This window comes from Lepidochelys olivacea, assembly GCF_965140295.1.
Source record: "Lepidochelys olivacea isolate rLepOli2 genome assembly, chromosome: 1".
NCBI lineage: Eukaryota > Metazoa > Chordata > Testudines > Cheloniidae > Lepidochelys > Lepidochelys olivacea.
This window is the reverse complement of record NC_140411.1, coordinates 56,123,580-56,267,758: the sequence shown is the minus strand read 5'-3', so window position 1 is coordinate 56,267,758 and position 144,179 is coordinate 56,123,580. Positions and strand designations below refer to the sequence as shown.

The 144,179-nt window shown below is 42.1% G+C and overlaps 1 protein-coding gene across 1 annotated transcript; it reads right to left on the bottom strand.

The window, feature by feature from the left end:
- Positions 1-33,502: 33,502 nt before the first annotated feature.
- Positions 33,503-143,548, bottom strand: COG6 (component of oligomeric golgi complex 6). Its single transcript, XM_084638651.1, has 19 exons — positions 143,219-143,548; positions 141,805-141,948; positions 140,688-140,759; positions 129,253-129,311; positions 104,377-104,488; positions 100,299-100,381; positions 99,994-100,064; positions 97,570-97,663; positions 90,537-90,665; positions 90,357-90,448; positions 80,462-80,526; positions 76,529-76,620; positions 74,591-74,708; positions 54,263-54,394; positions 52,724-52,891; positions 48,068-48,175; positions 47,069-47,122; positions 43,610-43,689; positions 33,503-39,233 (listed from the first exon to the last, which is right to left on the bottom strand). Exons 1-19 carry the CDS (start codon positions 143,369-143,371, stop codon positions 39,086-39,088), a joined length of 1,974 nt encoding a protein of 657 aa, XP_084494777.1. The 5' UTR covers positions 143,372-143,548; the 3' UTR covers positions 33,503-39,085.
- Positions 143,549-144,179: the final 631 nt, after the last annotated feature.

Below are 144,179 nucleotides of genomic sequence, written 5' to 3'. Positions count from 1 at the left end.
TAATCAGAAGACTATGTACAACTACAAATTATTATGCCAAGCAATAATAAAGCACGCAGTAACAAAACACTTTAGCTAAAAGTGCAAAGGTTAGTTGGATAAACCCCCACAACAAATATGTTCAGTAATGGCTTGCTTTACTTTTTTGGTTTAAGTGTAATGAAAAACTTTGGCATGGGTGGTTGTTTCCAAATTAATTGCAGTTTTATTTTAGAAGATTGTACAGCCCAGCATCTGAGAGTGACTTTGTTTGCCAAGGAACACTTTTATCTGAAGGTTCTTCACACGTTTTAGAAAAGCTTGATCTAATGTGACAAATTGCAGCACCTCTGGAGGATTCAGTCACCTGGAAGCACTTTTTTTTTAAAAAAAAATCCTCCTCCATGATATGAAGAGGCAATAAAAGTGGTTCCCCATTATCGAAGTTAACAGCATCCACTTTCCTCAGAGTTGTGTTCTGACAGTTCACAGAGTGAGCAAACATTTCTTATTATGCCTGTATTGTGAATTTAACTGTTTTTAAAAAGAAATGGCCAAATTCCGACTTGATGGAAGTTGATGCAGTTCCATTAGAAAAGTTTGGGACAAATTCTGCTGTGACTTGAAAACCATAGGGTAAGCTGGTCAGAAAACAAGTATAAATGGGAGTAAATGGTAAAGTAGTGTCACTTGCACCAATCTGGCATTCAGTGGACATACAGATAAGCATGTGGGAGCAAAAGACGTTCATGTGGGGGGGGGGGAAGATGCTAATATGAAGCTGTGAAATAATGTACAATTGAGGCTGCCTAATTTGACAGCCTCCTGTTAATTTATTTTTTCGCTTAATCACCTTCTTCTGTCTCCACTCAGTTTGTAAAATACACCAGTTTTGCACACTCCCTGAATGCCAGATCAGTTACACTTTATAAACAACATAAACCTGATTTGTGACCTACAACACCATTTACATCAGCACTGAGTCTGACCCAAAGTTTTAAAATAGAACTGCCATTTCAGAACTCTGTCAGTGTCTCTTTCGTACTAAAATGTAAATCTGAGTAAATAATTAGTAATTAGAGCTGGTAAAAAAACAGTACAAAGATTTTGTGAAATATTTGGAAATTTCAAAGTTGTTTTCATTTGGCATAGTACAAAATGGACCCCTTTCTCATTGTGGATAAAATCGACACAATATTTTTACTGACATTTTAGTTGTTTTAGAAATTATCAATTTTTTGATCACCAAAAGTACATTTTCTTAGCAAAAAACAGGTTTTGAGTGAATAAAAATATGTTGAAAATATTTTTAAAACGATTGATAAAAATACTGGTAAAAGATATTGTGAGAAAATGAAGAAGTGTAGAAAGCTCATTTTTCAACAAAAAAATTATCATGAAAAACAAATTAACTAGCTCTGAGTAATAAAAAGAAACATGGGAATTGCCAGACTGAGTCAGACTCAAGGTCCATATAATCTGGGACCCAGTCTCTGACAGTGGCCAGCATCAGACACTTCAGAAGAAGATATAATAACCCCACAATAGGCAGATGTGGGATGATATGCCTCCCATATAGGTCTCACCCGGATCTCTAGTAGTTAGAGATTGGCTTAAACCCTTAACCATGAGTTCTAATAGCTCTTCCAATTTTTTGTTATTAATAATGCCAACTCTGCATATTTATCATATCCTGTCCCTTTTTGAATCTTGCTAAGTTGTTGGCCTCAACAACTTCCAGTGGCAATGAGTTCCACCATCTAATTACATGGGAGGGGGTGTGTGAAGTAGTATTTCCTTCCTTTTAATTTCTGTGAATTTATTTATTGAATTTCCTCACTCTATGAACAGATCACAAACATTTCCCATTTATTCATTATTTTTGGTAGCATAATTAGTATTATAGTAGTATTTAAGATGCCCCAGCTGAGATCAGGTTCCACATTGTTCTAGATACTGCACAAATACATAGTAAGAGACAGACCCTGGCCCAAAAAGAGTTTACAATCTAAAGAGACAAGACAGAGTGGGAGAAAAGAAGTATTATTCCCATTTCATAGATGGAGAACTGAGGCAAAAAGAGACAGATACCAGTTTGTGTAAACAAAATGCAGCCAAACACACATTATCAAGGAAGTCCCCATATGATACATGATACAGCTTAATGATCCTCAAAGCAGATACCTCAATGACTGGAAAAGCCATCCTGAACCTACCTCTTAATGATAAAGAGAAGCTGACTGAGAATAATAAGGAAGAACTTGAACTAATGACCAGAAGGCTACTTGAATTCAGCGTAGTACAGCATGCAGCAGAACAAAGGTATAAGATTTCAGGAAAGAAAATTTGGGATCGATGAAGAAATCTAGCTAGTAACAATCGTCCAGGAGTAAGAATTAAAATCAGCAAGTGTAGAAGAAGGTTAAAAGATGTGACTGTAAGAACCAAACAATGTGGCATTACAACAAGCGCCACAAAGATCTAAGAGTTAAAGAAAATCTGTATTGGAATTGGAGAATGGGGAGCCAACCCCTCAAGAATAATCTGAGAATCAGATAAATCCAACATGTAAGAGACAAGGGCAGCAAAAAGCTAGCCAAAAGGGAATCAGGGCTTTAAAACATATCAGCTTCCATTTTTAAGCTAAATTCTCCAAATTAGTACACGAAAGCAAAACCTCAAAGTATTTTTTTGTAAAACAGACATACTTGATACTCCTAATTCACCATTGTAACAGTGTCATGTGCCAAGTGGGTCAGCAGAACCTAGCATCACAGAGGGCCAACTCTTGATGTAATTTAAAAAAGATAACTTTTAAAATACAGTAGAATCTCAGAGTTATGAACACCAGAGTTATGAACTGACCTGTTGAACACACACCTCATATGGAACCGGAAGTACACAATAAGGCAGCAGAGACAAAGAAAAAAGGAAATACAGTACAGTACTGTGTTAAATATAAACTACAAAAAAATAAAGGGCAAGTTTAAAAAAAAAAGATTTGACAAGTAAGGAAACTGTTTCTGTGTTTGTTTCATTTAATTCAAGGTGGTTAAAAACAGCATTTTTCTTCTCCATAGTAAAGTTTTAAAGCTGTATTAAGTCAATGTTCAGTTGTAAACTTTTGAAAGAACAACCCTAATGTTTTGTTCAGAGTTACAAACATTTCAAAGTTACAAACAACCTCCATTCCCGAGGTGGGTTTAATTCTGAGGTTCTATTGTATTAGTACAAACTGATTCTTATCCTTATAAATGAGCCACCAGGTTCACCTGCCAAGAAAGAAAACACTAACATTTTTTAATAAACAAAACAAATCCTGAAAAAAAATCAATGCTTAAAACTGGAATAATTTCCCAAGTAGCTTTATGTGGCCATTTTAGATAGTATCAGTAACTATTTCCCTGAGGGCATCTTTCCCATTCTGTTGGATTCATGATCCAAGAAACATGAGTTTTTCATGGAACACTGATGATTCAGGATCGATCTGGCTTCCATTAAAGCAAATGACAAGACTGACAGCCCTGGAGCTGAACTGAATCAAGCCTCCTGAAGATGGGAGTACTGGTAAATACTGGTAAAAGATATTGTGGAAAAATGAAGAAGTGTAGAAAGCTCATTTTTCAACAAAAACATCTCATGAAAAACAAATTGCTTAGTTCTATGAGTAATAAATAGAAACACAGGAATTGCCAGACTGGGTCATATTCAAGATCCATCTAGTCCGGGATCCTGTCTCTGACAGTGGCTAGCACCAGATGCTTCTGAAGAAGGTATAGTAACCCCACAATAGGCAGATGGGAGATCCTCTGCTTCCCACATATGTCTCCTATTCCTATTGACTTGCTGTCTCAGGGCCTTAGTTAAATAGTTTTACAGCTGATGGCAGCAAGCTCATTCAGGCACAGTATCTTCCCGCAGATCTAACATTCATGTAAAAAAAACTGCTGGGAAAGCAGATTATCCGATTTTGTCTTTCTATCTCAGTGGCAGCTAAAGGGTGTGTGATCAGATGTAGGCAGGGGATTTTCCATGCCTTTTCAGGGCATGCTGTGGCCAGATAAGGGCACAAACAGAACAGAAAGATTCACATTAGGGATACATCAAATTATTAGAATACCTGCTTATTCAGTGCTATAATTTGATTAAAACACATAGTGAATGGGGGCTTTTCCTCATAGACATTAACAATTAGCCTCACAACACCCCTGTCGAATGCTACCTATTCTTATCCTTGCTTTATAGACGGGGAACTGAAGCACAGAGATTAAGTGATTTACCCACAGTCTATGGCACGCAGGAAGGAACCCAGATTTCCTGCCTCATAGTCCCGTGCCTTAACCACAAAACTCTCCTACCCTGGGCCTGCAAAACACAGTTTCACCCTCCCTCTGCCAAGAAAATCACTCCATTGTGCTCACATCAGTTTGTGAAGTGACAGCATTTGAAGTTTATAGAAAATGGCTGTGGGAACTTCTCGCCACCACTAGCCTCCTCCTGCAGAGCTGCAGCCCAGGGAACTTTTGCTGAGATCTCTACACAATTACAATATTTAGGCTAGTTTTTCAAAGGATATTTATGCAGATAAGCTTGGAGAAAGGGGTAGGGAACTCTTAGGATGCCAGCAACTGCAGGGTTGTGTGTACAATTAGGTGACTCTCAGTACTTATCTAATAACACTTTATAAAGATTAACCCCCGTGTGGGGTAAGCAGAAGGTAGAATTCTCTCCATGTTTTAGAGCTGAGTACCCTGAGGCTGAGAGGATAAGTTAATTGACTAAACCCACAGAAACTGTTATAGTGGAATTACAACTCAGGAGGTCCCTTGCTCTCAGTACTGTGCTTAGTCAACTCACCCATGTTACCTCCTTTCTCTTCTTGCAATCCCCAGCTTCATTCACTGCACATGTTCTAATTTCTGCAACAAAATGAAACAGGATTCCTCCAGTCAGCAGCCATCTTCACTACGCAATTCTGATTCATCCACAAAGCAGATCCATCCTGCGCGCTGAGCAGGGGTGAAAGTAAAATTGAATTCTTACCAGTACAGGCCTGGCTCTGGCCCCTCTGGAAGGGGCAGGGCCTTGGGTGGAAGGGGCAGGGCTGGGGGTCAGTGTCACCCAGCCAGCCCATCCGTGCCGCCCGGGGCTCCAGCAATGATTTAAAGGGCCTAGGGCTCCGGGTGCTGCTGCTGCAGTGGCAGCAGTGGTGGCCAGAGCCCTGGGCCCTTTTAAATCGCCGACCCCGGGGCAGCTGCTCCTTTTGCCCCCTCCCCATCAGCGGCCCGGGGGAGGGGAGGGCAAAAGGGGCAACGACGTTACAGAGCTGCTGTGGCAGCACTTTAAAGTCAGCTGTCCAAGCCGGTACCAATGGCCACTTTTTACAGGTACGCCATACCGTCCCGTCCCACCTTACTTTCACCCCCGGCGCTGAGCGCGATGGCTCCATATGCCCCCAGCTCCAGAATTCATATAGGTCTGTGCATTGACTGAGGCAGGGGTCCTATGGAAAAAAACCAGTACGTGACCATGTAATTAAAGACCATATCATAATGCATACATACAAGGAGGCTGAATTAAGGTAACAGAGGCTGCATTAACTCTGACATTTTGTAACTTCTGAGTGCTTGAGTTTACAACTTTAATGTTTTTTTAAATATATATATATATTCAGGCTCCTGCAAAACACTGTATTACTATAACCAGCTCTTGAGACAGGCAGGCAGGCCTGTCTGAAATATCTTTAATTGAAACCTGAAAAGCCTTTATTCTCTCAGGTCATGTTTTATTTTTAAAGTGATGTACGATCCCTCTTTCACAGGTGATCACTACATTCTCTCTTATTTATCCTATCTGGTTCATTTCCTAGAACTACATTCTAAACAGACTGATCTTGTCAGCTGGCTGCACAAGCTGTGTGAAGAAACAGCTTTGTGCTATCTCCAGAAACACACACCTTCCCTGGTTCATTCCGTACTAGTCAGTGTCAGGATAATCAAAATCCCCATAGCCAGTGTTCTAACTGCCTCCCTTATCTGCCTTTAACATTCCTTCCTCTGTCCTCTCATCCTGCCATCAATGTCTACAGTTTCCTGTAATATTTTCTGTTCCATTTGTCCCAAACCGCTCTGCTTTTCTAGTAAGCACTTTGCACATCTTTGCTTTCTTCAGACCATACATCTTTCCTTGCTCCCGTTCCTAACACTTCTCCAACCCCATGCATTTCTTCTTTACAGTCTTGTGATTTTGAAACTCCAATCAGTTTCCTGTTTTCAGAAGCCAGGATTTCTTGACTTTACGCTGCTAACGTGTTCACTTTTGACTCATCAGCTGAAGTGTTCTGACCAAATCTTGTATTATATTTGTCTTAAAAGATACATCATATACCTCTCTCTCTTTCTTTTGCTCTTTGAGTATGAATAGAAGGAAATAGCAATGTTCCTCTGTGTATTTAAATATTTTCCCAAGCTGTTGGCACCTGAAACAGTTTTGTACCAACTCAGCAAATAAGATGACCATGAGGAAACAATTCCATGTAACAAATATAACCAACTGAAAGATTAAACAAAAATATTAGTATTTCAATATGAAATACATTGTACACAAATTATTATACATGATAAACAGAAAGCATTTGTTATACATAAAATAAAGGTCTGGTGCCACTGAATTCATAGCATCCCAAACAAACATTTTTGGTATAAAAGGGATCATGACATTCAATGACAATTATATGTATATATATGAATTAACTGGAGTATTATGTTTAAATGAGTAAATTTCCAAAGTTTGTGCCAAAATTGTAACTTTTGGGGGTGGGGGGTATATTTAGTGTTTCTATTATTTAGGGATGGACATCACAGGTTAACACAGGTTTTTTATTTTGGAATTTCCCCTTTTGCAATGGGGGTGGGATGCAGAAGAATTCTTAACACAATGAATACACAGATACATTTTAACTGAGGACAATTCTTTTTAAGTAAATCCTGTCAACTGTGAATGTTTAGATTGTTATTAATGAAAGAGATAAAAAACATTTAGATGCCAAATGTATCAATTTCTACCAGCCCTGACTAAGAAAACAATCTGTTCTTGATCTTCTTGAGGGAGAGAACAAAGAAAAGGGATTTCTTGTAAGAGACCTCTTAGGTTTAGTCCACCAGCAGTTTCTATAGAGACAGCATCCTCACAATTATTTTTATTTGCTGCTATAAATAGCTTACACCGTACAGAGCAGCAACAGAATTTAATCATAGCTTGCACCTTCCGTAAAGTGTTAGAACTATTGAAATGCAACGTTATGTGCTCTTGTTAATGTAACTATTGAACTCCATGAGAACACACACACTCAGGGTATGTCTGTCTACACAGCCCTTAAGCAGCTGTGGCTGGCCCATGGTAGCTGACTTGGGTTTGCAGGACTCAGGCTGCAGGGCTGTAAAATTGCAGTGTAGATGTTCAGGCTCGGGCTGGAGCCCAAGCTCTAGGACCCTACAAGGGAGGAAGGTCCCAGAGCCCAGGATTCAGCCTGAGCCTGAACATCTACACTGCAATTTTACAGCCCTACAGTCCAAGCCCCACGAGCCGGAGTCAGCTGACATGGGCCAGCTGTGGATATTTAATTGATGTGTAGACATGCCCTCAGAGACCCCATCCTTCAAAGACACATGCTTAATTCTACATAGGTGAGTTCAATGGGCAACTTATACGTGTAAACTTCAACACATTGTGTAAATCTTTCTTTGCCAAATCAGGGCCTTATTGAAGAAGCTAATTACTGAAAACCCCATCTGCTTATACTAGCCAGATTGTATTTATCTCTGACAGAGCTCTGAGTGATCCATTTCTTATGCCTTGACAACACTTAGGCAGTTTTTCTAACCCTACAAAAGTTGTAGCTATAAACTCTGATAACTTGGGCCAGGGCTAGCTCATTGGGAAGCTGAAAAGAATGTCCACTTCTAGCCCTAGACATGATAACAGACTTTAAAGCCATGACAATTTAATGCATAGAAAAGCTATCACTAGTGCAGAACTGTTCCTCACCTATTCTAAGCCTTAGGAGATGTCCTTTATTTTTGAGGGGGAAATTCAGTATTCGGGGGATGGGGAAGAAGAAAAAAAGAAGTGTTTCCGTTTGATGGTTTATAAAAGTGGGAGGTGTTTGAAGCTGCTGAGAGGCCAGGAGTAAGTCCAGAGGAGATGGATTAGAGGGCACAGGTGTGGTAAGCTGCACAAGGCCACCATCTCTATGATCTATAAGCACAAAGCCTTCCTCCTTAGGGGAAGAAGTTAAACGAGAGCTAACTTGAATTCTATCTTCCGGCCATACAAGAGACTTAAAAAAGGGCATTTCGAGCAAACACCACACAGTGCTGTAGTGTGAGGCATGAGGAAAGGGGGCATGTGGGGTCACGTGTCCCCCCAGATTTGCTGCTTGGCTTGCACTGAGCATGCTCACATGGACAGAGCATGCTCAGTAACCCTGAAGCCCTCACTCTTCTCCCCTCCCCCCACTATTGGCAGGCACGGGTCATCTCTGGCTCTAGTTTCTGCATTGGTCTCTGGGTGCAGTTTATGGTGTCAGTTATGACTTTAAAAGTCCTAAATAGCCCAGGACTGACCTACCTGATGGCTCACCTCTCTCCTTGTGTCATGCTGCCACGGCTACGATCGGCTATAGTACTCAAAGTGGGTCCCCCTCCTTGTACAAAACAAAAAGGGGGGGGGGAGCAGCTGGCAGGGTTCCAAGATTCTGGAATTTATCCCCCTTGGCCCATAATAGCGCACTTTTGGTGATTTTCAGGGCACATTGCAAAAGACACCTCTTTGAGAGGGGTTTGGAGAGAGCTGAGGGAACGCTTCCCACAATGCAGGGGCAGAAAGGCATTTTGTGGTTCCTGCTGGATTATTTTACTGCTGCTGAGATTTGATTATGGTGTTAATGGTACCGTATGGCACCTAGAGCCTTGGATAGGGGTCCTTTCGTTATTTGAATCTAAATAAATAAAATACATAAATAGGGCCACTCTTGGTTCCAGGTGGAACATGGGCCCCGTTATTTGTTCCTCGATCTGGTTTAAAGAGAGTCATGCAGTTGTCCTGTGTATCAGTGCTACCCACTCGCAACTGAAACAGAAGCTGTGGTATAGAATCATAGAATATCAGGGTTGGAAGGGACCCCAGAAGGTCATCTAGTCCAACCCCCTGCTCGAAGCAGGACCAATTCCCAGTTAAATCATCCCAGCCAGGGCTTTGTCAAGCCTGACCTTAAAAACCTCTAAGGAAGGAGATTCTACCACCTCCCTAGGTAACGCATTCCAGTGTTTCACCACCCTCATAGTGAAAAAGTTTTTCCTAATATCCAATCTAAACCTCCCCCACTGCAACTTGAGACCATTACTCCTCGTTCTGTCATCTGCTACCATTGAGAACAGTCTAGAGCCATCCTCTTTGGAACCCCCTTTCAGGTAGTTGAAAGCAGCTATCAAATCCCCCCTCATTCTTCTCTTCTGCAGGCTAAACAATCCCAGCTCCCTCAGCCTCTCCTCATAACTCATGTGTTCCAGTCCCCTAATCATTTTTGTTGCCCTTCGCTGGACTCTCTCCAATTTATCCACATCCTTCTTGAAGTGTGGGGCCCAAAACTGGACACAGTACTCCAGATGAGGCCTCACCAATGTCGAATAGAGGGGAACGATCACGTCCCTCGATCGTAGCCAGTGCTCAGGACGGTTACCCCTGCGCGACTATTCAAAGAAGAAGAAAAATGTGAAATGGCTTGTGCAGCAGCCATTGTGAGCTTTGTTAGAATTATGTGTATTGTTTTGTAGCACTCTTAGAGCACTCTGAGATGCTAGGAGTACACTTGCAAAGTCCTGTTGTTGAAAGAGAGCAAACTCTGTCACTGGGAGAACACTCCCATACTTCGTGCTTGATACTGTACCAGTTAGGGTACGTCTACACTGCAAATAAAGACCCGCAGCAGAGAGTCTCAGAGCCGGGTCAGCTGACTTGGGCTCACAGGGCTTGTGCTGCGGGGCTAAAAATAGCAGTGTAGATGTTGGGGCTGGAGCCCGGGCTTCAAGACCCTCCCCCCTCAATGGGGTTCAGAGTCTGGGCTCCAGCCTGAGGCCCGACATCCGCACTGCTATTTTTAGCCCTGTGAGCTTGAGTCAGTTGACTTGGCCTCTGTGACTCGCTGTCACAGCATTTTATTTGCTGTGTAGACATCCCCTAAGTCACTAAGAGCTATGCCATTGGTTTCAGTAGAATCTGGCTCAGGGTCATAGGCTCTGATTCATGACAGCACTTAAGCACATAGGATTGGAAGTGACCCCCTTGGTCACTGAATCCAGTCCCCGGTTATCACAGGCAATTCCAACGTATAATCCTGCTCATGAATTTTACCAAGCTCCATTTTAAACTAGTTAGGGTGTTTGCCCCCACTACTTCTATTGGGAAGCTGTTCCAGAACCTCGCTCCTCTGGTTGTCAGAAACCTTCTTCTCATTTCTAGCCTAAATTTACTCATGGCCACTTTGTACCCATTTGTTCTTGTGCCAACATTGGCTTTTTGCTTAACTAGATCTTCTCCCACACACCTTAAATGTAAGCACATGCTTAAATCTTAGTAAAGTCAATGGGACTTAAGCACAAGTTTTAGTGCTCTGCTGAATTAGGAAGGTTTGATGAACTGGCCCTGTTGGGCATGTCTACTCTGCAGCTGGGACTCAGTGTCCCAGCCTCAGGAGACAGACTTGTGCTAGCTCGGCTGGAGCCAGAGCACTAAGAATAGCCGTGTGGAGGTTGCAGTTCTTGCAGCGACTTGGGCGAGCCACCCAAGCTCGGAGCCAGGGGATTGGTTAGGATTGAGAACCCATGCTGCCCCTTGAGCCACACGGTTAGTTTTAGTGCGCTAGCTGGAGCTGAGCTAGCGTGAGTCTGTCCGCCTAGGCTGAGAGGCACACTTCCAGCTGCAGTGCAGACATATCCACATAGGCCACATGCCCTGGGGTGGTGAGCTGGAGTGGCAACTATTACAAAGAAGAAAAGGAGGACTTGTGGCACCTTAGAGACTGACCAATTTATTTGAGCATGAGCTTTCGTGAGCTACAGCTCACTTGTTTGGAAGCATTCAGTGGAATTTATTTGAGTGAGCTGTAGCTCACGAAAGCTTATGCTCAAATAAATTGGTTAGTCTCTAAGGTGCCACAAGTACTCCTTTTCTTTTTGCGAATACAGACTAACACGGCTGCTACTCTGAAACCTGTCATATTACAAAGAAGCAATTTGTAGTGGAGAGTCAGAAAGAATCTATTTAAGTAACAGTCTATGCAATTCTACTCCTTTATATTCCATAGTTTCCACCCTTGCTTATAGTTTGAGGCTGTAGGATTTTTTGAAATTTTCACAGCTTTTTATTTGTGATACTCCTGGTGTTTTAACTCTATTGTGAATCAGAGCAAATATTTAATTTTGTTCCCTTACCAAAGCATATATTGTTGTGGAACCTAATGAACCCTTTTACTTCATTAGCATCAGCTTATTCAATGTTCCAGACTAATTGAGTGTGATTTTCCAAGAAGAAAAAGAAGAACATGTTCCACATCACAGAAACCCCACCTGTTTACTTTACTCATGGCATTTCTTGAGTGCACTTACTGGTAGGCAAAATACTGCATCTGACTTCTGCTATTTTGCCAATCCACATTTGTTCCCTTAACTAAGAGCCATGTCATTTGGTGTTTAAATAAAAAATACAAGCAAAACAGCTAATTTTTTCCGTGAATTGTACGAACAAAATTCTGCTCTCCCATTTGCGCTGAAGATTTCATGTCCTAGATTTTGATTTCCTAATAAGGAGGTAGTTACACACACAGGAGCTGAGCTTTTTGCTCTCTGCTTGCGCTGACAGTAAATGCAGACTTACATGACTGGCTAGTCTCTACAGTGGAAGACAGAACCAAGAGAGACGAGCAAAAGGCTGTGGTGATAGTGAGGAGCCTGTCATCCCAATTCCTCATCATGATGGAGACAGCAGGAGAGTGAGTTTGTGTGTGTATGGGGGTGGGGGGGATGTGAGAAAACCTGGATTTGTGCAGGAAATAGCCCAACTTGATTGTCATGCACATTGTGTAAAGAGTTGTCACTTTGGATGGGCTATCACCAGCAGGAGAGTGAATTTGTGTGGGGGGGTGGAGGGTGAGAAAACCTGTATTTGTGCTGGAAATGGCCCACCTGATGATCACTTTAGATAAGCTATTACCAGCAGGACAGTGGGGTGGGAGGAGGTATTGGTTCATATTCTCTGTGTATATATAAAGTCTGCTGCAGTTTCCACGATATGCATCTGATGAAGTGAGCTGTAGCTCACGAAAGCTTATGCTCTAATAAATTGGTTAGTCTCTAAGGTGCCACAAGTACTCCTTTTCTTTTTGCGAATACAGACTAACACGGCTGTTACTCTGAAAACTGCGTAAACTAACGTTCTCCCTCACCAGCTCAGTCTCCACAGGCTTATACAAGCAGCGCTGGTACTTTGTTTGCTGATTGCCCCATTCTCTCTTGCTGTCAACACACAAACCTACTGCCTGCTGCTGCTTACTCTCCTTCTCCAACTTTATTCTTATGTTATTGCCCCAATGCCCTAACTGAGCTCAGAGGCCCATTGTGAGGGGCAGTGTATAAAGAGGCAAAATACACAGCTCCGTCTTCAAAGAGTGAAGAGTCTGAACAAGGACAAAGACATAGCAGATGGGTACAGAACATAAAGAGAGGTTGAGGGTGTGGGACTACCACAGGGGTGATGACAGGAAATGAAGGTTACTCACCTGTACCTGGAGTTCTTTGAGATGGACTCTGCATGTTCACACTCCTGGGATGTACCAGCAGCACAGCTCTGAGGGTGGAACAGTATGTAGCAGAGTTCATTGGAGTGCTCTTGTGTCCCTTCCTCCTACCCCTCTTCTCCCTGTGCCTGCATGTTCTGAGGATGAGGCTATACAGGAAGCGTGGTGCTCAGATTGCCTCCGTTCCAAGATCAGAATTAAGACTCAGAATGAAATGGTGAAAAAAAAATCCTCACAGTTTGCGTTTTACACAAAATCCCCCCCCCCCCCGCCTCCCCTTCAGTGGAGTGACTCTGGACTTCGACGTTGGCAGAACCTTCCATCCACTGGAAAGATTCCTGAACATTCAGTCAGCTGTGCTCAGACTTCAGAAGAACTCCAACCAGACAGTCATGTTCTTCCTCAGACCAATGGGCCTCTTGGCCTCAGCTGCATACGTAAACCCCTATACTTGACTGAGAGTGAGGACTCAGCAACATTGGCTAGCCAAACACTATCAGCCACATTCAGACAGCATGGTCTTGAAAGTGACTCTCCAGAAGAAGTGCTCCTGTCCCTCCATGGTGGATACAGTGTCTAAACATCCTTAAAGAAACAATATTCAACACCCCACAGCTCCATCAGCAACTACCGCCTCTAACACTTCCAACTTGGAACAGGGCCCACTTCAGTGATCTAACAATTCATGGTAACTGGAACCACATGGCAAAGAAGCCACATAAGCAACATAGCAAGCCACTCACTGGGTTCTCAGATCTTTTCTTCCTCACTTGAAAGGCAAGGTACCCTAAGTAGTTATGGACAACACACCACTCTACAACCTGAGAGGGCATCTACTGTCATAACGGAAGCTGGCAGCACCAAGGAACGGGAACTGACATCTGGAACTAGTAGACTTGTTACAGTATGACCTGTGATGTTAAGAACCCCTTGATGCCAACTGGAAAAGGGTTCACTGTTCTGTTGCAGCAACTCCTACCATGCCTGACAAGCTCACCTGTCATAGTATTTGCTGACATAGTATTTAAAGAGTGTTGAGTGAGATGTTAAATGATAGCTAGGGCCATGCTGGTCATTAATACCATTATGAAATGTATGCACTGATTATATTTAAAACATTAGGTCTTTAAACTGAAAATATGTCCTTACAGTTTGTATGGAGGTGTTACTCCCTAGCAGAGGTAAAAAACTGGTATTGCCAGACAGAAGGATGTATTTTCAGATGCCTGCCTAGGTTCATATGTAGATTAAACATTGTAAAGCCAACACAGTGGAAGCCCCATTTATATGTGAAACTCAACAAGAAAAACAGATCGATGGGGGGATTTGAAACAAACAGTATGGGATGACACCTTGGAGCCCAGAAGGGGAATCACGGTGGTCATCCTGTCTTCGGAGGAGAAAACAATTAGTTTTGGGAAATATGAGGAGAATCAAAAAGACATTTTGTCATCCTTCACTGAGAAAGCAAATTTTTTGCATTAATGAAAGTTGGATCCTGGCCTTGTGGGGTACTGATGCTGAGAGGTTGCTTGAGGTGAGAATTTGCTTTAGACCAGGATTTTAGCCTGTTAAGGTTAGACTCTAAGAAGCATTTTATACCTTTTGTTTTACATGTAACCTGTTGGTCTTCTTATCTTTGCGCATTATGAAATGGTTACTTACTGGAATGGTGGTTCTTCAAGATGTGATGCAGACCTGTATTCCACTTTGGCGTGTGTGCACCCAGTGCACTGGAGCTGGAGAATTTTGCCTAACAGTATCCATGAGAACAGTGCTCAGACCTCATGGCCATCGCCCCTCCGCTGGCTATAAGAGGTGGCGTTGTCCCGACGCCCCTCAGTTCTTTTGCACTGAATGTCAAAGAAGACTCCAATGCAGAGGGGACGGAGCGTGGTGGACTACACGTCTGCATCACATCTCAATGTTTACAGTTACAGTAAGTAACTGTTTCTTCTTTGAGTAGATGTAGCCGTGTATTCCACATAGGTGACTCACAAGCAGTACCCACAGGAGGTGGTGGCTGGAGTCTATTTCAACAAGAATTGCAGGACTGATCTACCAAAGTTTGCATCTGCTCTGGATGCCATGGTAATGGCATAAGGGTTGGTAAACGTATGCACAAATGACCAACTGGCGGCCCTGCAAATGTCCAATACTGAAACGTCACTTAAAAACACCATTGACGTAGCCTGCACCCTCACAGAGTGAGCTCGCACCCTTTGAGGGCGCATAGCTTGCACTATTTCATATGCAGTCTTGATGCAGGAAGTTATCCACCTAGAGATAATTTGTGAAGAGACTCCTTGTGCCTTCATCTGGTATGCATATGACACAAACATATAAGGTAAAGAATGAAAGGGTTTAATCCTGTCCAGGTAAAAGGCGAGGCAGCACCTGATGTCCAGCAAATGAAGATGCTGCACCTCCAGGGTTGGAGGCGGTTTAGGACAGAACACAGGTAGATACACTGCATGGTTCAGGTGAAATTGAGACAGCACTTTATATAAAAACTTAGGGTGTGGCCACCAGGTCACTTTGTCTTAAGAGAACTGAGTGTAAGGAGGCTCAGCCATCAAAGCCTGCAAATCACACGCTCTCCTCATGGATGTTATAGCCACTAGAAATACCGTCTTTTGACACAGAAAAGGAGAAGGAGATGACCACCAATGGCTTGAATGGAGGTCCCATCAGAGCCACTAAGCCGTACTGAGGTCCCACAAAGGGACTCTCCCTGGTGGGTGGAGGTGAAGGACTGCTTTCAAGAACATTGCTATCATGGCATTCAAAAATACCAGCTTCTCCTGGATGGGAGGATGAACTGCTGAAACCACAGCCAGGTGGACCTTCAATAAACTGAGTGCAAGACTTGAAGACTGAAAATGCAACAAGTACTTCAAGATGTTCTGAAGCCCAATCAACATCAGTTGAACCCCACAAGCCAATAACCACAGCGAAAAACATTTTCCATTTGGCCAAATAAGCCTGTCTGATGGAGGGTTTCCTACTGTTAAGAAAAAGCTGTCCGACAGCCTCCAAACATTTAACCTTCTCTTCCTCATTTAACCATAGAGCAGCAGACAGTGAAATGCAAACAGCTGAGTGAGGCATTCAAGATCTGATCGTGATGCTGGTTCAGGAGATCAAGATGACAAGGAAGAGATATGGGAGGCTGAATCAATAATGCCCAAGAACCAACATTGCCTCAACCATGCTGGAGCAACAAGGATGACCTTGGCATGGTCCAGCTAGGGTTTAAGGATTACCTGTGGGATGACTGGATTTGGAGGGAAAGCATACAGAAATGCTGTTTTGCAACCCAGGTGAAAGTTGTTTGTCAGGGAGCCTGGACTGAGGCTCTCTCAAGAACAAAACAGACTGCATTTCTTGTTGTCTCTCATAGTGTACAGATTGATCATGGGGATGCCCCAAATTGCAAAGATGGACCACAGAACACTAGGCTTCAGAGACTATTCGTGGCTCAGGGATACATTCCTGCTGAGGTGATCCGTGAGTTGATTCTGGGCTCCAAGTAAGTGATGAGTAATGTTCTTTCCGATGCAAAACCACCAAAACTTGATTGCTTCCCGACAAAGCACTCTCGAGCATGCTCCTCCTTGTCTATTCACATAATACATCACAATGGTATTGTCAGAATGTGAACCACTGAGCCTCCCACCCCGAGGCAATCTTGAAAGGCATGACATGCATTCTAAATAGCCCAAAGTTCCAGAATGTTGATATGAAACATAGCTTCCCGTTCTGAGCACAGACCCTGCGCTCTCAGAGGCCCCAGATGTGTTCCTCAGTGGGGACCAAATAAAGGGACCGCCCTGGAATACATTACCCTGAACTGTCCACCACTGAGAAAAGTCCAGAATGGGCCGAGTAATCCTGCCACTGCCTGGTATGCTGCTGGCATGGAGAAAACTGGTGCCGGCATCAATGTTGTCAGTACCGGATTCAACAGACACCCCAGGGCTGGAACTGCAGTCAACAGTACGGGCTCCTGAATATCTCTACACCATACCAGGGAGTGGTTTGAAGGATCTGCACCATTCCATGTGCCAGCAGTGTGTAGCACTGGTCTGTACTCCTCTTAGACAAAGAAGGGTCTCCAGGAGACCTGTAGCAGTCCTGATCTGTTTTTTGAGACCTTTTCCTTCGTGCACTCGAGGAAGAATGGCTTCTCCATCTCTCAGGAGAGATGCCAGCCCTGGAATGCAGAGCAGTGTCATTCACTGAGCCTGAGGGTGACCACTGATCTGACATGAGCTGCGGTGCTGAAACAGGCCTCATGCCGTACTTGAGGAGGTGCTGCCTCAGGCAAAGGTCTCTAGCCACCTGAGTCGTTTTAGTGAACAATTTACAGATCGAACACCATGCCTTGGCATGACCCTCACTCAAACAGAGCAAACACCTCATAAAAATCACTGATGGGGATTGCCCCCTTCACACAACGGACAGTGTTGGAACCCCGGTGAGGACATCACCTAGGGCAACTAATTATACTAACTCTAACAGTAAACGGGGTATACCACAGTGAAAACGATATACAGAGAAAATGCTCAGTAACTGAGAAGGGATTGTGAGGTGAAAACCACACAGAGCTGCTACTCTAGTCATGGGCAGTGAGAAGGAACTAAGGTGGGTGGGGAGGTGCCACCTGATATAGCCAGGGGAGGGGCTATAGCCATAAGATGGCAAGCACCAACCCCCTATGGATCAAGCTAGACAAAATTTTCTGGCTCTGGTGCACACACACCTAAGTGGAATACATGGCTGCATCTATGCAAAGAAGAACACTTAAATCTTAATCTTTGCAAATAAACTTATATTTGTTTTCTCTATAAGTAGATTCCAGTGCTGTGTTGCTATAAAGAACCTGGTCCTGAGTTGTACCAGTCAAGCTGTGGGTTCACTGTCTCTTTGTCTAATAGCTTACCTGGTAATTACTGATACTACAGGGGGACGCTTCTGAGGAGTTCAGGGCCTGGGGCTCACCAAGCGTTAACCTGAAAGGCAAAGTAGGGACTGGCAGAGCCCTGAGGAGCGTAATTGAGTGGCTGAAGGGGTCTCAGTGTCAGGAAGCTGACTCCCAGCTACCAAAAGCAAGACTCCCTCTCACTGGAGGCAGGAGAGTAACACAGTAACCCACAGTCCTGGACACCCTGAGAGAGCGTCACATAATCCTTCTTTAAGGATTTGTCCTGTGTGGTGTCGTTAACTTTTGGCCTAGGTTCTGAGGACATTTTCAGAACCAACCCTGAAGGATCCAAGAGGGACCCAGAATAGCGATTGGCCCTGCTAACAGAACCTGTAGCTCATGTCATACTCTTATCCAGAGCTGAAGGAATCTGATCCAAAGGGGCACTTTCCATTAGGATTGGTTCTAACCGAGGCAGACACCTGTGTGGTTCCATTGTCTCTGGAACTAGGATCCGATGGCTTAGGATCCCTCATTACCGAAGGTTTTGTTTTCACTCCAGGAGTGGAGGACAGTACCTTCTGCAAACCCACATTTGGCAGCTTCTGGAGTGCCAAACAGAGCCTCTAGGGGTTCCCACCAAGGGACTACATCTATAATTGGTACCAGAGCCCTCTGACACCATTTCCCACTTCTCAGCATGGTTGGAGTCAGAGGTGAGGACAGAACTGACTATTAGAAACTCCTGCTGCGCCCAATAGGGAGGCTTCTACATGGGGTGTTATGGAAAAACAATTTGCTGGGCCAATGATGAGCCAGGGCTGCTCAGCCCCTCAGCGGGAGTGAACAGCCTGACTCAAAGACAGGAGACTGGTTTTAGTCTCAAATTTAATCTTTGAATTTGGAGCTGAGAAAGAAGCAGAACACCTCAGGGAGTCTCTGATTAATTCCCCCTACCTCTCCACAGAGGGCATCTTGGCACTGCTGTGGGATCTAGTGCAGAGGTGGGCAAACTACGGCCCATGGGCCCGTTCTGCCCCCTGAGCTCCTGGCCCGGGAGGCTCGCCCCCTGCCCCGCAGCCTCAGTTTACTGTGCCGCTGGCGCAATGCTGCGGGTGGCGGAGCAGTGAACTCCTGGGGCAGCGCAGCTGCGGAGCCCGGCCTGACCCGGTGCTCTGTGCTGCGCGGTGCGTGGCTGGCTCCAGCCAGACGGTGCGGCTGCCTGTCCTGGTGCAGCCATGCCTCCAGGTAGCATGGTAAGGGGGCAGGGACGGGGGGGTTGGATAGGGGTCTGGGCAGTCAGAGGGCAGGGGTCCCGGGGGCAGTAAGGAAGGAGGGGGGTTGGAGGGGGCCAGGGGCAGGGGTTCTGGAGGCAGTCAAGTAGAAGAGGTGGTTGGATGGGGCAGGGGTCCTCGGGAGGCAGTCAGGAAGGAAAGGGGAGTTGGATGGGGTGGCGAGGGCAGTTAGGGGCAGAGGGTCCGTGGGCGGTCGGGGACGGAGAGCAGGGGTTGGATGGGGCAGAGGTACCCTGGGGGCCATCAGGGAACAGGGGGGGTTGGATGAGGCAGGAGTCCAGGGGTGCTGTCAGGGGGTGAGAAGCAGGGGCGGGGGGTCGGATAGAGGGCAGGGGCCAGGCCATGCCGTGCCTGGCTGTTTCAGGAGGCACAGCCTCTCCTAACTGGCCCTCCATGCAATTTCAGAAACCCAATGCGGCCCTCAGGCCAAAAAGTTTGCCCGCCCCTGATCTAGTGCCTGGGCCAGGTAGTTCCAGCTCTGCAGAGACCAGAGGGGCAGAGATCCAACATGGTGCCAGCAACTGAAAGCCAGCCAAGACCACAGAACTCCAGACCAGGAATCCAGGAGAGGACCCTACCTCACCCCCAGGGCGCAGACATACTCAGGGGACCCTTTTTGTTTAAGCTGGCCAGTGTTCACTGAAGCACTCAACTCAACCTCGGCGTATCATCTACCTGCCTGGGAAGGTGCCATGGAGGGAGCTAGGGATTGCAAAGTGTTGTGAGAGTGTCGGGAGGTAGATAACTGGTAAATTTGTTAATGTTTAGTACTTATTAGTTAACCCTAACCGCTTCCTTCTCCAGGTCCTCCTTTTTATACTGTTGTGTAGGGTGTGGCATTCCTTTGGTGGGTTTGTTTTATGTCCTAATTGTGCCCTCCTTTCCTCCTCTGATCCCAGAAAGTGAGCTCATTTCCTACTTATCCAGCCAGCTGATTGTACCTCTGCAGAGCCAAGGCCCTGTGCAGCTTCAGCAGGAGAGGTTGCTCCACCTCCCATTGTGAGCAGGACCTGCTCCTGTTGAGGGCTGAACCTGCTGGCCGCAAAGGACTGCTGTAGGAAGCACTAGGACTGTGCTGTTATTTCCCTCCTCTTGCCTTCTCCATGACTCCTGGAATTTGTCTGCATGTGGTGGGGGAAAAAATCAAATAGCAGCCAGGTGTGGTTATGGAAGTCACCTTTCTTCTTGCTCCTTGCTTAGAGGCAGGCTCAATCTAGGGAGTTGGTGTGTGTGTGAAATAGAGTGTGTGATGGGTTGGGTCACAGAAACCCCCTTGGGAATGGCCACCTGCTGTGCTGGGATTACCTCTGAGCCCATTTTCCCTGGCAGCTTGGGACTTCAGTACCTTGCCTGGTTGTGCCAGACACGCTAGCCTGCAACAAACACAGACTCAGGTCTGAACCACGCCCCCCAAAAGCTGCAGGCTTAACTGAAACAGCTTAAGCAGTGCTCCTGTCTCCAACACCCAGATACCCAGTTCCCAATGGGATCTAAACCCCAAATAAATCCGTTTTACTCTCTATAAAGCTTATACAGGGTAAACTCATAAATTGTTCGCCCTTTATAACACTGATAGAGAGCTGTTTGCTCCCCCAGGGATTAATTGCTTACTCTGGGTTAATTAAGAAGTAAAAAGTGATTTTATTAAATATAAAAAGTAGGATTAAGTGGTTCCAAGTAATAACAGACAGAACAAATTACCAAGCAAAATAAAACAAAACACACAAGTCTAAGCCTAATACAGTAGGCAACTAAATGCAGGTAAATCTCACCCTCAGAGATGTTCCAATATGCTTCTTTTACAGACGAGACTTCCTCCTAGTCTGGGTTCAGCAATCACTCATACTGTCCTTTGTTCCAGTTTCTTTCAGGCATGTCTTTGGGGTGGAGAGGCTCTCGAGCCAGCTGAAGACAAAATGGAGGGGTTTCCAGGTGCTTATATAGTCTCTCTCGTGGGTGGAAACCCCTCTCTCCCCGTGTAGAATCACAGCTACAAGATGGAGTTTTGGAATCACATGGGCAAGTCACATGTCCATACATGACTCAGTTCTTTACAGGCCAACGCCATTGTCTACATGTTAGTTTGAACATTCCCAGGAAAGCTCAGATGTGGATTGGCCTCTTCCAATGTTCATTGTTAGTTAAGTACTCCCAATTACTTGAATAACCCCTTCACACTATGTTGACCAAATCCATCTTATGTGCTTCCTAGAGCAAACACTTTAAATACAAGCATAGAGCCAACGCTCATAACTTCAGATATAAAAATGATACATGCATATGAATAGGATGAATACATTCAGTAGAACATAACCTTTGCAAAGATATGTTACATGGCATATGTAGCATAAAAATATATTCATTCATAAGCATATTTCTATAAAGCATTATGGGGTGCAATGTCACAGAACATGAAAATCTTATTTAATTGGTTGTCATTCTGCCTTCAGTGCAGCTAGTGAGGAGAAACCAGGGTCCACGTAGTTGCTGATCAAACCAGAGAAAAGGTGCAGTTTTAAAATAGTACAGCGAGGAACTAAGGAAATGAAAATAGATCTGCCTTGTCTGTAGGATCTAAATTGACACAAGGCTGCATTTAAGTGCAGAAAATGTTTGGAGCTGAATATTGATTTGCAAAGCACAGTGAATATCTTTCACAAACTTTAAAACCCCCGCATTTTCCATTCATGAGCACCTTTTATTCTATTCTAAACCCCAGAAACAGGTTAATTGGCTTAACAAGTGCAACAAATGACTTTCTATCCACAAAAAGAATCCTGTGAAATGTACATTACATTCATAAAGGATTAAATTACACTATTTTACTGAAAATGGATAAAGATTACTTTGATAAATCACGACTAATGTTATCTTTGGCAGATTAAGAACTTTGTGCATATCTGTGTGGGTTCTATAAATAGTGTGTTCTGAATGTCTTCTCCCTAAATATAGTCAGTGATCCTGCCTGGCAGGCATTTTCATCTAATTTGACAATACCACATCTGTGATCTAGCTAGCAATGAGAACTTTATTGACTGCACATTAAACACTCAACGGATTAATGGTGTTTTTACTCAACCACTTTACATTAATGACACCCCAAGTCTTCCAACCATATCTGGCTTGATCATTTAAGTTTCCTTTAAAACTTGAACAAAGCAGTCAAAAATAAAATGTATTTGAGTGAGGTTCACCTCTCAAACGCACATCAAATTCCTGTATGGGGTCTGTATCGTTAATGGGTCAGACCCTGAGCTGTGGCCAAGGAAAACGTCCTGCAGCTCAGGGAGTGTGTATGCACGAGCATGTGCAAAGGTGCTCTTTGTGTACCCTACCTACCTTTGGGAGGCTCAGCACCAATGTGGTCCCCTAGTCCTGGAAAACTGCACCACTCTGCTGGCCCCACAGGCGCTGTTCAACTATCTGAGGACCACCAAGGTATAGGGGAGGCCCTGGCCACGCTACCCCAGCCAAACCTCCTGTGTGAGGGGCCACAAAATTGGCTCTAGCTCCCCAGGGATGCAGTGGTAATCTTCAAATAGCTGGATAAACCAACTGAAGGGAAGTTATCTAAGTTATCTCAAGAGTCATGTGGGTTTTGTTCATTAACCTGTAAAAGCAACACTCGAAGAAGTACAGTTATACAATACATCTGGACATCCCTTTATATTAGTGTTTTATAATCTGGGCTCTGAAAATCCTTTTGATTAACTAAACATAATACATCTGTGATGGTATTCGGCCCACTGTCGTCATCTGTTAGAATTGCTGCATTCCTACAAAACAAATGCTTCTTGGGCAGGTCTTTCCCTCATTACAAGTGGGTGACAGTAGCTTTCAAACAGCTATACACCCATGTCTGCCCCATCTTTTAGTCATAAAAGTAAGTCTTACCCCTTCATTTATTCTCAAAATGTTCTACCTTTTTCCTCACGGGACAATGACTCAGCAAGGCAAACAGAGGTTAAAAAAGGCAGTAATTTTTAAACTGGAAAAGACGAGTGGTCCTGAAAGGCTTTAATTTTTTTAAAAATTAAGCTTTTGAAATAACAATTATGCATTCTTTTGAGAGAAAATGCACAGATAGAATCACAAATTGCACAGAAGTCGAGCTGGTCACGAACTTTTTAACCAAAGGCTTTTTCATTGGAAAATGTCAATTTATCAAAACTGAAACTTTTCATGGAAAGTATCAGATTCAACAAAACTATCTTCAGGAAGAAATGGATGGAGTTTCTAGTCAGAAAGCCCCACTCCTCTTACCAGTACCCAACAGTCCACTGGTTAGGTCACACAGCTGTGATACGAGAGAGTCAGGTGTAAGTCCCTGCTCTGCCTGATTCAGACCAGTAACTTGAACCTTTCTCTCTTGCATCCAAGGTGAGTAGTCTAATCACTGGGTTATTAGCTATTCTGGGGTGGGTTTCTCTCTCTCATTTTGAGCCAAAATTCCATCATGGTCCAGTGCTGGGACTTGAACCTGAGTCTCTCACATCCCAGGTGAGCGAATGAGCATGTGTCTCTTCCTTCCTCCACCCCCTGAGAACATCTAAAGCTCCTTGTAGTTCTGGAACTGAAACAAAACATCAAAACCTTGAAATTTTTAATGAAACAAAATTTTTGTTTTCTGAACAGTCCTACACAGAACAGAACATTAAAAAAAAAATTAGATACCGCTTAAAAAGTACAAAAATGAGCACCACAGACAGGGGGAGAAATAGATCTCTTTTAGCTAGTGTTTATAGATAAAAGGAGTGTATTTTACATATTTTTGGCATAATACAAAAAAATCTTAGAAAGATATAGGGAAAAAACCCATCATAAGACATAAAAGATGTCAAAGAATCAAAGGATCAAAGGTACATCAGAAATGTCAACTCCTTGAATGTGAAGAATGGATTCAGAAGTTCTACGGCACGGGACGGCCATAGTGCAACAGGGAAAACAAACCTTTAAAAATTGAGGAGGGACATAAGGGGAGAGGAAACAAATTCTCTTCTGTCCTTTGTGTGTGTGTGTGTGTGTGGGGGGGATAAATAAATAAATAAAAAGAGGTGACAACAGCCAGCCAAAGCAGGACATGATAGAAATTGCCTGAACCTGGTCTCTGAAATAAGCACTGAAAGCATTTCGACTGAGGTGCCATGTTTTTCTCTAGTCTTATCCCTGACTCCGAAGGTGAGGAATGGCAGGCACAGCTGGGAGAAACACTGTGGTGAGGATTCCGGTACGTTAAATTTTTGTTGTTGCTGAAGTACGGTGATGTACTACTAGATCGCATGCCCTGGTTCTCATGGGTGACTTTAATTTTCCTGAGATCTGCTGGGAGAGCAATACAGCGGTGCATAGACAATCCAGGAAGTTTTTGGAAAGCGTAGGGGACAATTTCCTGGTGCAAGTGCTAGAGGAGCCAACTAGGGGGGGAGCTTTTCTTGACCTGCTGCTCACAAACCGGGAAGAATTAGTAGGGGAAGCAAAAGTGGATGGGAATCTGGGAGGCAGTGACCATGAGTTGGTTGAGTTCAGGATCCTGACACAGGGAAGAAAGGTAAGCAGCAGGATACGGACCCTGGACTTCAGGAAAGCAGACTTTGACTCTCTCAGGGAACGGATGGGTAGGATCCCCTGGGGGGCTAACATGAAGGGGAAAGGAGTCCAGGAGAGCTGGCTGTATTTCAAGGAATCCCTGTTGAGGTTACAGGGACAAACCATCCCGATGTGTCGAAAGAATAGTAAATATGGCAGGCGACCAGTTTGGCTTAACGGTGAAATCCTAGCGGATCTTAAACATAATAAAGAAGCTTACAAGAAGTGGAAGGTTGGACATATGACCAGGGAAGAGTATAAAAATATTGCTCGGGCATGTAGGAATGAAATCAGGAGGGCCAAATCGCACCTGGAGCTGCAGCTAGCGAGAGATGTTAAGAGTAACAAGAAAGGTTTCTTCAGGTATGTTGGCAACAAGAAGAAAGCCAAGGAAAGTGTGGGCCCCTTAATGAATGAGGGAGGCAACCTAGTGACAGAGGATGTGGAAAAAGCTAATGTACTCAATGCTTTTTTTGCCTCTGTCTTCACTAACAAGGTCAGCTCCCAGACTGCTGCGCTGGGCATCACAACATGGGGAATAGATGGCGAGCCCTCTGTGGAGAAAGAGGTGGTTAGGGACTATTTAGAAAAGCTGGACGTGCACAAGTCCATGGGGCCGGATGAGTTGCATCTGAGAGTGCTAAAGGAACTGGTGGCTGTGATTGCAGAGCCACTGGCCATTATCTTTGAAAACTTGTGGCGAACGGGGGAAGTCCCGGATGACTGGAAAAAGGCTAATGTAGTGCCAATCTTTAAAAAAGGGAAGAAGGAGGATCCTGGGAACTACAGGCCAGTCAGCCTCACTTCAGTCCCCGGAAAAATCATGGAGCAGGTCCTCAAAGAATCAATCCTGAAGCACTTACATGAGAGGAAAGTGATCAGGAACAGTCAGCATGGATTCACCAAGGGAAGGTCATGCCTGACTAATCTAATTGCCTTTTATGATGAGATTACTGGTTCTGTGGATGAAGGGAAAGCAGTGGATGTATTGTTTCTTGACTTTAGCAAAGCTTTTGACACGGTCTCCCACAGTATTCTTGTCAGCAAGTTAAAGAAGTACGGGCTGGATGAATGCACTATAAGGTGGGTAGAAAGTTGGCTAGATTGTCGGGCTCAACGGATAGTGATCAATGGCTCCATGTCTAGATGGCAGCCGGTGTCAAGTGGAGTGCCCCAGGGGTCGGTCCTGGGGCCGGTTTTGTTCAATATCTTCATAAATGATCTGGAGGATGGTGTGGATTGCACTGTCAGCAAATTTGCGGATGATACTAAACTGGGAGGAGTGGTAGATACTCTGGAGGGCAGGGATAGGATACAGAGGGACCTAGACAAATTGGAGGATTGGGCCAAAAGAAATCTGATGAGGTTCAATAAGGATAAATGCAGAGTCCTGCACTTAGGACGGAAGAACCCAATGCACAGCTATAGACTAGGGACCGAATGGCTAGGCAGCAGTTCTGCAGAAAAGGACCTAGGGGTGACAGTGGACGAGAAGCTGGATATGAGTCAGCAGTGTGCCCTTGTTGCCAAGAAGGCCAATGGCAAGAATGCCAAGATGTATAAGTAGGGGCATAGCGAGCAGATCAAGGGACGTGATTGCCCCCCTCTATTCGACATTGGTGAGGCCTCATCTGGAGTACTGTGTCCAGTTTTGGGCCCCACACTACAAGAAGGATGTGGATAAATTGGAGAGAGTCCAGCGAAAGGCAACAAAAATGATTAGGGGTCTGGAACACATGACTTATGAGGAGAGGCTGAGGGAACTGGGATTGTTTAGTCTGCAGAAGAGAAGAATGAGGGGGAATTTGATAGCTGCTTTCAACTACCTGAGAGGTGGTTCCAGAGAAGATGGTTCTAGACTATTCTCAGTGCTAGAAGAGGACAGGACAAGGGGTAATGGTCTTAAGTTGCAGTGGGGGAGGTTTAGGTTGGATATTAGGAAAAACTTTTTCACTAGGAGGGTGGTGAAACACTGGAATGCATTGCCTAGGGAGGTGGTGGAATCTCCTTCCTTAGAAGTTTTTAAGGTCAGGCTTGACAAAGCCCTGGCTGGGATGATTTAATTGGGGATTGGTGCTGCTTTTGAGCAGGGGGTTGGACTAGATGACCTCCTGAGGTCCCTTCCAACCCTGATATTCTATGATTCTATGTGGGAGTAAACAAAGTGAGTGCTTATTTCTGAGTGTAATTTTAAAGAGATCATCCAGGGCTCCCAGAGTTTGGGATAGTCGCGAGGTTGTGACAGATCATAAAAAACAATCCTGGTGGGAGATCAGAACGTAAAAATCACATTGCTCTTTTGTTTTGTTGTCCTGTCTACATAGCACCATATACAGCACCAATCAACATAGTGTCTGGGCCAATATATAAAGATAAGATCTTAAGACAAGATTTTCAATAAAGGACTCCACTATTTACCACTTAGCGAGGGTACAAGATCACATCATCTTAGACCTTAAAAATCACATCCTGAACATCTTGTTTTCCTTCCCCACGTAAACTGTAACATGATTTTAGCAGCAAATCTCACGGACTGCTAAAATTCAGGATTAATACTTTATAACATTTGAAAGTTGACATTCCAAGCATTCCGAAAGTATACAGCAACTGTTTCTACCACTGTCACTTGGAGAAAACAGCTGCTAAAATCACATTGCAGGTGAAGTGGGGAAAAACTAAGCAAGATGGCAATCCAGATGACATAATTATAAGCTTTTGAAATAACTTGCCAAGACAAATTGAGGTGTCACATCACTAAGCAGCTGGGATTGCCAGCTTTCTAAAAGCATAGAATATTTATTTCCTGTTTAGTTATTTCATGAGATTGCCCTGTAAAACTTTTACTAGTTCCCCAATCTAGTGTTATTTTAGCACTGCCATGAGAGTCAATATGGCATGTCACAGACTTTTCAACCTGTGATTAAGATTAATCTAGAACTAGACAAACAATGATGCATTATTTTAAAGTATGTGGGATAAAGTATCATAGAATCATAGGACTGGAAGGGACTCAAGAGATCATCTAGTCCAGTCCCCTGCACTCATGGCAGGACTAAGTATTATCTAAACCAGAGGTTCTCAAACTGTGGTCCGTTGACCACCAGAGGTCTGCGAGCTCCATTCAGGTGGTCCACTGACAATTCCCACTAAGGTTCGCGCCTGGGCGGTCGCACACAAGAGAATGAAGGGCCACCCAAATAGTTAGTGGAGCTGCACAGGTGTGGCTCCACTCATTAGGTGCATTGACCCTGGAGAAGACGCACATGTAAGGTGAGGTGGTGGCCTTGGGGGGCATAGGGGGTAGGTGGCAGGGGGCAGTGGGGTGAGGAGGTGGGGGGAATTTGGGACATGCAGGGCTGCGGCAGCCAGAGAAAGAGGCGACTTTCCCCAGCACCCGGGTTGTGGCTGCTAGGGAGAGACCCCTCTCCTTCCCAGCCCCAGCTCAGGGGAAGGAGGGCACATCCATTGCATTAGAAAGGTAAGATTACTGATATTAAAATATGAGTTTGTGCTTTTATTTGTAGAACAAAAAATGTTAATTATTATTAAGGGTTTTTTTAATATAGTGTTTTTATCCAAAGCACTTTACAATAATTAGCTAATGGTACAAAAGATCATTAAGTGGTCCGCCAAGACCCTCAGCAATTTTCAAGTGGTCTGCGAAAAAAAAAAGTTTGAGAACCACTGATCTAAACCGTCCCTGACAGGTGTCTGTCTAACCTGTTCTTAAAAATCTCCAATGATGGAGATTCCACAACCTCCCTAGGTAATTTATTCCGGTGCTTAACAACCCTGACAGGAAGTTTTTCCTCATGCTCAGCCTAAACGTATATATCAAGAAAGCTTGAACTGGCCTTATGTCACGTGAGGTAACAGTTGTGCAGTACAGGAGAGCTGGATTCAGAGGCCACTGTGTGTGAACAGATGGGTAGTTTCTACATTTGCACTTTCTGTGGGCTAATTTGCAGAGTGGAATATTTGGTTCAGTTTTAAACATGGTTGTCATAAATATAAAGGGAAGGGTAAACCCCTTTGAAATCCCTCCTGGCCAGGGGAAAGCTCCTCTCACCTGTAAAGGGTTAAGAAGCTAAAGGTAACCTCGCTGGCACCTGACCAAAATGACCAATGAGGAGACAAGATACTTTCAAAAGCTGGGAGGAGGGAGAGAAACAAAGGGTCTGGGTCTGTCTGTAGTCGTCTTGGCCGGGGACAGACCAGGAATGGAGTCTTAGAACTTTTAGTAAGTAATCTAGCTAGGTATGTGTTAGATTATGATTTCTTTAAATGGCTGAGAAAAGAATTGTGCTGAATAGAATAACTATTTCTGTCTGTGTATCTTTTTTGTAACTTAAGGTTTTGCCTAGAGGGGTTCTCTATGTTTTGAATCTAATTACCCTGTAAGATATCTACCATCCTGATTTTACAGGGGGGATTTCTTTATTTCTATTTACTTCTATTTTTTATTAAAAGTCTTCTTGTAAAACACTGAATGCTTTTTCATTGTTCTCAGATCCAAGGGTTTGGGTCTGTGGTCACCTATGCAAATTGGTGAGGCTTTTTATCCAACATTTACCAGGAAAAGGGGGGTGCAAGTGTTGGGAGGATTGTTCAGTGTTCTTAAGATCCAAGGGTCTGGGTCTGTAGTCACGTAGGCAAATTGGTGAGGCTTTTTACCAAACCTTGTCCAGGAAGTGGGGTGCAAGGTTTTGGGAAGTATTTTGGGGGGAAGGACGCGTCCAAACAGCTCTTCCCCAGTAACCAGTATTAGTTTGGTGGTGGTAGCGGCCAGTCCAAGGATAACGGGGGTAATATTTTGTACCTTGGGGAAGTTTTGACCTAAGCTGGTAAAGATAAGCTTAGGAGGTTTTTCATGCAGGTCCCCACATCTGTACCCTAGAGTTCAGAGTGGGGGAGGAACCGTGACATGGTGGCAGCGGTGGGATTCAGGCTCCGGCTGAGCCTCTTGTGTAGGGTTATCGGCTGCTGCCAGTTCAGGTTCGGTGGGGCCCTCTGGTGTTGAGGTTGCAAGTACTGGATTCAGTGCTGGCACGGGGTCTGGTGTTGGTTGTTTGGCTGGTTCCGGTTCTGGGACTGGTTCCGTCTGGGTCTCTGGGACTGGATCCACTACTGCTGTTGCAGACATTGGCCTGGGGTCCGGGTCCATCACCTCTGACCGGGCCCTGATAGAAGTTTCCGGAACAGAGCTAGGCCCCACGGCTTGTTTAGCCTGGCTGCGGGTGACCGTTCCCACCCTCTTGGCCTGCTTCACGTGATTGGCCAAGTCTTCCCCCAACAGCATGGGGATGGGATAATCATCATAGACGGCAAAAGTCCACATTCCTGACCAGCCCTTGTACTGGACAGGCAACTTGGCTGTAGGCAAATTGAAAGAGTTGGACTTGAAGGGTTGAATCGTCACTTGGATCTCTGGGTTGATTAAATTGGGGTCCACTAAGGAAGCATGGATAGCTGACACTTGTGCTCCGGTGTCCCTCCACACGGTGACCTTCTTCCCGCCCACACTCACAGTTTCCCTCCGCTCCAAGGGTATCTGGGAGGTATCTGGGCCTGTGGACCTCTGGTGTGATTCCGGTGCAATGAACTGTAATCTGTTGGGGTTCTTGGGGCAGTTGGCCTTTACATGCCCCAGCTCGTTACATTTAAAACTTCGTCCAGCTGACGGGTCACCGGGGCGAGGTGGGTTGCTGGAGAACGGGGTGGTGGGACGATAAGGGGTCTGGAGGGTTCTTTGGGAGGTAGGTGGGGCTTTGGGCGGCCCCCGGTAATAGGGTGTGGTCTGGGGTGGTCCCTTCTGGTCTCCGCTCCAACTGCGACCAGTTTTCTTCTTCTCTGCCACCTCCACCCATCTGGCTCCAATCTCTCCTGCCTCGATTACAGTTTTGGGTTTCCCATCTAGGATGTATCTTTCTATTTCCTCAGGAACACCCTCTAAGAATTGTTCCATTTGCATTAGGAAGGGCAAATTTACTGGAGATTCAACACTTGCTCCTGATATCCAGGCATCCCAATGTTTCACAATGTGGTAGGCATGTCGGGTAAATGACATGTCTGGTTTCCACCTTAGGGCTCGGAACCTCCGACGAGACTGCTCGGGTGTTATCCCCATTCTGACTCTCGCCTTGGATTTAAACAGTTCATACTTGTTCATATGTTCTTTAGGCATTTCAGCTGCCACCTCAGCTAAGGGTCCACTGAGCTGCGGCCTCAGCTCTACCATGTATTGGTCAGTAGAGATGTTGTACCCAAGGCAGGCCCTTTCGAAGTTTTCTAAGAAGGCCTCAGTATCATCACCTGCCTTGTAGGTGGGGAACTTTCTGGGATGGGAAGTGGTACCTGGAGAAGGATTGCTAGGGTTTGTTGGTATATTCTGCTGGGCCTTTATCCTCTCCATCTCCTCCACATGCTTCCTTGCCTCCATTTCCCTCTTGTGGGCAGCCTCCTGTACCTCCTTCTCCAGCCGCATGAGTTCTATCTGTCTTTCATGTTCCCTTTGTTTTTCCTCAGCCTGAAATTTGGCTAATTCCAGCTGTAGTCGAGCCGAGGATTTGGCCATTCTAACCTCTCTGTTTTTAACTAACTTTACACCCGAGGTTTAGAAATAAACAAACAAAACTTGGCTGTAAAATTTTGCTGTGCTGGAATAGAATACCTATTCTCTGATAGTGATTGTCAGCCTACAGAAAAAGACAATTCCCTTGTCTCTGCTCTGGGCCCAAATTAAAGCAAAAAACCTCCAACTACTTGGAAACCTGCTTACCCAGCCCAAAGAAAAAAAAAATTCCTTTTCAAACCTGTGCTCCTTGTAAAACAAAAAAAAATCAAAATCCTAAAAAAAACCCTGCCACTTTTGTCTCCAGGCAAATGGGTAGAGCACACACCCCCTATTTACTTTTAGGAAGAAAAGAAAAAAAAACCTCTGGGTTGGAAGACTGTGAATTTCCCTGCAGGAGTTAAGTACCCTGCCTCCAGGCAAAGAAAACCTGCAATTCACAAGATAATCCCCTTTTGTCTCTGCTTGGCCACAAAGCAGAGAGAAACCAAGCTGCTTTCAGTTTCAAAGCTGCTTTCTGGACTTCCTAAAAATTCCTTTTTAAAATCTGTATTTCTAGTTCAAAAAATCTCAACTGGATCTCAAAATGATTTCAGGTTAATCCCACCACTGAAGGTGTCACATTACAATAGCAAGATTTATTTTCTTGTTGGCAAACTGGTGGCTCTCCAGATTAAAGAGATGAAGTATCTTAGACCCCCATGTGGAAGAAGAATACACTATTGGAAAAACATCAAGAAAGGTGTAATGTGCCATCATTCACACACGCACACAAAAACACGAGTAAACACTTATTTCCTGCCAACATGCCACCAACCTATCCCTACATGTGCACAATATGGCATTGAAAATACATTTTTTTCTTCTGAATTCAGCTCAGTTGCTGTATTTGCTTTTACTTTGGTTCTATTTTGTCAATTGAATCCTCTTGAAATAATTACTTTTTTAAAAATTCACTGGCTTCCCCAATTTGATTTTGATAGACCATTAATAACAGGAGTGCATCCACACCTGTTCAAATTGAAAGCAGTTGTACAATGGAGCTTTAAAAACAGAAAGTTGTATTTAAAGAACAGATTTCAATATGCAGAGATGCCAAAAGTGTGTTAGTACAACATCGACATTCTGCATCAGGTACAGTATTTGAAACCCAAGGCCTAAAACATAGGCATGCAAATTCTGAAAATCTAGCCTGAAATCTCTATGGCTAAAAGTAAGCTGCTTCTAAAAAAACCCAGCACTTTAACACAGTACACCTCCTGTAGTTTCAGCATAACATGGTGTATGGGAAATGCACCGTTATAGCCTACAAGCAGCAATATGTAAACCTGCTTATTAATAACACCTTTACCATATGTTTAACTCTACAAGGAATATAAATATGGCTCCTGCTACTGTTATGAAAGCAGTTTTTATTTTACTTTTCTCAGTGGTTACATATTATAACTACACACACACACACACACACACACACACACACACACACACAAGAAAGCAAAACCTATGTGAAAGCATCAGGACACCTGAAGAAAACCTCCGTGGAAGCTTAAAAGCTTGTCCCTCACACCAACACAAGTTGATCCGATACAAGATTTTACCTCAGCCACCTTATCTGTCTAATATCATGGGACCAACACGGCTACAACAACACTGCATACAATGATAATAAGTGAAAGTTAGTCCTTTCCCCCACCAGTAATCCCATTTGTTACAATACTTATGGGATTGCTTACAGGTGTAAGTGCTAATGTTGAGTAGCAGGCGTCCGCAGGTTTGGGCCCTCTGCAAGGACAACACTGCTTCCCATTTTCTGATGCATATGTGTTACAGAATCAACACGGGCAGGTTTTTCCTTATTGACTTTTATTTTACAAATCAGAAACTACAAACAAAAAGCTCAAAATCTTTTTTCCTTTCAGAGAATAAGAGGGAAAATCAGGCATCACCACCAAGGAAGACCTAATTAGTTACTCCAGCTTTTATTGACTAATTTTCTCACCTATGATCCTTTGTTGTTCACCTCTATTGATCAAGCCAAAATCTGCAATTGATTTTTTTAAAGTAACAACTTTATGACCTTTACATTACTAACAGGAAAGGATGAAAGGGTTAGTTGAGGCACATCATGGAGAAGTCTCAGCATGGATTCAAGTATAGCAAATAACGTCTCACAAATCCTTTTGCAAGCTGTTGACTGCTTATTGATGTTTGCGGTCAGTTTCTGTGACTGGAGGAAATATTTATTTAGTCTTTCTTAAACTTCAAAGCCAAAAAATTGTTCCGTTTCGTGCATCTATTATCGCAAGCCCATGTTTAATGTCCTCTTGCTACTTGTTATGCAATTCCCATAATTTAACACGTTAATTAAACAATAGTATATACAGCACATTACATAACTTCAACAAAACTGTTTCCATACATATCATGGTAATGTAAAGATCGAACAATTGAAGATATCTCACCTGGTAACAGATGAATGAGAAGTACTGAAGAATTATTTTCCTTGGGAGCTTCTCAATTCAGATGTGTTTTATGAATTGGGGCTGGGTTCTCCATATGAAGCCTTTTCCAGGCTTGATGGATTTCTTGCCTTGCATGATGTTAAGAGTTCAAAATGATACCATATTTTTTACTCTCCCTTTAAATTATTTAAAGATCCAAAATACCCATAACAATCACGTTTATAACAGATCAGAGTCATTTATTCTAAGAGATCTAGGACACTTATATTTTCTAGTTCTTTTATATTATGCCAGTAAAGTATATACAATACACTAGAAAATGAAGAGGATCACTGTCCTGTGACATTACCATTGCAGTTGATTCCTAACAGATAGTTGGATTGGACTATTTTTCTAGGATTAAATTCTGAGTTGCTGTTCTTCTCTGCCACTGATTCTTTTACAGACATACACTGGGCAGTCGATGTGGCAGCTGATTAGCACATAACTGGCATGGAAGTATATTATTTATATAAACCTCTATAGGTGCCTGTCACAGATTCGGTCAGGTGCCACCTGCAGGCCACCTACTGCACTGCTATGAGGGGATGCCAAGCCTCTGGGTGCCTCAATCCTTCCATGGTTTAAGCCTCCCTTGGGTCTCAGCAATTTTGTATCTTGCCCTCCCTTGGCCTCTCTGACACATTTCCTGGGCAATGACTGTCTGCAACCCCTACACAGAATTTCTCAGCCCATGTGTCCTAGGCCCCCAGAACCAGCACTGACCCCCAAGATACTCCAGTTTCTTAAACACACCCTGTCCCAGAGTCTCATGGAAAAATGTGAGCCTTCTGGTTTACAGTTTAATTCTTTCAGGAGGCACATGTAATTGTGAAGCATATAACACAGATGTGTTGCCTAGAGTCTAACAAAATTTCTTGTTCTTAATCATATCAAGCACAAGAGTATGCATCAGTTAGAAAAAAATCCTAGCTGCAATGCCCCTCGCTAGTTCACCTTTCCCTTGGAAGGCCACCTGGGCTCAGGAAGGCAGGCAGGGTTTCCCTGCCTCATGCAGGCTGATACATATTGAGTGGCTTCTCCCTCATGGAGTCTTCCTCCCCAGCTCTCCCTCAGAGTCCCTCAACTGCACCCTCTCTGTTCCTGTGTGTTTCCTCATTTAAATCCCTGCTTTCTTTATTCTGTGTTTGGTAATTTTCCACTGCTCCAAAAACATCCCTCAGAGAAGACTGGTTTTCTTTTAGAATGCAGTCAGCTTTTAACATAACCTTTGTGTGGTCAAAGCACTATCATTAACGTTAAGTATTTCCCACTGTTCTCAGTCTGCAGTGTGCGCTTGCAGTATGCCTGATTAGCAATAGCGGATCCACACACGTATAGGCTTACAGTGACACAGTAATGGTCATGATACATCATATCATCCAGAATTCATAAGCTGTACAGAGTCCCCAACTCGTCACAATGCACATCCCACAAATTTAAAGTACATAATACAAAATTCTATGTGAATGGTAGCTCATCCCATCTAAGTATGCACCAGCTTAAACCGAAGCCCCTGAAACAACCCATTTTCCACCTCCTACAGAAAACTTTGGAGGAAAAGAAAACAAGGAAACAGAGGTCTCCCAAAGGAAGGTTTCCCACCTGTGCCTCCTTCTTCCATAGTATAAAGATCCCTTATTGGTAACCTCTGATTTTCCTGACAGGATTTCTTGAATGAAGCAATTTATAAGAATGTTTTCACTGTCTCTTAACAGGTCAGTTGGAAATCCAGTAAACTTTCTATTAAATATTTTACTCTCCCTCTGGAAGCATAGATCATCTGCACTATAGCTGTCTATATTTATGTAATTAACTGGAACCACAAACATAGAAAGAAAAAAAGAAAAGCTGGTTTCTAGGAAAAGCAGGTTACAGATATAAAGGTTTTAGATGGAAGTGACAAGGCACAAATGCACAGCTTGTGCCTGGCTGTCACACTGGCATACAAAGCGTAAAAGCTGTCATATTGGGTCAGACCATGGTCCATTTTGCCCAATACCTTGTCTCTGACAGTGGCCAGTACCAAAGCTTCTTGGGGAACGTACAGAAAGGGCAGTTAATGGAGTGATATACCTAATTTCCACTCCCAGCTTTTGGCAGTCAGAGTTTTAGGGTTGCCCCAAGTGCGGGATTGAGCCCCCGATAATCTTGGCTAACAGCTATTGCTGGACTTATCCATGAACTTATCCAGTTCTTTTTTGAACCCAGTTATACTTTTGGCCATCACAACGTCTCCTGGCAGTTGCACCTTTTCCAGTTCCACTGTATCCTTTTTGAGATTGGGCAACAAGAACTAGACACAGTACTCAAAATGTGAGGGCACCATGGGCTTATACATGGCAATAAGACATTTTCTATCACTTTCCTAATAGTTTCTAACATCCTGTTAGCCTTTTTGACCGCTGCTGCACATTGAGCGGAAGTTTTCAAAGAACTATCCGCTTTGACTCCAAGGTCTCTTTCTTACGTGGTAACAGCTAAATTTAGAACTCATTATTATATATATATAGTTGGGATGATTTTTTCCATCTTTGCATTTATCAATGTTGAATTTCATCTGCCATTTTGTAGCCCCGTCACCCAGTTTAGTGAGATCCCTTTGTAACTCCACACAGTCTGCTTTGGACTTAACTATCTTGAGTAATTTAATGATGGGATGGAGAGAGGAGCAGGGACTCTCCCTTGCTCACTCCACTCATTGGCCAAGTACCGTTGCAAACCTTGCACCATCTTGCACAAACCCACCCTGAGTTACGTTCTGGAGGAGCAGTTTGAACTGCTGGCGATGCACTATAGTGTACAACTGCCACAACTGATCCCAACTGTATTTTTAAGAGAACCACTGCAGACTTGTTAACCACTAAAATCTCTTGAACATGATTAACTGAACAAATTTGTTACTCCTAGAGCAGGTGGACTTTTTCTACACCATTTAAAAAATGTTTGCAAAGAGGTGATTCACTAATTCCATAAGATTTCTGTGGATCACTCCTAACAGATCTGTGATTTTCAGTTAATATAAAGATGCATATAGAATAAATAATTATTTAAAACAAATTCCCTCTTCAGTAAAGTGGGATTGAGAAAAGAAAAATTATTAAATTCTGGATTACAGAGTAAAAATCCTACACTGGTCACCAGTAACTTATTTACAAAGGCAAGTAGGTCATATCTATTTGTTTTGCAAGTACTCTCTGTGCTAAATAATGCAATACACACAGTGATACCATGGGCTTGCAAAGACAAAATGTAATGTTGACCACCATACAAAACAGTTCTTCATTTTCCAATCGTACCCAAAGCCACTGCTGACACTCTGGCCATAACAGTATAGTTTTCAAGCAAGGATTAAAAATGACTTTTTTGTTTTGTTTTGTTTAATGATTTGTATTATTTAAAGAAAAATCATTTAATCAAACACAAATGGCTCATCACTTTAGCTTCTAGAATAAGAGAAAAATGCACTATGACCAACTAAAAACTACACCCCGAGCAGGTTTTATGGAATCATGCAAGAGTTGTTGGGATATATGCAGGGTTTCTACAGAATTTTACATCCAGCCCACATTGTGAATGACACCACAGACTGCATGAGCGTGCAGACTGTGTGCATCATGTGTGAGTGTACAGGAAAAGTATTGTAATTGAAATACAGCAGATTAAGTTTAATAGCAACCAGGATATTAACAACTTCTGGTTAATAGCAACATTTTGCCAGGAGCCAATCCCATCTTATTGACTTTAACGTTAATGGGATTCAGAGATTGTTAATAAGCAGAGTGCCCTTGCCAATGTTTTTCGGAAGAAAAGCACCACCTGCAAGCAGGTTTGCAAGGCTGCAGCAGAGAAGGAAGTGCTGAACGTTCCTGCCCTGGTTGACGTCCCAGAAACATGCCCGGGGCCATTGATCAGACCATTCCAGCACTTCCTTCAGGGGCTGCAGCCCTGGAAACCTGCCTGTGCACAGGTACTGCACAGGAGGTAAGGGGCTGTGGTCTGGCAGTGGAGGCTGTGAACAGGGCAGTAGCGGAGAAGGGGACTACAGCATGAATGCCGCAGTTGCCTGGTACCTCTCCCTGTGCTGCATCCTGCCGGGAGACTGCATATGGGGAAGGAAGTGCTGGGACGTGCTGATTCCCAATCCCTGGAGAGAGCAGGGAGAGGGATGGTACAGCCCCACAGCGCCATATAGAAAGCCCTGGCATCCAGGCTGCAGCCTTCCTCCCCGCTGCTGCCTTGCTTACAGGCAGGTTTGCAGGGCTGCAGCCGGGAAGACACACCCCAGCACTTCTTATCCTGGCTGTTGCCTAGCAAACCTGCCTTCTGCTTATTAGCAACTGCTAGATAATAGCAACTATTTGCTGGCAACTGAGAGGGTACTAGTAAGCGGAATCTACTGTATTTCCTGTTCTTATTGGAAATATGTTACAAATTTTTAACTGCCTAATGGTCTGAATTATTTTCCCTGTTAACAATAGAATATAATTCACAGTTATGTTACTAACCTTCTAAATTCTCCTTTACATTTGCAAGGCAATGATTTGTTCTCTGAATTTAGATTTTTTTGGTATGGACACCATTGGCATCAAGAAAAACACCAGAACCAATAACAAACAAAACTGATTTTTTTACCTTGTTCCAGAGACTTGAAATCAGTGGGATTTAAAGAATCTTAGTATGCCACAGTGTCAAATATTTTGAAATGACATACAGGATGTAAAGCTGATTTACTTCTAGATATTCAGACGTGTATCAGCTATATCCAAATTATGTATTATTAGTAGGGAAACTCTTTTGTTCTGTGTTTGTACGGCACCTAGCACAATGGGGTCTTGGTCCATGACTACCACTCTTATATGTTATGACAATACAAACAACAACAATATGCTTACTTGCAATAGGCTATTGAATAAAGCACCTAGTAATAGAATGGAAAAAAGCAAGGAGAAACAGCAATTAAGAGAGTATTGGCTAGTTCACTTATGACGTCAGAAGATAGAGTGTTTCAACATCTTATTCAAAGGATTAGGTGTAGTAAGTAGCAGACTATTATTTTTCATTTCTAATCAGAAAAGTTGTCATGGTCCTTCATTTCCTTTCCAAGAATAAATTAAAAATAATTATTAATCTATATTCTATATTCTTGTTCTTGTCTATAGCTAGAACTCAACACAAAGTGTATAGAAATGGCCAGACTTCTGTTAGATATATTAAACAAAACCCCATCACTGCCCTTCAAGGTAACTGCATGGTTATAATCAAAATTCAAAAATATAAAAGCAGACTGAAAATATTCAGGGCTTTAATATTGAGGGAATGTAATGTTAAGTAACATTACAGTAAGTGTTCTGCAACATAATTTGGAAAATAAATTTATGAGAGAAGTGACTGAACTTGATGAGGAGATCTGTGTACTATGGTTTCCGGATCCTTATATTCATTGACTGGATTCATCACGGCTGCATATATATCACTGTAGGCTCTGCAGACCAGTTCTGTGGACTGTTTTATTATCTGCTCTCTAAAAAACAAAAAAGTTATGTGAACAGAGTGTACAGTAAAGTTACGATCAAGATATTAAATCTGTAACAGAATATGTGTGGAAGATTTTCCACTATCCAAGATTTTTGGATGCATCACAAGTCCTTTGTTTCAACAGTGAAAATAATCAGCTTAGAGTTTACAACAAAAACGTTTTTTGCGTCTGTGTACTATATACACGCACACATAAGACCACATATGTGATCTTGATAAGCATGGAATAAGCCTCTTTGTATCTGCGACATGAGAAATTACAAAGAATGGAATAAACTGCATTTAATTTGCATACATGATCTTCTTACCTGCAATTTGCTGGGACTACTAATAGAATGTTAATCCTATCAAGTGGTTTTTCCTCAGCTGCTATTTTTTTAAAATAAAAAAAATTACCACTAAAATGTTTTACTCCCCTTGTGATATCCTCTCTCACAACATGGCTCAAATATGAGCATATCTTGAAAGTTTCCCAGTTCTGTCCAGTGTATTGTTATATTTTACTTTGCACCAAAAACAGTATTAAGATTCTGTTATCTTGTTAATTGTCAGGGCTAGAAATGAATGTTACTGCAAGTAGGAGAGTTTGGAGACTAAAATCATAACATTCTGATTTCCAGAAATATTTTAGCATTTTAAACAATGAATTAGTGTTATATTTTTTCAACCTGTACATTCATTTTGCTTTATTACCATAACTTGTCTATAGTTATGCATATCTCCTGTACATAGCTAGATGTAGATCAACTGTACAGTAATTGTAACTTCTGCTATTTAGGTTCACAAACATTGGGAGTTCTCAATGATATCAGGATGATCATGGGTCATAGTCACATCTGGTGTAAAATGTAGTAACTGCAGAGAAGACAGCAGAGTTACACCTACAAACGCCATGTCTCAATTTAGCACCAGGTCAGCTGGACTAGTGGGATTTGAGAAGTTAATAGAATCTCAAGATGTATGTTTGTAAGTCTCCAACTATTTTTCAGCAGAATTCCCTGCTTTTAAATATTTGAATGCTAAGCAACAGAATTTATAGCAAATAGGATTAGCAGAAATAAATTATTATTAAATTGGAGTTTCTTTTGATACACTGCTAAGAATCAGGCCTTTGGATTTCCTAAATTTCTTGACTATTACAATACATGAAAATGGATCAGACACAATATCAAATCCAGAAGTCCTGCAAGTACACGGAATACATTCACATTTTCTACCAACTCTCTTCTCAGCACAACCTAAAAATGTTAAAACTGCTGAAGTGTGAAAATCTTTAAGCAAATATTTTATGCAGCTACTCGTCTGGAGCTGGCAAACTGAATTACATAAGATAATATTCAGTTAAAATAATTTGATGAAAAACCAGTTTATCAAAAATATTTTTAAGTACTGAACTGTATCAACACCTGAGCCTTTTCAACAACTGGTGTCAGTGGTGTATCTGTCATTAATTATTGCATTTGGATTTCAGATGTCATAACATAATACAATTTTTATCAATACAAACCACTGCATTTTCTAAAAATAGCATCTTATTTCAATTTTCAGTTTCTGTTTTCCTACTCAAACTAAAATGGAGTTATATTATAGCCATAACTAAAATATTTATTCATAGCTTTTAAACAATTAAAGGAATTATCTTAATTTGGAAACAAGCAAAACAGAATACACTATAAAGATTTTTCCTGGTTATAGCGTTTAAACGTTACAAATAGATTATCAGAATGAATCAATAATATGGCTCATCTCTTACTACAAGTACATGGCCTACTTTATAGAGACAAACAATCAGCTCTCAGCTCCCAGTGGGACAGAACAAGTGTTTGGCACGCTGGCGTGGGGCAGATTTATACCCCAGTTTGCTGTCAACTTAGTGTTCACACAGACACATCCGAAGTCTGGTATACTACCCTATAATTTGTTGTATTAATAATACATTTTTAAAAATAGGGGTATTTTGTACCCAGTTTTAACATTAGCTATTCTCTGTACAGTCTTCCTGATGTCCTGACATCATCAGGCCTGTCCAGCTATGCTAGCTGTGCTCCACATTCCTTTCTTTTCTCTGAAGAGTGCCACGTGTACATCTAGTGATGGCTGTTTGGCAGCCTATATGAAATCTACTGGTGCCACATTAACTCTAGTATTAATAGTTCCCACAGCTGCTCATTAATTGCGATCTACTATAGACCCCACAGCTGCTCCAAGCAGCAGGATCCATAAGGCTCCAGATTTCTACTGGGGGAGGTCTTGTTTGTCTCTTTCTGGGGAGGGGGGAGGCTGGTTGCATACTTGTCTGTCTAGCTCCCCATGAACTGAGATCACTGAGGTTGTCTCCTGACCCTGTCTGCTATTGCTGTGGTGCTGTTCCTCTGATTCCTGTCACAGTTCCCATCATGGAATTCCGCTGTTGCACAGAGGGGCTGTAAGGCACTCTACACAATTTTCTCCAGGAACTGAGGGTGACAGCTATGGCAGGAGCAACCTAGCTGAGACTATAGAGACTAGGAACGTCCGTGGATAGAACATCTTGCTGTACTTCCTCTAAGTCTCCTTGTTTCTCCAGGAGATTCCAACTCCCAACTGGGATCCCATGAGAGGGCACCTACATTTTATAAGTCTGCATGACCTCAGCTGGCCTCCTTTTTGGCCCTCTCCAAATGCAGGCCAAGCAGGTGATAAGTAGCAAAAACTGCTGCTGACTGACTAGAAACTGCACCCATAATTCGTCTGTACTAAAACATCCTATTACTTTTGTTACTTAGCTTCTAATAAAAAGGCCATTGAGCTGATAGGCATAGAGACTGAAATACTTTATAGAGGTGGTCACTCTGTAAAACGGAGGCACTTTAGCGTGCAGAAGCTTGCATTGCCACAGCCCAGGTCTCTTAAAAAAACCCAACACATCAGGCAGGCAGAACTCCTGTGATGCCAAACAAGGAAGAACGAGCACTAATCAGCAGGCCTCATCAACATTGCTAGCAGCAAGAAAGCAGGGGAGGGAAATGCTAGTGATTCTTAAACTTTATGGTGGCAAAAATAATTTTTCAGTCATATATACAACCATTTTAGTGACAAGACAGTGTCCTGTGTAATGCATAGATACACATGGACAGTTAATGTTGCTGATACTGCTGACTTCTGTAGTATTAAAACAATAAATTTAATGTCATATTAACAGTTTTTCATATGATACTATATAATCGGTGTATTTTCACAAAGTGCCAAAAATAGTGGCAAGAGACCTTTTGATCACTGTAGCATATCTAATTTTTTGAATGTAAGTGTTATACAATGTCTTCATGAGCTTCACATTTAATTGGAAAGAAATTCTTGGCATATTCTAGCCTTAGGGTTGATTATGCCCATATTTGTCATATTTTAAAATATATTCATGAAAACAAGAGGAGAGATACATAATAAAATCCTCACTTTAATACTTCAAAGTAGAAGTCAAAAAATTCTGCAAAAAATAATTGCAGCACTATATTAAATGAGACAAGAATATCAATATTCTACAATACAGTGCCACAAAGTTGTAGAATTCTGTAAAGTAGATATAGAAATAGGGATAAAAGAAAAACCTTTTATGGAAGGCTTACAAAATAACTAAAAATTTCCAACAGAGACGAAAAACTGATGATGATACAGGGAACATGTTCTAAATAGATTAGTGTGATTCACAGGTTCGCCAAGGCCAGAAGGGATCATTGTGATAATCCAAAAAGAAGAGGAGGACTTGTGGCACCTTAGAGACTAACCAATTTATTTGAACATAAGCTTTCATGAGCTACAGCTCACTTCATAGCTCACAAAAGCTTATGCTCAAATAAATTGGTTAGTCTCTAAGGTGCCACTAGTACTCCTTTTCTTTTTGCGAATACAGACTAACACGGCTGCTACTCTGAAACCTGTGATAATCCAGTCTACCCTCTGGTATAATATAGGCCAGAGAACTTCTTCAAAATAATTCCTAGAGCATATTTTTTAGAAAATCATCCAATTTTGATTTAAAAATTGTCAGTGATGGAGAATCCATCACAACCCTTGGCTGATTGTTCCAATGATTAACTATTCTCACCGTTAAAAAATTTATGCCTTATTTCCAATCTGTATTTGTCATGTCAGTGTGTCCATGGACTCCGGAGTAGCTAGTTTAGAAAGTTATAAAATTACTCCTTATTAATTACTTGCTCAAGAAAGTGTAACCAAAACAAATTAAAGTAGAACCTAAAAGCATATCTGAATAGCATTTACAATAGAATAATTCCACTTCTAACATACTCTGCTATATTCCACTCAAGTCTGTACTTTTGCACATTTAAAAGGTACAGAACATAGAAATTCAGTCAAAACACTTACTTCACAGTAGCACTTAGAAGGAAATTCAGTTGTGGCATTAACAGATTATCAGGAGCAGACAGGTAACGATCAAACTGAACCTAGAAGAAGTAATAAAAAGTAAGAGCTTTGCAACATACACCATACCAAAGCACCAAGAACATGCTACAGACCTCTCCATGCAAATTTCTTCTAAAATACAGTCCCCCTCTGAAAAGTGACTATGTTAAAATGGCACCTTCTTACTCAGCCAATTAGCTCCTATATACACACACACATACTATGTTAGTTGTATTAGCCCTACAGATACAATATAGCTATGAGAGAATGAACTGATTTTTTTCTCATTAATTAACTAACAACATTATTAACTATGGTGCATTTGCAGAAACACTTTTACAATCCCACTGAACACAACTGAGTTGCACTGGTGTTAATTAACAGCAACATTTGAGGAAAAAAGGGTTACACAAACATAACCGAGGGCAGATATCAGTCTGCAGAATCTTTATTAATAGTGACAATGCATGAATCAAAATATACAGCATGACCTACACAACCCAGTTTGAGTTTTTTAAGGCTAGAACTCAGGAAAAAAAATTCTTTTTTCATTTATGAACTCAGCAAGTTTCATATGGAAATCACTGAATCCAAGTAGCTGTGGATAGATAGTCACCTTTTCAGCAAACTGTACTGTAAAGGTTTACTGAGAAGATTGACAGTTCATTTATAGCTAGCTGTTGAAATGTGAGATTGCATCTGTGTCATTTAACTTTTGCATGTTGTTTAAGATGAAAAGCAATAACTGATCAATAACTGTTTTTAAATCTACAGTGTAATGAAACTTAACACCCCAAAAACAAACAAAAAATCAACTGTGACATACGCCCAGTACCTAACTTTTGAGCTTCACTGAACTACTTGCATAAAATGAAAGCTTTACTTTTCCCTATCATTTATAGCTATAATCCCTGTATTTCAAAGCACTCAGGCAAAAGAAATTTCAGGGATTAGAATTCATTAGAATTAATATTTGCTCTAAGCAATTCAAAATGTTTCACAGTGTAACATTATAAGTAAAATTTTGTTTCTCAAGGCTTAGAAACTTGAGTCTTACTACCAGTTCACAAATAATTTTATATTTGTACTACTTCAGAAGATCAAAGGTCCACTAGTAGAAACAACGAAAGTATTCCAAAACACAATTTAATGGATTTTTAAATTTAAATACAAGTGTTTCAGAAGAGTGTGATGGTTTCTATTATGTGAGGCAAGATTAATGTAATTCAACAAGTTATGACTAGGGATGTCAAGCGATTAAAAAAATTAATCGTGATTAATAGCACTGTTATACAATAGAATGCCATTTACATACATATTTTTGGATATTTTCTACATTTTCAAATACACTGATTTCAATTACAACACAGAATATAAAATATACAGCGCTCACTTTATATTATTTTTATTACAAATACTTGCACTGTAAAAAACAAAAGAAACAGTATTTTTCAATTCACCTAAGTACTGTAGTGCATTCTTTATCATGAAAGTTGAACTTAAAAATGTAGAATTACGTACAAAAAAAATAACTGCACTCAAAAATAAAACAATGTAAAACTTCAGAGCCTACGAGTCCACAGTCCTACTTCGTGTTCAGCCAATCGCTCAAACAAGCTTGTTTACATATGCAGGAGATAATGCTGCCTGCTTCTTGTTTACAATGTCACCTGAAAGTAAAAACAGGTGTTCACATGGCACTGTTGTAGCTGGCATCACAAGATGTTTACGTGACAGATACACTAACGATTCATATGTCCCTTCATGCTTCAACCACCCTTCCAGAAGACATGCATCCATGCCGATGACAGGTTCTACTCGATAACGAACCAAAGCGGTATGGACGAATGCACGTTCATTTTCATTATGAGAGTCAGATGCCATCAGCATAAGGTTGATTTTCTTTTTTGGTGGTTGGGTTCTGAAGTTACCGCATCTGACTGTTGCTCTTTTAACTCTTCTGAAAGCATGTTCCACACCTCTTCCCTCTCAGATTTTGGAAGACACTTCAGATTCTTAGATCTTGGGTCGAGTGCTGTGGCCATCTTTAGAAATCTCACATTGGTACCTCCTTTGTGTTTTGTCAGATATGCAGCGAAAGCGTTCTTAAAATGAACAACATGTGCTGGGTTACCATCCGAGACTGCTATAACATGAAATATTATGGCAGAGTGCGGGTGAAACAGAGCAGGAGACATACAATTCTCACCCAAGCAGTTCAGTCACAAATTTAATTTACACTTACTTTTTCTTTTTTTTCATTGAGCACCATCAGCTTGGAAGCATGTCCCCTGGAATGGTGTCCGAAGCATGAAGGGGCATACAAATGTTTAGCATATGTGGCACTAAATACCTTGCAATGCCAGCTACAAACATGCCATGCGAACGCCTGTTCTCGCTTTCTGGTGATATTGTAAATAAGAAGTGGGCAGTATTACCTCCTGTAAATGTAAACAAATTTGTTTTTCTGAGTGATTGGCTGAACAAGAAGCAGGACTGAGTGGACTTGTAGGTTCTAAAGTTTTACATTCTTTTGTTTTTGTGTGCAGTTATGTAACAAAAATAATCTACATTTGTAAGTTGCTCTTTCATGATAAAGAGATTGCACTACAGTACTTGTATGAGGTGAACTGAAAAATACTATATCTTTTGTTTATCATTTTCACATTATATGATTATTTTTATTACAAATATTTGCAAAGTGAATATTGTATACTTTATATTGTGTGTTGTAATTAAACAATTTATTTGAAAATGTAGAAAAACATCCAAAAATATTAAATAAATTTCAATTGGTATTCTATTGTTTAACAGTCCGATTAAAAGTGTGATTAATTGCGATTTTTTTTTAGTTAATTGCATGAGTTAACTGCGATTAATCAACAGCCTTAGTTATGACCCAACACAACATTACAAAATTTCTTTGTGACATGATTGCTATGGGAAACAGTTGAAAAATACTGTCAATTCTTGAAGTCCCTGAATTAGTTTTGTAATAACACACGTTACCATCTGTATCAAAATACCCCCATTTTATTCTTGAATAATTTCTGTATAAGATAAATGTTCATTTTTCTTTTCCAAACAGTATAATTGATTTGTTAAGACCTACAGCTAGATGAAAACATAGTTAAAGGGTCACAGGACGAAAACCAAATGCACAATTTGGCTTAATTCTATTAGAAGTTCCTTCTGTCATCTACAACTTTAATTCAGTACATTATGCATGGTTTTTAGAATGTTTTTTTACCTCAGAGTCTGATGAATGGATTGAAAAATGTTTATAGAAGAAATATAGATATTAAGCTCCAAAGACAAAACACAGACTTTTTGATAAATATTTTTGCTTATAACTTGGACAGTATTCCTTTAAAAGTCATAGCAACAACACAGCTGAACATGAAATTGCAAAAAGCTCACCATTGCAGCTTTCAGTGACACTGAATCCAAGCTAGGCAAGTTTGCCAGGGGCCCCTAAAAATAGGTAATCAAATAAAGCAGCATTTTAAACAAGTAGATAAAATGTGAAAATAATCCTAGATTAAGATTTTATTGTAATCCAAGGCTAGATTGTAAACTCTTTGGGGCAGGGACCATGTCTGACTAACTGTTATGACTGTCAACAACTACACCTGTAGGTACAGGAAAACAGTAAGTAATACATTCACTAAAACAGACTATTTATCATTTCCTATCACTTCTTTAAATTAAAAATAACTAAAACTGAGCTCCTCATCTGTCCTCCCAACCACCTCCTCCTCCCTTTTCATTACCACAGACAATATCATTACAATCTCCACCATTCTGCTGTATTACAAATTGTTTCATGGAATCAATATAATTTAGAACAGAGTTTGAAAATAGGCTTAGAATAGAAATGGGCCTCTGATGACCAAGAAATCAAATTTAGCATCTTAATGGGGATTGCCATGTTTAAAAATGCTTGTTTAACATTATTTCCCCATTATGTTGGGGCATTCACACACACACACACCCCCTCAAAAATCAATCCCTCTACTGGTTTAGGAAACAAGAAACCTATCTCTAGGTATTCTCCTCTATAGAACAATACACTAACTACCCTCTCTTCAAACACATGCTCAATTTATCACTTTTAATCATGCGAAGCTATTCAGAGAATTCTGAGTTCACTGAAATTAAAAGACACAGGATAAAAATCTAGCTGAAGAGAAAAAGGAATTTAATAATACCTGTAGTTAACAAATTAGCTACATAAAAAGATGAGTGAACAGGAGCTAAGATTGCAGGTTCTCAACGGATAGTAAAATCTTATTTGTGTCACGCTAGTTCTGACGGTCTTGAAGTTAGGATAGCCACAGAGAACAGATAGCATCACACTTTCAACAGTTTCAGGCAAAACGAAGTACTCAATTGGCTGCTGAAAAAGTAAATACTTACCTGCTCTGGTTTGTGCTGCTGCACAGATTTGTATATGCAACTTAGACCGGCTCTAGTTAACACACAGGAAGCTTGTTCATTTATTAGCGTATCCAAGTGTGCTTCAATCTGAAATTTGGAGGGGAAGAAATACTTAAAAGAAACATTAAATAAAAGTTGTTCTTAATTACAAAGTGACAGTTTAGTAGTCATCCAGAAAATCAACTCAGAATAAAAGGAGAATGAGCACCTAAGAATTCAAATCACATGCACTACAGAAAACCAAGGTTTAATTTGTAAAGCCAATTTGGATCTTGATTATTTTGCATTACCAGGGAGCTCAGTGAAGCAAGATGTTTTGCCAAAAGCTGAGGTCCCAATCCTGCAGTGAGCTCCACAAAGGAAGAACCTGTGCACAGATGAAACCACATTAACTTCAGCAGGGCTTGACTTGGACACATGGGTCTGCCTACATTGTAATACTGTTGCCTAAATGCTCAAATCTGAAAAATCCATAGCCATAAAAGACAAAAACTAATACTTAAAATTAAAACTTCAAAAAGTTATAGTAAAATATCAAAATTAGAATGTTATAATTCATTGAAACTACATGAAAGAAATCAAATTCTTGCTGAAAATGCTGAAGAGTGCAAGACAAGATCAAACAAAAAATAAAATGAAACCATTAAGATTTCATAAAGAGAATAAAACTGAAACCTAAACCATGTTAGGCAATCAGTATAGGATTCAAAAGGCATAATTTACTTTATTTTAAAGAAAGAGAAAGTTAACTACAAGCACCTATTCAAAAATTAGGCAATGAAGAGCTGTATAACTGTCAGCTGTGCTTTTATCATCTTCAGAAAAAGCTTCCTTATTACTTCTGAGACATCAAAAACGCCATATATTCATAAAATAATTTTACAATTTTTGTACAACTGCAACTTTGCTGGAGATAAAAACAAAGAACCCAAATCCAGTCAATTTAACGCAAAGGAGCAGCAATTTTCTCCTTCAGGTTTGAGTGGCCTTAGACAGAAGTGAAAAAATATACTTTTTTTTTAAAATACATAATCCTCCATTTGCTTTATTTCTCTCCTGGTCTACATAAGAAACAAAAAACTTCTGTTACAGCACAAAGAGTCCAATTTAATTTAATAGATATAGCAGTTACAGAACCTTTATTAGGTATCTTACAAATCTTTGATATCTCCAGAGAAGGATCATCATTTTCTAATGAATTTATGGAAACTAAAATATAATAAAATATATCTTTCCAGCCTGATCTCTAAGGAAAACCTAACATTTGAATATGGTGATTTCAATAATTTTCACAGGTCTCGATTTTCCTATTCAGTAAATTATTTTTGATGAATACCCCCAATAAATGTTTCTGTTCTACACTAGTCTATCTCAAATTCAGTAACCTTCTTTTGCATGACCTCAAGACATCCCTTCCAATTTAGTTTTAACTGTGAAATGTTTACAGAAAGTGAATCCGGGTTAGTAGCAAATGTTTCCCACTTAGTCTCTAGATTTTGAATAGCAGAATAAATGGATTCCAGAAGTATCTTAAAAAACAACAACACACTATTAGTTTGGTTTAGACAATCTGAATTTTTTTTATTAGTTAAATGGCCAGCTTCAAGTGCCACAGTTTCTATTGCTAATGACATAGCGGTGATAATGAAGAGGAGCAAGAGATAACCTCCACAACCCTCTGAAATATTACAGGAGAGTCACTAATTAAAAACTTGTCCAAAGAAACCCCCTGTAATTGTGCTTCCTGTTGGGAAACATTTTAAAGAAGAAAATCAGGACATGGGATGCAGTGCAAAATTGTTGCGGGCATAAGGAATCTATACCAGTGGTTCCCAAACTTGTTCTGCCACTTGTGCAGGGAAAGCCCCTGGCGGGCCGGGCCAGTTTGTTTATCTGCCGCGTCCGCAGGGTCGGCCAATCGTGGCTCCCACTGGCTGCGGTTCGCTGCTCCAGGCCAATGGGAGCTGCTGGAAGCGGCGGCCAGTACGTCCCTCAGCCCGCGCCACTTCCAGCACCTCCCATTGGCCTGGAGCAGCGAACCACAGCCAGTGGGAGCCACGATTGGCCGACCCTGTGGACGCGGCAGGTAAACAAACTGGCCCAGCCCGCCAGGGGCTTTCCCTGCACAAGCGGTGGAACAAATTTGGGAACCACTGATCTATACATCTGAAGATGGATTGTGCCAAATGTGTCCCAAAATTAACAATCCAAAAAGCATATATTTTTAAATGTCTTAGTGAACTGTGGCTAGTGTTAACATTATTTATTACTCCAAAATATTACAATATGTAAAATATTATTTTGGCATGTTAAGTAAAAACAAGCACTAGGGGAAAAAACGTAACATCTAATCCTACCATGGATATAGCCCCATGTTCAGGGAAACAGAATTTGATTACTCATAATCATAGTTTAAGGCCAGAAAGGATCACCAGATTGTCTAGTCTGACCTCCTGAATATCACAGGCCACCAGCACCACCAAGCACCTGCTCAGTAAACTCAAAAATCAAAATTAGACCGAAGTATTACAGCCCACAGAAGACTAAACTATTATATACCACAGACAGAGAATAGGAGGGACTGAGGTGCACCAGTGCCCAATTTCCCCCGCAGGGAAATGATTAAGTGAGATATACCCACATAGTCCTGGCAAATGATCCACATCCATATGCTGCAGAAGAAGATGAAAACCCCTCAAGTCACTGCCAATCTGGCCTGGGGGAAAACTCCTTCCTGTCCATACATATGGCGACCAATTAAATCCTGAGCATGTGAGCAAGAACCAGCCAGCCAAGCACCTGAAAGAGAGAATGCCTGGTGCCAGCTCAGAGCCCTAGCTCTCCCTGTCCAATCTCTAGCCATGGTCATCCCTGACGCTTCAGAGTAAGGAGATTAAAAAAAAACCAAAAACTGACTGATGATCACACTTTGATCATTACTCCTGGGGGAATTCTATGCCAAAAAGCCAAACATTCTGCATCAAAAAATAAAATTCTGTGCACAATATTTTAAAATTCTGCATATTCTATTTGTCAAAATATCACAATATAATCACACAAGTTTCAATTATTTTGGTAATTTATTTCAAAATACCTGTCAGCAAGTATGTCTGTAACAATACAGACAACAAAAAAGATACAGGAATTTTTTTTTGACAAATAGATTCCTTACTAGGCATATTAATATAGAACTCATAGTAATAATTCATTTAAACTACAATACAGAACCATATTACTTGCACCCCTCAGAAGCAGTTGCAAAGGCTTGGGGGTGTCAGGGGTAATGGAGGAACTGAGGGAGAGGGAAGTAATTGCTGGGAAGGAGCCTGGGTGTGAACTTGGGAGGGTTATTGGGTATAGGTGGGAAAAGTAAGGAATGGGTGCTTTTGGGGGGGGCAGGCAGGGATTGTTAGGGTGCTTCCTCCATGCAGACCCTGGCTGATCCCTAGCCTCTCCCATTCAGTCAGCCACATATGTCCCTGTCCCCATGTGTCCCTGCACCACACGTTCTTGCACCCCCTGTCCACGAGTCTCTCCACTCCCACTCAGACACCCCTCCCTCCATCCCCTCCCTGTCCCATGTGTCTTGTGCCCCCACTCAGTCACCTTCCTTCTCCATGCACCCCTTTCCCCTTGTGTTCCTGCACCCCCTCAGCCTGCCTCCTCCACCTGTCCCCATGGGTCTGTGCCCCCACTCAGCAACTCCCTTCTCCCATGTGGTCCTGCACCTCCCCCGCATCCCCATGTGTCCCTGCACCCCCTCAGCCAGCCTCCTCCCCTCAACTCCATGCGACTTTGCAATCCCTGTCCCCATGTGTCCCTGTGCCCCCACTCAGCCACCCCCTTCTCCCCTGTGGCCCTGCACCCCTTCCTCCCCCCTGTGGCCCTGCGCCTCCACTCCCATTCAGCCTCTGCCCCAGTCTGTTCTGCCCCACTAGCCCTTATGAGCCTCTGTCTGTGACCCCCCCACCCCAACATCCCCAAGCTGTCTGTCTCCTCATATCCCCTGTCTCCTGACTTGGTCCGGCAGGTGCTGTGAAGAAGGCACTGCAGGCTCTCTCTCTTCTCTACCGGGCTGGAAGTGGGCAGAAGGCGGAACTGCAGCAACTTTCCAGCAAAACTATTTTCTGCGATAAAATTAAAAATATCCATGGCATATTAATTATGCACGCATGCAATGGCGCAGAATTCCCCCAGGAGTAGATAATTAGGGATATTGCATATTGGTATTTACACTTCCATTTGTTTTAACTATCTCAGATCGTTTGTCTTAAAAATGAGTGACTGGAATAATAAATACTTTCACTTATATTGGTTTACTTTCTGATAAAAACCATAGGTCAAAATTTCAAACCTGGGTGCCTGAAATGTGGCTCCTAAAATCAATATTTAGGTGCCTAAATAAAAGAGATGTAATTTTCCAAGATGCTATGTACTTTCAGCTGTCACTGATCTCAGTGGAAGTGGGGCTGCTCAACACCTATGAAAATAATGCCTCATTTAGGTGCCTACATATGGATTTAGAAGCCTAACTTTAGGCACCCAAGTTTGAAAATGTTGGTTATGTCTGCTATTCACAGCTTACCAGCTACAAAACAATATGTAATTACCTCTGCACTTATTCTTGACACTTACCTGAAATTGTAACATTTCCAGACGTTTGTCAGTGAATTCAAAGAGAGCCAGGGTAGTCTTCATCATATAAAGTGAATTCACCATGAAGGTTGCCATGTCAGCTGTGCCTAAATTACTAGCAGATACTGTACATAGCTGTAATAATGGATCTAGCACACAAGACAGAACCTAAAAGGGCAATATGAACAAGATGTATAAGTAGGGGCATAGCGAGCAGATCGAGAGACGTGATCGTTCCCCTCTATTCGACATTGGTGAGGCCTCATCTGGAGTACTGTGTCCAGTTTTGGGCCCCACACTTCAAGAAGGATGTGGATAAATTGGAGAGAGTCCAGCGAAGGGCAACAAAAATGATTAGGGGACTGGAACACATGAGTTATGAGGAGAGGCTGAGGAAGCTGGGATTGTTTAGCCTGCAGAAGAGAAGAATGAGGGGGGATTTGATAGCTGCTTTCAACTACCTAAAGGGGGTTCCAAAGAGGATGGCTCTAGACTGTTCTCAATGGTAGCAGATGACAGAACGAGGAGTAATGGTCTCAAGTTGCAGTGGGGGAGGTTTAGATTGGATATTAGGAAAAACTTTTTCACTAAGAGGGTGGTGAAACACTGGAATGCGTTACCTAGGGAGGTGGTAGAATCTCCTTCCTTAGAGGTTTTTAAGGTCAGGCTTGACAAAGCCCTGGCTGGGATGATTTAACTGGGAATTGGTCCTGCTTTGAGCAGGGGGTTGGACTAGATGACCTTCTGGGGTCCCTTCCAACCCTGATATTCTATGATTCTATGATTCTAAGAGGGAAAAAAATGTTTCATGAAACTTTAGACTTGCGGGGTAATGACCATTTTGCCTTTATCATCTATTTATTTCCCAAAACAAAATAAAAAGAAATGAGAGGTCCCCTATTGAGATCTAGTGGAAAATAGCTCTTGACCAGCAGGTGATCAGCTACCAGATTAGTGGTGTGATATAAGAACCTGAAAGGAACAGATTTTACCCGCGCAGGACATGGAGCAACTTAGAAGAGAAAATTGGTGGTTCATAGAATCATAAAAATGTACGGGTGGGAGGGGCCTCAAGAGGTCACCTAGTCCATATGCCCACACTGGGGCAGGACCAAACATATGTGCATGGTATATATATGTAATTTAAGAAAAATAACGATCAATAGGATAATAGAATGTGGATATTGTCATAGGACATTCCATGCTGTAATGTAATTATCGATTTTATTAGCCACAGTGTTATCAGTATAAAATCGAGGGTGGGAGGAAGCCTATAAACAACTGCAGACAAAAACCATAAGAATGGCCATACTGGGTCAGACCAAAGGTCCATCTAGCCCGGTATCCTTTCTTCCAACAGTGGCCAATGCCAGGTGCCCCAGAGGGAATGAACGGAACAGGTAATCATCAAGTGATCCATCCCCTGTCACCCATTCCCAACTTCTGGCAAACCAAATTCATGCCTCTTCAGTATTTTTTATATTGAGACCAAATTATGTGCATATTTCTCTGTGTTCAAATGAACTCTACAAACTATACCTGTACAAAGTCAGCTTGACGAGCATCCAATGGCACAACAGATGAGTCATGGGACGCCAGAACCTCACGTAGCAATGCGAGTGTCTGATTCAGTGCAGAGCTTGGGCCAAGATCAGGTGGTGGGAGTTCAACCTAGACAACAGATAGTTTATTCCCTATTTGTGTTATATTCACAGGAAATAATAAGCAGTATGTATCCATGTTAGTAGGTACCAATCAGCTACTGGTAAAGTCACACACAGTCAAGCAGAGATGGAGTTCAACATTTTGACACTGGACAGATCTATAACTAATTCCAAAATATACTTGCCTATGACTTGCAGCGTTACAATATCACTTACTGACAATAAAGAAAACCAACCAACATCTCAGTCCTATCTAGCATTAAATTTAGTATTCAGCAACATGCATCATGGCTGCTTCAGAAACTGGCAAAATTAAAATCTGTAGTGGCTTGTAAAATGTAGAGGAAAATATAAAATTCTTAAGTCATTTTATTAAAGTTTGGAGTGCTGGAAGTGAGTCAATAGCACATCATGCTATTTATACAGCCCTTCATAATGGACAAATAATTTAGACACCTTGCACAGTTTCCAGAAAGAAAAGTAATCAGAGGAACAGATGCTATCAAGTGAACAAAATCCTGCAATGAGTGCGCTACAAATCCCCCACAGAGGCTGGGATAACAGAACTTTCTTGAATAAAATCAGAACCAAAAAGGGGAGTGTTCTGGTTAAGAAAGGACAATTTTCCTCTCCCTTGGATCTTGCGCAGAAGCAGCCTGTGCCTGGTTCTAGTAATCACAACTTTGTTCAGGGCATGTGAAAGTTATTCATATAAAGGTCAGCAAAATATGTTGGGTGTTGCAAGTGTCAACATCCTTGCTAGGAGTGCCTGTATGAACTAGTGCCACAGAATCTTTCCAACACAGTGGGTCAAGGGAACACACACTGGCAGGTGTAGAATTGGGGAGAATGTGTCAAAGTTTATATAGTGCAAAAGCATCACAGTTATAGGACTTCAGGCATTTAACACGTAACAATGAATGTGCAAGGAACACCAGAAACCACACAATATGAGGGCTCAAACTACTAAAGGTGCCCAAACTCTAATGACACCAGTCCAGAAAGCCAATGAGGCAATGATATGCCAATAACTCTGACTAGGGTTCTAAACTGCTCCACCAGCACTGATACACCGAATTCAAGAAGGCATGGAGAAGACAGATGCTGAACTGTTTCTTCAGGATAGGAACCCTGTGGAAGTTCAAGAAAGGTCCCCTGGCAATACATTATTCTGACAGTGCTGATGCACTGAACACAGGAGGCACTGGGAAAGACCTTGTTGCTCAACCAATCTGTTGGCTCTGACATACAAAAGCTGAGGTGGCATGGGAAGGACTCCCTGACACTGAGCTCCTGTATAGGCTCTTGTCCTTAGGAGGCATTGTTTGGTATTGAGTGGGGATGGAAAGATCCACACAACTGATGCACTGTGGAGAAGATCCCTTGCTACCAAACTTTGCCATAGGTGTCAATGCTTCAAGCCTGGTCTGGGGAACCAAGACAACTTCCTAATGCCTATACTCTCCACAGGCCAAGATTTACTTATCCTCAGGCACCAAGCTGAGGATCTACATGTGTTACCGATGCACAATATTACAGCTCCTAAGGAGCCAAATCAGAAGCAGGAAAGAAGCAGAAAAAGGATTCCAGCAAGAACTGAAACTGTGTTGGTTGAATCTGCTGGGAACTTTTATTGGCTGACCATAGAACTGGAGCCTCAGAGACACTGGAAGCATGCTGACTAGTGCAGTGCTCTTAAACAAGCTCACATGTGCCACATAGGGTCAAAAATCTTAAGAGCAAGGGGTTTTCCATCATAACTTATACTGAATGCATGAGGACCAAAGAGCGAGAATCCTGAACTCATGGTATCTTGAGAAAAAACACACTTTGGTAGCTCTATGTACTAATGACACTTTTTACTTACTAATATAATGTGGGGGCACATCAGTACTCAAGATCAAGAATTGCTCAAATGTGATTCTGTTCTCTCCACAGACTACTAGACATAGAACGTAAATCTATCAAAACGGGCAGCACTGCATCCATATTGTGAGACTTGACATTTCAGTTTAATCTAGACAGTCATTCTGCATTATTTCCCTCACTACAGCAAAAGTACATTTCCAATTCAGCATTAGCAAGTGGTATAAAAGAGCCCTAAGTCAAATGTATAGAGCATAGACAGGAATAAATGGTCTAATCATCTGGAATTCAGCATGTGAACAGTAACTAACAAAAACTGAGAGGACCTTTAAAAAGAAAGCAGTTCCAGGAATCTAAGCTGCAATTTATTTAAAATCTCCAGATAAACAGTTTAAGACTTCTGGACTACCCCAAACAAATTAAGTTATCAAGGGAGCATTATAATCAAACTTATATTTTAACCAGATCAGATTCATTTCTAGTTCTCACACAAAAATAGTCTAAATTAAAAAAGGGTTCATTTGGATTACAAAAAAATAAGTTTAGTAATTACTTACTGGTATTCCTAAAAAGTTTTTAAAGTGATTTTTAATTGCTTTATAAATTAATTTTATTTCATTTATATACTTAATGAATATTCAATATCCTCTGAAACAGGCATAAAAATCAAGAGACTTAAGATCTTACAGTAGTTCCTTTAAAATACATAATTCAAGCAATAATGAAGAAATACGGGAAACTGTTAAACAATCTAGAAACAATAAAACAATAAGCACATTTTACTTTTACAAACAAGTATTCTCAAGTGTGCATGCCAGGTGATGTGCACTGAATCCTTAGCAAATGGCATACTGTAAGCTCAACAGACTTTCTAGTGCTATAATCTTCCCTGAAAACCATAACATTTTCAGAAACAGTTTCAGCGTGCTGATACATTCACATAAGCACAATCCAATGAACTGGTAAAAAGGTAGGGATGTGAATAGAATAGAAGCCGCCCTCCCCCTTTTGGTTTTGAAACACAATAATAAAAAACTGGATGATTAAAAACATAACCCTGTAATCCCTCTTAATTAAAAAAAAAAATGACATTCACCACTAACTTAAAATCAACAAAAAGTTCCAGTATAAATGTTTAGCTGATTGTCTGTATTTTTAAACTTTTACAGAGGTAATGAAAATTAGTTACAACTAAATAAAACACTTTATTTTATGGAAATTGTTTTGAGTATATAGTTATGTCATCAATTTTGCAATTTTTAAAAATCAATGTAGAATTGATTTGAATCACAGGAAATGTTACACTGGATCAGACCAGTGGTCCATGTATGAGATGCATGTTGTATTAATTTAAATGGAATATATGGGCCAAAGGTGTTAACATTATCTAGTCACTGTCCAACATTAAACTGTGTTAAACGTGGTCCAGGGTTTGGTATACAGAGACTTCAGATCTCTTAATGCCATGGCAAACACTCCCTTAAAAAAAATTTTAAATTTGTATTTAAAAAAAAGTGGGGGGGGGCGGAAAACCAGTTAAAGCATTTGAAATGTAAAGTATTAGGAAAGGCTTTCATTTAACAACATCCCTTATCCTTTAGCTGGAGTTTTTAGAAAGAAATCCCCCCTCTCTTCCCCTTGTTGACAGTCTCACATGGTAACAAAGATGGTAATATCTGGCCTTCTGGTGAAAAGAGAGGAAGAAGTTAGCTGAGACAGATTGGAGCTGCTGTTGTTGTTAAAGTCTGATCCCATTTCATTCCACATGGTGTTTGGGATTCAGCTGGAGCATAGAAGAGGTAATATCATCTGGGTCCCTCTTTCTGGCCCAGTTTGGTCAGGATATCTCTCAGGATCAGGATGACAAAGGCCCAGGGTCCCAGGAGATGGTGGGGGTGGCAGCCATGATGATGAAGCTCCCTCCAATAGCCAATTTCTCTCCCAAAGACTCTTTCTTTCAGGACCCACAAAGGGAATGGTGAGAAATATAGTCTATCCCCTCATCATTTTGTCCACCAACTAGGCCTAGTTTCTGACACGCCAATTTTGGTTCACTGATTTCTGGTCCACACTTTCCTTGTTTACCAAGTATGGTCTTAACACAGTTCTTGAGTTATATCAGTAGGCCTTTTAGTTTGGACTAATACAGTCTGTCTCCCTTTCTTGTCTTTTCCCATAAATATTTATTAAAGATCATTGTGACATCTTATGAACTTTTACATACAGCTGAGCCCACAATTAGGGTAAATTACTGTGCCCAATTATCACAACAGGAAACAGAACCAGATGCCTCAGAGGAATGTGAAAAACACCCCGTAGGGACAATTATGGAATAACCTGCCAATAAAGTGAGACTTCCTCCTAAGATGAGGCAGTTAGCAGCTGGTTTAATCCCATTAACCATTTTTAACACTTTTAACTCCCTTAACTCTTAAAAATATTTCATTTGCATATATAACCATATGCATATTTTTATCCATTTTTAGATTTAAGTTTATTGATTATCTTATTGTAGTATTATGAGAAAGAGTAGACTTTTTATACTATACTCTCAAGAATAGTAGAGCTTCCTATTCAAAAACCAGTCGGAGAACACCTCAACCTCCCTGGTCACTCAATTACAGACCTAAAAGTCGCAATACTCCAACAAAAAAAATTCAAAAACAGACTCCAATGAGAAACTGCAGAATTGGAATTAATTTGCAAACTGGACACCATTAAATTAGGCTTGAATAAAGACTGGGAGTGGATGGATCATTACACAAAGTAAAAACTATTTCCCCATGCTAATTTTTCCCCTACTGTTACTCACACCTTCTTCTCAACTGTTGGAAATGGGCCATCCTGATTATCACTACAGAAGTTTTTTTTCTCCTGATAATAGCTCATCTTAATTGATTAGTCTTGTTATAGTTGGTATGGCAACACCCATTTTTTCATGTTCTCTGTGTGTGTGTATATATATATCTATCTTCCTACTGTATTTTCCATTGCATTCATCTGATGAAGTGGGTTTTAGCTCACGAAAGCTTATGCCCAAATAAATTTGTTAGTCTCTACGGTGCCACAAGTACTCCTCGTTCTTTTTGCTGATACAGACTAACACGGCTACCACTCTGAAACCATTCATTATTTTGTATACCTCTGTCATAACACCCCTTATTTCCTCTGTAAATAGTCCCAGTCCTCTTGCATTTGAAAGTGTTTCCAGATTCCTTGTCATTCTCTTTGCCTCTCACAATACCCCTCTATTTCTGCTATATCAGTTTTTGAGATGAGATACACAGAATACAGTGTTAAATTTTAGTTAAGGGAACACAAAATGATTTATATATTGGAATTATAATATTTTCTGTATTATTTTCTCTCGCACTGTTTACACATACTAACATTTTGTTTGCTTTTTGGACTACTACCACCACACACTGAGCAGAGATCTTCATTCAGCTGGTCACAATGATGCCCAGGTCTTTAACCTGAGTTTACAGTTATTTTGGAACCCAGTAAGATGTATGAATAGCATAATCTATTCCTTCTAGTGTGCATTATCTTGCACATGTCAATATTGATTTTCAGTAAATATCCTGCTGCCCATTCACCTAGCTTTGTTCTTTTCAAATTCCTGATAACCTTGTCTAGTCTTAACTAACTGAAACAATCTTTTCATCCACAAGTTTTGCCACCTCACTCATTTTCCCATCATTGATAAGTATATTAAATACCACCAATCCTAGAACCTATCTTTGGGATACCCACTCAACATTTTGCCTTGCTGAAAACTGATAGAACATAGGCATAAACTATCTTACTTGATCCTGTGGTAAAACCATTCTGAATTTGTGATAGAAGCACTTTATACCAAGAATTATGACTCCTTTACAGAATCACTCAAAGAGAAGATAAGGGATATGGGGAAGAAAGTACTTATCAAACTACAAATATCATCAGCAAAAGGAAACCAGAAGGATACTAGCCAGTAAGATGGTGGGCAGTTTCATCTGTCAAAGCACAAGGTTGTGTAGAATTTTTATTTTAGAATGAAAATAAAGCCCCAAATATTAGTCCCTTTAAGGCCCCTTTCCATCGGGCTTGCTTGTTATCCACTAAATAAAGGTGAAACCCAAAAGTAAATCAAATGATCTGGAGGATGGTGTGGACTGCACCCTCAGCAAGTTTGCAGATGACACTAAACTGGGAGGAGAGGTAGATATGCTGGAAGGTAGGGATAGGATACAGAGGGACCTAGAGAAATTGGAGGATTGGGCCAAAAGAAATCTGATGAGGTTTAACAAGCACAAGTGCAGAGTCCTGCACTTAGGACGGAAGAATTCAATGCACCGCTACAGACTAGGGACCGAATGGCTCGGCAGCAGTTCTACAGAAAAGGACCTAGGGGTTACAGTGGACGAGAAGCTGGATATGAGTCAACAGTGTGCCCTTTTTGCCAAGAAGGCCAATGGCATTTTGGGATATATAAGTAGGGGCATTGCCAGCAGACAGAGGGAACGTGATCGTTCCCCTCTATTTGACACTGGTGAGGCCTCATCTGGAGTACTGTGTCCAATTTTGGGCCCCACACTATAAGAAGGATGTGGAAAAATTGGAAAGAGTCCAGCGGAGGGCAACAAAAATGTTTAGGGGACTGGAACACATGAGTTATGAGGAGAGGCTGAGGGAACTGGGATTGTTTAGTCTGTGGAAGAGAAGAATGAAGGGGGATTTGATAGCTGCTTTCAACTACCTGAAAGGGGGTTCCAAAGAGGATGGCTCTAGACTGTTCTCAGTGGTAGCAGATGACAGAACAAGGAGTAATGGTCTCAAGTTGCAGTGGGGGAGATTTAGGTTGGATATTAGGAAAAACTTTTTCACTAGGAGGGTGGTGAAACACTGGAATGCGTTACCTAGGGAGGTGGTGGAATCTCCTTCCTTAGAAGTTTTTCAGGTCAGGCTTGACAAAGCCCTGGTGGAGATGATTTAGTTGGGGATCGGTCCTGCTTTGAGCAGGGGGTTCGACTAGGTGACCTCCTGAGGTCCCTTCCAACCCTGATATTCTATGATATAAGGAGGGATGGACCTGCTGCTGCTCCCATTCTTCTCAACCATAGAGTCTAAAAAGACAAGGACTCTGTAGCAGAGGGGAAAGGAGGAGATAATGGAGCAAAATATCTTGAACACCAGAAGCGCAGCAAGATTTTAAAAGGTTTTGTAAAAGAGGACTGCAGCTATAAATTCTATGTCTCTGCCTGGGGGGACGGAGCAGCAGGCATAACAAAGGGATTTTTCTTTTTTGAGCTGGAGTTTTCTCTACCTAAAGGCAGGGTAGTTAACCTTCTGCAGGGAAATTCACAGACGTGAAGAGGTTGGGTTTTGTTTTTTTTAGCTAAGAGCAGCTAGAGGGGTTTTTTGTCTATTTGCCTGGAGACAAAGGTGTTAGTCTTTTTTTTTTTTTAAAGGATTTTTCTGTAGGCTGAGAATAGCTATCAGAGAACATAGGTATCAGGTTAAAGCACAGCAAAATTTTACAAGCCAGGGTTTGTTTTTTGTGGTTTTCTTTCTAACTCTTGGGTGTATAGTTAAAAACAGAGAGGCTAAGATGACAGAAACCAAGGCAAAACACAAATTGGAGTTAACCAGACTGGAGGTAGCGAAAGAGGCAGAAAAAGCCCTAGAGGCTGCCCACAAGAGAGCCATGGAGGCAAGGGAAAAAGAAATGGAGGCAAGGGACAAAGAACCGGAGGAGAAGGAAAAAGAGAGGAAGCATGCACTGGAGATGGAGAAGGTAAAGGCTCAGCAGAATATACCAACAAACCCTAGCAATCCTTCTCCAGGTACCATTTCCCATCCCAGAAAGTTCCCCACCTACAAGGCAGGCAATGATACCGAGGTCTTCTCAGAAAACTTCAAAAGGGCCTGCCTTGGGTACAGCATTTCTACAGACCAATACATGGTAGAGCTGAGGCTGCAGCTCAGTCGACCCTTAGCTGAGGTGGTGGCTGAAATGCCTAAGGAACACATGAACAATTATGAACTGTTTAAAACCCAGGCGAGAGTCAAAATGGGGCTAACACCCGAGCATTCCCATCGGTGGTTCAGAGCCCGAAGGTGGAAACCAGACGTGTCATTTACCCGACATGCCTACCACATTATGAAACATTGGGATGCCTGGATATCAGAAGCAAGTGTTAAATCTCCAGAAGATTTGCCCTTCCTAATGCAAATGGAGCAGTTCTTAGAGGGTGTTCCTGAGGAAATAGAAAGATACATCCTAGATGGGAAGCCCAAAACTGTAATCGAGGTGGGAGAGATTGGAGCCAAATGGGTGGAAGTGGCAGAAAAGAAAAAAACTGGTTGCAGTTGGAGCGGATACCAGAAGGGACAACCTCAGACCACACCCAACTACCCGGGGCAGCCCAAGGCCTCACCTACCCCCCAAGGAACCCTCCAGACACCTTATCGTCCCGCCACCCCGTTCTCCAGCAACCCACCTTGCCCCAGTGACCCGTCAGCTGGCCGATGTTTTAAATGTAACGAGCTGGGGCATGTAAAGGCCAACTGCCCCAAGAACCCCAACAGATTACAGTTCATTGCACTGGAATCACACCAGAGGTCCTCAGGCCCAGATACCTCCCAGATACCCTCAGAGCGGAGGGAAACTGTGAGTGAGGGTGGGAAGAAGGATACCACGTGGAGGGACATCAGAGCACAAGTGTCAGCTATCCATGCTTCCATGCTTCCTTAGTGGACTCCAATTTAATTGACCCAGAGGTCCAAGTGACGATTCAACCCTTCAAGTCAACTCTTTTGACTTGCCTACAGCCTAGCTGCCGGTCCAGTACTAGGGCTGGTCAGGAACATGGACTTTTGCAGTCTATGATGATTATCCCATCCCCATGCTGTTGGGGGAAGACTTGGCCAATCATGTGAAGCTAGCCAAGAGGGTGGGAATGGTCACCCGCAGCCAGGCTAAGCAAGCTGTCACACCTAGCTCTGTTCCGGAAACTTCTACCAGGAACCGGTCAGAGGTGATGGAACTGGACCCCATGTCAACATCTGCAACAGCAGCAGTGGACCCAGTCACAGAGACCCAGAACCGGAACCAGCCAGTTCCAGAACCGGAACCAGCGGAACAACCAACACCAGAACCATTGCCAGCACTGAATCCAGTACTTGCAACCCCAAAACCAGAGGGCCCCACCGAACCTGCACTGGCAGCAGCAGATAACCCTACACAAGAGGCTCAGCCGGAGCCTGAACCCCAACATAGTGCACCAGCAGAGAACAGTTCACAGTCAATGGAAACAGCCCCGTCATCTTCATCGCTTCCAAAGGGACCAAGCCCAGGTCCACAATCCAATGAGGAACTGATGTCTCTAGCATCAAGGGAACAGTTCCAGACCGAACAGGAAGCAGATGAAAGCCTCCAGAGAGCTTGGACGGTGGCACGGAGCAACCCACCACCTCTCAGCTCTTCTAATCAATCCAGGTTTGTTGTAGAAAGAGGAATTTTATACAAGGAAACTCTTTCTGGTGGACACCAGGAAGACTGGCATCCTCACAGACAGTTGGTAGATCCAACTAAACACCGGGTAAAGCTATTAAGCTTAGCCCACGATCATCCTAGTGGCCATGCTGGGGTGAACAGAACCAAAGACCATTTGGGAAAGTTGTTCCACTGGGAGGGATGTTTCTACTTATGTCCGGTCTTGTGATGTGTGCCAAAGAGTGGGAAAACCCCAAGACCAGGTCAAAGCCCCTCTCCAGCCACTCCCCAGCATTGAGGTTCCATTTCAGCGAGTGGCTGTGGATATTCTGGGTCCTTTTCCAAAAAAAAACACCCAGAGGAAAGCAGTACATACTGACTTGCATGAATTTTGCCACCCGATGGCCAGAAGCAGTAGCTCTAAGCAACACCAGGGCTAAAAGTGTGTGCCAGGCACTAACAGACATTTTTGCCAGGGTAGGTTGGCCCTCCGACATCCTCACAGATGCAGGAACTATGGAAAGCCTTTGGGAAGCTCATGGGGTGAATCACTTGGTTGCCACCCCCTTACCATCATCAAACAAATGGCCTGGTGGAGAAGTTTAATGGAACTTTGGGGGCCATGATATGTAAATTTGTAAATGAGCACTCCAATGATTGGGACCTAGTGTTGCAGCAGTTGCTCTTTGCCTACAGAGCTGTACCACATCCCAGATTAGGGTTTTCACCATTTGAACTTGTATATGGCTGCGAGGTTAAGGGGCCATTACAGTTGGTGAAGCAGCAATGGGAGGGGTTTATACTTTCTCCAGGAACTAACATTCTGGATTTTGTAACCAACCTACAAAACACCCTCCGAATCTCTTTAGCCCTTGCTAAAGAAAACCTACAGGATGCTCAAAAAGAGCAAAAAGCCTGGTATGATAAACATGCCAGAGAGCGTTCCTTCAAATTCGGGGACCAGGTCATGGTCTTAAAGGCGCTCCAGGCCCATAAAATGGAAGCGTCGTGGGAAGGGCCATTCACGGACCAAGAACGCCTGGGAGCTGTTAATTACCTCATAGCATTCCCCACCTCCAACCGACAGCCTAAGGTGTACCATATTAATTCTCTAAAGCCCTTTTATTCCAGAGAATTAAAGGTTTGTCAGTTTACAGCCCAGGGAGGTGACGACGCTGAGTGGCCTGAAGGTGTCCACTACGAAAGGAAAAGTGATGGTAGCGTGGAAGAGGCAAACCTCTCCATGACCCTTGGGCGTATGCAGTGACAGCAGATCAAGGAGCTGTGCACTAGCTAAACGCCGACGTTCTCAGCCACCCCAGGACTGACTGAACAGGCATACCACTCCATTGACACAGGTAATGCTCACCCAATTAAAGCCCAACCTTATCGGGTGTCTCCTCAAGCTAAAACTGCTATAGAACGGGAGATCCATGGTATGCTACACATGGGTGTAATCCGCCCCTCTGGCAGTGCATGGCCATCTCCAGTGGTTCTAGTTCCCAAACCAGATGGGGAGATACGTTTTTGCGTGGACTACCGTAAGCTAAATGCTGTAACTCACCCAGACAACTATCTAATGCTACGCACAGATGAACTACTGGAGAAACTGGGACGAGCCCAGGTCATCTCTACCTTGGACTTAACCAAGGGGTACTGGCAGGTACTGCTAGATAAATCCGCCAAGGAAAGGTCAGCCTTTACCACATATGTCGGGCTGTATGAATTTAATGTGCTCCCTTTCAGTCTGCGGAATGCACCTGCCACCTTCCAAAGACTTGTAGATGGTCTCCTAGCGGGATTGGGAGAATGTGCAGTCACTTACCTTGACGATGCGGCCATATTTTTTTATTTCTGGACAGACCACCTGGAACATCTACAAAAAGTCTTTGAGTGCATAAGGGAGGCAGGACTAACTGTTAAGGATAAGAAGTGTCAAATAGGCCTAAACAGAGTGACTTACCTTGGAAACCAGGTGGGTCAAGGAACTATCAACCCCCTACAGGCCAAAGTGGATGCTATCCAAAAGTGGCCTGTCCCAAAGTCAAAGAAACAGGTCCAATCCTTCTTAGGCTTGGCTGGATATTACAGGCGATTTGTATCACAATACAGCCAAATCGCACCCCACTGACAGACCTAACCAAAAAGAAACAGCCAAATGCAGTTCAGTGGACTGTAGAGAGTCAGAAGGCCTTTAACCAGGTTAAAGCAACACTCATGTCTGACCCTGTGCTAAGTGCCCCAGACTTTGACAAACCATTCCTAGTAACCACAGATGCGTCCAAGTGTGGTGTGGGAGCAATCTTAATGCAGGAAGGATCGAAACAAGAGTTCCATCCTGTCGTGTTTCTCAGCAAGAAGCTGTCCGAGAGGGAAAGCCACTGGTCAATCAGTGAAAAGGAATGTTACGCCATTGTCTACGCTCTGGAAAAGCTACGCCCATACGTTTAGGGACGCCGTTTCCACCTGCAGACCGACCATGCTGCGCTACAGTGGCTTCATACCGCCATGGGAAATAACAAAAAGCTTATTCGGTGGAGTTTAGCTCTCCAAAATTTTGATTTTGACATACAACACATCTCAGGAGCTTCTAACAAAGTGGCTGATGCACTCTCCCGTGAAAGTTTCCCAGAATCAACAGGTTAAAATCGTCCTTGAGATGTGGAAAATATTGTTAGTCTTTGTACACTTGGTAGTATATTTAGAGGTGCATGTGTCTTATTAACTCTGTTTTCTCCTAGCGCTCCAGGAAGAAATCACAGCCAGTGTTTCACCCTATCTGTGATTTGGGGAGCATGTCATAAATATAAAGGAAAGGGTAACCACCTTTCAGTCCACAGTGCTATAAAATCCCTCCTGGCCAGAGGAAAAACCGTTTCACCTGTAAAGGGTTAAGAAGCTAAGATAACCTCGCTGGCACCTGACCAAAATGACCAATGAGGAGACAAGATACTTTCAAAGCTGGAGGGGGTGGGGGGGAACAAAGGGTCTGGCTGTCTGTGTGATGCTTTTGCCGGGAACAGATCAGGAATGCAGCTCAGAACTCCTGTAAAAGTAAGTAAGTAACCTAGCTAGAAATGCGTTTGATTTCGTTTTTTAATGTCTGGTAAAATAGCTGTGTTGAATGGAACGTATATTCCTGTTTTTGTGTCTTTTTGTAACTTAAGGTTTTGCCTAGAGGGATTCTCTATGTTTTGAATCGGATTACCCTGTAAGGTATTTATCATCCTGATTTTTACAGAGGTGATTCTTTAACTTTTTCTTTAATTAAAATTCTTTTTTTAAGAATCTGATTGATATTTCATTGTTCTTAAGATCCAAGGGTTTGGGTCTGTGTTCACCTGTACAAATTGGTGAGGATTTTTATCAAGCCTTCCCCAGGAAAGGGGGTGTAGGGCTTGGGGGGATATTTTGCGGGGGGCGGGAGACATCTCCATGTGGGCTCTTTCCCTGTTTTTTGTTTAACATGCTTGGTGATGGCAGCATAGGGTTCAAGGACAAGGCAAAGTTTGTACCTTGAGGAAGTTTTTAACTTAAGATGGTAAGAATAAGCTTAGGGGGTCTTTCATGCAGGTCCCCACATCTGTACCCTAGAGTTCAGAGTGGGGAAGGAACCTTGACAAGGTCTGTCAACCTGGGAAGGTGGAGACGTGACTTCACGGATAGGCAAATCAGATTGGGGAATCATACCTGCCTCAGACATGATAGAGCTCTGAGAATAAGTTAATGCTCTTTCCTGTTTCAGGACCCCAAGGAGCAGCGGTGTTGCATGACAGACATGTAGCAGCGTTTGAGGCAAAGGAGTGAGAAAGGCAATTTCCAGAGAGTTACAACCAAAAACTCCCCTTGAGTAGAAAAGTTTGCATTTCATGTTGGACACTGTTGCAAAGAGATCTCTCTGAGATGGTGTAGAAGATAAAGAAGTTCCAAAAGACAGAATCACTTAGTTCCCATTCATGATCTTGACAGAAAAGTCTTCTCAAGGTGTCTGCTATAGTGTTCTCCAGACCTGCAAAGTGGACTGCTGAGAGGTCTATTCGGTGCAGTATGCACCAATTCCAAAGTTGTATTGATTCTGCACATAATGGCTTTGATTTTACTCCTCCCTGGTGGTTTATATAGTACATTGTTGCCCTGCTGTCCATCATAACTTTTATTATATAACCCCTGTTCCTGGGTAGGAAATGAAGGTATATCCAACCGTCTGAGTTCTAATAGGTTGAATGAAGGGATGACTTCTGTGGAGTCCATTTGCCTTGTGCCATGAAGTCTCCGAGGTGAGTTTCCCAACCTAACAGTGAGGTTTCTGTGGTGATGACTTTTGTAGGGGAAAAGAATGGGTCTCCCACACAAACTGAGGAATCCCTCAGGTGGTGGAAGGACCTGCGGACTCTCTGATGAACCAACATTCACACAGACAGGTAGTGCTTGTTGGGAGTATAATGGCTTTGAACAGCTTTGTAGGCATCAAGAATAGAGTCTGGCATGGGGTATTATAAATGTGCAGGTGGCCACATAGCCTGGAAGTTGAAGGCAAGACCTTGCTATGGTCTAAGGACTCTGCTGCACAGAGGAAATGAGGTTGCACAACATGACAAACCTGGTATGTCACTGTGACAGGGTAACCCGAGCCAGCCCTCTGTCACACCAGCTCCAATCAGGAAAGGGGAACTGGAGCTGGCTGAGTAAGCCCAGGCCTAAATGGCAAATAGGGGACAGCTGCCAGCCTCGTTAGCAAGGGGCTACATAAAGGCTGGCAGGAAGGACGCCAGGGGAGAGGAAAGGGAGGAGCTAGAGGCCCCCTCCCCTGTTGGCTGCAAAAGCTAGCAGTCCCTGAGGCTGTGAGCCTGACGCTGTCTGTATCTACAAGGTGGTGGGAACTTGTACTGTAAATAAAGAGCACGGATGATTGCACCAAAGCAGAGATCTCTTGCTGGTTTGTTGGTGCAGAAGAGGCAGAAGATAGAGGGGCCTGCCTGCACCCTATTACAGCCATGCTGGTCATCTAGTCCAGGATGGTTCCGATCAAGTTGATACGTTAGACAAGTGTTGCTGTCGATTTTTCTGCATTGACACAAAGACCCAGTGACTGGAAGAGGGCTAGGGGCCTTGTTGATTGCTGACTGAACCTCTGGAAGGAACAAACTTTGAGGAGTCAATTCTCCAGGTAGGGGAGTATGACTATTCCCAGTTGTCAAAGATGGGCTGCAACTACTGAGAAGACCTTTGTAAAGACCCTTGGAGTGGTCAAAAGGCTGAAAGGAAGAACTCTGCACTCATAGTGCCCACAATGCACTGCACTCCTTGCCCACAATGAACTGTCGGAAGTATCTGTGGCACAGAGGCACAGCAACGTGGAAGTAATGTAGTCCATAGAGCTAGCTTGCCTTTATTATATTCTCTGTCTTGCTTTCATTATATTCTGTCTTTTATTATAGTCAGCAGTAATGCAAGGAACTTACAGGCCTGTACCCTGTAAGACACTGGCTTCAGCAGTTAGCCTAAGGCTTGAGGTCTATGAACTCTGGCACAGACAAATGACCTAATGGTTACCCCTAAGTTTTGAGGAACTGGAAACAGAATGCGTGACGCCAACAAACCAGCTCAGGTTAAAATTAACAGGCCAGTTTACTTGTGTGTAACCTTTAAAGGCATGTCAAGGGGCAGTGCAATGCTGTCAGGCTAATTCAATTGTGTGTTTGTATCAAACGGATGTTAAATGGGCTAGCAGACACCAGCCCATTCACTTGTGTTGATAAGAGATCAAGGAAAATGTGGATGGTATTGTTTTCATCTGTCTGTATCCTGTACTCAATCAACCTTCAGATCAAAGATGTGTATATACTGCATGAAACTAATGATATTACCTGTATTGTCTTCAATTATCCAGCCCTGTTATAATGAATGGCCAGCAATTACCTTACCTAAATCAATATACATTGTGGATTATGTGTGTATACATGGGAAGTAGAAGGTTAACTTCAAAGCGGGTGTGGTTGGTTTAACAATAGAGATTCAGACTGTTTGAATTACCTATTCTTCATCAAAGGAAATTCCCACATGGTAATAACGATGGTCAGCTTGCTAGCCTGTTTTAACTATAAAAAGAGAAGCCTTGGGCATGATCCTGCCATCTCTAATCTGCTGAATTCTAAACAGGGGGAGTTTTGAGCCACTGGACTGAAATCCCCAAAAAGCTAGTTTTGGGAAAGCCCTGAAAGACTAATGGAGAATTAGCAGACACGGTATCTCTGCAATCAAGTGGACTCATATATTCTGATTTAACTGTAATGTATTTTATCTGCTTTTAACCTTTCTAATAACTCATTTCTTTTTCTTAATATATATTTAGTTAGTTTACTAAGGATTAGCTAACGGCGCTGTTTTTGATGAGATCCTGAAGTATCCAGGGAACTTGGGTGAGTGACCAACGCTTTGGGGCTGGAAAAACCTAATGTGTGGCCGCTTTGGTTTTAATAATCTAACATCATAAGACCCAGTTTGCCTGGCTGTCTGTACTCTGTGGTAAACTAGTACAATAATCCACGAGTACCCTTTTATTACTGGCGTGGTGAAATCTAATGATGGAATATACCACCGGTTTGAGGTGTCTGCCCTATTTTCTGGCAGTCTGTCCTGAGTCTGGGCATTCTCATCTGTGGCCCACTCTAGGCATGGCGACACAGGGGGGGCAGGAATGGGGGCGGGATTTTGTCCATAATGACATCAGCTAGCCACAGGAACATGAGCTAACACCAGTTTTTGGATAGAACATCCATAAATGTCTGACCACAAGAGTGCCGTGGCAATGAGCTGACATACATGATAATAAGTTGAGATCATTAATATGCTAACCTACAAGAGAATGACACCCCAACATTAGTAGGGTGAGGAAATACAAATAAGAGAGGAGAAACCCCTCCTGAATATGCATTAGACATAGTGGTGTCAGTGTAACATAAAAGCTGTATCCCAGCCTGTGCTCAGGAGGGGGCGGGGAGAGAGAAATGTACTCCTTGGGAGGAAAGTGATGGTGATGAGGAAGATAATGGCCAACATCACAAGTTGTTCTGAAGGGATGTTGTGAGTATATGGATGTTCAGATGTACATTTTGTATTATCTCTGTCTGCCTTACTGGTTTGTGATTTTGCTAAACGTATTAATAAACTACTGTAAATATAGAAGGGTTCCTATACAGTCAGAGTGTTGCAACTGTGCTTACAGGGGGTCCCAACTACACAGTAATTTTAATAATACTGAGCCTGATCTTGGGACAAGAATCTGTAAAACCTCGAAGTGATAACGGGGAATTCTTAAGTACAGTAGAACCTCAAAGATATGAACACCAGAGTTACAGACTGACCGGTCAACCAGACACCATCAGGCAGCAGCAGAGACAAAAACAAAAAACCAGCAAATACTGTACCTGTATTGCACCTTAGAGGTAGGCACATCTGGGCTGCCCGTCTCCTCCCCCACCACATGGGGGGCAGGCACTTACAGGTAGGAGGTGAAGATGGTGGGTTTCACAGGCATAGTTGTGAGAACCAGAGCAGGAGCAGTGCTGGGGTCTGTGGCTTTCCTGTAAATCAGAGACACAAGTTCCCTCCTCCCCTTTCCCAAGCTCCTGCTGGAACCTGGCCTGGAATGTTTGCTGCTGGAACCCAAGCTCCTGCCTATATGCTGCGCTCTGGAGGAGCTGCTCAGTTTTAAAGGGTACCATGTGCCCACTGACACTGCGGTGCCCCAGGGTGCCTCACTCAGCACTCTTGCAGCCAAGCGGCTAGAACCAGCCACCTACGCACACATTCACCCACTGGGCAGCCACTTACAGGTAGGAGGTGAAGATGCTGAAGTTTGCAGGCACAACTGTGAGCCCCTGCTCTGAGCAGTCCGCCCTGAGGAGCATCCCATAATGGTTTGTTCTGAGTTACGAACAACCTCCATTCCCAAGGTGTCCGTAATTCTGAGGTTCTACTGTAATCAATATAACACAACCTATAAATCAAGCTACAGTATGAATCCTAGAGGTTCAGGGCAATGAATCAGTCTCCCAAACCTAAAGTTGAAATTATTGCTGCAGGGCTTACCATCCTGTGCATGGATAAAATGTATTCTAAGTCCTGAGATCCAAGATCTGTCTCCATTCTCCTTTTTTCTTGGGGCCTAAGTAGTAATAGGAATAGAAACATTTTCTGCTGAAGTTGGGAGGAACTTGTGGGATTGTACCCTCCTGTCTTTAGAGACTCTTGAGAGAGGAGTGCCTGAAATGGGACTGGGAGTGGAGAAGGAGGGTGGAACTGAATTAGGTAGAATAGCCCGTGGAAACTACTGTGATACTTGTCCAAAGTAATGATGTCCCAGAACAGTAGGAAAACAGTCCCCATAGGGTAGATGGAAGGTAGGGCAATGGAGTGATTCATGAATATCTTCCAGTGGGTCAAACTGGTCACTTGGGAGGCAACAGAGAAAGATGGCCCCTGCTTGTGGACCCTGGGCCTCTTTTGGGGAGGTTTGGTCCATCTCTGGGAGGTGAAATACTGTACTGGGAGAGATCACTGGGTTGTCTGTGATCTACATTTTCTTTTTGTTGTAGTAGCGTAGATGCCTAGGGATCGCAATGTTGCCCTAGAGTCCTTGAGAGAGTGGAGAGACCTGTCCATGCTGCCACTAAAGAGTATGGCTCCTTCGAAGAAAAAATTCTCCACTATGTGCTGTACTTCCCTGGGGAGACCAGAGGACTGCAGCCTTGGAGTCTGATGCATAATTATGCCTACTGCCATAGAGCGAGATGCGGTATCATGTGTGTCAAGAGAGGCCTACAGAGAAGCCTTGGCAGTCATCTGGCTCTTGGAGATTAGGGCTTGTGGTAGATGGTTCTGTGGTAGATGGTCAATAAAATGAAAAAATTTTACTATATTTCATGTAGTCACATTTTGCCAACAAGGCATGGTGGAACTGCAGAGAAGCCAGAGATCGATTTATGGCCAAAGAGGTCCAGGCATTTGAGCCCCTTATCATGAAAAGCTGATCTGGATCAGCACCATCTTTTTCTTTTGTTAACCACGTTGACCACCAGAGAGTTTGGGCTAGGGTGAGAAAAAAGGTACTCCGAGCCCTTGGCTACCACACATTACTGCTTGTCAGCCTTCTTGTATGTAGGTAGGAGGGTAGTTGGTGTTTGCAAAATGGGATGGGCCAGTAACAAGAGGGCATCAGTAGCAGAAGGGCTTGCCTTGAAAAGAGGTATGCAAGCTATCTACCAACAATTGTTGAGATTCCTGTATCTTCTCTAGAGCGATCTGCAAAGTCTCATCCAGTCTCTTGATCAGTTTCCGAAAGATGTTGAAATCATTAACATAGGATGTAGGAGGAGGCATAACAACTTCATCTGGGGAGGAAGAGGATTTGTTTGAAGGGTGTGTCCCCTCCTCTGCCCCTAGTTCCTGTTCTTCCAAAGGGTCTCCCTATGGAAGAGAGTCCCATCTACTGGTGCCTACTCATTTTGATGGTTCTTCTTATGTGGGGACATCCTATAGAACTGGTCACTGTAGGGAGCCCCAGGTTCCAAAAAACACACTGTGGAGGAGCATAAGCAAAGGGGAAGGAATCCCACAGGTGTTCCTGCCAGGGAGGATGGGATGGACAATGACTAGCCCTTAGAGTCTCATCAACTGGGTATGCCACCAAAGGAGGCTGGAATGGGAAGGATTCCACCACCTGGAGAGAAATTTCCAAGTCAGAGGAAGTGTCATCCCCTGCATCCAAGAGCTAGGGGCGTTGGTCCTGGTGGCCATGTTGGTATTGGAGGCCAAGAGAGTACTATCATTCACATCAGTACCGGTGGCTGATTTCATGTGTGAAGGTGCGGAGGTACTGGAGGACATGTCAGGGCATGCATATATGTTGGTACTGGCAGGAAATGCCTCTCTGGTACTTGTAGTAGAGGGATTCAGTCCTTCCAACAGCTGGAGAACCTCCTGGAAGAGAAACATGGTCAGTACTGGTGATCCTGGGCACTACTCCTCAGGATGGGATGTGTCGAGCAGTACCAGAGACGATACAGATGGGCGGTCTGTATATTCATCAGATCTCAAGGAGCAATTCATAAGGAGTAGTTTCAATCTGTCCTCCCTCATCTTTCTGGATCTATGCTTGAAGCCGGAGCAGACCTTACATTCAATGGGATGTGGGACTCTCTGAGGCAGCTGGAATGACCCTTGCTGAGGGGAAAGGACCAGGGACAGATCTGGCATGGTTTGAAGCCTATAGTTTTGGGCATAACCCATGTAAGACAGGCCGCAAACAAAAGAGAGGCTGTGGGGGTGAAGGCCATGACTACGAATGGGGTGGAAACCCTCATGGAAGTACAAACCAATGCTATAAAACAGAGAAGAAAACTACAAACTAAATAAAAAAGGACAAAATACTAAAAAAGTGAAGAAGAAAATAGGCAAGCTAAGGAGCTAGCTAGTGGACACCGCAACACTCTGGCTCGAGCTACACAGGCGGCTGAGAAGGAACTGGAGTGGTGGTGCCTCTGTCCCTACCTATATACCCAAGGTCTGGAGCACAAGGCGCAGACCTGCAGACGCCGCTAACGAAAAGTCTTTGATCAGAAATGCGCACACATATATAGTTGGACAACTGGCAGGGACAATAACGTGAATAATAATTAATTCATCCCACCCTCATTTACTGTATGTGTTACAGAGCACATAGCAACATGAAATGTCAATTTTAAGATAATGAATCAAACTGTAAACAACAATTTTTACTCCATCAGTCTCCTTACATTAAGGAAAAACTGGATAATGTGTTTTAAAATATGAAAAGCTTATATTTCTGAAACAAACCTTTTCCATTAGCTTACTTGCATGTAGGCTCAGACTATTGAAGAATATCTTTTTGCTTAACAAATGCATTTCTTCAATTGTGGTTAACAACATGGCTGCGCTGTTTCCCAAAATACCACTGAAACCAAAAAGAAAATACTTTGTTAAATCCAAGAAAGAAATATAAAACAGATCCAGATATTTTAATCAATGTTCAAGAATATGACACCAAGTCTAAAAGTTGGAAATGCACAGTGAACTGTCATAGGAAACAGCTTCCCCTATTAACTAATGCTAATAATAATTTGTAAGATAGGATGATTAGTGAGAACAAGCGCCACCAGCCAAGATAATAAACAATCTCTGCTATAACATATGCAGAACTTAAATTAAGTCATATATTCAATTAAAAAAAAATACTGGAATTACAGCTTTGTTAAAAAGAAAATTACCTGAGCATCCAATTCAGGTTTTGCCTTGGTGGATTTTTGTTTGTTTGAATGTTTAAAGCCAACAAGGAAGAGAAAATACTAAATTTTCAGTTTTACAGCAAAAAAAAACGTAGTCCATAACGAAACTAACATTTTATTTTTTCAAGATGGGCTAGGGATTTACCTATCCAATATGCTACTGTCTTTTTAAATAAGTGGGAAAAAATACTCAACTTTGTTTCTGCTACAGAGAACAAAATCCAAATGAGAAAGATGTGTTGATAACATCATTCCACCTCCCCTACTTTCCAGGTAAATGTGTCTCTTCACATATAAAACTGTACATTTTTAAAGTGTTGAAGAGTACGTGCTTGGCTACTGGAAGTGTAAAATTAGTTTATTAGTTTTACTACAACTGTTTTATACCCATTATGCCATGACACTTTTCTACACACTTCTTGCATATGAGTTTGTCGTCTAAACTAAAAGTAATTCTAAGTTACAGACTGTCTTGGGTAAAAACTATCATATCTGAGTGGGATTAATGTGACATCCTTAAAAAAAAATAGCAGCTTGGTTTTCAGACAACCATCAGCCCCAGTAAAGTCACCATCTCTCAAATTAGACCTTGTTATAGTAATTAGATCTGTTTTCCTCTATTTCTGAAAAAAACATTTGACTAGTAGGATCAGTACTATAATCTCTGATCTTTAAACAATACAGTATAGGCAGCAATGCCTATAGTTAAGGCTGCAAAACACTCCCCATTATAAGATTGTTTTCAGTTGCTTGTAACTGCTAAACTTTGGGCTTAAAAAAAATAAGTACTCTGGTTGTCTTCCTCACCTACTTTTGGAAAGTTTTAGCAAAAATGGTTCTGCCATTTTGAGAACAAGATAAGGAGAAAATATGCTGTTTAACTTATGTTAAAAAAAAAAATCTTACAACTTTTTTATTGAGAAACTGTACTGCCTCATTCTTTAGAGTAGGGAATTAAAACTTGGCAGGCAGGTTGACTTTATGTCAGAGATGTGGCTTTTACTGTTCCCATGAAAAACTGCCAAGATATAAACTTCTGAAAAAAAAAAAATCTCACAGTGTACCTATTCAGAGACGTGTAAAGCGTTGAAACTGAAGCTAAGGTTTGCACAGGTAACTTTAATTCTGGCATTTCCTAACTTTTGAGTTTTTTTAATTTTGCAACCTTAATGTTCTTTTAATGTAGTTTTTTGTGTGAACTTTATCTACAATGCTACAGAGTGATAAAGTATGTCTATATGTTGAATTTTTTTTTCCATTTACAGACAGATTTCTATTAAAATAATTGATTACTACTTCAAGTCAGGGCTGTGTCTTCCTCTTTGTTCTGTAAATGGCTGAGCACAGTCAGAACTCAAACAAACCAACAACCCCCCCCCAAAAAAAACAAACAAAACAAAATAAAACAGAGCGAGTGTTTTTTACTGTACGAGAATTGATGCATGTTCAAACAGGAGAGTTACTTAACATGTTTTGTAATTTTGTATACCTGATTGTATGGTGATAGAACTTGAGAAGATTAGATATTTTGTATAATAAAACTGCTCCCGGTTCAGCAACGATCACCTGCTCAATTCTGACCTGTGAAACAAAAAATAATCATTTTTATTTATAGGCATATTCTGAAAAACAGCCTCGATGCTTTTACGTGCATGAGGGATATTCATGGACAAATAAACTTTGCAAGAAGCATAAGAACATTACATCGTCCACTTATATTGCAGAATTCCTCTTGAATAGGGCATTTCTTTGCAGCAAGTTGAAGGGCAGAAAACAAGCAGGTGTATGCCACTCCTTAAGAACGGCCCTGTTTCCTATAGTTTTGTATGTAACTTGTTGCTGGAAATTTCTATATAATGAGATCATTTTGTGGATTAGCACCAGTACATACTGGAATTCCACCCAGCCCCGAATAGCAAGAACAGCTGCAAAATCCCTAAATTACAATAGATCATCAATGGCAGCACTCAGCAGAGATGCAGAATAATCAGAACTGATCTATCAAGAGGTTTATTTAGTTTATTTTATCTGATTTAATCTCACCTCCTAGTCATGACCTCTAGCCAGTACTTTATCTTGAAAAGAGATGCTAATAGTAGGTAAGCAGATATATTTGAAGCTATTACAAAACATGTACTGACATGCTGACTGGGCCAAGAGATGCTGGATTACAGAGCAAAACAGGCCTCACTTTTTTTTTGTCTCCATGGCACATGCAGCCTCAACACGATCATAAGGGGGCTGCTCCACAATCAGTTTTTAGGCATTTAGGAAGCAATCATGGTCAGTGACTATTATAGCACTATTCCCCAAGTGCTTATATGTGACAAGTCCATCTACATATTGCTAACCATTCATCATCCTTCCAAATTATTTGTCTGCTGCTCAGTGTAGCATCCCAGGGTCAGATTCACAAAGAATATTAGGCGTGGTGACACTGACATTGCCATGCCTAAATTTTAGGCACCTAGAAGGTCACTGAGATTCACAAAGCCTGAGTTTGGCACATAGGCTCCCTATTAAATGAATGGGGAAAGACAGGTGCATCAGAATGGGATATACAAAAGCCACCACCCTAGGCAGCTCCTAGCCTAAGCTAGTCAATGGGAAGTGCCAAGCGAAGGGCATATATTAAACTTCACCCCTCTTGGGGATAGGTGCCTCTGTTTGGGCTGCAAGGAGGCATTTCCCTCTGCTTGGGATTCTCAGCTGCAAAACCTCACTTGGCATTAGGTAGCTATGCATTTTAGCAAGAAGCCAAGGGGAGGCCATGTAACTTAATGTCCAGTGGTCAGGGCACTCACCAAGGATGTTGAGTCCCCAGTTCAAATCACTGGACGGGGGGATTGGCTTCTGGGTCTCCCACATCCCAGGTGATACCCTAACAACTGTGCTAAAAGTTATAAGGGAGCTCCTCCACCCCCTACAGACAAGTTTGCCAGGCTGACATCTACCACCATCACACTTTTTGATATTTTTTTTTTTGGTTGTGTGTTTTGGGAGGACAGATATAGAATTCTTAGCATCCTATTTAATTGGCTTTAGTCGAATATCAAAACCTTTTAAATCAGAAGGAAAATAATATTTTGTGATTTTTAACCACAGTCTCCTCTATGATGAAATGGGAGAGTTAGTCACTAACTCAGATCAAATTTTTCGACTTTAATTTATATCCAGGTGCCTAAATAAAAGTGGCCGTATTTTTCCAATCCCACAGAAGCAAAAGAGAGTTGCAGATTTTCAGCCACTGAAAATTAGGCTGCTTTTTATTAGGGCTGTCAAACAATTTAAAAAATGATCCATCGCAATTGATCCTGAGATTAAACAAAATAATCACGATTAATCACTGTTTTAATTGTACTGTTAAACAATAACAGAATACCAATTTAAATGTATCAAATATTTTTTGATGTTTTTCTACATTTTCAAATATATTGATTTCAATTGCAACACAGAATACAAAGTGTACAATGCTCACTTTATATATTACAAATATTTGCACAATAAAAAGATAAACAAAAGATAACATTTTTCAGTTCACCTCATACAAGTACTGTAGTGCAATCTCTTTATCGTGAAATCCCAATTTATAAATGTAGAATTTTTTTTAAAAAGTCTGCACTCAAAAACAAAACAATGTAAAACTTTAGAACCTACAAGTCCATTCAGTCCTACTTTAGAACCTACAAGTCCATTCTTGTTCAGCCAATTGCTAAGAGACTGCACTAGAGATTGCTAAAGAGATTGCACTACTGTATTTGTATGAGGTGAATTGACAAATACTGTCTTTTGTTTATCTTTTTTACAGTGCAAATATTTGTAATAAAACATAATATAAAGTGAGCACTGTACACTTTGTGTGTTGTAATTGAAATCAATATATTTAAAACTGTAGAAAACATCCAAAAATATCTGTAATAAATTTAAATTGGTATTCTATTATTGTTTAACAGTGCAATTAAATCTGTGATTAATTGCAACTTTTAAAAAATCTAGTTAATTTGTTTTGCATTAATCACTTGAGTTAACTGCGATTAATTGACAGCCCTACTTTTTATTTTAACTCATTTATTTTAGGCATCCAAGCTTGAAAATGGCGAACTTTAAGATCTACAAGCACAAGTAAAATATCATTAAGAAATGGGGACAATTTCTATTCCATATAACCAAACTATTTCTTCAATTGTTAGGAAATTACAAGGAAAGAGACATCTTTATAAATAAAGCCTAACCCATCAAAAAAAGTCATATACAATCTGGTATATATTCAGATGTAATCAGAGAAGAAAAGTAAGTCCATCTTAAAATAAGTGTTACACTAACATTTAACATTCAAATGCTTAGGGAAAAAGAGGGTGCTGTGGTATATCGTAAGAAGTAAGTTTTGAAGTTGTGAAATGTTATGGCGGTTACATGATTAATGGTGCTTTCTCCTTTGTCTTTTCTTTCACAAACACACCCCCTTTCTGATCCTTCTTTCAATTTTTCACCTCTCCAGTCAAGGACATGGGGATATTTCAGCCACAGCCTGCTTTTTAGTATTTAGATTACCAGACATTTTACAGTATTAGTCAACTAGTCAGACAGAATAAAATTCCTTAAAATATCATAATTTTTCTACTTTAAAAAACAACTGATTTATAGCTTATATGGAATTTTGGTCAATTTCACAGTCATAGGATTTTTAAAATCCTAAATTTAATGATTTCAGATATTGCCATCTGAAATTTCATGGTGTTGTAATTGTAGGGGTCCTGACACAAAAAGGAGTTGTAGGGGGCTGACAAGGTTATTATAGGGGAGGTTGTGGTATTGCTACCCTTACTTCTGTGCTGCTGCTGGCAACAGTAAAGCCATCAGAGTTGGATAGTCAGAGAGCAGCAGATGCTGGCCGCGAGCTCAGTTCTGAAGGCAGAGCCACCGCCAGCAGCAGCGCAGAAGTAAAGATGGCATGGGATGGTATTGCCACCCTTACTTTTGCACTGCTGCTGGCGGGGCGCTGAACTTCAGAGCTGAGTGCCCAGCCAGCAGCCACTGCAGTCTGGCTGCCCAGCTCTGAAAACCGCGCAGAAGTAAGGGTGGCAATACCACACACCGTCTAAAATAACCTTGTGACCCCACCCTGTAACTCCCTTTTAGGTCAGGATCACCAATTAAGAAATGCTGGTCTCCCCTGTGAAATTTGTATAGTATAGGGTAAAAATACACAAAAGGCCAGATTTCATGATCCATGATGTGTTTTTCATGGCCGTGAATTTGTTAGGGCCCTAATAAAATCCCTCAATATTCAAGTTATGTATCTACCACTTGTGGTAATACACTGTTATTGTGTTCAGTTGATATCTATGACAAAATGCATTTTGCAATAAAAACACAATACAGCTTTAATGAGCAGCAGGCACACACAAACAAAATATTCCACCTTCAGAGGTCTGCAGACACCTTCTGTGATGTGCCCAACTACTTCTTGTACATTTTCTTCCACACCTACAGTTAAAAGAAAACATACAGTGAGCCTTATACAAATTTACTTTAGTTTCTTTTCTTCCACACATTTGCTAATTTTGTTTCATCTTAGGTCATACCTCTCTACTAAAAGCAATTTATGTGCACCCTGGAAAAACTAGTACATAAGATACATATGCACTATGTACCACCATATGTTCCCTGCCATAGCATACCATAACACATACACCTCTAACCTGATATAAAGCGACCCGATAGAACGCGGGTTCACATACAACGCGGTAAAGCTCCAACATGCTGCTCTGAGCAGCGTGTTAAGGGTGCCGGGCCTGGGCTGAGGGGTTGGATAAGGGGCAGAGGGTCTCAGGGGCGGTCAGGGGCTCCCTGGGAGGCAGGAGCTGTGGGGGGGCACTTTTGGGGGCCCCGCAGTCCCAGAGTGGCCTGTGGGATCAGCGGGGGGCTGGGAGCAGCAGCCCGCTTCGCTTCCCTTGCCCCAGCCCCGTCGCTCAGGGGAGGGGTTTGGGGAAAGGGATCCTCCCCGCACTCACCGGCAGCAGTGGAAGTGGAGCAGCCTGGCCCCAGCCCGCTCCACTCAGCCTGCTCCCAGCCATGGTGCTCCGCTTCCAGCCGCAGGTGAGTGTGGGACCTTTCCCCAACACCCCCCCGCCCCTCGAGCAACATTGCTGGAGCCAGGGCTAGGAAAGCAGAGTGGACTGGGGCTGCGTCGCACTGCTTCCCGCTGCCGGCGAGTACGGAGGGCGTCCTTTCCCTAACCTCCACGCACTCATCGGCCGCGGGAAGCAGAGCAGCCTGGCCCCAGCCCGCTCCCAGACATGGTGCTCTGCTTCCCGCCGGAGGTGAGTATGTGGGGCGTTCTTTCCCCAACCTCCCCGCACCCACCAGCAGCGGGAAGTGAAGTGCCGCGGCTGGGAGGTGGTGGAGTGGAGCGGGCTGGGGCCAGGCTGCTCCGCTTCCTGTCGCTGCTGGTGAGTGCCTGTCAGGGGCCAGTCAGGGAACAAGGAACGGGGAGAGGGGACAAAGCAAGTTCGATGTAACGCGGTCTCACCTATAACGCAGTGAGATTTTTTGTCTCCTGAGGACTGCATTATATCAGGGTAGAGGTGTACTTGTTCACTGGGACCTTCACTAGTTCAAGTGAATAGTGCAAACACAACCTTCCTCACAAAATAAACCAACAAAAAACAAACTTATTGTCCTATCTTCTTGTCATGAAACAGAAAAGCAGTACTGTCAAATTTATTCATCCAGAAATACCTGCTCTATAGGTCTCAATATAATACTGTCTAAAAATAATTGTAATTTAAAACCTATCAACATGAGATCAACCTCAGAGATAAACTGCAACTAAGTGTGGTTAAGCCACGTGATAAAATCAGGTGACACTAGGCCATGTTACTTCCCTATTTCACACCAAAACAGATTATCTTTCAGCCACAAAACGAAGACACGAATTGTGAACACTAATCCTTGGGAAGCAAGATCAGAGACAAGCCACATCATTTTGTATTAACGTGAGAGAGGTTGCTTATGGAGAAGCAACTAAAACAAGGCAACTTTTGCGAATGGGACCGCTAACAGGGAGTTTCAAGAGGGAGTTCTCCAGGTGAAGGAGGAGCAAATATGGGACCCTTGGGGTAAGCGGCTGTCTGTAGTGTGTGTTTGTATTTGGGGGTTACTTGGTGTGTGCTGAGCTTGTGTTTGTTTGAAGGACTACGTGCTGTGGCCAGCAGTTGGAAGCTGTGAGCTTCTAAACAAGGTTTGAAATCTAGAAGCCTCTGTTCACTGGCTGAGCCTTAGTCAGGGGGTGGGGCTAACAAGAAGGCCAGGGCTTTCTAAAGCAGTGAGCAAGTGACCAGGGAGCTTTGCAACCCGGGAATGCTAACAGGGAGCTTTGAGAGGGAGTTGGGAAGGGGGCAAGGTACACTTGCCATTCTTTAAAACCTTTAAACTAAACTTTAATCAAAACTTCTTGATTTAAACAAAAACCCTATCATTAACCTAGGCAGCTGTAGGAGAGAATGCAGTCAGAAGCCCAGCAGCAGAGTGGGGGCTATCCTGTTTATTGTGCTCAGTGCAGCATGTATGGTTACCTGCCCTGTGGGCGGGTGGCATGTGTGTGCATTTGGTGCAAGGAGCTCCTGGCCCTCAGAGAGCACGTATGGGCTCTGGAGGCCAGGGTGGTGGAACTGGAGGAGCTAAAGAAGGCAGAGAGGTATATTGAAAAGGCTTTCCGGGACTCTGTAGATTTGTCCCACCTCTAGTCAGACAGCCCCTGCACTGTTAAGGAGGATGAAAGACCCAGGGAAGGAGAGCAGTCAACAGGAGCAGAGGGAAACCACTCTGAAACTTCCCATAGTTGGGACCTTCCTTCCAGATGATGATGGGGTATCCTCTCGCACTGAGGTTACCTCTCCGGGGGAGGGAACTCTGGTCATTAGGAAAAGGCAGGTGTTAGTAATGGGAGATTCGATCATTAGAAACATAGATAGCTGGGTTTGTGATGACCGGGAGAACCATATGGTGACTTGCTTGCCTGGTGCAAAGGTTGCAGATCTCTCGAGGTATCTAGATAGACTTATGTGTAGTGCTGGGGAGGAGCCGGTGGTCGTGGTACATGTAGGTACCAATGACATAGGGAAGGGAAGGAGAGACATCCTGGAGGCCAAATTTAGGCTGCTAGGAAAGAGACTGAAATCCAGGACCTCTATGGTAGCCTTCTCAGAAATGCTTCCAGTTCCACACGCAGGGCCAGGTAGGCAGGCAGAGCTTCAGAGTCTCACTGCGTGGATAAGACGATGGGGTAGAGAGGAGGGGTTTAGATTTATTAGGAACTGGGGAAACTTTTGGGATAGGGGGAACCTATACAGGAAGGATGGGCTCCACCTAAACCAAAGTAGATTCAGACTGCTGGCACTTAACATTAAAAAGGTTGCAGAGCAGTTTTTAAACTAGGAGATGGGGAAAGCCGATTGCTGCAGAGGCGCATGTGGATCGGACAGAGACTTCTCTTAGAGGAGAGTCTATTGATAGAGAGTCTCTAGGTTTTAGTCAGAAGGAGAGGATGGAAAAGGATAAAGTATGGGCCAGTTCAGATTAGAAACATGCACATAAAAAAGAATCTGACACATCAGAAAAGGGCAGACAAATAAACAGTGACAAGTTTTTAAAGTGCTTGTACACAAATGCTAGAAGTCTAAATAATAAGATGGGTGAATTAGAGTGCCTCGTGTTAAAGGGGGATATTGATATAATAGGCATCACAGAAACCTGGTGCAGTGAGGACAATCAATGGGACACAATCATTCCGGGGTACAAAATATATCGGAAGGACAGAACAGGTCATGCCTTGGGCGGGGAGGGGGGGGGGGAGTGGCACTCTATGTGAAAGAAAATGTAGAATCAAATGAAATAAAAATCTTAAATGAATCCACATGTTCCATAGAATCTCTATGGATAGTAATTCCATGCTCTAACAGTAGGGATCTATTATCGACCACCTGACCAGGACAGTGATAGTGACAATGAAATGCTGACAGAGATTAGAGAGGCTATCAAAATAAAGAACTCAATAATAGTGGGGGATTTCAATTATCCGCATATTAACTGGGTACATGTCACCTCAGGACAAAATGCAGAGACAAAATTTCTCGATACTTAAATGACTGCTTCTTGGAGCAGCTGGTACAGGAACCCACAAGGGGAGAGGCAACTCTCGATCTAGATCTGAGTGGAGCGCAGGATCTGGTCCAAGAAGTAACTATAACAGGACGGCTTGGAAATAGTGAGCATAATATAACAACATTTCTGTGGTGGGAAGAACACCTCAACAGTCCAACACTGGGGTATTTAATTTCAGAAAGGGGAACTATGTAAAAATGAGGAGGTTAGTTAAACAGAAATTAAAAGGTACAGTGACTAGAGTGAAATCCCTGCAAGCTGCATGGACACTTTTCAAAGACACCATAATAGAGGCTCAACTTAAATGTATACCCCAAATTAAAAAACACAGTAAAAGAACTAAAAAAGAGCCACCCTGGCTTAACAACCATGTAAAAGAAGCAGTAAGAGATAAAAAGGTATCTTTTAAAAAGTAGAAGTCAAATCCTAGTGAGGTAAATAGAAAGGAGTATAAACGCTGCCAAATTAAGCGTAAAAATGTAGTAAGAAAAGCCAAAAAGGAGTTTGAAGAACAGCTAGCCAAAAACTCAAAAGGTAACAACAAAATGTTTTTAAGTACATCAGAAGCAGGAAGCCTGCTAGACAACCAGTGGGGTCCCTGCATAATCGAGATACAAAAGGAGCACTTAAAGATGATAAAGTCATTGCGGAGAAACTAAATTAATTCTTTGCTTCAGTCTTCACGGCTGAGGATGTTAGGGAGATTCCCAGAACTGAGCAGCCTTTTGTAGGTGACAAATCTGAGGAATTATAACAGATTAAAGTGTCATTAGAGGAGGTTTTGGAAGTACCTGAGAAACTTATCAGTAACAAAAAGAAAAGGAGTACTTGTGGCACCTTAGAGACTAACCAATTTATTTGAGCATGAGCTTTCGTGAGCTACAGCTCACTTCATCGGATGCATACCGTGGAAACTGTATGCATCCGATGAAGTGAGCTGTAGCTCACGAAAGCTCATGCTCAAATAAATTGGTTAGTCTCTAAGGTGCCACAAGTACTCCTTTTCTTTTTGCGAATACAGACTAACACGGCTGTTACTCTGAAACTTATCAGTAACAAGTCACCGGAACTAGATGGCATTCACCCAAGAGTTCTGAAAGAACTCAAATGTGAAATTGCAGAACTATTAACTATGGTTTGTAACCTGTCCTTTAAATCAGCTTCGTATCCAATGACTGGAAGATAGCCAACGTAACGCCAATATTTAAAAAGCGCTCTAGAGGTGATCCCGGCAATTTCAGACCAGTAAGTCTAATGTCCATACCGGGCAAATTAGTTGAAACAATAGTAAAGAATAAAATTGTCAGACACATAGAAGAACATAAATAGTTGGGCAAAAATCAACATGGTTTCTGTAAAGGGAAATCATGTCTTACCAATCTATTAGAGTTCTTTGAAGGGGTCAACAAACTTGGACAAGGGGGATCCAGTGGACATAGTGTACTTAGATTTCCAGAAAACCTTCGACAAGGTCCCTCACCAAAGGCTCTTATGTAAGTTAAGTTGTCATGGGATAAGAGGGAAGATCCTTTCATGGATTGAGAACTGCTTACAAGAGAGGGAACAAAGCGTAGGAATAAATGGTAAATTTTCAGAATGGAGAGGGGTAACTAGTAGTTTTCCCCAAGGGTCAGTCCTAGGATCAATCCTATTCAACTTATTCATAAATGATCTGGAGAAAGGGGTAAACAGTGAGGTGGCAAAGTTTGCAGATGATACTAAACTGCTCAAGACAGTGAAGACCAAAGCAGACTGTGAAGAATTTCAAAGAGATTTCACAAAATTAAGTGACTGGGCAACAAAATGGCAAATGAAATTTAATGTGGATAAATGTAAGGTAATGCACATTGGAAAAAATACCCCCAACTACACATACAATATGATAGGGGCTAATTTAGCTACAACAAATCAGGAGAAAGATCTTGGAGTCACTGTGGATAGTTCTCTGAAGACGTCTACGTAGTGTGCAGCGGCAGTCAAAAAAGCAAACAGAATGTTAAGAATCATTGAAAAAGGGATAGAGAATAAGACGGAGAATATCTTATTGCCCTTATACAAATCCATGGTATGCCCAAACCTTGAACACTGCGTACAGATGTGGTCCCCTCATCTCAAAAAAGATATACTGGCATTAGAAAAGGTTCACAAAAGGGCAATTAAAATGATTAGGGCTTTAGAACGGGTCCCATATGAGACGAGATTAAAGAGGCTAGGACTTTTCAGCTTGGAAAAGAGGAGACTAAGGGGGGGGAATATGATAGAGGTATATAAAATCATGAGTGGTGTGGAGAAAGTAAATAAGAAAAAAATATTTACTTATTCCCATAATATAAGAACTAGGGGCCACAAATGAAAGCAATGGGTAGCAGGTTTAAAACAAATAAAAGGAAGTTCTTCACACAGTGCACAGTCAACTTGTGGAACTCCTTGCCTGAGGAGGTTGTGAAGGCTAGGACTATAACAGGGTTTAAAAGAGAACTGGATAAATTCATGGAGGCTAAGTCCATTAATGGCTATTAGCTATTATGGGTAAGGAATGGTGTCCCTAGCAGCTGTTTGTCAGAGGGCGGAGACGGATGGCAGGAGAGAGATCACTGATCGTTACCAGTTAGGTACACTACCGACAGTGGCCAATGCCAGGTGCCCCAGAGGGAGACAGGATACTGGGCTGGATGGACCTTTGGTCTGACCCAGTATGGCCATTCTTATGTTCTTAATTACACTGAATTAAGAGTTTTAATGCCATAAATTGGTAAATCAATAGTCACTCAGAAATTTAACATGTATAAACATTGACAATAAGGAAAATCAGCTAACACACGCATGATACACCTATTTTGTAACTACTACTATCTAAAAGAAACATTCCTGATTTTGCATTATCCCTTTTAATACTTTACCTGTAAGGCTATCTGGAGCCCTCACATTTTAGTGCTCATCAGAACAACAATAAATCCTTGCCCACATACACAAGAGACGATTAAAAATAGATTAAAAATTTAAAAAAAAAATCTAAATCTTAATACATATGGGCTAAATTTTAAGTTGCAGAAAAGTAAAAATTCAGGTAGTAATACTTTACACACAGCAACAATGATTTGTTCATATTGCATACACATACGTACATTAATGTAGATTGTTTTTGCATTTAATTTGGTAATTTTCATTTAATAAAAATAAACCTGTCAGCTCTGTTAATTGCACAATAGTTTGCCACGCTGACCCAAAAGATTACAGGACACTTTTTTTCCCCAAAGTCACAGAGTTTCAGAAGGCACGTGCACAGTGGCAGAAAGCAGATGTGAGTAACTGGCAGGGACAAATCTAGTATCTTTCTCCCACTCAGTTTTGGATGCTTCTTTACAGTGAAGTCCCTTTAACTTCACAGGATGGGGAGTCTCTGTTGCTTCCCTTTAGCAGAATTCTTGAGATTTCTCCCTTCCTGTGGAGCTCAGGAACTCTGTAAGAGAGGAAAGTCTTTGCTATTTCTTTCTGCTGGAGCAACTAAGCTCCACAGAAGGAGAGAAAATCTCTCTTTTCTGGCTCTACAAAGTGGGGAGTTAAATTTCTTTGCACTTGCTATTAGCCCTTTCAAATTTAAAACAGCACAGTTGTTGGACTAAATTAAAAGTTAGAATTTGAAATGCAAAGCTTTTAAATAGTTTAAAACTATTTTCAACCATGTGATTATGTGCTATTTGACTATTTTTATTAAAAAACAAAGGGCAGTTTTCTTAAAATGTGAGCTTGGACTTTTCACATTTTTCTTCAAATGTGTCACTTGAGCCTTGAACAGTTTTTCCTCCATCAACACCAAACCTCCATCCTCCTCACTCTCCCCGAGCCCAACACCCTCCATTCTGTAGGGAGGGATGGACCTATGGCCTTGTGTTTGCAGACTAAAGGAAGTTTTCAGATTCATACATTTTTCTTTTCTTCATTGCTGATGGATTCATAGACTCTACAGGGGGCTTCCTAAGAACTGTGAATTTTGGGAGGCAGATCATTGAAGTTAATAACTATTTAACTACAAAAATGATTTATGATAGAATTAAGTTGTGGCATCTTACTGAGCTACCTCACTGTGCAACACCAGTCATCTGAAGGCTACATCAGTTGAGGATTACACAATGATCTTTTATTACCTTAGCTGACATACTCAATAATGACCAAGTAGCAGCTTTCCATATTTATTTGTACGAGGCATATAATCTCTTAGCTCAGGATGTAGCTACTGCTCATGGCTTGATCCAGTTCCCACCTAAGCCTTCCATTTGATTTCAATAGGAGTTGGAATAGGCCCTTAGTGAGTAGTCTCACCTAGCAGGCTCATAGATGATTTGGAGTCCTTTCCTCACAAACTGCGGCACAATTTTCAAGCAGGATATCAGTCTTTAACATCTCTGTGCACCATGTTCTCTCCAGAATGCTTGGAATTTGGAGAGAATGACAAGTGACCTATTTTTGTGGGAAATGAAATTTTACTTTAAGCTTAAATGCTGGGTTTACCTTAAGACTACATTGTTGGAGTGCAGCTTTCCCCAGGAGACTCCCAGTTTTGCATAGCCTGTCGTGGGTTCTCAATTAGGTGCCAGATTCTCCCAGAAAACTAAACAGGGAATTGTGGTCAGACACTCTTCCCATGCACACTCATAGTTTTCATATCCTCAGATATGTTGGTCCAATCTATGGCTAAGGGTGGTTATGGCTACAGACACTACGAGTGTGTGTGGTAGAGCATCTAGCCCCCAATTCCTATTATTTGACCTCAGAAGGGAGCATTTAAGTAGAGAGCCTTACACTCCCAGTATATAGTGATTTCAGAGTAGGAGGTGAGGGTGTGGGGAGAGGAGTGGCTGTAAAGCACACAGCAAAAGCAGAGCATGGAGATGGACTCTGTGATTCCAGCTTTCAGAGAGCTCTTCCTAAGAGAGTGTCTCCTCCTAAAAGAAGTGGAAGCATAGGGCTCCTGTGGCACATGTAAAATTAATGGAATTGACATGTCTTTTCCTCTTCCACACCCCACAGCAGTGTCTGGGCTTCTTGCTTCTTAAATGTATTAAACACGGTACAAAAAAGTATTCAACTTTTATAGCCTATAACTGGAGCAGAACTGATAATGTGGTGAGAGTTGGGGATAGGAGTAGAAAATGTTTAAACATTTTCAAAGGACAAAATATACATAACCACAAAATAGACAAAATTTCCACACTTCTCAATCTTTAGCCTTATTGTGGTTTGACTGAAACTGGAAGCTCTTCCAACACCCTTCTTGCTGATGTGACATCTATTAGGAATGCCACTTTCTATTTCCAAAAGTACAAGAAAATAAGTGTGTGTTAAACAAGTCAGATTAAATTTAAATCCCAGGGCAGGGCCTTGTGAACCAGTTAAGGTTCAAGTAGCTGTTTGTATCTCAGTATGACAAAAACTTGGCTTTCACTGGTTATAGGTGAGGCAAGTATGCTCAGCTGTAACAAGCCCCTGGTTGTAGCTACAGAGATAGATCACACTGGCATCTTCTACAGGGATTACCACTGCACTACTGAGAACAAGTCCAAATCTGCCTCAAAAACTGCAGGCAGGCTGAAGAGTCAATGCAGGCTCTGTGGACTAGCTAATGTAGAAGAATTTGAAGATTATGGAGTTGCAGGGGCCCTATTTGGCATTTGGACCATTTTAATGGTGATATGGTACAAGATGGAAGGAAGCCAGACTTGATCCATAGGCTGAGCAGGAGCATGCAAGATAGGCCGTTAGAAAAATATTTGTTTTCTAGAAAAAGTAAATCTGATACCAAAATCCCCAAGATACAAGCAGGGTACCCTACAATGGCATTTTTACGAAGTTCCTTTTCAGAAATTCACTTGAGTTCTGAAGTCCAGCATGAAAAGTTCCCTTCTAAATCTAAATATATTGAGAGGGCAGGAAAATGCACACATCAGTGAACTTTGAAATATTCTCTTTGATTAAAGGTTTTCTTCCTAGCAAACTGAACTATTACATTTTCTGAAGTCATTTAGAATATCATTTACCCTCAGTGGAGCAACTGAAGTCCACTCTAGGAGTTTTGTTTTAGTTTTCTGGCATATTGCTCACCACTAACTTCAGTTTCTACAATTTGCAAAATACGCATTAAAATCTAATAATACCTTGAGTAGTTACAAACTTTAACATAGCTTCCAGATGTTCTTTTTCAGAAGCAGTAGCTTGATGCAGCCATGCCAACATGTCTCCTACATATCTAAATAAAAACAAGAATTGCCACGTAAAGGATTTATTGTATGAATGACAAAAAGATTATGTAATGAACAGTTTCACTACTATCCTACCTCAAAGGATCATGGGAGTGCATTTCTATAGGTCGAGGAGTACCACCTGGACCTCCTCTGGTAAGAGCATCTATAAAGCCACGGACTACTGCACTTCTTCTAGCTGTTCCAAACTCATCCAGGGTGTACCTACAATTGAAACATGAAGATATTCAGAAAAAACATTTTATCCCTCACAATATACATCAGCTTAATTTAAGAGCATTGTACTAGTGCCCATTCATTTGGCTATGTGTATATATATATATGGTTGTGTCAATGTTTCCAAGATACAAAGTACAAATGTTGAGGTTTGTGATTTAGCTGTAAAAATCTGATTCACAATGACCCTCTCTGCATTTTTTCTTTTTAAAAAAAACTAAAACCCTCTTCAAGGCTTGGACTTCTGGCCTGATCACAATAAGGTATCAAAGTCTCACAGGACTGGCTGATGGTATCGTTCCCAGCAATCTTCCAACTCACTTTCCCAGTAGCTAATAACAGAACCCAGGCCTGCCCAATACTTTGGGTTCCAGCCCAGGGACCCTTGAACCAGCAGCCATGGTCTGCACCATTCAAAACCTTACTGCCCTTTTCCTGAGCCTTTCCCTTTTCCACCCCTATCAGGCTTCCTTGTCCACCCTCCTCTGTGTAAACCTTTCCCGCAGGGCCAGGGTCCCAGGGCTTCTACTCTCCCCATGTTTCCTCCTTTCCCTCTCTAAACCCAGAGAGTTATTGAGACCCTCATGCTGCAGCTCTCTTTCTGCTGCATATTTCCTGGCTTTATACTAGCCCTGCCTGCTCAGGTGGGCTTCATTCTCAATCAGTGGTTGCTTATCAAGCCTGACTCTTCCTCAGGTGTGGCCTATCAGGGCCACATTAACTCTTTCCAGGCTAGTGTGAGGGAACACCCCATTACATACCCTCCTTTAAATTCTTTACTAATAGAGTCCTGTATGAATCATTACATTATTTTGCCCAGGATCAATGTCAGGCTGACTGGAGTATAATTACCAATATCATCCCATTTAAACTTTTTAAATATTGGCACAAATATTTTTCTTCAAGTCTTCGGGAACTTCCCCAGTGTTCCAATACTTATTGAAAACCAACATTCATGGTCCAGTTTTCAGAGTAACAGCTGTGTTAGTCTGTATTCGCAAAAAGAAAAGGAGTACTTGTGGCACCTTAGAGACTAACCAATTTATTTGAGCATAAGCTTTCGTGAGCTACAGCTCACTTCATCAGATGTATACTGTGGAAAGTGTAGAAGATCTTTTTATATACACACAAAGCATGAAAAAAATACCTCCTCCCACCCCACTCTCCTGCTGGTCCAGAGGGCTACTTGACCAGCTCTTTTAAAATTTGTGGATGCTAACTATCCAGCCCCGATGATTTTAAAATGTTTAGTTTGGTAGCTGCTCTTTAACATCCTCCGGAGTTACTAATGGAAAGTGTAGTATTATCATAATATGGTATGACTATATTATTTAACTTTTTCCCAAATACTTAATACTTCTGCCTTTGCTGCATTATTACTGACAATTTTACCATTTCCAACTAGTAACAGACGGAATCACTGTTATAATTATTTTTGTATACATAAATTCCTCCTTATGGGTCCTTATCTCTGCTGGATATAGATTTTTTCCTTGTTTTCTTTTGCTTCTCGTATCAATTTTCTATAATTCCTAGCTTCTGGTTTATATTAATTACTACAGTATATATTTCCTCTTTATTCTTTTTTATTTTATTTTATTTGGTATATCTACTTTTACTTCCCCTCTAAGCCTGTGAACACAAAGCAAATGCATCTTGAAACTTTATACAAATTCTGGCAATCTTGTCTCTCTGCAAAAGAGGAAAAAGTAATCATACACTATCAGAATGTTCTAAATAGGGGTGTTACTGCCCCCTGCTTCCAAAGGCTGAGGAAAGCTCTACAGCATTTTCAAGAAATTTTGTGGGGACAGAATCCCATTCTGTATGTCATAAGGTAAAGAAGGATTTGTGAGAGTCATGTACCAATAAGTACTTTTTTTTAAAATATACACTGAGATTGCAAGGGTTTTTGCTTTTTAAAGCATATGTGATATATGCCATCATGTGCCAGCAATGCCCCTCTGACATGTACATTGGCCAAACCACACAGTCTCTACGTAAAAGAATAAATGGACACCAATCAGACGTCAAGAATTATAACATTCAAAAAACCAGTCGGAGAACACTTCAATCTCTCTTGTCACTCGATTACAGATTACTAAAAGTCGCAATTCTTCAACAAAAAAACTTCAGAAACAGACTCCAACGAGAGACTGCTGATTTGGAATTAATTTGCAAACTGAACACCATTACATTAGGCTTGAATAAAGACTGGGAGTGGATGGGTCATTACACAAAGTAAAACTATTTCCCCATGTTTATTACCCCCCCACACCCATTCCTCACACTTTCTTGTCAACTGCTGGAAATGGCCCACCTTGATTATCACTACAAAAGGTTTTTTGTTTTGTTTTTTCCTCTCTCCCCCCTGCTGGTAATAGCTCACCTTACCTGATCACTCTCGTTACAGTGTGTATAGTAACACCCACTGTTTCATGTTCTCTGTGTATATAAAATCACCCCATTGTATGTTCCACTGCATGCATCCGATGAAGTGAGCTGTAGCTCACGAAAGCTTATGCTCAAATAAATTTATTTATTTATCTTGACTATAAATTGCTAGTTATTTTTTTGCAAACAATAAGCACATTGATAGGTACTTAAATTTCTGCATAAACCATTATATTTTTACCCCCAAATTAAGTCTGCTTGCCACCCATTGGTAAAAAAATGTAAACAAAAAAATGCTACTGCTAGGTAAATCAAGTGAAAGATTTATTTTTAAATGAATTTTAGTATTTAGGAAGAGTATCTGATTAAAGCACTAAATCGCTTATGTCAACTCATTATCTACAGCATAGGGACAGCAGTCATGTTTCTCCCCCCCGAAAAAAATAGCACAAGACCATAGGTGTTTTGCACAAACCAAATTGATTCTTTCTTCCAAACAAGCAATGATATTACGGAGTATCAGATTTGGCAAATGACTAGATCTTGTAATTTTGTCCCCCTCGGTTTTGAGAACTGTAACATAATACTGACAATTATGTTTGCAAGAGGAAATAGAAAATTATATTTTTCTTTTTACCCTCAATAGAATACAATATAATTATGACATAATTCTATTGCATTGTATAAAAATTCAGCAATAACGAATTATTATCTGCACTTGAAATGGTACATTTACTACAGCTTTATTATAAGTATTCATTATGGAGAAGGAAAATAGTATTTGGATTCCTTTAGCTTCTCTTCCAACAATAGGCCATATTCCCAGTGGAGCTATAATTGGAGATTGGGGAGGGAAGAGGGTGGAGAAAACCTTGAGAAATCAGCAGGGAAATGTCCTTTCTTGCTGTGGCTGCTCATGCGTCATCTACAAAACCCACAGTTTTCAAATTTGTCTTTATTCTAGCTGGGAAGAGGAAGTGAAGACCCAGATGATGCATTTATTTCAGTTGCTCTGGACTGACTGCAGTTCCAGGAAGTATGTCAGTATTGCTAATAAGTTTTGTTAACTAAGTTTTAACAAGACAAAACCCAACATATTAAAAGAAAAATTGCAGATTTTTCTACTGTTGCCTGTTCCCTATTTTCCGAACTTTTGCTTGTCTTAGGAAGACTCTGTATTAAATGTAAGCACAATTTTTTTGGGAAGACAGCTGGCTTTCAGTTAGCACAACAGCACTGTTGAAATCTCTGAAAATCTCATCAAGGAGGACAATACCAGGTTTGAACACTTTTGAAGTGTTTGTTCCACTACTGGATTGTGTGCAAGAATAGCTGTGGTTTTTTGGTTTTGTTTTTAAATGGAAAAAAGAGTAAAAAAATAGAATCTTCAAGTCAAATCACCATAACATAGTATCACTTTATGTACATTTCTTCCTTTTTTGGCATCACCCTGGACTCACAATTAATCTAAAATGTTCAAGTATCTCTCAAATTTAAAAATTATACGAACACTAATGAGAAATTAAGTTTCTAAAATACTGAGAATGTTTCCAAAATACATTGATTTTACAAACTAATTTGAACACATTTTTTCATTGCAACCTTTGTGTCATAAAATATTACGATTATGACAAACATTATTGCAATTCTTGAAACACTTAAATAAAAACGATGATCATTTCCTAACCAAAGCACAGTTAGCTCAAATTAGCACACACGAGGTAACTGCACTTGAGCTAGCCTAGCTCCAGTGACCATACTTCAAAACCACACTCTAGTTACAGAGTGATTTGATTAGCAGCACAAATGATTAGCTTCAGAGGAGATGTGGTATCTGAAGCTGTTGCATCTCCACTGCATTGCCAGCTTAAGTTTCAACCCCCTTCCCGAACTAGTTAGCTCAAGCTTAATGCACCACGTAATTCGTGGGAAAACTTCAGTTATAACTCAACCTGACTTTGTTGTGAAGATTCGCTCTCACTCAAAAAAAACTGAACATACTTTAAATGTTATTCCTAATTAGGTAGAAACTTTATGACCGGTAAATTATATCACAAACTACCACCTCTGTTCTTTTTGTGAAAGCCTACTATTGGCTCTAGTAAAGATTTAGGGCATGTGTTCACTGGCAACGCTAAAGCGCTGCTGTGGCTCTCCCAGCGCTATAAAAAATCCACCTCCACAAGGGGAGTAGCTCCCTGCACTGGTGCACTGTCTTTACAGCGTTCGAACTTGCAGGGCTCAGGGGGGTGTTTTTTCACCACCGAGCAAGAAAGTTGCAGCACTGTAAAGTGCCGGTGTAGACAAGCCCTTAGAGACCTTTAATTGAAGCAGGTTTCAGAGTAGCAACCGTGTTAGTCAGTATCCGCAAAAAGAAAAGGAGGACTTGTGGTACCTTAGAGACTAACAAATTTATTTGAGCATAAGCTTTTGTGAGCTACAGCTCACTTCATCGGATGGATTCAGTGGGAAGTTGATAGATTTCCACTCCATACGGCTAAATTCAGTGCCTCACATAATGACAGGTTTCAGAGTAGCAGCCGTGTTCCTTGAGGTTTTATAAAGCACCAACAGGGTGTTTCATTAGTGTTTACCTTTTCATTTATGGGAAACAATTTCTTTCACACTCTTAGTTTTGCAGCAAGAATAGACATCTGACTTGACCGCAAAGAACCTTCAAAAGATATCTGAAATATCTTTCCCACAGACAGTAGTACTGGCATTACCAAAGATCAGAAACTTGCTGTAAAGGTTAATAACACATCACTGCACTTTCCAAGGTTTTGAAGTGGGAATATTTAAACACAACACAGTATTTATTGTAGAAGTATTGTATAATATGACTCTAATAAAATATAGTGAGCAATATTGTGGCATACCCTAAACTGGTCTGAAAAGGGCATTGGGGAGAGATTTAAGGAATCTCCATTTATCCCCAGAAGGAGATAAAAATATTTTTTATTTCTATTTAAAATTACTTTTGTTTCAAATTACTTACACATATAATTACTGAAAATTAACTCTGCATTCAAGTCACAACACAATGGCTGGAAAAAGAAAATGAATTTCTGATGTTATTTCAAGAGTTTGATGTTCAGCATGATTACTTTCTTTCAATTCTGCCACAAATAATATTGCTCATAAGGCCCTAATTCAGCAAAGCACATAAGCCCTTACCTAACTTTAAGCACTTAAATAGTCATATTGAAGTCAAAGTGACTAATTGTCTGCTAAAAATTTGACACACTTAAGTATTTTGCTCTATCCAGGCTAAATGCAGTACAATGCATAACATGCTAACATGAGCATCCCAAGCAAAAACAAAGACAGTTCTGATAGTGCCACCTTGTGGTTAATTTGCATTTGTTATCAGCAAACTGGATTTAGGTTTAAAAGTCTTGTTAGAAAATTCTGATCAAGAATTAAGCATTCACTACAGAAGATAACTAGTTACTCTTTAGCTTGTGCAGTCCATTTACTGTAGAGCAGGAAATAAATAAATAAAGTTTTCTTGATGTCAATAGAATAGTTACACATACAATGTCCTTTCTTTATAAAACAAAAATTTATATTTTAAAAGTTAAAGTTATGTTATTAAAGTAGAAAGTTAAAGAATTCAAAAGACAGAAAAAAAAACAGAATTAACTTTATTCATGTTGGTGGGAAAGGCTAAACAGACCAGGAGAGGAGGGGATATGAGCAAGATGGAAATCTGGAGAACACACAATTCACCCTGATCCCCCATTAGTACTAGAGAAGAAACGTACTTGTGCATCTTGGATCAAACCCTGTAAATCCTGACCAAGGCCTTGACTGGGAGCCTCCAACAATGCAGGAAATGAGGCTGTCAGACGATCTCCATTTTAAACCACATACAGTAGTTTGTACTTCATCATTAACTTTTTAAGCAATGCACTGAACTGGAAGACCTAACATCTTCAAGTGCGTTCTTTATATGAAAAGAAAGCATGTAGGGAATATATATTTAATACATTGCTTTTAATGGACTACTATAATTTACAGAATAGGAAATACTCTAAAGTATTGGTAGAATCTGTATAAAAATAAGTAGGGTTTGGCAAATTTTTACTTTCCACAAGTAAATAGGCTAATTAGCTGACTTGCATTCCAACAAAGGAAACCTAGACTAGCCCCACTAAAACAAAACAAAAAAACCTTAAGGGAGCACACACATTCACATTTTAATTGGAGGAAAGTATAGCTGGTGTAACATTTTATTTGAAATGAATCCCAAATATGTTTGCAGAAGACCAGCAGCGAGACTTCTTGTACAGTGATTGCACAAACAATACACTGAAAGTTTAGAGACACTGAAACGTGCCTTTCTTAAAATTTTATGCCAGACTAATCATCATCATGTTCAGTATCATTGTTTGTACACGTATGTACCTGTGTTATAGACTTGGAATGGATCTATTTGCTAAGAGAAGAAAAGATACCCTACATGTGTAAGAAATAATCATAAATGTTTACTTACTTATACAGAACAGGTCTATCCTGCAGGGCTTCCATGGCCTGGGTGAGAACTGGAGAAATGTCACATGATTCTTGCGTCAAAGTCCTGCACTCATCTATAAAATAGCAATACAATATTAGGTAAACCTATGTTATTTAGACAGTAAAGATGCTATAACATCTCTTAAGTCTTGCTATCATGCAGGAAACAAAGAGAGTTAGGAGAGAAAGTCCCAGAAAGATATTAGGTTACAAGTAGAGTCTCTTCATTTTACAATATAACTTTCAGAATATGTAACAGGTTGTCCATGTCTGTATCACTATAATTTCCCCTTGAGCAGTAGTTTTCTAGGTGAGTGATGTGGTTCTCAATTCTTAACAATTTTTAAAAACAATATAAAATGAGGCTTACTGAATACAGATTTGTGCATGCCATCAAGTTCGTATTTTTAAACCAGAAGTATTACTGTATACAAATTTAAATAAAGATGGTTTTAAAAGACTGCACATTTTACCTCAATTTTAAACAAAGCAGTGCCTACAAAGAGATAACCAGACACTCCTACACTGCAAGAAACAAGCTAGCTCAAAATGGAATAAAGCCACTTAAAGGCAAAATTTTCACACTGGCCATTGATTTTGAGTGTCTCAGTTTGTGCATACCGAACGTATGATTTTTAGGAGTTCTGGGCACCCACAACTGCAGACAAAAATCAGTGGTAAGAGCTGTACAAGCTTCCAACCAGCAAAACTCTGGCAGTAAATAAGGAATTGCAACATTCTATGACAATTATTGGGAAAATGAAAGCAGATTTAGTTTTGAGCAGCTTTATACATGAGTGGCTTTTTAAGTGATGGATGTACTATGACTTTTTAGTCTTATATAATTCATGTGAAAAGGCTGATACAATCATGTCAAATTGTGTAGTTTGATTTCTGATATGGATAAAGTTCCATTAAGGAGTTGGCTGCAACTATCAATCTCATTTTCCATGTGATCTAAGATGAATATAAATTTAGGTCTCTGCTGACGAAAAACTAACCCATAAATTCACTGACTATATCAGCTGGTCCCAGGAATCTCCCTTTTAATCTCTTACAGAAGAGAGATACAGAACATTTGCATTTTACATTGCCAACATGTTTTGGGAAATCTTGAATCTTAGAACTAAAATAGAAAGTAGTTATTTGAGGAAAGAATAAAATATTACTATTGAAACAAAGAACATTCCAAAACCAAATACGCTTTCTGTAGCATCAAACCACTCCTACATTCTAAACTACGGTTAATGATTGCCAGTTAGCACTCATCAGAACTTTCCTGAAACCATCAAAAAGTCAGAACACGATGTCCTATGTCCCAGTAGTAAGTATGTCCCTGGCGTACCAAATTTTATTCATTTAGGATTCTAGCCATGGAAGAAAGTCATGTGACAAGCAAGAAATTAGTTTGAACAACAGAGTCCAGATCAGCCCTGTAATATAAGTGCAGCTCAAAGAGAAGGAACAGAATCTCTTGGTGACTGGTTTAGTTCCCAGCTGCTAGGCAATTACACAGGTCTTTCTACAGCAATGGTTTTCAAACTTTTTCTCTGGCAACCCAGCTGAATAAAATTGTTGATACCCGAACCCAACGGACCTGGGGATGAGGGGTTTGGGGTATGGCAGGGGCTCAGGACTGGGGCATAGGGTTGGGGTGCGGAGGTGAGGGCTGTGGGGTGGGGCCGGGAATGAGGGGTTCAGAGTATGGGAGGGGGCTCTGGGCTGGGGTGCAGGCTCTGGGGTGGGCCAGGGATGAGGGGTTTGGGGTGTAGAAGGGGCTCCGGCTTGGAGTGCAGGCTCCCAGTCAGCAGCACAGGAGGGTGCTAAGGCAGGCTTTCTGCCTGTCCTAGCACCATGGATCGCGCTGCGCTCCGGAAGCAGCCAGCAGCAGGTCCGGCTCCTAGGCAGAGGTACGCAAGCGCCTCCGCGCAGCTCTCACCCGCAGTCACCACCTTCCCCCAGCTCCCATTGGCTGTGGGAACCAGCCAATGGGAGTGCAGAGCTTCTGCTCGGAGCGGGGGCTGTGCGTGGAGCGCTGTGGCCCCCCCACCGAGGAGCCAGACCTGCTGCTGGGCTCTTCTGCGGTGCAGTGTGGTGTCAGAACAGGTAAGGACTAGCCTGCCTTATCCGGGTAGCATTGCCAACAGGACATTTAATGGTCCGGTCAGTGGTGCTGACCAGAGACACCACGACCCCGTACCTTACATTCTGCGACCCAGTACTGGGTCGTGACCCGTAGTTTGAAAACAACTGTCAACAACTGTAATGTTTTAGATGTCCTTCTGATTTAGTCAAAGAAAAGGTTCTAGCTAAGATTACCCCCATTTTAAAAAACTAAAAAGTTGACCACCCTAATATTCATAAATCTAAATCTTCTAAAAACAAAACAAAGGTGTAACCCTACTTTGAGCCCATCTGTAAAGTCGCTCATAAGAAGTCTCTTGGAGCAAAGCCATCTGTTCCATAATTTCTAGGCTACAAAATAAAAATATTTTATTAGATGTTTATAGAAGCATCTAAAATCTAAATTTACAAGTTAGCATTATAAAGAAATGGAAATTTAAAAATGAATGACTTATATTAAGTGTACATTTTGTTCAGATTTGCAGTGCCTTTTGTCATCATTTGAAAGAACAAATAAGGCATCTCCATACAATTACTGTTTTAACTATTAAATGACTTCTTTGCAATTATTCAGATTAAACTCACCCTGTTCTCTGTTGGTTTGTACGGAGAAGAATCTTGACATCATTATGAATTTGCTTTACTCTTCCTAATGCCTTGAAAAAATCCTTTAAAAAAGGAATTTCATGATTTAAAACATTTCCAGTTTTTAAATGAAGAAAAATAAACTTAATAATAGTACTAAAATGCTATACTGGAGGTTGTACTGACAACTATTTGACATTAGAAGTCAGGATTTTTGGATGAAGTGGCGTATGGAACTGGGCAGAACGTCTCCTCCATAGCGCACACATGCTCACAGCAGCCTTGAGGCAACCACAGCAACCACATACATGGAAAAGTAACGCTGGAATGACTTTTGTGCAATGAACATTTTGTCTCCTCTTTTGAAACAGAGCCATCAGACTACCTGCTTTTCCTCTTCTGTTTGGATTTTCTCCAGTGATAAAAATGGCAACAGCCAGCAGCACAGAAGCAGCATGTTTGGAACACCAGCAAATGTTCCATGGATCACAATTAGGAAACCTCTGCTCTGCACACATTCCACTTTGTGACCTCTGCCATATCTAGAGTTTCGACAAACATTTATTACATCTACCGTCTGACCTCTCCCACATTGGGTTCAATTTCACATCTCCAGCAGCTTCACTTGCTTATCCGATTGAAGAACCCACTGCCATCGCAAATCAAATATGAAAAAAATTGAATTTATCATTCCTCCCTATGCCTCTTTCTTCTCCATTAATTCTTGTTCAAATATGAATGGAATAATAACCCACTAAGGAAACTAAGTATTTGCAGTAGACAAAATAAAATCCAGAGTTTTTTAATCATAAGGTTGGTGGACAAAAAGCTCGAGAACCCCCAGCACGCAGGGCAGCTGGCCGACGAGTTTCTGAACAGTCGGTCAGGGGGTAGCCGGGAGGAGTCCCAAAAGAACAGGCCCCCCCCGATGCAGAGAGAGAGTCACCAGGGGGCCTCCCAGCGGGGAAATAGGGAGAACCCCCTCCCACGGGGAACGCCTAGCGTCGGGCCCCTCCGACCTGCTCGAGGGGACCAACGTGACCTGAGCTGCTATCACTGTGGCCAGAGAGGCCACGTACGGTCCCAGTGCCCCGGGCTCAGGGACAGACTGAGCAGACCCAACCTACCCAGGGTTAACTGGGTAGGGACCCAGCTGGACGAGGGGCAGACGACCCAGAAAAGGGGGGCTGCCAGTTTACCACCTGCTCAGGAGGGAAGAGTACCCCAGGCCAACTCCGCCAGAGGGCTGGAGGCTCTGGACTCAGGGTGCTCGGTTTACAGGGTGGGCGCGGGGCTGTCCCTCCGGAGAGAGTGCCTTGTTCCCCTGGAGGTGGATGGGAGGAAGGTCAATGGATACTGGGATACGGGCGCGGAGGTGACGCTGGCCCGGCCTGAGGTGGTGGCCCCAGATCGGGTGGTGCCCAACACCTACCTGACCCTGACAGGGGTGGGCGGGACCCCATTAATCATTCTGCATATCAAAATAAAAGCCAAAAATATACAATACACTATCAGCAGTTAAAAAGACTCCCACAATAGTCATTTTTTTGTATTTTGTGTTATCACTAAGGATGTACCATATTTCCATTACTGTCCCTGATTTGGGGGATTTATAACCAACATGGCAGCAAAATATAGGTTTTCTTTCATTTAAATAAACATTAAAAGGCAAAGTTAATCTTTGATTAATTTTGACATACAAGGTCTCCCCAGAGAAAATATCTGAAATCTGAAACAACTTCAGAAGTGTTTTTTATCGTTTAAAAATGTCTCTGTACTATTTCAGATTTAGAGACAGTGACATTGGGCATGTGTCAACTTTTTATTTCCTAAGAAGTTCATAATACTTTGTAGTGCATGCATGTCAACCTGCACAGTAAACTTTGGCCAAAATGAGTTTAGACAACAGATTAAAAATTATTCTACAGATACTTTTAGATTAAAGAGGCTGGTATTTTAAAGTTTTTAATGCATGAGTGAGGGAGTGGGGATTTGAGAATAGCTTTGCAAATTCACACACTGTAAGCTAGGTAACAAAAATAGGAAATTTCTGACAGAAAATAATAAAAGCAAAGAAATCAAAGCTAACATGCATCATAAATTTTCTGCTAGCATAGCACAATAGTTGTCTGGTAGCTTTCTGAATTAATCCTACTGTGCTTAATTATTGGAGGACACACATGAGGTCATCATGGTCCACTAGACATTCACTATACTTTTACACAGGAAATCTAATTTTAAAAATTGTTTTGTTTACTTGAAGTAGTCATTGATTGTATAATCAACTACTGTATTTTGTTATCACCTGTATTAAAGGTAAGAATCAAATAAAACTATCTTCTGATACAGTGTTACCAACTGTGTTTTTCAATTCTGAGGAATGTAATTCTCAAGTCCTACAATATATTTTTAAAAAACACTGGAATTATCTACAGTCCAGGTCCACACTAGACTTGTAACTAGCTGATTGTGCATCATCTAGTCTGCTGCTTCAGTACCCCCAACTGCAATTCTATTCACACAATTTCTGCACAGGCTTAGGTAGATTAAAAAGAATGCACACCAAAGGAATGTTCCCTGCTCTGCCCTGAGCCAAACGTGGAGTAAATTTACTCAATTATGTGGGCGCTCATGTCCCTACTCTTCTCCATCCCTTCCTATACAAAGAAAAGAGAGAAAACATGAAAGGAGTTTCATGGATTCATAGCCCATACTCCATTTGGACAGGGTAAGGGAGAAACGACCTTCTTGCCATTGTTGGAGAGCTCACCAGGAGGAAATATACATTTTCTCCCAGGAAGGCAAGGAGGAAGACAGCAGAGAACTCCCTTTTTCACAGGTGTGGTGTAGTGAGAAGGGTTAGGATATGGATTTAGTTTAGTTTCTGTCAGAGTCTGAACTTCAGCAACTTCATTCAGGAAGGGGTAAGAGAATCTTTTAGGACTTGATCTTGTGAGCTACTGCACTCCCTCAACTGTAACTGGATTAGAGGGCATGCAGCATCTTGCAGGATTGCCTTCTACATGCGAGGAGGAGGAGGAGGAGCAGCATAGAGATAACTACAGAAATAAAGGTTAGGGCCTAATCCAAAATCCACTGAAGTCAATTAAAAAAACAAACCCTCAAGGAATTTTGGATTAGAGCCTTGATACGTAAACATTTGAGAAAACTGTTTTATGAAAATGTCTGTATTTTGAACTTACTGTTTTCTATCACAACTCAAATGTTTCTTGCAAGGTAACATTTGGTGTTTTATTAAATACATGGCAATTACTCAAGTGCATGATCATTTAACATGCTTTCATTTGTGCTTTTGTTAGTATTGTTTATGGCTATCTGCTCCATGTCTTTAATAATGCTCTCACTGTTAACAGGATGTCTGTGGAAATGAGATACAGAATACCTACTGAGACTCAGTATTTCATTGAAAGTTTCCATGCAACTAAAATAATAAAAGCTATTAAATGTACTTAATTCTCTGGATATTTTAATTGCTCTCACCAAAGAACAATGTGCTTTAAGCAAAAACATATCAATATGTTTAAAAACTTAGTTTAGAAGGTGACTAAAAATAAGTGAGTCAGCACCTAATATTTCAAACAACAACAAATGAAACAATGAGGGAAAGTCCTACTTTAAATCAACTTAAACACTTTAAATATTGCAGTAGCCAAGCAAAATATATACACACACAACAGTGGTGTTACACGATCTGAAAGTACCACAAACTGTTCAGTTTCTTTACTTAGTCAATACAGAGTTTTAACAAACTAAAAATACAGAATTTGAGGCTTTAAAAAAAATCTTTTTATAGTGGAGGAGAAATACAACATTAAAATATCAGTTTTACTGCCCCTCATCAAAGTCATTAATTAGAACAGAAATTTTTACTCTGATTATTTTTACTCATTATGATATCCTCACACACATACACGAAATTTATCAGAAGCTCGTCATTCCATTAAGAGATTAATTCATTCTATATAAAAGGAAAGTAATGGTGTGATAGGAAGGTCTATAATGTACGATTGTGTTTTTAACTCAGTACAAAAAAAACTTATAATGTATTATGAGTTACCTCAGTAATTGGGCCATCTCTTGTGCCTCGAAGAACGTTCATTTCACCAGGACTCAGTTGGAATTTTTCTATGAAAGCACCTGTAACTTGTGCTTTCATTTCTAGTCTTTGACTGTAATAAAAGTGCCAAGGACATTAGTTTTTTATATTATCTCCAACTTATTTTGCACGTACTGATTTTTGAAAATATCACTATTTTAACAATCAATGCTCTATCTACTTCTAATAGTGCAATCTTGCCCTCAGATAATTAAATTGCATCACCATATACCTGATATTATTACCTACTAAGCTCACACACATCTTCATCAATTTTACTCAGCAATGTGAGCCCATGTATTTGAAAGTAGGAACAAGTTATTAAAATATTCAGTTAGCATTTATATCATAGATTATCTGGCACAGGTATCCACACTTCCATAGTTCAATATATGCCTGCCATTTCCTTTCAAGAAGTTCATTGTGAGAATGAAGTCTGCCTCAGCCTTTAGCTCAAGTTTTCACAGATGAAAAAAAGGCTGTACCCACAGAACACCAGAACAGAGGAACCAGAAACAACTGGCACATTAACTCACCCATTTTCTGGAAAACAGATGCAATTTCTATTTAAGAACACACTGTCAGGAGTCATTTACTAATTCCATACACCCTCAAAAACGTATTAGCCAGTTCCCACATCATAGAATATCAGGGTTGGAAGGGACCTCAGGAGGTCATCTAGTCCAACCCCCTGCTCAAAGCAGGACCAATCCCCAATTAAATCATCCCAGTTAGGGCTTTGTCAAGCCTGACCTTAAAAACTTCTACGGAAGGAGATTCTACCACCTCCCTAGGTAACGCATTCCAGTGTTTCACCACATCCTCTTGCCCCTTCTCTCCACTCCACCCCCTTAAGGTAAATCTCACAGACAATTAAATGGAAAAATCACTGAGTGGGCAGTATCTATGTGCATATTGGGGCAAATCCAGTCCTACAGTCATGGAAGGCCCTGAATGTAGTCCAACGGGTGTAGTTATGCAGAGCTCAATCAGCAGATTTCTTTGCAGTGGTGGGCAGCTTGCTTAACTAAGCTGCCTTCACTTAATGACTGATCTGAGTTCCCCTATTTCTGAAGAAATTTTTGTTTACTTTCTGGTTAAAAGTTGATCAGATTTAGACTGAACTGTTTATTTGTGGCTATCTTTTATGGAGATTTTAAAGTTATTTTTATAAAATGTTCTTAACTGTACCCTGTTCACTTATGCTAGTTTAAATTTTCATAAATGACCAGTGATTCTGGAAACTCAATTTTGAGATGCTCTCCTTATGTGGCCTGATTTACAGAAGTACGGAGGCCCACGCTCTCAGAAAATAAAGTCCCTTTAAAGCTGTCTCAGGCTGACGACTTAAAAATTGAGACACTCAGGATCAAGTCACTTTTGAAATTTTAGGCCAGTATTATTATTACAATCTTAAAGGCTTGGACATTTGAAAGGAACAGTCACACTACAATACGCAAATGTAGTTGCTCTAAAGAGAATTACCTTTGAAAAGAAAATACAAAAATAACTGTCAGAAGGCAGCTACCATTTATGTTACCAAAGAAATGGAAAAATGCAGCAGTCCTCTCCTCTCAGGGTTCACTAGCCACATTCATAATCTTTTTATTCATAACCCCGAATCCATCTGCAACCATTCACCCACTGCAACTTCACTCTTTCCAAATGTCCTCATTTCGTATGATCATCTCTCCAGGGTGGTCACCACAGTCAGGAGTCAGAGTAACAGCCGTGTTAGTCTGTATTCGCAAAAAGAAAAGGAGTACTTGTGGCACCTTAGAGACTAACCAATCGAAAGCTCATGCTCAAATAAATTGGTTAGTCTCTAAGGTGCCACAAGTACTCCTTTTCTTTTTACAGTCAGGAGTGATGCTCCTCCCAAAACAATGTGCTTTAAATCCACTCTACCCTCAATATGTCCTTGGTGACTGTCTGCCAGAACAACAAACTGACCCACTTTGAATTCTCACAATCATCAAATAATTTCAGTAAAACATAGCCTAATGCAGTAAAACCTGAGGATTTGGGGTGAACTTCTCAAATAACAGCATTGCACATTGCATGCAGCAAAATATGCATGAGCCTCTAGGTGGCAGCAATGTTTTATCTATCTTATACAATATAATTTGATTATAAGGAGGAAAATTATTAAAACAAGGATCCTATCAGTTTGTGTGTTAGTTAAAACCCTGTTGCTTACTCATTATTATGTTCACCAGATTGACATTCAGCTGATAACTTGTTTAAAGTAGTTAAAAATCCCTCTTTCTACATTACACAGCCTTTTCCCACCTCATAGCTAGGCTTCCATCAAAATATATTAATGCTGTTCTTGAAGTGACTGTTGTGTAACAAAGGATTTCTTTCCCTTCCAAGGGATTTAAATTAGCTGCTTAAATCTGCGTCCAGAACCAGATTATACTGCACTTATGTTTAGGCTTGGAAGAATGTGATTTTTACATCTTTACAATTTCAGCAGATAATACTGATGTTTATTTTAAAGCACTTTTTCCCATTTTTATCTAGTAAAATTTTCACAGTTGCGTGAAATTATGGGGAGGTCAGACAATTATTTAATGACAGTAGATGTTGAGATTCAAAATATTAAAGCTTTATAAACCACTGAAAACTTGTCAACATCAGATATCAAAATATGCAAAGTAAATATCCTCAAATGAACATATCATACCTGTTTTTACTATTCATTCTTTAGTCCATTTGTAACGAGCCTAATTCAAAAAGCCTAAATCACTGTATTTTGACTAATAAATTCTCAAGCAGCATTTTTCTTGCTTGGTCTATTTGTAAAATTCAATTATAGATAGAAATATTTTTGTTGGGTTGTGGTGTACTGTGAAATAGATGTTTACCAACATTTATCAATAAAAATTTAACCCTTCCAAGCCTACTTATGTTGACTACTACTTTATTTTGAAAGTAGCCCCTCTGATTTCAACATGAATAAGGGTGACAGAATCTGATTCCTAGGCAGCAGGAGACTGGAAAATGAACCAACATCTTCCACATAGCAGTATACAGCATTAAGATAAAGCCACTTACACTTGAAATTTTTTTAAATAAGCATATTTTCTTGAACAACAGCATGCACGTGAACTTTGTTGTTAAAATAAACTGTGGAATTTAATATAATAGTTCCAAGAGACATCAATTCAGCAGAAAGCAAGCACAATCAAAGATACTGCTAATGCGTACAGTAGTGCATTGCTAACACACACGATGGAAAAGTGCTGTGCAATTTACAGAGTATGTACAACAACAAAAATTAGAGGGAGGAGCACCTCTTACACAGACAACATAATAAAGAGATTTGTCTAGCACCTGGCACAGTTTTTCAGGCCCTAGTATGTTATCTGACATACCGGAGATCACTTTTAAATTATGTGCTGAGCATATAAATTATAGCAGAGGGTATGCAGATACTGTACTGCTATGCAAAATACAATGGTTATTTTCAAAAGTCAACTCTGCATAAAAGAGCAAAAGTAACATATCATGGGAACGTAGCACCAATGCAAAAGGGGGAAGTACCAAACACTGTTGCACTTTAAGCTGTCAGGGGGAAATCAGTGAAGAGCAATTTCCCAGTTAATAGTTACCATGGAAACAGAATACTTCTGTGAGAGCACTCAAACTGCTGGGAAAATTATGCACTTCATGCACTTTTCCCTTGAACCAAACACAAAAGCGTTCTGTTTGCTAGGATTATCACCTAGACTCCTCAAAGAATGAGGTGGGGGAGAGACTGCCTTTTCTGTGGTTCAGTTTTATATTGCTACTGAACATTTCCTGGCAGTCTGTTAGTTTCCTCATATGAAGAGTCATGGCAGCACGTTCTGACCCCTTGAAAATTAATTTCAGTTTAATGCACTAAGGATTCATCACATTTTAAAGCTTTGAAATTTACAAGTTTCAAGATCAACTTATTTTAAACAAACAAACAAAAAGCATAAAAAGAGACCATAGCCGTCATTTTTACCCCTCCCTCCCCCAAGTTGTTAGAAAAATGCTGCTTTTTCAGGGAACATATACTGGGAAGGAATATACACAAAATAAAACATAAGATGACTTCTTCTGGAGACACTGGTAAGCGCAAGGAAACCATCCACAAACATGCACTTCAGCTGCAAATAGGAAAACAAATGTTGTAAATGCAGAGTGGTAATGTACCATTAATGTCTGTGTTTTATATTTTACCTAATAAACATACATTTTAATACAACAGGTTGGACCCATTAGTTGCTGAATGTCTTCACGTAAGTCATAGGATATAATAAAGGAAAACTATACAATGGTAAAAATTTAAAAATCATACTAAATAGCCTCAATGCAAGCTAGGGTTGCCAACTTTCTAATTTGCACAAACCGAACACCCTTGCCCCACTTGTCACTCCAGCCCCGCCCCCTCAGTCACTCACTCTCCCACATCCTCATTTACTTTCATTGGGCTGGAACAGGGGGCTGGAATGTGGGAGGGGGTGCAGGCTCCAGCTGGGAGTGCAGGCTCCGGGGTGGGGCCAGAAATGAGGGGTTCAGGGTGCGGAAGGGGGCACCAGGCTGCGGGCTCCGAGTTCGGGGAGCAGGCTCCAGGAGGGAGTTTGGCTGCAGGAGGGAGTTCAGGGCTGGGGCAGGTGATTGGAGTGCAGGAGGGGGTGCCGGCTCTGGGAGGGTGTTTGTGTGGGGGATGGGGTTCCAACCTGGGGCAGGGGGTTAGGGGTGCGGGCTCCGGCTGGGTGGCGCTTACCTCAGGGGGCTCCCAGTCGGCAGCGCAGCGGGGCTAAGGCAGGCTCCCTGCCTGCTTTGGCTTAGCGCTGCTCCCAGAAGTGGCTGCCATGTCCGGCCCCTAAGCAGAGACGCGGGCAGGCGGCTCTGCATAGTGCCCACACCCAAAGGTGCCACCCTCGGAGTTCCCATTGGCTGATGGGAGCTGCGGCAGTGGCACTCGGGGCGGGGGCAGCACGCAGAGCTTCCCTGATCACACCTGTGCCTGGGGGCTGCAAGGACATGCCGGTCACTTCCAGGAGCTGCGTGGAGCCAGGACAGGCAGGGAGCCTGCCTTAGCCCCACTGCACCACTGACAGGACTTTTAACGGCCTGGTCAGCGGTGCTGACCGGAGCCTCCAGGGTCCCTTTTTGACCAGGCATTCCAGTCAAAAACTGGACATCTGGCAACCCTAATGCAAGATGACAGACAAGGTGGGTGAGGTAATATCTTTTATTGGCCAACTTCTGTTGGTGAGACACAAGCTTTTGAATTTACACAGAGTGTAAATTCAAAAGCTTGTCTCTATTACTGAAAGAAGTTGATCCAATAAAATATGTTACCTCACTCACCTGGCGTCTCTAATTTCCTGGGAGCATCACGGCTACAATACTACATACATTAATACAAGATGATCAGGCCTACCGTACAATATTAAAGATCTGCACAAGCACTGGCATAAAGAGACTAACCTCCCACCATAAAAATCTTTTCGGGGAAATGAAACAAGATAAATCACAAGCAATACTTTAGGTGCCAGATTATATTAACAGCATTGAAATGGTACAAAACTTCTTCCTTTGTGTACTATGGTGAACAAATTCTATGATTATTAAATATTGCAACCAAGAAACTTATTCACTGCAAAGAAATTCACTAAATTTAATCTATGTTTCTCTGTTCATGAACCAATCTTGATTTCAGTGAATAAGTTCCCTTTTGTAAGCATTCCGGTAACTCAACCAAACACCAGCTTTACTCTAAAGCTAATTTGCATGAAACAATTTCATTGGTTGAATGAGGGAGACTGCACAGATGGTGCATTACCTGGCCCAAATGATACACCCAGTAGCAAACACAACTCTCCCAGAAGAGCACAAGCATACACATTAAACCCAAATACAGACGGCCTCTCAACACAGCACACATTCCTCATTCTCCACCTGCACAGAATTCTCCCAGCACAACATAACCCACCAACAACTCAACACAACCCACAACATCTCTCTAAAGCAGGGGTGCGCAACCTTTTTGGCCCGAGGGCCACATCTCAGTGGGGAAATTGTATGCAGGGCCATGAATGTAGGGCTGGGGCAGGGGGTTAGGGGTGCAGGAAGGATGCGGCAGGGGCTCAGGGAAGGGGGTTGGGATGCGGGGTGCAGGAGTGGATCTGGGGTAGCAGCCTGCCCTAGCCCCACGCCACTCCTAGAAGCGGTCAGCATGTCCAGCAGTGGCTCCTGGGGGTGGGGCGGGGCAGGCAGCTCTGCCACGCGCTGCCCTCTCCTGCAGGTACCACTCCTGAAGCTCTCATTGGCTGTGGTTCCCCATTCCCAGCCAATGGGAGCTGTGGGAGGTGGTGCCTTCGGGCGAGCGCAGCGCACAGAGCCCTCTGCTCCCTCCTCCCCCAGGGACCGCAGAGACGTGGTGCCGGCCGCTTCTGGGAGCGGTGCGGGGCCAAGGGCAGGCAGGGAACCTGCCTTAGCCCCGCTGCACCACTGGGCTGGCAAATCCTGCAGGCTGGATTGAAAGCCCTGACGGGCTGAATCCGGCCTGCAGGCCGTAGTTTGCCCTCCCCTGCTCTAAAGCCTAGGCCCTGGTCTACACTAGGACTTTAGGTTGAATTTAGCAGCGTTAAATAGATGTAAACCTGCACCCGTCCACACGATGAAGCCCTTTATTTCGACTTAAAGGGCTCTTAAAATCGATTTCCTTACTCCACCCCTGACAAGTGGATTAGCGCTTAAATCGGCCTTGCCGGCTCAAATTTGGGGTACTGTGGATACAATTCGATGGTATTGGCCTCCGGGAGCTATCCCAGAGTGTCCATTGTGACCGCTCTGGACAGCACTCTCAACTCAGATGCACTGGCCAGGTAGACAGGAAAAGAACTGCAAACTTTTGAATCTCATTTCCTGTTTGGCTAGCGTGGCAAGCTGCAGGTGACCATGCAGAGCTCATCAGCACAGGTGACCATGATGGAGTCCCAGAATCGCAAAAGAGCTCCAGCATGGTCTGAACGGGAGGTACGGGATCTGATCGCTGTATGGGGAGAGGAATCCGTGCTATCAGAACTCCGTTCCAGTTTTCGAAATGCCAGAACCTTTGTCAAAATCTCCCAGGGCATGAAAGACAGAAGCCATAACAGGGACCCAAAGCAGTGCCGCGTGACACTTAAGGAGCTGAGGCAAGCCTACCAGAAAACCAGAAAGGCGAACGGCCACTCCGGGTCAGAGCCCCAAACATGCTGCTTCTATGATGAGCTGCATGCCATTTTAGGGGGTTCAGCCACCACTACCCCAGCCGTGTTGTTTGACTCCTTCAATGGAGATGGAGGCAACATGGAAGCACGTTTTGGGGACGAAGAAGATGATGAGGAGGAGGAGGTTGTAGATAGCTCACAGCAAGCAAGCGGAGAAACCACTTTTCCCGACAGCCAGGAACTGTTTCTCACCCTGGACCTGGAGCCAGTACCCCCCGAACCCACCCAAGGCTGTCTCCTGGACCCGGCAGGCAGAGAGGGGACCTCCGGTAAGTGTACCTTTTAAAATACTATACATGGTTTAAAAGCAAGCATGTGAAAGGATTAATTTGCCCTGGCATTCATGGCTCTCCTGGATGTACTCCCAAAGCCTTTGCAAAAGGTTTCTAGGGAGTGCAACCTTATTGCGTCCTTCATGGTAGGACACTTTACCACTCCAGGCCAGTAACACGTACTCGGGAATCATTGTACAACAAAGCATTGCAGTGTACGTTTGCTGGCGTTCAAACAACATCCGCTCTTTATCTCTCTGTGTTATCCTCAGGAGAGTGAGATATCATTCATGGTCACCTGGTTGAAATAGGGTGCTTTTCTTCAGGGGACACTCAGAGGAGCTCATTCCTGCTGGGCTGTTTGCCTGTGGCTGAACAGAAATGTTCCCCGCTGTTAGCCACAGGGAGGGGAGAGGAGAGGGTTGAGGGGGTAGCCACGCGGTGGGGGGAGGCAAAATGTGACCTTGTAACGAAAGCCCATGTGCTATGTATGTAATGTTAACAGCAAGATTTACCCTGAAAGAGTGTAGCCACTGATTTATAAAATGTGTCTTTTTAAATACCGCTGTCTTTTTTTTTTTTCCCTCTACCAGCTGCATGTGTTTCCAATGATCACAGGATCTTCTCCTTCCCAGAGGCTAGTGAAGATTAGAAAAATAAAAAAAACACACTTGTGATGAAATGCTCTCTGAGCTCATGCTGACCTCCCACACTGACAGAACACAGACAAATGCATGGAGGCAAATAATGTCAGAGTGCAAGAAAGCACAAAATGACCGGGAGGAGAGGTGGCGGGCTGAAGACAGGGCTGAAGCTCAAATGTGGCGGCAGCGTGATGCGAGGAGGCAGGATTCAATGCCGAGGCTGCTGGAGGATCAAACCAGTATGCTCCAGTGTATGGTTGAGCTGCAGCAAAAGCAGCTGGAGCACAGACTGCCACTACAGCCCCTGTGTAACCAACCGCCCTCCTCCCCAAGTTCCATAGCCTCCACACCCAGATGCCCAAGAACGCAGTGGGGGGGCCTCCGGCCAACCAGCCACTCCGCCACAGAGGATTGCCCAAAACAAAGAAGGCTGGCATTCAATAAATTTTAAAGTTGTAAGCTTTTAAAGTGCTGTGTGGCATTTTCCTTCCCTCCTCCACCACCCCTCCTGGGCTACCTTGGTAGTCATCCCCCTATTTGTGTGATGAATGAATAAAGAATGCATGAATGTGAAGCAACAATGACTTTATTGCCTCTGCAAGCGGTGATCGAAGGGAGGAGGGGAGGGTGGTTAGCTTACAGGGAAGTAGAGTGAACCAAGGGGCAGGGGGTTTCATCAAGGAGAAACAAACAGAACTTTCACACCGTAGCCTGGCCAGTCATGAAACTGGTTTTCAAAGCTTCTCTGATGGGTACCGCGCCCTCCTGTGCTCTTCTAACCATCCTGGTGTCTGGCTGCGCGTAACCAGCAGCCAGGCGATTTGCCTCAACCTCTCACCCCGCCATAAACGTCTCCCCCTTACTCTCACAGATATTGTGGAGCACACAGCAAGCAGTAATAACAGTGGGAATATTGGTTTCGCTGAGGTCTAAGTGAGTCAGTAAACTGCGCCAGCGTGCTTTTAAACGTCCAAATGCACATTCTACCACCATTCTGCACTTGCTCAGCCTGTAGTTGAACAGCTCCTGACTACTGTCCAGGCTGCCTGTGTACAGCTTCATGAGCCATGGCATTAAGGGGTAGGCTGGGTCCCCAAGGTTAACTATAGGCATTTCAACATCCCCAACAGTTATTTTCTGGTCTGGGAATAAAGTCCCTTCCTGCAGCTTTTGAAACAGACCAGAGTTCCTGAAGATGCGAGCATCATGTACCTTTCCCAGCCATCCCACGTTGATGTTGGTGAAACGTCCCTTGTGATCCACCAGAGCTTGCAGCAGTATTGAAAAGTACCCCTTGCGGTTTATGTACTCGCAGGCTTGGTGCTCCGGTGCCAAGATGGGGCCATAGACGGAACCCATATCCCTACCACAGTTAGGGAATCCCACTGCAGCAAAGCCATCCACTATGACCTGCACATTTCCCCAGGTCACTACCCTTGATATCAGCAGATCTTTGATTGCGTGGGCTACTTGCATCACAGCAGCCCCCACAGTAGATTTGCCCACTCCAAATTGATTCCCAACTGACCGGTAGCTGTCTGGCGTTGCAAGCTTCCACAGGGCTATCGCCACTCGCTTCTCAACTGTGAGGGCTGCTCTCATCTTGGTATTCATGCGCTTCGGGTCACGGGAAAGCAAGTCACAAAGTTCCATGAAAGTGCCCTTACGCATGCGAAAGTTTCGCAGCCACTGGGAATCGTCCCAGACCTGCAACACTATGCGGACCTACCAGTCTGTGCTTGTTTCCCAAACCCAGAATTGGCATTCCACAGCATGAATCTACTCCATTAGCACCATGATGCATGCATTGCCAGGGCCCATGCTTTCAGAGAAATCTGTGTCCATGTCCTGATCACTCCCGCGACCGTGCTGACGTCACCTACTGTAGCCAGACAGTCAGCCCCCCCCTCTCAGACCAGCATTGCTGGAAACACAGGAGGAAGCAGGAACAGGGCACTTAACATATATTCCAGCACAGCCTTTGAAGCTGTGAAAGCACAGGTGTGCTGCTACAATGTGCCTCTGGGAACAGATACAACGATTAAGCTCACAGCAGGCAGAGGCCCTGTGACAGACATGGCTGTTAGCCCCTACTAAATAGCGTGATGCACACACACCAACATCCTAGTTGGGAAAATATTTACCCTGATAAAAGAAATGTCCAGTAGTCGACACTTATTGTTTCTCTCCTTTGCAAGTGTAAACTACTCTTGCGAAATTGGCGTCACCCCGACAGACCAGCCTCAATTTGGCATAAGAAAGGAGAAAGAGAATAAAGGAGTACAGAGGTATAAGTAGGGGACCTACAGCACCATGATTTTTGAGTGCTTTTCACTATCTATCTGCTGGTCAGATAAGTGACAGCCTCCCAAGGCTTCTGCAGGTAAGAGGGTCCCTACGCCTTGTCCCTTATTCGTCTTTCCGTGGAATTGAGTGACCGATCCTGGCTTGGCACCGCTGGAATCGAGAGATGCAAGGAGGGTAAGAAGCACCCACACCTGATCTCCTATCTTTAGTGTACACATATTTTGAAATAGAGCTCTATACTTTGTTTTTCTTTCTTTGGGATTGTGGCTTCAGTTTTGTAACTTGTTTGTGTGTGTAACATCTCTACATTTAAATAAGTAGGCACTAGCAATTTTGTAACCACATGATTAGAATCTAGCTTAATAAATTTTGGTAACCATTTATGCATAAGCCTGACTTGTTTTCTCTGGTTTACTGTAAAGCAGCCAACACAATTAAAGAACCTCAGCCGTTTTGGCTCTAAAGCCTGGCCATTAGGTGAGAGTACTAAGAGCCTAGCGTTGAGTTGTGCCGCCTCCACGGGGCAAACTCTTGGGGCACCTGTCAGTCAATCCTGGCTGCCCGCTGCGAAGGAGCTCTGAGCTCTAGCAGTTAAAGTCACGGGTGTGGAGAGGCTCTTAGTGCTGCCATTGGGGCACCTGTCAGTCAGTATTGACTGCCCGCTGCGAAGGAGCTCTGAGCTCTAGCAGTTAAAGTCACGGGTGGTTAGGACCTTGGGGCATCCGTCAGCCTAGCCCGGGCTGCCCGCCGCGAAGGGACAGTGCGTCCTAGCGGTTAAAGTCACGGATGGTATAAACGGGCATAGCTGGCACCTCACCAAACATCCTTGGCCGTCAGCTAACACCTACTCGCCCAGAATCGCTCTGCCAGGTTCTGGTGCTGCATATACTGCTGGATAATGCGTGTGGTGTTTAATGTGCTCCTAATTGCCAAAGTGAGCTGAACGGCCTCCATGCTTGCCTTGGTATGGCGTCCGCACAGAAAAAAAATGCGGAACGATTGTCTGCCATTGCTCTGACGGAGGGAGGGGCGACTGACGACATGGCTTACAGGGTTGGCTTCAGGGAGCTAAAATCAACAAAGGGGGTGGCTTTACATCAAGGAGTATTTCAGGCAGGACTTCACGGAGGGTTCCAATAAGAAATGGTGCACCTAAGTTATTGTTCTTATTGGAACAAGGAGGTTAGTCTGGCCTCTGATTGATACATGGCTAGATTTACCTCGCTGCACCTTCTCTGTGAGTGACTGCAGTGTGACCTAGAGGAATGAGTCCCCTAGATGGGGGAGGGGGGAAGCAAATGAGTACAAAACAAATCTGGTCTATTTCTTGTTTTGATCCACTCCATCTATCTTTTACATCTTTGGCTGGCAGCAGACGGTGCGGAAGGACTGCTAGCTATCCTCATCTCTTGCCTGCCTAGCAGAAGATGGTACAATACGACTGCTAGCAATCCATATCGCCTGCCTGCTCACCATAAGATGGTTCAATAGGACTGACTGCAGGACTAAAGAGAATGACTTGATCAAGTGACTCCAAATTTAGTCCCTGCGCCCATGTCTGCCCAGGTGCTCCTGGCCGATGTGGCCAGGAGCACCTTGGACATGACGGATACCAGTCCTATTGCACTGCCTACTGCCACAAGGCAATGGGTTGCTGCTACTGTGTAGCAATGCAGTACCGCGTCTGCCAGCACCCAGGAGACACACGGTGACGGTTACCTGAGCGGGCTCCATGCTTGCCGTGGTATGGTGTCTCCACAGGTAACTCAGGAAAAAAGGCGCGAAACGATTGTCTGCCCTTGCTTTCACGGAGGGAGAGAGAGAACGGGGGCCTGACGATATGTACCCAGAACCACCCGCGACAATGTTTTAGCCCCATCAGGCATTGGGATCTCAACCCAGAATTCCAATGGGCAGCGGAGATTGCGGGAAAGCTCAGTGCAACGCTCTGGAAGTTGACTCTAGCCTCGGTACTGTGGAAGCACTCCGCCGAGTTAATGCACTTAGAGCATTTTCTGTGGGAACACACACATACACAAATATATAAAACAGATTTCTAAAAAACCGACTTCTATAAATTCGACCTATTTCGTAGCGTAGACATACCCTAGATGTCTTGAGTCAATGTGAAGAAATGGAAACAACTACAAGCATGGTTGAGAGCTCTGTTTGTTCAGTATACTACCAGGTTCAATCATCAGTGGAATCTGGGGCCTGTTAAAAATTGGATTGTAAGTTCTAAGCCATTTGCTGCTTTCTTACACATGTGAATTTACAAATTACACCCATGCAACAACATGGGATTTCAACTACTAATATTGAATTAAATGGCCATGAACTAAACAGCCGTTCAGAATTCAAAAAAAAGTTCGCAAAAATCAGTTTTTCAGTATTTCACCATGTGTTCTCCAATAGAAGGTTGATAGAGACAAATGAGAAAGCTGTTTTACATCAAGTAACTTTCGTTCCTTGTCAGGATTCACCTCTTTTTGTAGGCCACATTATTAAATATAACACTGAGCCTGATTCTTGTTTATATTAAGGCAATGTTTGGGCAGTGTCAAGGATCTTAAAATGGACATATATGCTCACTGTAATGCCCTTTTACACTCTTACAGTGATGTAAAATAAGGATCAGGAACACAGTATTTAATGCATTCATGATTTATCTTATGATGACAGGTTAACGTTCCAACCAACATTAATCTACACTAATTCTCCCATTAAGAACTCACCTGTTCATCTTCAAGAATCATAGAAATGTGGGGCTGGAAGGGACCTTGAGAGGTCCCCCAATGGTGGGGCAGGACCAAGTATACCTAGACCATCCTTCACAGGTGTTAGTACATTTAACCTGTTCTTAGACACTGATTCTTAAAGACTGATTCAGACTCAGCTCAGTTCTAATACAGTATTATACTTAACCACAAAAAAATTCCCAATAGACAATGTTCAATAGCAGTGCAGGTGGCCCATCGCTGGCATTATCTGGAATAGATCAACTTCCTCATGTAGATAGATGGCCCAAATTGCATCTGTTATACCATTTTTTATACTGGCAAAACTCCACTTACCTCAGTGGAATTATTCCTGCTTAATGTCTCGTTACTTATGCTTTATATATTGGTGTAAGTGAGAGGAGAATCAGGCTCCAGGTCTTAACTGCCCCCCCCCCCAAAAATTAATTTGTATTGAAAAGTTTAGGCAATTAGTCAATCTTTCACATGAAATGTTCTTCACAGAAACAAAATGTAATTCCAGCAAAAGGTCAGGACACAAAGTGCTTCTCATTAGTACAAATCACCACTTTCTTTTCTCTATGGATACTGATGAAAGCATATTTCTCCAACCTGCCACAAACATTGCTGAACTTCCTGAAGTCCCTCTAAATCAATTACTAATGGGAAAGTAATCTATAAAAAATATCCAACACATCAATAAGATTCTCAGCTAAGGGAGTACTGTAGAATGTGCAAGATTATTGTTGCAGAATGCATGCTTATTGAAAACATTGTTCCCAGTGAAAGGCCTTCAAGCCTGTTTTTCTGAGAACTGTGGGTGCTCTCTCTATGCTCGCTCTTTTTTCTTTTATAAATAGTGTAAACACTAGTAATGCATTTGAGACCACCATAAAATACTTCATAAAATATAGTTAAAGGTTATTTATTTAATGCTTATTGATGTTTCATCTTGTTTAATTTACTTAATGCTACAGGAAACAAATTTTCAGAATCACTTTAACAGCTACATATTCCAATATCACAATAGGCTTTTTTTCTGGATTCATTTTTATTAAAACAAAAACAAAACAAATACACAAATGAAAGATTGCTACAAAAAGAGAGAGAAATTTATTGTTCTCAGTTTATATAGTTTTAACGGCATGCTCATATGAGCAGTTTCAGTTTTAAAATAACAAAATGCATTTTAAAAATAATGACCCACAGCCCACAATACATATCTTAACAGCATGAAAACCGAGGGGGAGACTTAAAAAGTCTAAGCTATTTAGGAGCACAAGTCTCACTGAAAGTTCCTAAATGCCTTAAAGAGACAAGAAGGGTGAGGTAATATCTTTTATTGGACCAACTCCGCTACAGTGCTTCAGTGCAATCTCTACTATGCTGATGGGAGAGCCTTTCCTGTTAGTGTAGTTAATCCACCTCCGTGAGAGGCGAGAAGTCCTCCTGTCGACATAGCACTGTCTATACCCACAGTTAAGTTGGTATAACTGCATCACACAGGGGTGTGGATTTTTCTCATCCTCGAGTGATGTAGTTATACTATGTGAGTTTATATAGTAGTATAAGGTATGGCATAAAGATAGTAACACCTCTGCAGTCATTACAGGACACAAAAGGGGGACAAGAGTGTAGTAAGTCATAAAACCAGTGTCTTTATTAAGACCATGATTTTTAGTGCCTAGCAAAGTTATGAATTTAAGCTCCCAGGCTCAACTTTTGAAGGTGTTGTGTAGGTTTCCTTTGAAGATCAGGACTGAGAGGTCAGATATGGCGTGCTCATTTTGTGAAAAGTGTACACCCACAGGTGATGTGGTGTTTTTGTCTTATTTTTATGTGAGAGTTCATTTAAAAGAATGGTGATTGTCTGGTTTCACCCACATAGTTGCTATTAGGGCCTATCACAACATGTGGTATATCTCATCCAGCACATTAAATGCCACATTAGTTACTCAAGAGTTATGTAACCCTATGCTCTCTTCTCTCTGTGTGTGTAAAATGTGTGTGTGTGTGTAAGTAAAATATTTTACAAAACTACATTAAAAGAATGTTAGGGTCACAAAGTCAAGCACTCAAAGGTTAGGAAATGCAAGAATTAAGCATTCCTAGGCGACCTAAAATTGTCCCCCTTAGGTGCATGCATTACGATAATCTTTAAACAATCACTTACAATTTTTTCCACATGGGAAAACATATTTTGAACTAACCTCATTCTTGAAAATTGCCACCTTTTAGCTGAAACTTTTCAAAAAACAGCCTAAGGCAGACAGACTTAGCATGACAATTTCCATCCCAAATGGTAAAAGTTTGGCAAAGTTATCAGCAACTGAAAACTGGGTCTTATGATAGGAGGTAATGGGCAAACAATTATAGGCCATGCTGCCAGTTCCTCTTATAATAAACTATGTACTGTTTCATCCAGGGACCCCAATCAGTTTCGGGTCACCAGTCTTACACACTTTACAAATGCAGACAACTGTTCCTCCCTCCCCGCCAAAAAAAATAAAGTCCCGCGAAGATATAATCTACGGAGACAAGCAACATATGAGAGGAGAGGAGGGGAGAAGAGATGGGCATAAGAACACAATAAATATTCAAGTCACTTAATTATACTTACATAACAAATGGTAACATTTTGTTGAGCAAAAATTAGTTCTGCTTTTCTGAATCAGCCTGCTTCAAAAATGCAGTAACTACCTAGGAAGTGTTTTTAGAGTGTTCTAAGGAGCACAATATTAAAACACAAAGGAATCATCAGTAGTACCCTTTTTAGCTTCTTACTAGCAGATTTCAGATCACAAGCTACTTTGAATTTGAGCTACTTCTTTGACACATACAAATGCTTTGGTGCCAAGATTGTTGTGCAACTATCATCATGTAGGTGTCCTTTACTTGGTTGAGCAGCCTGACTGAGGCTTATCTGTTTTAGTAAATCGGTGGGAATTGCTCATAATTTATCTTTATCACATGCTGTCTCTCTTCAGTTCCTTACCCTTATCATGCATTAGCAGTGTATTTCAATAGGTGGAATAAGTAAGTTAGTAAAATACCTTCATATGATATAAATTAAAAAGGAAAGCTGAATTTCACAATTTTTGTTAACAATCCGAGTTGTACAGGGAGTATGTCCAACAGAACTGGGCCCTAGTTCATCACTATTGTCCAGTTTATACATGAAGAATAGTTTTTGGTTTGCTTGTGAAGGATCCTGTGGAGCTACAGTATGTTTCAGAAAACAGGTAGCCAAGATAAAGATAATTTCTAGTAGCACTAAACATTAGTCAAGATTTTGTATCCTACGGCAAAGATTAGCACCCATAAAGACATGTAATCCCATAAAGTACCAAAACCTGCAAATTAAAAGTCTGTCTTGACATAGTTTTATGCTAGGGAAATATCTAAGTGTAATTCAAATTTTATAACAAAACAAGAAAAGAAAAAAGCTCAAGGCAATCCTTCAATACTATCCTCAATACTGAGTGTGAACGGCATGTTGTAGCAAGTATTTTCCTGAGTATTCTGAGTGGAAAAGATGACAGAGCAGTAAAATTGTCCTGAAGGTATGGAGAATGGAAGAGAGGGAAACTGCAGGTTCAAAAGAGTTATGTCACTTCCTGAGAACCATCATACAAACAGTTTAAGTAGCTTTTCAGCCTACAGTAGCTCAGTTCTTGCTAATTCTGGATTTTGGTGAAAAACAACATTCTACTCTTTTTTCATCCTATGTATAATGCTTTCTAAATATATGAGAGGGGTCAGTGGCATGGATATACTTGTCACTCAAGATGCTTGGCAATCTTCCATCAGGATGACTGGCAGATTCATCAGAATTACAAGTTCACTGCAAGTGAAATCGAATCATAACCCATAGAAGAACTAAGCAGGATAAATATATATTTGTCCATTTTCTGCTACTACATAGGACTTGCTCTCTCCCATGATGGCTGTCTATCTTGGATTCTGTTACACTGTTTATATCCAACACACTTATTAGGCAAGCCGAGCTGTGAATTAATGCCAAGATTAGATATAGCTGGAACACGTAATAAATCCCAATACACAATCACAGTTGAGACTGAGCTGAGATACACAAAATCTTAAAACAAAAATGAGATAGGTAAAGAACAGTTTGTCCCCACAAACTTCCACCACTGCATCCCAGAATGACCTAAGAGCAACCACATCCAGAGGAGGTTAGGTCAGTGTGCAGTAAAGAAGGATGGAACAGTCGCCATTACTACGCGTTTTAAGGTCTTTTTTCCAATAAAAACTGCCAACATTCAATTATTATTAATGGAAATTTAAATATCTTTTCAGTAGACTTTCACTGTCATCAGTTCATTTTTATTTCTAAGCACTACTCTTTTTGTGGTCTCTCTTAAATCATGACTCTTTTGAAAAGTGACTGTAAAACTGGCCGTGTGGGATTCCATTTTATCTTTTCAATTAGTTCACTACCAAAGCAACTGCTAGCCCTGCCAAATCAATGTGCGATATGAAAGTCAAGCTGGATACTTTCAGGTTGCACATTACCATCAGTAATAAGCGATTCTGCAATTGGAACTTAATAATTTTGTTGATACATGGACCAGAAAAGAATCCTGCTCACTCTACCATAGCTGTATTGGCTTTGCAGTGCTAAACAGAGGAAAAAGCTGTGAAATCTTATTTTAAGCACTAAAACAACTAATTACCAGAATGTTCTGTAAGAATTTTACATAACTTTTCTGAACACAATTACATTCTGTACCCAGGTATGCATTGATAAGATATGCTTTTTTAAAAACCAAACTACAGCACATGGTTTGTTCATCTTTTATTTGTTTTAAGATAAAAATCAGGTCGGCAAGATTTACAAGGCGCATCTATGTGGTAAATGTGGCTGTCTTATAGAAATATTTTATATTTCTATTGAGTTGTAAATAATTTTAAGATAATGATTTCAAAATATACACCCACCTTGGTAATGAAAAGAAATTTAAGCTGTCACTAATTCTAGCCATTCTTAAACAAGAATTAAATGTTCAATGATTCATAACAAATCTGTAGATGGAAATTCTAGACAAAAGCAACATAAAGTCCTGAGACAAGAAAAAGTCATCAGCTCATTATGGCTCGTTACTTCCAATATTTCATTTCTCCCAAGAAAGCATTCAACTGTTTCCTAACTGATCTCAGCAGCTCAGCCTGAACAATCTTGCCCAATAGGGCATTTCCAAATGTATATTACTTTGCTTAGCAGAGCACTTGAATGTTTATCTCCAGTGTAATAAAATGTGTATTTGGGCTAACAAAGAATTAAATTTAGCATTTAAACACTCATTTTAAACTATTTTCATAATTACAGCATTACTTTAGTCTTATGGATCACATATTTTCTTCCTTATCTTATTCTTATGGTGCTCACTAGTACTATAGTCTCTCCACCTTTCCAGTAATTCATGTTGTGGGCTAAAATGTTGATACAGCAGAGACTAGAGGCACTCCCTCCAAACAGAAAAAAACCTTACCAACTTGTTTCAGATACATGCCTCATATTCAAACCAAGCTGCAATGAACACTTAAATGGAATATAAGCTTTTCATAACACTTATCTAACAAATAATAAATGTTCTGTGAAAAAAGAAAAAGGTAACATACCTATAAGCCCAGTTATTTCTAAGTGATTTGTAGGGTAAGAATAATACACAATGCTGTGTAATACTGCACTGAAAGATCCTATGCCACAAAATGATCATAATTGTTAATGTATTTTATCTAACCAAAAAGTGTTCTGTATCTATATAACAGCGGGCTAAATTGAGCCCAGTTATTTTAATACTGAAATAATCATCTTACAATCTCAGATCCAAAAATGTAGGATAGCTAAGGTTAATGTTAACCCACAGATGCACCAAATTTCAGAAGTTTACTATTAAAACAAATATAGAGCCCTTCACTTAAGAAAACAAGTTATTACATATCTTTAAAAAAAATTCCACATTAAAATAAATGTCCAAAAGCTTCTTAAGCATGTACAAAAGTAAGGAATTTCCTTGCTATTTTAGCTTCAGAGGGGTAGCCATGTTAGTCTGGATCTGTAAAAGCAGCAATGAGTCCTGTGGCACCTTATAGACTAACAGACATATTGGAGCATGAGTTTTCGTGGGTGAATACCCACTTTACCCACTTCGTCGGATGCACAAAGTGGGTATTCACCCACGAAAGCTCATGTTCCAGTACGTCTGTTAGTCTATAAGGTGCCACAGGACTCATTGCCGCTTTTGCTATATAACTATTTTATTCCTTGCCTACCTGGTATATCTAGGCATTACAACTCATTTCATGTTCATGATTCACCACTGTTCTGAGGCCTCCAAGAAAACCATCTGAGCTGCAATTGCTAGAAAATATTTAAACAAAATGAAAAGGATACATAGCTAAACAAGCACCTGAGGAGAATTACTAGATTGGCATGTGATAGGCCCACAATAGCAGATCTAGGAAAGTCTCCATAGAACCCAGGCAGTGCCAGGCTGATGTAAGGTGTAAATATGCTCCTAAATCTTCACTACTGTGAGATGACTAAAGGACTTGTCCACTTTATGGGCTAATTTTCAAAAGAGCTCAACATTCTACAACTCCCATTGTCCTCACTGCTATGGCCAAACTTGTGGGATCAGAAGAAGCCCCTAAAGGAAAAGAGCCAACTTCTTTGTTTAGGATTATTTTATGGTAATCCAGAGGACCCTTCATTTACAGACTCCATCAATTTCCGTAAGTCCTTCTCTAAGTCAAAAAGTAAGTTATCAAGTTGAAAGCCTTCAAAATTTGTCTGACTAACCAGGAATTGAGTCATATGACCTGTGTACAGCATAGGAGGAGACTATATTTCAAGCAAAAAGAAAAGATAAACAACCAACCTATAGAACATAACTGAATAAACCTGCAGGGTCCCTGCACTGGACCATTATCCTTGGCAGCTGCCTCAGAAGAGATCAATGGGAATAATCTGCAAAGATGGAAGCACCAACTGAAGTCTCAGAGGACTCAAAGACTCCTCTTACTCTCTGATTTTCTTGCACACTGGCTACCCTGAGGAAATCGCCTACCCTTTCGAGGATGGTGTGGTTCCTGCAAAACATAAGCAGCTACCTTTAAAGGAGAGTATTAAGACCTGTGATTTGTCTGAGATGAGACAAATTAAGAGGTCTATATGTATGTGAAGTAATTAAAATGTGGTAAAGTAAGGGGAAAATAAGGTCTCTGGCATTATTTCAATGCTTCAAACAAGTGCTTTGTTTGTAGTTGTGAGACCCAATTGAAAAAAGTCTCCACCCCCATTCCAGAGTAGAGTATTTTTATTTGTTTTAGTTTTAAAGTGAACCTAATTGCCAGACAATTTCAAACTCAATACTAATTACAACACCAGTTAACAAAATATATTTTAACAACAAATGACTGCTTATGGTTGAACGTAGTTCTACAGGAATTTCTGACTAATGGGAATTAATTGCAAATTTGAAGGCAGAAGGTGAAAGTGACCATGAAATGATAGATTTCATGATTCTGAGGAAAGGGAGTGAGAGAAGCAGAATAAAGACAATGGACTTCAAAAATACAGATTTCAACAAACTCCGGGAATTGAGAGGTAAAATTGTGAGGCTTCCTTGGGGGTGTTCAGAACTGTAAATCTCCTTGTTACCCCTCTGCCTCAGCGAGGGAGAGATTTGCTGCTGTTAAACTTGTGTCAGCTCCCTGATACTCCAGACTGTTAGGTAGTCCAACGAACACCTCAGGACCCTTTCAGCCCTTACTTCAGCTTGCAGGTAACACTTGGTGCATTTTAGTTCCTGAACTCCCTTGGAGAGCATTCCCCTGCCGTATCCAGCCCCTGTCACTGGACACTCACAGAAATTACCTATTCCACTGTCTCCAAAGAGACAGTATACACAACAGCCTGCTGGCTCAGCTGAGGATGCACACCTGAGATAAATTTATAATAAAACAAAATAAGTGTATTAATAAGAGCAGAGATTCAAGTGATATTAAGCAAGGATAAGAGAAACAGAATATGGTTACAAATAAAACCAGAGTAAAACACAATTTTTAATGACTAAAACTTAACAGTTTACAATCCTTTGGCTAAAACAGTTTCTCACCCTCATAGTCCTTTTGCAAAGTTTGCGATTTTTAGTAGGTGTGTAGAGGTTTGTTTGTTTTTTAATCATTTTTAATATATTTCCTCTGTTACGTTTTTACCTTAAGAATAAATGTGCTTGCTTAGAAAATCTTTGTGCTAACTTATGGCAGTGTGCCAGTACACTGTTGATAGCCTTCAAAGAGGAAGTAAAATGCAGGCACTGGCCTGTTCTGGCAGTCTGGCTTGCTGGGAATAATGCAGTGTCACCAGAAAACTGTGAGGCTTGGAGAAACCTCAGTCAGAAGGGAGAGGGACACAGGTCTCTGCCCAAGAGAGGTGACTGCTGAGGAACCAGAAGCCTAAAGTGGGTGCCCTCCATGGACCACAGAAGTAGAATACAGGAGCCATTGCCCAGAACTGTGACATCTAACTCTGATACCTAGAAAAATGCTGGAAGAAATTATCAAACAATGAATTTGTAAGCACTGGGAGGATAATAGGGTGATAAGGAATAGCTAACATGAATCTGTCAAGAACAAATCATGCCAAACCAACCTAATTTCCTTCTTTGCCAGTGTTATTGGCCTAGTGAATAGGACAGAAGCAGTAGATGTCCAATATTAATATTTTGACACAGCCCCACATGTCACTCTCATAAACAAGGGAAATATGGTTTAGATCCATGGTTCGACTTTTTTTTCATTTGCAGACCCCTACAGAATTTCAAACGCAGATGAGAACCCCTTTGGAAATTTTAGACAGTTTGTGGACCTCACTGGTTGAGAACCACTGGTTTAGAAGAAATTACTGTAACACGGGTGCACATCTGTTCGGAAAAAACCCTACTCCGAGTATGTTTCAGTTGTTTCTGGCATATCTAGTGGTGTACGCAGGTGTCAGTCCTTGGTCCAGTACAATTCAATATTTTTATTAATAACTTGGATAATGGAGTGGAGAGTGTGCTTATAAAATTTGTGAAGGACCACGTATACTTAGACCATCTCTGATCAGTATTTGTCTAACCTGTTCTTAAAAACCTTCAATGGTAGCAATTCCACAACCTCCCTTGGAAGCCTATTCCAGCGGTTATACTTGGAAAGCTTTCCTAATATCTAACCTAAATTGTCCTTGTTGCAGATGAAGCCTTCTTGCCATACCTTCAGTGGACATGGAGAAAAATTGATCACTGTCCTATTTATAACAAATCTTTGCATATTTGAAGACAGTTATCAGGTTTCCCGCCTCAGTCTTCTTTTCTCAACTATCCCACATTGTTGGCTCATATTCAATTTGTGATTCACTATAACCTGCAAATTCTTTTCACCAGTATTACAACCAACCCAATATTCCCCATTTTGTAGCAGGGGAATGCTCTCCAAGGGAGTGCAGGAACTAAAATGCACCAAGTGTTACCTGCAAGCTGAAGTAAGGGCTGAAAGGGTCCTGAGGTGTTTGTTGGGCTACCTAACAGTCTGGAGTATCAGGGAGCTAACACAAGTTTAACAGCAGCAAACCTCTCTCTCGCTGAGGCAGAGGGGTAACAAAGCGATTTACAGTTCTGAACACCCCAAGGAAGTCTCACAATTTTACCTCTCAATTCCTGGAGTTTGTTAAAATCTGTATTTTTGAAGTCCATTGTCTATATTCTGCTGCTCTCACTCCCTTTCCTTAGGAATCATGAAATCTACCATTTCATGATCACTTTCACCCAATTGGCTACTACCTTCAGATATGCAATTAATTCCCATTAGTCAGAAATTCCTGCAGAACTACGTTCAACCATAAGCAGCCATTTGTTGTTAAAATATATTTCTATATCCACAAAAAAGATAATCGCATCTCAGTTCTAACCATTTCACATATTCATCTTTCAAACTAATGAATTATCTAAGTTACCCATCTTTTACTCAATTACTTATTCAAAGGGTGAAATTTGTATCAAGGTTTTGGCAAAGTCAATCATCTCTTTAATGTACCCAACATCCTACATCTTACTTTAAATCTATGTTTAAATTACACTACAGCCCCACACTCACACTGTCATAGGGCACAATCCAGCTCCCAGTAAAATCCATGATACGCTCCGATTGACTTCTTTGGAAGCAAAATCTAGCTCATAATTTCTGTTCTAAATAATAATAATAATAAATAATTATTTCCTGTGATCTACATATACTTTTCAGAGGAAGAAGACACAAGAGCAAACAGCTTACAATAAATGATGACAATAAATACTAAAGCTGTAACAAGATATGTCCTAACCACAAAACACGTAAAGAGTACATAAAGCTATCATGGGCCATGATGGTCCCCATGAGTAAAAGCAAAGAAAAGATATCTTCCTTTTCACTGGTACTGGGTATCCAATGGAGTTTAAGGGGAAATTATTCATTTTAATTCATATTAAAGAGCAGTTTTATATTTCGGAATGGACTTTAAATATGGCAAAATCAAACTGTATTCTAATTTTTTTTTTTGTACCAACATACTTTTCTCCCCTGCAGACTTAACATAGCACAATACTAGCTCACTGAATGAGTGGTTTTCAACAACAAAAAAACAGCCTACAATGGAAGACTGGGATCTAGGTAATGTTTGGTTAAGAAGTTATTTGTCTAGGATTTGTAAATGGGAGCAGTTTCGTTTTTGTTTTCTGGGGGGAGGGAGGGGGATATAATGGGAGCTGCAGGGATGGTGCTTTGGGTGGAGGCAGCGCACAGAGCTGCCTGGCCATGCCACCGCCTAGCAGCTGAGCAAGGGGGATGTCGCCGCTTCCGGGGAGCTCCCCTGGTAAGCACGGACCGTCCCGTGCCCCAATTCCCTACCCCTCCCAAACTCTGCTGCTGGGGTGGGGGGCAGGCACGCAGAGCCAGGTAGGGAGCCTGCCAACTCTGCCAATCCCCCCCCGCCAGCACCAGCGGGGGTCCCAAGACGTGTGCTGCTGCCCTCCAGCACCAGCGAGGATCCTGGGCCATGCACCACCACCCGCCTGCCCCCCTCCAGCACTCGCAGGGCCCCCGGGCAGCCCCCCCAAGTTTTAGTCACTGGTATTTTTAGTAAAAGTCATGGACAGATCACGGCCCATGGATTTTTGTTTACTGCCCATGAACTGTCTGTGACTTTTACTAAAAATACCTGTGACTAAAACGTAGCCTTAACTATGTATCATGAATTGATATATAATGTATTATTGTAGTAAATGTTATATACCAGCTAAACATCAGATAAACTGCATTATAGTTCATCATACTGTACCACAGTAAGTTGTTCTTTTCTACTGGAAACATTGACTTTTGATAACAAGCAGCAGTGTGTTAATGAGCTTCACGTCATCTTATGATAACTAGGACACAATTCTGCTACCTTTATTTAAGTTGAGTTTCAATCGAGACCTCTTGCAAAAAAAGGTACTTCTTAAAATAAGGATGGCAGAATCCAGTTTAAAAGCAATCCACAATATTATATGAATTATAAATAAGGTAGCATACATACTTTTCTGCTTGTAGCTTTGTCGTCTTCACCATCAAATCCTGGGTCTGTTCCTTCGCTGCCTAGAATATAATTTGAATCACTGTAGCTATATGAAGTTAACATACAGTACCAAACTAATTCCATTTCTACTGTTTTTAAATATATTTTTAAAAGCCCTCTAATTACAAGACATTTAAACAAAGTACTCTTTGAAGGAGAACTGCCTTGTTATAATAACCATCAATTATTTCCTAGTTTTCAATAGTTAGGCATAAAAAAGGAATTCCATTTAAAATTCTTGACCTGTGCTACAAAACCATTTCAACACATATTATAATTAGTTTCAATTATTTTATTTGGTCCTTCAGTTGCAAATACTTTGTGCTACAAATGAGTTGGACATGCTCATCTGAACGCAAAAGGGCTCAGATATCTATTTATCCCCGCTCTCTGGGGAGCCTTTAAGCATAGTACACCCAGCATAGGCTCTGGCTGCTGGGCAGTGACAACACAACAGATCCGTTAGGGCTAGCCCCCCAGGTGACAGACAACTGCACCAGAGCTGTGGCTCTCTTTAGTGTCAAAATGAAATAGCACAGGAATGTGACTTTGAGCCATGAAGTAATGAGCTCTATTTTATACTGTTGGTCTATCTGTACTCCCTCTAGATACTGTGGATGTCATTCCACTGACAGAGGAAACCCTAAAGCAAGATTTAGGCTGAGTATCAAGAAAAACTTCCTGACAGCAAGATGTATTCAGCTGTGGAACAATCTCCCAACAGAAGTAGTGGAAAAAGACCTAGAAAGATATATGATAGGAAACAATCACAGAATCATAGAAATGTAGGGCTGGAAGGGATCTCAAGAGGTCATCTAGTCCAGTCCCCTGCTCTGAGGCAGGACCAAGTCAACTTAAACCATCCCTGATAGATTTTTGTCCAAATTGTTCTTACAAACATCCAATGTCAGGGATTCCATAACTTCCCTTGAAAACCTATTCCAATGGTTAGCTATCCTTATAGTTAAAAAATCTCCTATATCCTAAAAATCTACCCTAAATTGCCCTTGCAGCAGATTAAGCCTTCTTGTCAGACTTTTGCATATCTGAAAACAGTTATAAAGTTCCCCCCTCAGTCTTCTCTTCTCAACTGCATCACACTGTGATCCACTATAACCCAGATCCCTTTCAGCAGTTCTACACCCTAGCCAGTTATTCCCCATTTTGTAGCTATGCATTTGATTTTTAATTCCTAAATGCAGTACTTTGCTTTTGTCTTTATTGAATTTCATCTTGTTGAATTCAGACCAATTCTCCAATTTGTAAACATCATTTTGAATTCTAATCCTGTCCCTCCAAAATGTATGCAACCCCTCCCAGGATGGTGTCATCTGCAAATTTTATAGGTATACTCTTCATTCCATTAGACAAGTCATTAATAAAATGAATGAATAGTACCAGACACAGGACAGACCTGTACAGGACTCCACTCGATATATTCCCCCGTTTGACAGTCAGCTACTGATAACTACTCTTTGAGTATGGTCTTTCAACCACTTTTGTACCCACCTTACAGTAATTTCTTCTAGATCACAGTTCCCTAGGGTTTTTCTTTTTTATGAGAATGTCATGTTGGACTGTCTCAAAAACCCTACCAAAATCAAGATGTAACATCTACTGTCCCCCTCTATTCACAAGGCCAAGTAGTGGTTAGTTTGGCATGTTTGTTCTTGACAAATCAATTGTTGGCTATTACTTATAACCTTATTATTTACTAGATGCTTTCAAAGTCATGATGACTGTTCTGTAATTTCCCAGGTCCTCTTTATTTCCCTTTTTAAAGACAGGTACCATGTTAGCCCTTCTCGAGTTTTCTAGGACCTCACCTGCCCTTCATGAATTCTCAAAGATATTAACAGTTCAAAGATTGTTTCAGATAGTTCCTTAAAAATCCTGGGAAGCATTTCATCAGGCCCTGCCAATTTGAATACATCTAACTCAACATTCTTTAATGTTCTTTCCCTATTTTGGCTTATGTTCCTTCCTCGTTGTTAATATTGTGTTAAGCATCTGATCACAAATAATCTTTTTAGTGAAGACAGAAGCAAAATAGTCATTAAACACCTCAGCTTTCTTAATGCCATCCCTTATTAACTCTCCTTCACCACTAGATAGGGGACCTACACTTTCCTTAGTCTCTCTCTTATTCCTAATGTATTTAAATAACCTCTTATTGCCATTTTATGTCCCTTGCTAGGTTTAAAACATTTTGTCCCTGAGCCCTTTATGATTTTTTTGCTGTTGTTGCTGCATGCTAGTGCTATTCTTTTGTACTCATCCTTAGTAATTTGTTCATGTTTCCACTTTTTGTAAGATTCTTTTTTGAGCGTCAGGTCATTGAAGAGCTCCTGATGGAGTCATATTGGCCTCTTCCTGTCCTTCCTCTTCATCAGGCTAGTTTGCTGTTGTGCCTTTAGTATTGTCTCCTGAACTACTTTATTGCTAAAATTTTTCTACCCATTGGTCCTTACCTACCAGTTATCTGAGTTTATGGTCTGCTTTTTTGAAGTCCATGGGTTTTATTCAGAAAAGGATCTGACAGAATACACCTGCATAAACACCCCACACAGTGCTGTAATAATTGTTGTACAAGGCATATCTTTTGAGGTATCATTTCAAAACTCAATTTGCTGATCAATAATACCATGACAAAATGCACATCGCAGCATTATATGTGAAGATATAAACACAGGCTGAAATCATGACTAAAAGTATGTTCTGCCAGCTAAGTCTGGGGAGTGGCCAGAGACACAGGACAAGCTATAAACAAGGCTGACAGACATTACCCACTAAGTAGCCGTTCTCTGGCAGGAAAGGAGGCAGGGGCAAAAATCTACATCTTAGCAAAGCAACAGCATGGAGTTTCCTTCCACACAGACTGCTGGTCGCCTTGCTCCCAGCTGGAAATGCTTCCCTAAGGGCGGAAAAGGAATATAAAAAGAAGAGGTAGACACCTCCCCACACTCTTTCCCCCACCCACTTCAACAGAAGAGGCAAAGGACACAGCCATTGGACTCTAGGGGAGGGGTTCTAACCAAAGGAGCTTGGGGATAAGACTGCTGGAAGCATGTAGTGAGAAAACTTTGCTTTGAATCTAATATAGTTAAGTTAGGCATCAGTAAGTATTTTATCTTTATTTTTCTTGTAATCACTTCTGATTTCTATGCTCATTACTTGTACTCACTTAAAATCTCTCTTTATAATTAATAAGCTTGGTTTTGTTTTATCTAATCCAGTGTGTTCAAGATGAAGTGCCTGGGCTACCCCATTTGGGATAACAAGTTTTGTGCATAATATTCCCTTAAAGGAATAACAGACTCAATATATTTCTACTAGCTAGGAGAGGGCTGGACAGTACAGGAAATACATTCCCAGGGGAAAATCTGGGCTTGGGAGTGTATTGCGGTCACTCTCTAGTACTCTTTAAGGATGGTGAGACACAAGATGCAGCTGGCTGGCTGCAGCACACACAGAAAGTTGGAAGTGATTTACATGCTGGAGGCTATTTGTGAGCAGTCCCAGTTGGAGGCTACAGCAGCAAAGCACTGTAAAGGGCACCCCACTTTACAAGGCAGGGGTGATACAGTTACTCATTGGTCTGAATTGTACACTGGTATGTCACAGAGTTATAGTGGATCACAAACTTTATAATATAAGCAAATCATTCTGGGATGTATTAGCAGGATTTTTGTAAGCCAGACACAAGAAGTGATTCCTTCCATTCCACTATAACCCTGATAAGGCCTCAAGTGGAGTATTGTGCCCAGTTCTGGGCATTATACTTCAGGACAAATGTGGACAAACTGGAGAAAGTCCAGGGGAGAGCAACAAAAATGAATAAGTTCTAAAAAGCATGAGGAAAGATTGAAAAAAACTGGGTTTGTTTAGTCTGAAGAAGCTTAAGGGAGGACGTGATAAGTCTTCAAGTACATAAAAGGTGGTTAAAAAGAGGACAATAGATTGTTCTCTTTAACCAATGAGGACAAGACAAGAAGCAATGGGCTTAAACTGCAACAAAGGAGATTTAGGTTAGACGTTTAAAAAAATGTCTTAACAGAAAGGGTAGTTAAGCACTGGAACAAATTGCCTAGGAAGGTTATGGAATTCTGATATTGGGTGTTTTTAAGACAAACACCTGTTAGAGATAGTCTAGATAATACTTAGTCCTGCTTCAGTGAGGGGGACTAGACTAGATGACTTACTGAAATCCTTTTCAGTCCTACATTTCTATGAAACATTATCCTAACAATTATGTCACAACAATCAAGATCAGCTGAAGAGTTTGAGAACAGGCCCTAGATTTTACCACTGGTGGTATGGAAGTAGATCAGTCCTATTCCAGAGCCCTCAATATCCATGCATGTGTCAAAGCCATAAGGCTACTGACCGTAAAGGTATACTGTAAGGCTCAGCAACAGGTTTTTGTTGGAGGTAGGGAGGAAAGGGTAACTCTACAGGGAAGAGGCTTAGAGTTTTTAAAAAAGATATAGTTAAAAGTTTTTAACAGCATGTATAAATGTACTCTTGTCAAGGTTCCTCCCCCACTCTGAACTCTAGGGTACAGATGTGGGGACCTGCATGAAAAACCTCCTAAGCTTATCTTTACCAGCTTAGGTCAAAACTTCCCCAAGGTACAAAATATTCCACCCGTTGTCCTTGGACTGGCCGCTACCACCACCAAACTAATACTGGTTACTGGGGAAGAGCTGTTTGGACGCGTCCTTCCCCCCAAAATACTTCCCAAAACCTTGCACCCCCTTTCCTGGACAAGGTTTGGTAAAAAGCCTCACCAATTTGCCTAGGTGACTACAGACCCAAACCCTTGGATCTTAAGAACAATGAACAATCCTCCCAACACTTGCACCCCCCCTTTCCTGGTAAATGTTGGATAAAAAGCCTCACCAATTTGCATAGGTGACCACAGACCCAAACCCTTGGATCTGAGAACAATGAAAAAGCATTCAGTTTTCTTACAAGAAGACTTCTAATAAAAATAGAAGTAAATAGAAATAAAGAAATTCCCCCTGTAAAATCAGGATGGTAGATATCTTACAGGGTAATTAGATTCAAAAAACATAGAGAACCCCTCTAGGCAAAACCTTAAGTTACAAGAAAGATACACAGACAGAAATAGTTATTCTATTCAGCACAATTCTTTTCTCAGCCATTTAAAGAAATCATAATCTAACATACCTAGCTAGATTACTTACTAAAAGTTCTAAGACTCCATTCCTGGTCTATCCCCGGTAAAGACCAGCATATAGACAGACACAGACCCTTTGTTTCTCTCCCTCCTCCCAGCTTTTGAAAGTATCTTGTCTCCTCATTGGTCATTTTGGTCTGGTGCCAGCGAGGTTACCTTTAGCTTCTTAACCCTTTACAGGTGAGAGGAGCTTTCCCCTGGCCAGAAGGGATTTCAAAGGGGTTTACCCTTCCCTTTATATTTATGACAACTCTGATAATATACTTCAGAGGTCTCATTCAACCTCCAAGTAACACAGTTTTGGGTACTAACTCCCCATTATCAAACTGCCTTTGCTTTCTCTCTCTCAGTGGGTACTTTTATCAGAGGAGCAGTGTGGGGAGGGGAGAAGAGGGCAGGTAAGAAACATCACAGTTATTAATGAAGTTGCACTGGGATGGGACTTCGCCCAAGCACATTTCATAGTACTGCGTAAGGTTGAATCTTTTTTCCACTATCCCAGTTAGCTTTTCTTCCATTGTAACTGATTAGTTAAATATACTATTAGCCATTGTCAAAAACGTAGTAGAGCATGCACATTGTGAATTGCTCTTCAGAATCACATCCTCCCGAATGTAAAGAAATCATTAACCTTAAAGCAAAAAAGGAAATAATAATAAAGTAAAGGAAGCATTTTAAAATGTGCATGGCAATTTTTTTCCAGGTTTTATTCCAGAAAGCACTTTAAAATGCATTTACCTCTTTCCTGAATTCATGAGTATCTACCAAATATTTTGTTAACAAGAGGTATAATACTGTGTGGTTGGATTATGAAGTTTAATGTCTTTAGGACCTTTTAGAACTGAACATTATTACACAAATGTGAAGAATCAGAGTAGATCAGTAATAAAGAAATGCAGCCTTTAATGGTCATTAAAATGAAATTCAGGTGCCCAGAATTAAGGACTTGAGTCTAAACCATTTTGTGAAGAAGTGCATTGTATCCAGATCTTTTCTCCAAAGTTACATATTTTAATTTAAAAAAAAAAAAGCCACAAAACACAAGAGAAGGTATCAGCTTCCTTTCTGAAGAACACCTCTTTTGGAGAAGTCAAGGTCCTAGTTTCCTTTCTGAATTGAAATACAAATTGCTAAAAGAAATACCAACACCAAAACTGGAGAGAAAAATTAGAAAGATCTTGATTCAGAGCTGGCTATATACATCTGTGGGAATGTCTTATTTATTTAGCACCCAAAAGTGGCCTAGATGTTGCACATAGATAGAGTAAGACCGTATGGCTGCCCCCAAGGAGCTCCCAATTGTTATTATTTGTATTAACATAGCACTTAGGAGCTCCAGTGTGCTAGAGGCCAGGACCCCATTGTGCTTTGTGCTATACAAACACTGAACAAATACCATCCCTGAGCTTATCACATAAGTATTAGGCCTTGTCTACACAAAAGTTTTGTCGGCAAACATTTTGTCACTTTACTAAAAAGTGCTGTTGCATGTCCACACTAGCATCTTGTGTCGGCAGAATGCATCCACACTAGCAGCTCTTGCATCAACACAGAGAGCAATGAACTGTGGTAGCTATCCCACTGTGCAACTGGTCACAGAGTGCTTTCGGAAGGGTTTGCAATGCCTCAGAGAGCAGGTACAGCATCACATGATGCAGGTTCCTCAATCCCATCCTTCCAGGAACATCCTAGGAGATTGTCAGTGGCTTTTCCAACTGAAATGTGTTGGGGGAGGGAGAGGAGAGTGGTGTCTCTGGGACAGCAGAGACAGCAGGCAGGTTGACAGACCTATCCTGAGGTGGGGAGAAACACACACACCCCTCTGCTCGGCACAGCAGTCTCTCCTGAAGTAGCCAGCTCTGCCTGCCTATGGTTCTGTGATTCCCTCTTAGTTCTCCCACAGGCCCTCTGTGAGCTCTCTGTGCTGAGGAATGTCAAAACAGCACAGCAGTCCCCTCTGTCCCCTGCTGCTGTGTTCATAGTGCAAGGCAGAACAGGAGCATTCCACATTAATGATTTGCTAGCAAGGTAGCAACATGCTCAGCTGTCAGATACTTCCTGGAGCTTTGAAAGGGGAGGGGTGCATGCCTCCAGGGCAGCAGAGATCAAAACAGTAAGCAGAGCAGTCATGGCAAGCATTGTGGAATACAAATGGAAGGCAGTTATGTCAACAAAACAAACACCAGTGTTTACACTGACGCTTTGTTGCTTTAACTTTGCCACAAAAAGCCTTATGCCTCATACTGAGATGGTTTCCTTTTGCCACCAAAAGTAGCTTTGTAGTGTGTACACCTCCCCCGTTTTATCAGCAAAAGGCAGCTTTGCTGACAAAACTTGGTAGTGTAGACAAGGCCTTAGACAAGAGACAACAGATGGACATAGACCAATGTGGAAGTACAAGGAACCAATGTGACAATATTGGTCAGAATGACAGGCTTTCGTATAACAGAGGACCAAAAAGAGCGAGAAGAAGGGATTGAAACATGCAAAAAATGAACACGTTGTTATTTGTCACTCGCTGATCCATGACTGTTGTGCTTTTAGTTCCTCCTCCATCTTCCCCTACTAATTCAAATTCCCATTTACCCTTCAGTCTCTTCCCTCATTACCCATTCCCAGGCTTATAGCCTCCCTTTCAATTCAGCTACTAGCTACATTGAATCCCTGCCCCAGATCATGGTAGCAAAGTCAATATATGAAAACGGGTCACACTCTTTGGATAAGAAAATGGACTCAGCAGAAAGTTTTGTTTCTTATGCCGATTAATACGAGCAGTCCCAGACCGCCAGAGAGGCAGGGCAAACCGGAACAAAATAGGTGGAAGGAGGAGAAATAACCCTGGTCGCAGTTGGAGCAGATACCAAAAGGGACAACCTCAGACCCCTCCCTACTACCGGGGGCAGCCCAAGGCCCCAACTACACCCCAAGGAACACTCCAGACACCTTATCGTCCCGCCACACAGTTCTCCACCAACCCACCTCACCCCAGTGACCTGTCAGCTGGACGATGTTTTAAATGTAACGAGCTGGGGCATGTAAAGGCCAACTGCCCCAAGAACCCCAACAGACTACAGATCATTGCACCGGAATCACACCAGAGGTCCTCAGGCCCAGATACCTCCCAGATACCCTCAGAGCGGAGGGAAACTGTGAGTGAGGGTGGGAAGAAGGTCACCGCGTGGAGGGACACTGGAGCACAAGCGTCGACTATCCATGCTTCCTTAGTGGACCCTAATTTAATCGGCCCAGAGGTCCAAGTGACAATTCAACCCTTCAAGTCAAACTCTTTTGACTTGCCTACAGCCTAGTTGCCGGTCCAGTACAAGGGCTGGTCAGGAACGTGGACTTTTGCAGTCTATGAGGATTATCCCGTCCCCATGCTGTTGGGGGAAGACTTGGCCAATCATGTGAAGCTAGCCAAGAGGGTGGGAATGGTCACCCGCAGCCAGGCTAAGCAAGCTGTCACACCTAGCTCTGTTCCGGAAACTTCTACCAGGACCCAGTCAGAGGTGATGAAACCGGATCCCATGCCAACATCTGCAACAGCAGTAGTGGATCCAGCCACAGAGACCCAGACAGAGCCAGTCTCAGAACCGGAACCGATGGAACAACCAGCACCAAAACCATTGCCAGCACTGAATCCAGTACTTGCAACCTCAACACCAGAGGGCCCCACCGAACCTGAACCAACAGCAGTCCATAACCCTACACAAGAGGCTCAGCCGGAGCCTGAACCCCAACAAAGGGCACCAGCGGAGAGCGGTTCACAGTCAACCTGCATCTCTTCCAGAGGGACCAAGCCCAGGTCCACAATCCAGTGAGGAACTGATGTCTCCAGCATCAAGGGAACAGTTCCAGACCGAACAGGAAGCAGATGAAAGCCTCCAGAGAGCTTGGACGGTGACACGGAGCAACCCACCGCCTCTCAGCTCTTCTAATCGATCCAGAGAATTAAAGGTTTGTCAGTTTACAACCCAGGGAGGAGATGACGCTGAGTGGCCTGAAGGTGTCTACTACGAAGGGAAAAGTGATGGTGGCGTGTAAGAGGTGAACCTCTCCATGACCCTTGGGCGTATGCAGTGACAGCAGATCAAGGAGCTGTGCACTAGCTACGTGCCGACGTTCTCAGCCACCCCAGGACTGACTGAACGGGCATACCACTCCATTGACACAGGTAATGCTCATCCAATTAAAGCCCAACCTTACTGGGTGTCTCCTCAAGCTAAAACTCCTATAGAATGGGAGATCCAGGGTATGCTACAGATGGGTGTAATCCACCCCTCTGGCAGTGCATGGCCATCTCCAGTGGTTCTAGTTCCCAAACCCGATGGGGAGATACGTTTTGGCCTGGACTACCGTAAGCTAAATGCTGTAACTCACCCAGACAACCATCCAATGCCACGCACAGATGAACTATTGGAGAAACTGGGACGGGCCCAGTTTATTTCTACCTTGGACTTAACCAAGGGGTACTGGCAGGTGAATCCGCCAAGGAAAGATCAGCCTTCATCACACGTCGAGCTGTATGAATTTAATGTGCTCCCTTTCGGGCTGTGAAATGCACTCGCCACCTTCCAAAGACTTGTAGATGGTCCCCTAGCGGGATTGGGAGAATATGCAGTCGCCTACCTTGACAATGTGGCCATATTTTTGGATTTCTTGGGCAGAACACCTGGAATATCTACAAAAAGTCTTTGAGCGCATAAGGGAGGCAGGACTAACCGTTACGGCTAAGAAGAATCAAATAGGCCTCAGAGTGACTTACCTTGGATACCAGGTGGATCAAGGAACTATCAACCCCGTACAGGCCAAAGTGGATGCTATCCAAAAGTGGTCTGTCCCAAAGTCAAAGAAACAGGTCCAATCCTTCTTAGGCTTGGCCAGGTATTACAGGCGATTTTGTACCGCAATACAGCCAAATCGCACCCCACTGACAGACCTAACCAAAACCAGAAGGCCTTTAACCAGCTTAAAGCAACACTCATGTCTGACCCTGTGCTAAGGGCCCCAGACTTTGACAAACGGTTCCTAGTAACCACAGATGCGTCCGAGTGTGGTGTGGGAGCAGTCTTAATGCAGGAAGGACCGAATCAAGAGTTCCATCCTATCGTGTTTCTCAGCAAGAAGCTGTCTGAGAGGGAAAGCCACTGGTCAATCAGTGAAAAGGAATGTTACACCATTATCTACGCTCTGGAAAAGCTACGCCCATACGTTTGGGGACAGCGTTTCCACCTGCAAACCGACCATGCTGCGCTACAGATCAGGAATGCAGTCTCAGAAATTCTGTTAATAAGTAATCTAGCTAGAAATGCGTTAGATTTCCTTTTGTTTAATGGATGGTAAAATATGCTGTTCTGAACAGATTTGAATCAGATTACCCTGTAAGATATTTACCATCCTGATTTTACAGAGGTATTCTTTTACCTTTTCTTTAATTAAAATTCTTCTTCTAAGAACCTGATTGATTTTTCATTGTTCTTAAGATCCAAGGGTTTGGGTTTGTGTTCACCTGTACAAATTGGTGAGGATTTTTATCAAGCCTTCCCCAGGAAAGGGGGTGTAGGGTTTGGGGGAAGATGTCTCCAAGTGGGCTCTTTCCCTGTTCTTTGTTTAACATGCTTGGTGGTGGCAGCATAGGGTTTAAGGACAAGGCAGAGTTTGTACCTTGGGGAAGTTTTTAACTTTAACTGGTAAGAATAAGCTTACGGGGTCTTTCATGCAGGTCCCCACATCTGTACCCTAGAGTTCAGAATGGGGAAGGAATCTTAACAATCCTCATAATAGTTCCATACACACCTTAAGGAGGAACAAGGTAGTTTTATTATACTATATAATACACTTTTAGATTCAAAATTAAAGTACAGCATTCTTCACATAATCAGTTTTTCACAATATAAAAAACTGATGGATACCTTGATACTCTGAAAGAAACATACTCCCATAACTGAAATAGAAGTAGTGATATGTAAGTCCCCCCAAAGTCGTTGAACGCCTTTTCCTTAGAGCTAGAAACACACTGATTACTGTACTAAGATAACAGTTAAATAGTAGCATTAATATTCTAGAGTTGCTTTAATAGAGCTGTTAACACAGTAACCAAAGAAGTTTTTTCTGTTAACAGAAAGCAGTTAAGTAACCTGCCAAGATACAGCAGGGAAAGGCAAGGAAAAACAGACATCTATTCCTACAGTACCTGCAAACGAATGGTCATGTCCTGACAGCAGTTGCTCATTGCCTGAACATCTTCATTTATACTTTCAAGTTCCTAAGAATAGAATAAGACTGGTAATTTATTTGTATTGGGGCATATTTTTTTGTAATGGTCATGCTACATCAAGTCTACAATTTGAATCTACCTACAGAAGTTTTCAAAATGTTGGCATGCATGATTTATCTATGTTTCAGCAACAGTTCCCCCTTCCCCACCCTCTCAGGAGTAGAAGTTATTAGTCCAGTTTTCTTCTTGGATGTACTTTTCCTAAATTTGTTTAATTTCACTCAATGAGAATACTAGTGAGCTTTTTGGGATTAAAGAGTAGTAGAAAATATTGCCATTTTATCTGCTAAGAAGCAGTGCACACACTATCTTCCATGATGCATCAGCATCTGTACAGACTGTTCAGTATACCGCAATTTTGTTGTGCTGAGCAAAATATGAAGGACCTTTTATTACTACAGAAGAAAACTTGCCACTGCTTTGGCTCTTCAGATTTAGTTTTTATTGGTATGATAGACTGGCACTGGATACCACAGAGCATTTAGTTGGTTCATTTTTAAGGGAAAGGCAACTAGCTTTGGAAGTTTAGCGTATCTTTGTTTCTTATTAGTCTGACTCAGACTTGTACATTACAGCCAAACAAATTTCAAATGGATGTCTCTGAGACAATTCAGTAAAGAGCATCTGTTTTGCTTAATTTTAGTGAAATCACTTTACGATCAAATCCAGTCACTGAAGGCTCTTTCCAACCGTACATACTTAAATGCACTAAGTCAAGTCATTTCCAGGAAGGCTTTAGGTCCAGTGTATTTATGTTCATAAGCCAAATGATGAACACCTTACACGTGAGAAAAATGGTCAAATTATAGAAGATGCTGAAACAATTCTACTATGATGGTAAATTTGTTTTGGAAAAGGAAAAATTCTTTCAGGCTTGGTTTTCATGTAATCAATACTAGAGAGACAAGGTGGGTGAGATAACATCTTTTACTGGATCAACTTGTATTGGTTAAAGATGAGTTTTCAAGCTTACAGGGGTCTTTTTCAGATCAATTCTAGATGTTTTAAGATGATTTGTTAACAAAAATGTTACCTCCTTAACTTGCTTGAAAATGCAGACAAATTCTTCATTTATGGCTAAGCTACGGCGCTCAATATCTCCACGTAAGTTTCTTCTGGTGCGCAAACTGTTTTCGACAAAGAAGGCTGAAAGAGCTTTGAGAGCTTCCAGCATTTCCTGTACAATACAAGAAAATTAACTAAAAACTTCTGTTCTGAGATACAAGACGTTGATGTTGAGTATTATTTAACCATCTAAAGTTAACACATCTTAAAAAAAAATTAGAACAAACTCCTCAAGCAGTTAGATTATCTCCATTTTTTTCAAATTTTCATATGTGATATGGTGCATGATTTTCAACCACTATATTAATAACTGATATGAATGTGCTATGCACCAATCAAGATTTAGATTGACACAAATAATTAACCATTAGGTGTTCTTCAGTGTGAATTTCCTTATGGTCAGAAAAGAGTGGGTGACACGTGATGTTAATTTAAACACAAAATACATAAATTTTAATGTCCAAGTAATAAAGTCTTAGAAAATAAGGTTGTGACAGAAACACATAATGTAGATAGTATTTATTGCTATTCTGATTGAAGTTATGGGATATTACAGCTGCCTGCTGAATATTTTCTGTTGCAAACTGCTGACCATACTGTAAAACCACATTAAAACTACTCTGGCCAAAATCCTATAACATACTATTCCAATTAAAAGGTAAATGTGTACTTTCAAAAGTTTGCTTCCATAGCTGAAGCTTGTTGGAGGACTCTTGGAAAGAGATCTAGGTGCCTATATATACTCCAGTGAACATACTTTATCATCAACATTGCACGTTTTACCCCCAGAGGACCAGACACCTACCATGGGTTGCAGGCTTGAGCCACAGGTGGGTTTTTACACGCCAATGGGATGATGATGCAGGATAAGAGAAGAGCATAAGGGTGTGCTGGAGCAGCCAGCATCACCCATTCATTCCAACATCAAGCCACCCCTACTCGCAGGCTGGCCCGGTAACCCGCCTGGCCCAGTGCAGCGGGTCAAGGTACGAACCACTGTGAACACCTGCTTTGGGGCTCCATGAGAGCATCTCGGCAAGCACCGACCGCCAGAGCGCCCTGGAGATCAGTCAAGAAGGGCTCACCTCTTCCCCAGGATGCTCGGGGGCCAGACCGTGTAGAGCATCGATCCCAGGCACGTTGCCCCCCACGTTCTCGCCTGCTCTCCACCCCTTCCAGGGCATCTCCCCATTCCCCCTGCCCTAGTGCTCGCCCCAACTCGCACGGGCAGCCCGCTGCCCCCGGCCTAGGCACCCACCTCCATACTCGCCCCCTCCGGCCTGGGCAGCCCGCTGCCCCCGGTACCCAACGCCCAGCCCCGCCGCCCCCCCCCGAGGCAGTGCCGGCCGCACAGGGAGGCCCGGAGCCCGCCCCGCTCTCACCTTGTCGTTGTCCAGCCGCGTCTCCAGGACCTTGTGGAGCTTACGGGACAGCGGGTTGCTGCTGGGGGGCGCAGTCCCGGTGCTGCCGGGGAGCCCCTGAGAGGAACCCGACGGCGGAGCCGCCGCCGCCACCTCACCCCGGCTCTCCGCCATCTTCCCCGCCCGCGGCGGAACCAGGCTCGCCGCGCCCCCGCTAGCCACCTCACGCACCTGCCGAGGAGCGGCCCGAAAATATTCCCCCCCGGGAACCGACGCCGAGGAATTTGATTCCGCTGTCTAGGCTCGTGGGGGACAGTCTGTGCTGGGACACCAGGAGCGACGGGCGGCGGGGCTCCGGGGGGGGGGGGGGGGGGGCGCACGGCAGGATAGGGGCGGGGCTCTATGGAGGGGCACGGGGGCGGGGCTCCCTGGCGGCGCAGAGGGGAAGCGGGTGGGGGCGGGGCTCCCGTCCGGGCGGGGCTCCCTGGCGGCGCAGGGGCGGAGTTGAAGCTCTGCTGACAGGGCCCAGCCGGCGCCGCTCACCTGCTGCCCGCGGGCTCGGCGGTCTGCCCAGTTCCGGCGGGGCCTAGCACAGTGTCTCCAATCTATTTAAGCCCAAAATCAATGTTTGAATTAAGGGCAAGCCAGGATCTACCCCGCCCCTGCCTCGAGGCCCCGCACTGGTCACTCCGTCCGCCCCTCTGTCGCTCTCTCTCCCCTGCCCTCACTCACTTTCACGGGGCTGGGGCAGCGGGTTGGGGTCCGGGAGGGGGTGCAGGCTCTGGGCTGGGGCCGAGGGGTTCACAGCGGGGGGCTGTGGGCAGAGCCTGGGGCAGGAGGCAGTGAGGGGTGCAAGCTGTGGGAGGGAGTTTGGGTGCAGGAGGGGGTATAGGGTACTGGCTCTGGGCGGGGCTTCAGGGCTGGGGCAGGGGGTTGGGGTGCAGGAGGGGGTATGGGGTGCTGCCTCTGACAACACACCCCT

Coding starts and splice junctions, on each gene's coding strand:
- COG6 (XM_084638651.1), bottom strand. CDS start 143,371: ATGGCGGAGAGCCGGGGTGAGGTGGCGGCGGCGGCTCCGCCGTCGGGT. Junction 104,489..129,252: donor ACAAAGCTACAAGCAGAAAA/GTATGTATGCTA, acceptor CTTTTATTACAG/TCAAAGACTAGAAATGAAAG. Junction 52,892..54,262: donor GTCAAGCTGACTTTGTACAG/GTATAGTTTGTA, acceptor TTGCCCTTTTAG/GTTCTGTCTTGTGTGCTAGA.